Below are 107,522 nucleotides of genomic sequence, written 5' to 3' on the forward strand. Positions count from 1 at the left end.
CCCCGCAGCAGCTACTCCCCCTCTGCAGCTAACCCAGCCCGGGGGAAACCCCCCTGTGACAGCTAACCCCACCTGGGGAGACTCCCCCCTCACTTCCTGCAGAAGCTAACCCCGCCCGGGGAGCAGCTAACCCCGCCTAGAGAGACCCCCCCGTGGCAGCTAACCTCATCTGGGGAGCCCACCCCAGCTCACCTCGGCTCCATCTCCTCCACTGAGTACACTGGCGTCACTCTAATTCTTCTCCCCACCCAGACTTGCAGTGCCGATTGGAGGAGACTTAGAGCAGGGGCTGTGTGCTCAGTGCGGGAGGCAGAGTGGAGGTGATCTGGGGCAGGGAGCGGTTCCCCTGTGCACCCTCCTTCCGTTACTGCGTGCAGCCCTCCTCGCGCGCCCCGCCACCCAGCTCACCTCCACTCCACCTCCTCGCCTGAGTGGGCTTTTAGGCACCCTCAACCACTAGGTGCCCTAGGCGGCTGCCTAGTTTCCCTAAGTGGTTGCACCGGCCCTGCATCTAGTCCAACCCCCTACTCAAAGCAGGACCAATCCCCCGACAGATTTTTGCCCCAGATCCCTAAATGGCCCTCTCAAAGATTGAACTCACAACCCTGCTCAAACCACTGAGCTATCCCTGTAGTCCCTTTTTCCCTAAGCCATGCCTTTTTGCTTCCTATTTTAAAACCCTTTATGGTCCCTCTCCTGTTCTCATTTCCCTGCTCTCTAGAAGACGGAGCACATTTTTCAAAAGTGCCTGAGTGACTTAGACACCTGAGTCCCATTTTCAAAAGTGATGGAGGCATTTAAATCTTATTGGAACTCGGGCTCCTAAATGCCTACGTCACTTTTGAAAATGGGACGCAGGTTTCTAAGTCACTGAGGCACTTTTGAAAAATTTGCGCTCGGTGTTGTTTGGAGGGTGAAGGGGATGACCCTGGATGGCTCCATCGTACCGGCCTGAATGTGTTCTCGTGCTCTAGCTGACTGCTCCAGGAGCAGAGAGGAGGGGGCAAAAACTAAAGCAAGTGGGTTACTGCCTGAATCTTTGGGTCTGGATCCAGAAGCTGCCCACAACCTATTGCATTATGGGCACCCTCTCTGTACACAGAAGCGTCACTGAAGTCAGTGGTAGTTTTGTATCAGATGTGTTGCAGGACTGGACCCAAAGAAAGAGAAAATCATAGGGATGAGGCCATATGGTGAGCAGAGCTGTGAGCGGCTTAGGCTTGTCTACACAGGAAAGTTTTGTACCAGTTATAGCAGTATAGTTATACTCATATAACCTCCTTGTGGACACTCTTATTCCTGTATGAAAGGCTTTTTTTTGGTTTAGCTTAAACCCCTTCCCAGGCAACATAACTAAACTAAAGATGCTATGTCTCCAACGAAGTGGGTATTCACCCATGAAAGCTCAGGCTCCAAAATGTCTGTTAGTCTATAAGGTGCCACAGGATTCTTTGCTGCCTAAATTAAAGAAAGCCTCTCTTATACCAGAATAAGAGTGTCCACACAGCAGGAAGAGAGGTGATAATGGTGGTATAACTCTATCAATTTAAATTCATACCTTAGCTTATTCCAGTAGAACTTTTCCGTGTCGATACACTCAGAGCAGTTGTGCAAGGGTTCATTCATCTCTGCTCCAGAGCAGAGTTTTGATTTTCTGCTAGGGAATGTAGCTTTTCACTTAAAACCCAGTGACGGTTCACAGCCCCATGGGAGACAAGTCTCCTGGATTTGCCCCATGTGTGAAATTTCATTCCACCCCATCCCATTTTGAGATGCAAAGGGCAATTTTTATGCTGCTTTTCATAAAAACTAGTAAAAAAACCCAAAAGGGCATTTCTTGCCCTGGAAGACACAGCTCTGCCATGGAAGGCAGCTCTAAAATAGCCCTCAGCCCAACAAACCCCATTGGTGAAGAATAGTCACCAGTAGAGCTGGTCTGCAATTTTTTTCTGTAGCAGAACTCTTTGACAAAAATGAAAAAAACAAAACAAAATCTTTAATTTTCCAGGTAAAATTTTGAATTTTTGTTAATCTCAAAGCCAAAGGATGTGTGCTGAAATGGGAGTCCTGGTACCTCATGCGAGTTGTAGTTTGCTCCTTGAGTTCCCATTTTTCCTTCCGGGGCTAGGATCTCCAGCTAGACTACATCTCCCATAAGGCATCACAGTCTTCCTGTTTGATGAGGGGAAGCTGTGCAAGACAGAGTCCCTGTATGCGGTGCAGCCCATCCATGGTGGAAATTCCAGCCTACTGGCTAGACTAGTAGCTGCTGCCTCTGCATGGGAATCTCAGGTAATGACCAATCCTGGATCCAGAGCTCCCTTCTGCAATGGGCCCACCATGTGAGACTATTTGGAGCCAGTGCAGAGCCCTACTTCTAGAGTATGAAATGGGTACTGTTCAGCAAAACCAACAGCAGCTCAAGCGTCCCTATTCTGATTTTTTAGAGTTCACCCCTAAACTGCAGTGTATGAGAGGGTATCTCAGAGTGCATGCCCATTCCTTTCTCCACCTTTCTCTGAGGCTACCAATAAGTTGATCAGCAGGTACCATTTGTAATAGACCAAAGTAACCATCCCAATCAGTCATACACCCAGATGATAAATGATTATTGTGACTACCAGTATGGGCTGATGTATGGCTGCAGTCTTGCACGTAATCTGCAGAATCAAGGTGTGTATGTGTGTGAATTGTTGCTCAGTTGTCCTCCCGCCTGAGGCCCATTGACTCTAGCTTTGAGCAGGGAGAAATACATTTCACCTTCCATGCACAGAGTTCAGTGGGACAGTCACATTGCTATTCATCTAGTACTGAATAGCAGATTGAGGACATGCCTATTTTCCACCACTTGATTCAAGAGATCCTTGCAAAAAACAAAAACAAAAATGTAAAGGCCTTCAGGATCTCAGCTCTTGCATCTGACAAAGTGTTTTACTAATGTCCCAATTCAATGTACACTGTAGGAGAAAGACGGGATGACATATAGCAAGTCCCACTTTGGTCAATTCTTACTCAAAGATGGGTTATTGTAATCAGAAAATGGTTGTTCTGTTTCTAATTATAAGACTTGATTCTAGAACAGGCAATCATATAAGTGAGATTGGCTCACCATCCCACTTTAACTCCACATTGTGTCACATTGGAATGGAAATGGCCTGGTAAAAGCCAGGGAGTTCAGATATGATCCTGCCAGATCATTATGAAATATTCACAAGACATTTAATTTAATGTGGTGCTAATTGAATCCTGACAGCATAAGTTACTCCTGCTTGCAGCAATAGTCTGTCACATTTGGGCAAGTGACATTCTCCCCCTTTGATGCTATAACAGAAAGTACCCTGCACATAGTAGGGGATACAATATCTCAGGGTCCAATCCTGTTGGCCCCATGTAGGAAGAACTCTCTGAAGCCAATGGGAGTACAGCTTCACAGAGTGAGGCAGGCTGGTCCCATGTTAGGGGAATAGCTGAGGAGTTGAGAGATGTAGGTTCAGTTCCCTACTCTTCACCTAAAGCAAGTCACTTAGCTTCCCTGTTCCTCAGTTCCCAGCTGTACAAGGGGGCTAATACGATGAGGGTGTTGTGAGGATTAACACATTAAAGATCAAAAGGTGCTCAGATACTAAGGGGATGGGTGCCAGATAAATAGGGATTGCAAGATTGGAGTCTATGGGGGTAAGTTTTTCGATATAACTAAGGTGTAAGTTTATACCAGTCCAGCTCTCATGATTTAACCTCCCACCCCACGTGCACACTGGCATAAGAATGCCCTTTCCCAGTTTAGTTCCTATTACTTGGGAAGAAGCCACTCATACTGCAGTAAGAGTATCTAGAGGGGGTTCTGTCTATGTAATGATATTGATACCACTGGCAAAACTTTCCCATGTAGACAAGGTCTTATTCGCTTATCCATCTGATTCTTTTCTAAACAAATGAACATAATGTTTAGTGACAGTTCTAAATTTATTGTTTTGTATGCTCAGTTTTCCCCAGGGGCATTAAACATCCCATCAGGAACTTTATTACTGTCTTAATTGTCCCTGGTTTTACTTATTTCAGAACAAAGTTTGAAACATTACTTTAGAAGCATGATGTCTGGATTCTTCAGAGGGGGCGTGTGATCTAACGAGCTTGGGCCCAGGCCTCGGAGCCAACAACTCTTGAATGCTAATCTTGGCTCTGCCATGGCCCAGCTGTGGTTTTGGATGAGTAGCTTGACTCCTCTGCCTTGGTTTCCCAGCTGCAAAATAATAATGCACACGTAGCACACAGAGGGGTGATAAGGAATAGCTACATGTTACCATTTGAGAAGTGCCATGAAGAAGTAAAGTGCTATGTGAATGCTAAATGTTATTACTGGCGTGCACACAGTGATGGCATGGATACCGAGAAGTAGGCCAACAAACGGACACACCACTTTGTATAATTATTGAAGCATCACTTCAACGTTTTCCATTTCCTAACGCATCCAGAGGGAAGTTCACAGCACCTGCGTAGAGCCAGAACAATAGTATAGTGAAGAAAACTCAGCCCTTAACCTGGGCTCAGGATACTTGTGTGGAGTTAGGGCCATTGGATGTGTGTAACTGAGGAACCAGGAGTCTCCTCCACTACCCCCAGCACTGCCTTCCACACCAGCCAGTTTAAACAAACAGAAGAGCTCACTTCTTATGCACAGGGCGTACTGAGATCCTGCTACACCGCTGCTCCGCCCTCTCCCTCCTGTGGAAGACAAATGTGGTGCACAGAGCTTCCGTGGGACCTTCTATACAGGTGTGGATTTCACCCCATGAGATGGAGACCTGTGTGTTACAAAAGTGACCCAGGACATTTTTAATCTGGAGAGCAAACTCCTAATCTGCCCTCCTCACCTATCCTTGGTAAAGAAGGGAATTAAAGGAGACTGGCTCACAACACAGGAAGGTGTTAATTAATTAAGCTGACAGTGACTTAAGTGCATTAGTTCATTGAGTAAATGGCCAGCTGTCTACAAGTTCTGACGTGAGTGCCAGCTGACTATAAAAATGTATATAGTCCTAACACCACTGGAAATTCTAGAGAGGCGAAGTCACGCCCTGGTCCTTAAGGGCTGGCCTTCACTAGAAAACACTGGCATTTTAGCACTTTACCTCACTCACACCATGTTAATTATCACCGTGTGGTCCATGTAGGCAGGGACCATCACGTCTGGCTACGTCTTCATTGCAAAGAAAGGGGCATTTTTACATCAAGAGAGATTACTTGATGTGCAACCCTAGCATAGACAAGGCACTGTTGTTTTTACCTCAGTGTAATTCACTGAAGTCAGCTCTAGTTGAGGGTTGTAGAATTGACTTTGACTGACTGCATCAATGTAAGAACTACCTGTGCCAAATGACTGGAGGATAGCTAATGTGATGCCAGTTTTTAAAAAGGGCTCCAGAGGTGAGCCCAGCAATTACAGGTCAGTAAGTCTAACTTCAGTACCAGGCAAACTGGTTGAAACTATAGTAAAGAACAAAATTGTCAGACACATAGATGAACATAATTTGTTGGGGAAGAGTCAACATGGTTTTTGTAAAGGGAAATCATGCCTCACCAATCTACTAGAATTCTCAGAGGGGGGCAACAAGCATATGGACAAAGGGGATCCAGTGGATACAGTGTACTTGGATTTTCAGAAAGCCTTTGACAAGGTCCCTCACCAAAGGCTCTTAAGCAAAGTAAGCTGTCATGGGATAAGAAGGGAGGTCCTCTCGTGAACTGGTAACTGGTTAAAAGATAGGAAACAAAGGGTAGGAATAAATGGTCAATTTTCAGAATGGAGAGAGGTAAATAGTGGTGTCCCCCAGGGTCTATACTGGGACCCTGGGGTCTATACTGGGACCCTATTCAACATATTCATAAATGATCTAGAAAAATGGGCAAATAGTGAGGTGGCAAAATTTGCAGATGATACAAAACTACTCAAGATAGTTAAGTCCCAGGCAAACTGTGAAGAACTACAAAATGATCTCTCAAACCTAGGTGACTGGGCAACAAAATGGCAGATGAAATTCAATGTTGATAAATGCATAGTTTTGCACACTGGAAAACATCATCCCAACTACACATATAAAATGATGGGGTCTGAATTAGCTGTTACCACTCAAGAAAGAGATCTTGGAGGCATTGTGGATAGTTCTCTGAAAATATCCACACAATGTTCAGCGGCAGTCAGGGCCGGCTCCAGGCCCCAGCGCACCAAGCACGTGCTTGGGGCGGCATGCTGCAGGGGGCGCTCTGCCGATTGCCGGGAGGGCAGCAGGTGGCTCTGGTGGACCTTCCACAGGCTTGCCTGCGGAGGGTCCGCTGGTCCCGCGGCTCCGATGGAGCATCTGCAGGCACGTCGGCGGGAGGTCCACCGGAGCCACGGGACCAGCGGACCCTCTGCAGGGATGCCTGTGGGAGGTCCACCAGAGCCGCGGGCCCGGCGAGTGGCAGAGCACCCCCCACGGCGTGCCGCCATGCTTGGGGCGGCAAACTGGCTAGAGTCGGCCATGGCGGCAGTCAAAAAAGCTAACAGAATGTTGGGCATCATTAAGAAAGGGATAGATAATAAGACAGAAAATATCATAATGCCTCTATATGAATCCGTGGTATGTCCACATCTTGAATACTGCGTGCAGATGTGGTCACCTCATCTCAAAAACTATGTATTGGAATTAGACAAGATTCAATAAAGGGCAACAAAAATGATGAGGGGTATGGAACGGCTTCAGTATGCGGAGAGATTAATAAGACTGGGACTATTCAGCTTGGAAAAGAGACAACTAAGGTGGGATATGATTGAGGTCTATAAAATCATGACTGGTGTGGAGAAAGTCAATAAGGAAGTGTTATTTACTACTTCTCATAAGAACTAGAGGTCACCAAATGAAATTAATAGACAGCAGGTTTAAAACAAACAAAAGGAAGTATTTATTCACACAGTCAACCTGTGGAACTCTTTGCCAGAGGATGTTGTGAAGGCCAAGACTATAACAGGATTCAAAAAAGAGCCAGATAAATTCATGGAAGATAGGTCCATCAATGGCTATTAGCCAGGATGGGCAGGGATGGTGTCCCTAGCTTCTCTTTGCCAGAAGCTGGGAATGAGTGACAGAGAAAGAATCACTTGATGATTACCTGTTCTGTTCATTTCCTCTGCGGCACCTGGCATTGGCCACTGTCAGAAGACAGGATACTGGGCTAGATGGACTTTTGGTCTGACTCAGTATGACCATTTTTATGTTCTTATGCTTTGTCTCCACTAGGATTTTGAATCAAAAGTGCTAACTCAAGTTGGCTATCTTGCTGTAAAAACACACTTTTTTTGCAGTGATCACCTACACTAGCTTTCTCCTCCACAAATTTCCCACTGTTGCTACCACTGAATGCTACTTTCCAAGTGCCACCTTAAGTGGGTTCAGATTGTGATACTGCACCCCATATTCTTTTCAGTGATTTTATTATGATATGATTATGACATAGTTATGATGTATTTTATGCAAGGTAAGTCATGTGAGATGTCATTGGAAAGGATATGATTTGCTAAATATTGTTATCCTATTGGTATGCATGTCTCATTCTTGTATACAAAGTTATGAATATTGACTATGTATCTATTTCACATGGAGCTATTCCTGGGCAATGTCCACTAGGCAAAAGGCTCTGGCTGACTGGGAAGGGCCCATTCAAGTTAATGAGCCATTAGAGAGAACAATGGGCCTTAGGAGAAGCTTATGTCTCACCTTGGGAGTCTTTCTGAGGACCCTACAGACAGCCTTGGAGTCATGGCTGCTGTGACAATATAGGGACATGTGGCCAGGTTACCTGGACTCCATCTTGGGATGTCAGTATTTTTCCACTGACTGGTGTGGGAACTAAGCTTTGAAACAAAGGGTTCCTGCCATATGCAAAAGCAATATATAAGGCAGTGGAGTGGCATCATAGTGATTCTTCACTGATTCTTCCATCCAAGATGCCTTGTGGAAACAGCTGATAAACGAAGACTGAACTGGGGGAAATGCTGGACACATGCTAAAGGGATTGGGGATTCCAAGCTGTAGGCAAGTGCAGCTTGCCCCTTAAGAATCTGAAGCCTGCTTGTATCTTCACTTAGGGTATGGCTACACTTGGAATTTCAAAGCGCTGCCGCGGCAGCGCTTTGAAGTGTGAGTGTGGTTGGAGCGGCAGCGCTGGGAGACAGCTCTCCCAGCGCTGCATGTAAACCAGATCTTTTACGGGTGTAGCGTGCAGCGCTGGGAGCCGCGCTCCCAGCGCTGCCGCCCTGATTACACTGACGCTTTACAGTGCTGTATCTTGCAGCGCTCAGGGGGGTGCTTTTTCACACCCATGAGCGCGAAAGTTGCAGCACTGTAAAGTGTGAGTGTAGCCATACCCTTAGGGTGAGAATTTGCTATTCATATCCAATCTATATAGTATATTAAGCTTAGTTTGCATTTTTTGTTTATTTGCTAGGTAATCTGCTTTGGTCTGTTTGCTATCTCTTATAATCACTTAAAATCTATCGTTTGTAGTTAATAAACTTGTTTTTGCTTTATCTAAAACCAGTGTGTGGGAGTCATAACTCAGGGCAGAAAGCTGTTGCATATTTGTCTCCACATTGAGGGAGGGGGCGAATTTCATGAGCTTACGCTGTACAGTTCCCTGTTCACTTTGGGTATACACTCCAGACGGGGTATGTGCACGAGTAGCTGGGAATTACCCTAGCTGGAGTCTTCCCATGCAGGGGCTGGTCAGACCATCTGCATATAACTGCACCTGGGTGTGTCCCTACCTGTACATATGCTGGTAAAAGGGAAGGCTTTGAGAGGGCTTGGCAGCTTGTCCCAGCAATACAGTGTAAAAGGGAGCCTAGGCTGGTGGGTCAGGAGAGCTCAGTGGTACCACAGTTCCAGGTGGCACCCCGGGGGGAACCTATCACACAAATGAATTTGCATTTTCTCCTGTCTGCATAACATAGCCTTTTGAGAAAGGGATGCATGACATGCCCCACCCTCCATGGAATCCTGCACCAACTGGCTCCCATAACTACTTCTCCTCAGAGAGAAACTAAATGATGGCCTGGAAATCATCTATCTTGATTCATTTTATTCTGGGCTAGAGCAAAGCCAATAGACAGTGGGAGGACTCCACTAATAAAATATTTTTTCCAAAGCAGAGAATACCAGAAGATAACACAACAGCAAATTACTGCATATTTTAAACCCTTGTAGCTAAACATACAGTTTTGGGGCTACGCCAGGTATCTTGTGGTGCCAGTGAAAATGGGATACAGATGTTCCCTTGTTTGGATGGAGACACTGCAATAATTCATGCCTGCTACAAATGATATGATGCCTTGTGCTCACAAAAGAACACCTCTATCTTTTCGTCAGTAATGAGAAAATATATTCTAGCTGCCTATCTTAAGGAATACAATGCCTGTGAGGATTTGCAATCTGGAAAGTTGGTTCTGTCTTTTCCATAATGCTACCTCTGCTGTAGAAAGCACTGACTTGTAAAAGTATTAGTACCTCAGTACAAAACAAAGGGTGTGTTAAAGCCATCACTCAGAAATGCAAGTCACTTAGTGGCAGGGATAGGTGTAAATCAAGTTAAAATGTATGAGTAAAAAGATATGTCATGGCTCAAACCTACAGAAGGACTGTGAGAGAATTTGCCATGAAAAAGCAATCTGCAGTGTCAGTGGGGCCACTACAGACTTCTGCTGTCTATAGCCATGCTGGTCAAGGATGTGAAGAGGTGAGATCCCTGATGGACACAGCTGTGCTAGCAAAAGCCAGGGTTGCCCAGAGGCAGGGGGGCAAGTGGGGCAATTTGTCCCAGGCCCCACAGGGGACCCCATGAGAATATAGTATTCTATAGTAGTGCAACTTTTTTTTATGGAAGGGGCCCCCGAAATTGCTTTGCCCCAGGCCCCCGGAGTCCTTTGGGCAGCCCTGGCAAAAGCTTCTGGGGTAGGTGCAGCTATACCAACAAAACCGCATTTTTTGTGCATAGCTCCTTTAGCTCAGGGGGAATGAAATAAGCTGTACTGGCAAACATGCAGTTTTGCTGGTCTAAGCTTTGTCCACACTAGGAGTGCTAGTATACCAGTATGGCTATGCTGGCAAAGTATTCCTGGAGTAGACCTGGCCTGAGACTAAGGCTCCTAAGTGCCTCAATCCTTATACCAATTTGAAATTTTTACCTCTGGTCTTGCAACCATTCCTTTTGCAAATAGCCCCGTTGGAGTCAGTGGGATTACTCAAGGCAGTAAAAGGCACAAGAATCTGCCCCATCCAACTGACGGGGAAATGTGAAACCTGCCAGGCATATGCTGAAAGAGGGTAAATTTCCAGGAGGGCTGAGGCCTGCCCTCCCTTTGCAGATGGAGAAGGCACTTGCAAAACTGTCATCTGCAAACGATATTCTGAGAGCAAGTCTGAATACTTACACCTCTGACTTGCACTTTCCATCAGATTTCTGCCAGCAGAAATGCAACTGGATTTGCATCCACAATTCAATGGCAGGTCCAAGAATGCAGGGATAAGTCCAGCAAGGGCAAATGGCATCCTTAAAAGACAAGCCACCTCTTTGGAAATCTGGCCCCATGTCACTTAGCTTTCACTCTGGCTATAATTTTTTCCTGTTTTTCTTGAAACATCTATATTTAAATAAAGAATTTTTAGCCTCTCAGACCATCATCTCCTGGTGAAACCTTCACTGGAGCCAGAGTCAGTGCTGTGTGTTATCATCAATTTCATGGGACTTTGTGTGAAATTTTGTAATGTTTGCACCATTTTGTCCCCACCCTTTAAATTTGACCTTTATTTGCAATTTTGAGAACATGGCTTTGGACTTCTGAGACTAGGGCAACTTGTAATGTATCAACATCAAAACTGTTACACTATGGCAAATCTCTAATTTACCTCAGTAATCAGTAGGATAAGTCACACTAATAGTCTCCATCATGCACCAGTGCATCACATCTACACTAGTGCAAAAACAGAGACAGAGCCTATTTTTGTTCTGCAAGAATTCTCAGAACATGAATTTCCATGTGTTTCCAATGTGGAAAGTAGAGTTACTTTAATGTGCAAATGAGACTGTACATGCTTAAAAAATTGCCAATTTCCAATAAAAATAGTGCCCATTTTTTGCTCTGAAAATATAGACCCTTTTGAAAATTTTCCCATCAGATTTGGAATAGGATGGAGGTGTGGGGGCGGCGGGGGAGGGTTGCCATGAATTTCAATTCATTTTTCATTTCTCTAGGAGTATGTCACACACCTTTAGTCACAATGCTGCATTTTGTATTGTCACATTAATTTTCACAGCAACAGACTGATATAAACACTGTGACTGCAGTGCAGAATCAAGCAAGATAAACTGGATTGATTTGGAGGCATAAATATCTTCAGTGATACTGAGGGGAATACAGAAAACAACCAGCCAAGAAATTGCTTTTTGTATAAATGTTATCTTTTTACAAGTGTGCTCCAGTGTGAACGTCCAGGGAAACCAGTGACCTTTTAATCCATTTATCAAGCTGATTGTTGCTTCTGTTCCAGTGAGGCAATACCACAATGAATACAGGAGGAAGAAATTCAGTCTGCATTCAGAAAGTTTTATGAAATACAGGGGCCCAATCATGCACGATCTGCACAAAGGGAACGCCTACGGATTTCAGTGCGAGTTCTGTGCATGTAAGAATTACAATACCAGGCTCAAAAAAATGATGTATTTATGACAAAAGAACAGCATGCACCCATTGAACCAGATCCTCCAGTGCTACAAAGCCACATGAAGATTCCTTTCGTGAAGGGGAATCCTTCAGTGGCATAGAGCCAACAGAATAGCTCCTGCACCTGTTCCCTTCCAGTTCCGGTGCAGTGAGCTTGTCCTGGAAAAAAGTAGATACGCTCAGGCATCCCTGTATCCTAGAGATCCTTAGTGGGTCATCCATGCTTTTGTCACCTCCAGATTGGATTATTATAGTGTGTTGCTACATGGCTGCCATAACTCAAGACCATCTGGAACCTTCAGCTAGTGCAGAATGAGGAGACTCTCTTGCGAAGCAACGCGTTTCTCAGTCTCCCTACTAGCAGCGTTTCCTGCAGGGAGCGCATTACACCGGAGCTCTATGTCTGCACTGTCAACCCAATGATATCTGAATAAAATTTAAACTGTTATCTTTATCTCATAAAACATTATATGATTAAGGCCCCACCTGTTTCAGTGACCACCTCTCCACTTGGCTCAGGAACTGAATTCCTTCTTTGGCCCACCAGAGCCCAGGTTTCTAGATTTTTCAATGCATGCTGCAAAGCTCATCTCTGCTACCATTTGTTTTCAGAGGAAGGACTGAGAGTGGCACCGGTTCATGGAAATGATGTTTTGTAATACGTTTGGTGAGAGATAGTTAAAATGCATAAATAATGGAAGTCGGAAATGTTCCATGACCAAAGTGCTGGGTAATAACATGAGAGGACACCCTGTTTCTAAAACTAAACTGGCTATTAATAGAACTGTTTACAGAGCTGTTGCAATTGCCGCTAGCACTTCAGCCATGTGCAAAGCAACTGACTTCCTGGTGCCTCCTCCAAACTCTTCCCTCCTGCAACCTGTGCTTCTCCCAACAAGTTCCATGCGGATTGCTCCATGAGGGAATATCACATCATCTGAACAGATTTTGCTAATAAAGGTGAGTTGTATATCCATATGTATGCTACATTTCTCACATTTTCCCCACTCATTGCTGGAACTGCGTAGTGTTTTGTAAAACTTGTTCTTCTGAGGCTGAGCCTGCAGTTCCCAGTTGATAAGGCCAAGCTTCTGACAACAAATGCCCTGAGTGGAAAATCACTTGTACGAATTTATTTATACTATATGAATGGCTTGCAGTAGCCAGAGCTTTTAAAACAAGAACAGATAATGGCATCTTCATAATGGTGTGTACATTGCCTGACACTGGACTGGACTGGATATGAAAAATCACTCATAACCAGACCTGCAAACACAAATCCACAATTTTTGAAGAGTAGGATTCAACTGAAGTTCTTAAACTCTTTTTTATTGTATAAAGATCCACTAAAATTTTCAGTTTGAGCACATTATTTTTTTAACAAAAGAGCACGATACAGCCCAATAGATCAGTCTGAAGCAAAGTGATTTGTGTCATGAATACTAATATGCATTTGACGGCATCCCATAAATTCAACACATTTTGAGGAACATTAGCAAGAGTTGTAGCTACTGTACTTAAGAAATTTTTTTTCAGTTACAGAGAAAAGGAATCTAGCAAAAGTCTATAATTGTATTCTAAACAAATATGGTAATGGTAAAGCTTATGTGTGCCATGCTACACCTGTGACTAGTGCACATCATTGATTTTGTCTACATTAATCACCCTAAAGCTATAGGAAACACAAGCTGACACTATGTAGATCTGATTTTCACATTAATTTGTTGTTCATTAGAAAGATTTTCTCTTTCTTATTTGCTGCACCCCTGCTGCTGCACGTTCATTAGGGGAATGGAATGTATTCCAAATATTTCCTAGCACGGGCAGGGCAGATGACTAAAAGTAATGCTGCAAATTCCTTTGGAAAAGAAAATAAAACAAAACACTAAAACCAGAAACATCAGTTCTCCTAATGCTGATGTGTTTCACATTTTTATGTCCCTCTGGATGTAAGACATTTTATGTTAGGGTTATGTGAAGGGCTGTATATTGATGGGTGTGTATTACATTTAGGGTGACCATATAAGACTAAGCCCCAAATATCAGGCTATAAAATCAAGACATCTGGTCACCCTAATTACATTACAAATGTGATGCTTGTGTGGCTACTCCCCCCCTCCCCCCCAAACACTGGGTTAGAGCGTCAGGTGAAGTTATGCACCAGCCAGAGTCATCCCCAGGTTGAATTCTGTCTGTCTCAGTTGGAAATTCTCCGGGGAGCAACCAGCCTACCTGCTGCACTACCATAAAAGAGACATTAGGTGGTGGGGAATGCAGGAGCCATGGCCCCAAATCGTTTCAGGCACCAAATGCCCCCTAGGGTCCTGGGTGGTAGCAGAGACTTTGTTTCCCATTGGTGTTCTAGCCAGCTTTACACAGAGCAAGAGAGGGAGTACAAGTTCCTTATGTCCTCCTCCCCCACTGCGTAGGTACTGGCCCCACGGAAGAAGAGGTACCCTGCACAGGTTTAAATGTTCAGATAATGGCAGAGTAAGTAGCCATGAGCGCGTTTCCTTCTTGACTCCTCTGTAGAATCAAGAAAGTGAAATGGAATGGAAAATTCAGCTCTTAGATCCCCTTGAAAGATCTCAGCATTGACTCTCTGCTCTCTCTTCATGCTCACTTCTCCTGTTGTCACGCAGATGGGAGAGCAGAATACCAGAGTCAAGATCTATCAGGCAGATCTGCAAGTCCTAAATGTGGGTAGCAAAACAAAACAAGTTTCAGAGGGGGACTTCTCATTGTTTTTGTTAATACAGACTAACACGGCTACCCCTCTGATGTCACTACAAAAAATAATTTCCCCTCTGTTGATATTCACTCCTTCTTGTCAGCTGTTGGAAATGGGCCACATCCACCCTAACTGAATTAGCCTCGTTAGCACTGACCCCCACTCGATAAAGCAACTCCCATCTTTTCATGTGCTGTGTATTTATACCTGCCTACTGTATTTTCCACTCACTGCATCTGATGAAGTGAGTTATAGCCCATGAAAGCTTAAGGCCAAATAAATCTGTTAGTCTCTAAGGTGCTACAAGGACTCCTTGTTGTCTTCCCAAAGGCAAACACTGCTCATGCTTGGAATGGTCTCTATTTTCCCACAAGCCCCTTGACCTTCAGGTCTTTCCTCAAACCAACACTCTTGCAATGAAGCCTTGTAAAAAGGACCCACTGCTGGATTCTTATATGTCTTCTGCTCACACTAGCACAACATGTCAGACACAAACAGTCTGAACTGAGTGTCTGCGTCTGTACTCTAAGCTCCTTCGCAGCCACTGTGGCTTCGTATTTGTTTTCAAAATGCTTAAGCACAGCAGTGACAATGAGTCATAAATAAAAAAGAGAGTAGGGTTGCCAACCCTCTAGGATTGTCCTGGAGTCTCTGGGAATTAGAGATCAATCTTTAATTACAAATTATGTCATGTGATGAAGCCTCCAGGAATACGTCCAACCACAACTGGCAAACCTAAAAGAGAGAGGGGCTCAGATAGAACCCTAGATCTGAACTGAGAAAAGTTCCTCCTTGGCATCTCTTAGCCACTGCTGAAAACAATTCTCTCATGGGTGTGGACAGGGTCAGTCAAGATCAACAAGTACTGCAGCACAACCTGGCAGAAGACAGAAATGTGTTTGACCCCATCTACACCAGTGCGTCACCCAGTTCCAGCACACAGGGAAGGGCTTGGAAAAAGCTGTTTTTGACACCTGTTGCAAAACCCAGGAGGATTTCTAGTGCAGACGCACCCTTGGGGTTTAATTTTCAAAAGGGATGAAGCCCAGCTTTTCTTTCTGCAGGCATAGTTTGCAGTGTTCAAATATGTGAGTGCAAACTGTGGAACTTGTGCCTCTAGCTATACACAATCAAGTGTTAGAACCCAACTTTGATCCAGCAATTCAATGGTGGGCTCAAATTTTGTAGGCACAAATTGCTCCTCAATTCAGAAAAACATTTAAGCATGTACTCAGCTTTAAGTCCCTGCTTAAGTCTCATTGACTTAATTTCATGGGGCCTAATCTTTCTTTATATTGTCTTCAATTTTTTGTAAAGTAATATGTATGTTGCCTTCAGCATGACTTAAGTCCATGCTAAAATGCTTTGATGAATTGGGGGCCCCAAAGAGGACGTGAATCCTTTGAAAATTTGACCCTCACTATCCACTGTTAGGTTACTTAATGGACCAAAGCATGAGATCAACCTTGTAATAGATTAGTACTTATGTGGGACCATCGTGTTCCTCATTGGAGAGCTGACTTTCGCTGTTCTATGGCTGAGAATAGCTAACACTAATCCTTGTTAATACCCCCTAGAACTGTCTAGCAAATAGTGTTTCAGCTGAGGTTTAGAACCCTGTCTAAGCCATACACAGACATATAGTTTTCAGTGCCCAGTTTTAAACTACTTACCATCAGCTGGCCAAGAGTCTTCAGAGATGAACAGTGGGGATAATTCCATTATCAAGATTTCTTTTTAATTTGTTTTTACTGAAATGCTGAAAATGTATTTTATTCACAATTATAATGGGTTGGAATGAAGTTTACCCAGGGTAATTTACAGCACAGCCTACATATGTATAAAATATTATCACAGTCGTATTTTAATTAAAATCTGTTAAGATGATACCCCTCCAAAAAAAAACCTGAACCAAGATTAAGTTTCTAATTGTTTTAACAGTGAGATTCAGTTCAGTGAACACAGGGCATATTAGTTTCCTTGGAAACACTAGCAATGTATTAGCTGTATAAAATCTACAATAAAAGATTTGCAAAAGTAAAGCCTCTAGGCCTTAACTGATATTATAACTCTTTTCATTTTAAAAACCAGACTGATGTGTGGCCCCTGGGAAGGAGTCATTTTGGTGTGTTCTGTTAAGCCTTAAAATTAATCAGTTGACAAATGACCAAAATCATTAAGAAAAGAATCTAAAATGGAAAACAAAAGCCCTCTGCCAACCCAATATTCCTGATTCATAAGGTTTATTTCACTGGTGCAAGCACGGCAGAGCTCAGGGAAAACTCCCAATGACTCCAGCAAGAGCTATAGAAATCTGGCTCTTTGTGTTTTAACATATATTTTATTATTATTATTTATTATTTAACACACATGGTACTATATGCCAGAACCTCAGCTGGTATAACTTGGTGTCACTTCATTTACACCAGCTGATGACATGGCTCCATAAATTGGTCGTAGGCATATAACACCATATGTTTTCATACATAAGTTTTGGGAGATGTAGTCCAGTCACAGAATGTGGCCCAATAAGGAGAATAGTGGCATGAACTACAACTCCCATGAGGCAATGTGGCAGCTCAAATGGACACACATCACCATCAACATGAACCAAAATGCAATATTTTGTTTCAATTCTAGTGACTGAAAATCAGAACATTTCCAGAAAACCAAAATTTTCTGTGGGAAAAGTTCTATTTTATGGAAACAGTCTTTTCTATCGAAAAAACATTTTGACAGAATTCCTGATCAGCACAGCATACCACCACTTATGCTGAAACAATCTACAATATTTTAATATGTGTGATTCACTCTGAGCAGAAAATGTGAGGCTATATAGTAACTAAGGACCAAAATACTGCAGAATCATGTTTTTAAATTAAGCAAAAAAGACTGTAGATAAATGACCAAATGTATGATTTTAAATATCAGAACACAGAGTAGATGGCTGAGTTTTAACATGTAAGACTAATACCTCAGTTAAAATAATTTTAGCAGCTGCTGAGTAAATACATTTACAGAGAACATCTATATGGATGAGTTTGTATTTTGGGATTCCCACTCCCAATTCCCCTCTCCCTTTTTTCCCTTTCTCTTTGTGTTGAAGCTGCCAAGTTAACAGGTTTATTAGGTAATGATGATGATGTCAAATGTGCAGCTATGCAATCAACAAAGCCTCTAGACTGTAATATATACATATAAATTGAGCAAATTGAGTGCAAGTTCAGCTCATCCGCAAACAATAGGCCTTTCTAAAGCAATAGGTCTATTCAACTATGTGCTTGGCTGATTGCCACCAAAAGCTGTGACCAGTCATGCACAGTCCAGGAGTCTGAAACACCCACAGACACACACAATCCCCAAGAAGACTTTTCTTTTCCTTGTGCTCTTTAGTGATTTCTATCTGCTGCAACCAGATCACTTCCATTGCACTTTTCCCTAGTGAGCAATAACCAGACCAGATTTTCTATAGAACGAGATTCCTAATGCATGCAGTTAAAAGCGTCAGGAAGGTGGAATTGAGGAGGGTATGAAATAATAGGAGACTAAAGAAAAACAAGGTTCAAGGTATAATCTTGTGCCAATTGAAGCCTTTAAGGCAGTGGTTATCAAACATTTGTACTGGTGACCCCTTTCACATAGCTAGCCTCCGAGTGTGACCCCCTTTATAAATTAAAAACACTTTTAAAATATATTTAACACCATTATAAATGGTGGATGCAAAGCTGGGGTTGAGGTGGAGGATGACAGCTTGCAACCCCTCATGTAATAACTTTGTGACCCCCTGAGAGGTCCCGACTCCCAGTTTGAGAACCCCTGCTCTAAGGAGCCTTGCCATTGACTTTTTGGGAGCAGAATCAGGCCCTGCGTGACAAATGTGAAAAGGGATCTTTTGAATTTATTGGAGGGGTTAGTACACATCTTCTGCACCCAGTTATACAGAGGTGCCAAGAGTGAGTTGTGTTTAAACTAGTGGCATACACAAGGATCTGTTACCAAAAGCTTTTCCCGTTTAATAAGATGGTAAATAACAATTCAGTGGTCACTAAGAGCTGCTGTTATTTGGTAATCTCTGTAAAGTGCTATGTATGTGTGAAGTGTCAATAATCAGTGCTGAGGATGTCTGAGACTTCTGTTTTTTTTAAAATAAGGGCCATATCCTCTGCAGGTGTAAATCAGTTCAGCACCCCTGAAGACAATAGATTTGCCAATTTGCCCATGTGAGGAGACTTCACATATAAACAGTGCTGTATTTAAGGTTTTGTGTTTTATGACCCACAACAAAGGCCCTTATCTTTCAAAATGAGCATAGTTACAACTAGAAATAAGCACTGCCCTTGATAGGAAGCATTTGCAAGATTGGGTCTCTGGTGGCATAGCAAAATATAAGCCTGGATGTGCTTCTGTATCAGGCTGTTTGCTTGTGTGTAGATTTCTTGGGGAAGCTGATGTGTGTGCACACAGAGATGTATGAGTAACTTGACACAGGTGAATAGTGCTATTAAACCAGCTCTATTCACATCTGTAAAGTTACTCCCTGGCATAAGTCTTGCAGGATCAGGGCCTATATGGTGACATACTTGTGGTATTATGTCCTATTATTATTTATTGATAATATTAAAATGATACCATATAATTAAACGTTATAGGCTTTGTTCTAGCAGGTTCTGATCGCTCTTGACTCAGGATCAGACCCTAGTAGAATCACACACAGAAATCCAACATATTACAAACCCTTTGTCTAGGCTTTAACTGTGATGAATTTATCTGGAAAATAGCATTTTTCCTTTTTGTGAGTACAGCATGTTTACTTCTTCCTTCCCTATGGGAACATGGATATGTGTATTTTAAATATTCTGAAGCTACCAAATAACAGGAAGAATTAATTTCTTAAAAAAAAAAACCCCCTAAAAAGACTGAACTGTCTAAATTGAACTTCATCAGTGGCAAGAAGCAATGATGGCTTTTAGGAACGTGTTTCCATTGCTTCATAGACAGAGACATTGGTACAGCGTTTGAAGGGAGGCAGAATAGGAGGGGGGACTGTCTCTTTAATGCGTCTAGCTCAGGAAGAAGAAGCTGTTTATTCCTTTGTGATAGCAGTAGGTCAAACTGAGGTTAGCAGCCCCTTTTTACAACACCCTCTGATTGCAAAGGTAATGAATTGTGTCTGTGTGCGCAGACACCTCCTCCCGCTTCCTTCCAACACGTGGATTTAAAACCCCACATAGACAGATAGGTCCTTCCTTCTCTTTGCTGATTAGCTCCCTTGCAACCAGTGGAAACTTCCACTTGTAGGAACTCAACTTTTGATTGGCTGAGTGGTGGTTTTATTTACATGTGGAGACAGAGAAACTTCTGTCTGTGAGTGACATCAAACCAAGTCTGAAACCCACCTCTTGGGGGTCTGGAGAGATTTAAAGCGGCAGAGCGCTTTGATCAGAGCTTCTCCTCTAAGCTGCAGTAGATAGTTATGACTGTACAAGGTTATATTTTTAAATATTTTGTATATTTCCATAAATAGATAGAGAAAAACTGCATATTCCTGGCCACAAGTTCAAGCTCTTTTTTCAAGGATACAGTGACAAGATTATGTATATTGAAATAGATGGAGAACACACAATACATATTTAAAACCATCAAATCTCACTGTTATTTCCAATGGTAGCATTAACTCCCTTTGGAGAGACATTTTTGAAGAGTCTTGAAATATTTGATTATCCTCTAGCAACTGAAATACAAATAAACTGCATTTGCTCTAATTTATTTATTTTTTACCTGTGGGTGCAAAGCAAGGACTCGTCATTTAAAAGAGAGGGCAAGCGTCAAACTTGGGTCTGGGCTCTACACAAAACTTGTACCCCGTAATTCTCCTTATTTGAGAGAAGGGATGCACGCACATACCTATCTGTCTCCCTGCAAACCACAGAGCATTTGTGAGTGGCAGTAACAGAGGTAGCTAAAACAGTGTTTGCCCCCCTAGGGTATGTCTTCACTGCAGTTAACTCATGTGATCCACAACCAGGTCTGAGCATACCATGTAGCTTGTCCACAGGTGTGAGCAGCCACCTCAATTACTGTGTCCTCGGTGGTGTGGCTCCCTTGTGTGTGTCACTAGGATTTCTGGGGGCATATCCTATGGTTCTTTGTGCCGTAGTAAGCTCTATGAGTCTTTCACAGTGAATTGTAGAAGTTGTCTGTCCTCCTGGGCACACAGGGGGAATTGTGGGAAGGTACTCCAGAACTGTCAGCCCTGGATGATTTATCTTTTATCCTCCCTGCAAAAATGTGTGCCTTATCAGCCCAGTGAAAGAGGCACCTGGGCTCCAACCCAGGGGTGGGCAAACTTTTTGGCCTGAGGGCTGCATCGGATTTCCAAAATTGTATGGAGGGAGGGCTGGTTAGTGGAGGCTGTGCCTCCCCAAACAGCCAGGTGTGGCCCGGCCCTGGGCCGTATCCGACCCCTCCTGTTCTTGCCCCCTGACAGCCCCCTGGGGACCCCTGCCCCCATCCAACCCCCCTGTTCCTGTCCACCACCCCAAACTCCCCTGCCCTCTATCCAACCCACCCTGCTCCCTGCCCCCTTAGCGTGCTGCCTGGAGCACCGGCGGCTGGTGGCACTACAGGCACGCCGCCCAGAGCACCAGGAGAGGCTGCTGCGATGCCACCACACAGCACAGAGCACCGGGTCAGGACTGCGCTCTGCAGCCCCGCCACCCAGAGCATTGTGCCAGCAGCACAGTGATCTGAGGCTGCAGGGGAGGGGCCCGGGGCTAGCCTCCCAGGGCAGGAAGGTCCTGCAGGCCAGATGTGGTTTGCCCACCTCTGCTCTAACCCATACCCCCAGCTACCTCAGGTTGAAACCACAACTGAATTTGGGTCAGAGGGTTTTTTGTATGGACAGGACGATGGTTCGGGACAACAGCTGGATTAGAGCCTGGCTAACTCTGCAGTGAAGATCTACCCCCAGAGTAGAGGTGTTGCAGCAGTGGAGATTTGGACTGACTCCATGCAACTTACCCTAATATAGAAGCCCTTTCTTAACGTTTGGATTGGGGTTTCCTTTGAGATCAAAGAAAGAATAAGTTCTCCCTGAGAGAGACAAGAGTGTGCCTTTCATTTTGTAAGAGCCTCCACTTAAAATCCACTCATAGCCTTGTCCCTCACCAGGCAGACAGCTATAGACTTCTTGAGACAAATCCTCAGCGGGTGAAAATTGTCTGAGCTCCAAAATGGATTTCTGTAGAGGACTGATAACTCACCCCAGTGGAGAATCTGCTCTTTTACATCTAAAAGTGCAGAACAGAGGCAACAGAAGGAGATTTACCTGCACCCCAATAAGGTAGTTCTACTACACAAAAATATACTTCTGAACATGTCTAGTCAGCAAGAAGAACAGCACAATCTGGATTTCTGAGCTTGCTTTTCTACAAGCATCAAGGGGTCACGTGACATGGAGAGATATCCATTGTAGTCCACGTAGATATAGATATATAAATGCATCATTCTGTTCTGGCTAGGTTTTGACTATAAGATATTTTATATAAATACTATCAGATCATATATATATAGACACACACACACACATATATATATAAAATTTGGACAACTTAACAAGACTGCGCCACAAAAAAGTGCCCTCAAAGCAAACCCAGTCTGAAAGCTGTACACAAAGTTCTGCTTTCAGAATGTCGGAACTGCTTCACCAGAAGAGCTAGAAGACTTGACCTAACTTTGATATGCTGGCTGCAATTTCAGAATTTCAAAATGTCACCTTTGTTTGCCTTCCAAAGTACCATTTCTCTGCCCAAAGAGATTGTCTTTCCACCAAGAAAAATCAGCCGGAGTTTATGCTTCTGTAATTTAAAGCACTTTCGCTAGTGCTGTTTTATTTTACATACTGTCATTGCTATTCTTGCTTTTCAGAGCAAGAAAGTAAAATGTTTTCAACTTGGAAATCATGAATGCTAAGGAGGTTTATTTTTTGTTAGTGATATGCCACATTTCTTACCGGTGCTTCCAAGGAAATATAAGTTAAGTTGGAGTCTTTCCATTGATTTCAGTGGAAGTTGTATTGGGACCAAAATCAGATGGAACAGACTGAAGTAACATTCTAAGGGGGTTTCAGTACAATTTGTCATTACAAACAAAGACAAGTGGACTTTCTAGCCCTCCTGGTTGTGAAGAAAACTTCCCATATGTGACCCAGGCAAATACTGTAAGTTTGCAGAGACAGAGAATAAAGCATTAGCTACAAGGTAGCCGTGAACTGTCTTCTTTCATCTAAATTGAGGGTTTACACTGGACCCTAATGATGACTATTTTCCAACTGATTTTTCTTTTTTTTCTTTAAATTCCACCATACACAGGGTTGGAATTAAGTCACTAGGAATGATGGAACATGAACAACCAGGTGAGAGATGGAGCAGTAGCCACCAGGACCGGGAGGGAAGGGGGACCATGGCTGAGGGGGAGTCACCCAATAAAGGGAAAGAAATAGAGGTGCCTCCACCCAAAGGAGAGGAAAGGAGGATGATTCAACAGCCACCAGGGATGAGTTATGCTGATGAGTACAGTATAAATGCCGGGGTGGGTGGACATGTAGATTAGGCAGAGAACCACTGGAAGAGTTGAGTGGGACATGAAGATTGTTCCCCTACTCTCCTCATAGAAATGTGGTGTAGGGTGAATAACTCTTGTCAGCTATTCTGAGATTCTCAGAAGAAAGGTGCTTTACAAGTGCAAAACTCAGTTGAAACTGACATGCACCTGTGTCTCTGCTCAGCACTGTTCTGCTTTACCATGCCATGGAACTTGCTATAACTGGCATGGAGCAGATTGGAATCCCTAGCACCAAACAGTTTCACAACAAAAAGGAAAGAGAAGAAATGTAGATTAAGAGGTTAGTCACCATAAAGTGAAAACCATGTCTGGAATTGTTAGAAATAAGGCTTGCTTGAAAATAAATATAGAATTATTCACCATGGTAACTATTGCCCTATTGCGTTAGTGAATATCGATTTAACATTTATCCTGAGACTAATGCTGTGAAATATTTGGTCTCTTTAATGGACATCTATTTAGTTAACAAATCTTTGGGGAGCTGTTGGGGTTTTGTGTTTTTTCTTTTCTTTCTTTTTTTTTTTTTTCCAAACTGCCTTGACCTATTTTCTGAAGAAAATGAATTGACTCCTAGGTTTAATTATTTCTATTATGGGTCGTTTTTTCATGGTATTTTATATGAACTTATACTCAGTATAATAATTACATGGGGTAGCTCAAATGCTTAACAAAATCTGAAGTGTTTGTAGTAAGGCCTAAAAGCAAAGATTTAAACATGTAACTGTATACGTGCTGACGGCAGATACGGAACTTCTGTTTTTTAAATGGAGTAAAATTATCTTATAATCAAAACATAGCCAGAACAGAAGATAAATTTATGCAGCTTGGTTCATCCAAGGGTCTCAAAACACTGTGAACACTCATGAAACTTCACAAAACCCTGGGAGGTAAAATTAACCCCATTTCATAGACGGAAAAACCTAGGCCCAGAGAGGTTAAGTGACAAGCTTAGGTTCACACTAGGTTTGTGGTAGAACCAGGAGGACCTAGAGTTCCTGACTGCAAGACTATGATCTAACCACCACATTACTGGGGGTTTAGTAAAATTAGTACAAAGTTCGGAATAAATCAGTAAAGGTCATCTAATGTTCTTTAATTTTTACAAAGCCCATCTAGAATTACTTTAATTATTCATTCTTACATCACGCTGGAAAAATGTTGGTTGTTCCTAAGGCCACACATAGCTCTTCCGATTAAATTTGGTAGTAAATGTTGCATTTTTAAACCAGCATCAACTTGCAAACAGTGATGTATCTATTTATTTAATTATTTATCTTGGATGAAAGGTTAAGAAAATGTGTGAACTTGCAGAAGCCTACATCTGAAACTTGAGCTTATATCTGCCAAAGCTGTACAAAACTTGTAAAATCTTCCCTTAAAAGAAGAAAGATGATTCACAGGAACTCTTGCCCCCACCTTTTCCCAGCCACAAAGAAAGATGTCCTTTCATCTCCTGTGCCTGCTCTTTCTTACTCACCTACCGCCTGCTCCTGCTTCCAGTTAAGTCAGTTACAAAACTCTCATTTAGCTAAGTCTGGGCCTGATCCTGCTTACCCTAAACTCCACTGACTCCACTTGATAACTACCTAATCCTAGCCTCAAGAGGAATTTTGGCTGTGCAAAGAGTGCAGAGGCCTAAATGAGGAAGTCTATATCCTGAAATGCAGTAATTATTTATCAAACATGATGCAGAATGTCACTTATTCTTGTACAGGAACATGGACGCATATTAGAAGACAGAACACAGAAGGTTGAATTGCAAGATTAGTCTGAGAACGTCTTGCAAGACTAATTGCAAGATTAGTCTGAGAACGTCAGTGGTTTCCCATGAAATGTGAGTAAGGTTGTATTGTTAACATTGACTTATTTATGACTATGCTACACACTGTAAGTGTGAAGGTATATGTTAGCTGCAAGTACAGTAGTATGATCTAGGGTTAGCTCACATAATTACAGAGCTTTTTGGGCAAGCAAGCAAGGTCCATTGAAATAGGGTCTTTGCTATTCAGTTTGCATCAAAAGCTTTTTTGGAAGAAAAGATCCAGTTATCCAAGCCCCAATGAAATATGTCAAGTCATTTAAGGCAGCAAAGGCAAAATAGAGCATTCCTCTTTAATGTTTCAATTCAGCAAAGCATTTAAGCATGTGCTTAACTTTAAGCACATGCTTACTAGTTTGCTGAATAGGCTTCGACTGCTGAATCGAGGCCCTAGTTAGTTTAGTTGAGCTTCAAGTTAAACTGGCTTTTCTTAGATATGAAAACCAACATTTAAATTCTCTATTTGCATTTCCATGTCAGTAACAAAACCAATTTTTTTGTGTTTTCATAGTGCTTAACAAAGGGGATCTTGACACACTGCAGCCATTAATGAATTGAACCATAAGGGAGATAAGGATTACAGACAGGGAAACTGAGGCACGCCTTAACGAGTTGGAAGAAGACATGGGTTTGGCTAAAGCACAGAATTGGGAACCAGAGGATTACTGTTTTTTTTCCAGTGCTATCACAGACTTCTTATGTAACCCTGAGCAAGTGATTTAGGCTAAAACTTTCGAATTGGGGTACTCACATTTAAACACTTCAATCCATGTTTAGACACCTAAAAATTGTTGTGATTTTCAGAGTTGCTGAACTCTCCCAGCTCCCATTGACATTGGGGTGCTCAATGCCTCTGAAAAAGCAGATCACAATTTTAGGTACCTACAAACATGCCTAATTCAGGGAGCCACCCGGGTTGAAAAGCATAGCCTGACTACAGGAAATTTGCTCCACAACCAAAAAAATAACTCTGACTTACTGACTCTCAGTTCTGTGCCTTAACCACAGACACTACCTCCTCCTAATTCCTGAACTCAAAGCTGTATTCCGTGCACTCAAATATGCCTTTTACTATGGAAAGAAAAGTCTGTTGAATTGGCAGCTCTACAAAAATTCGTATCCTTTTAGCACTACACTTTTAGGAACCAAAATCTAGCTTCTTAAGGCTCATTTTCTATCTGTGATGCAAGACTTCTTCCCCCTGTTCATACTGGACTAGTTATTGTTGGAGATACCTACTGTCAGATGGCACAGTGTTAAGCCTAATCAATCTTTCAATAACATGTCTCTTTCCATCAGGCATTTTCCTGAGGGGTAGATGGAATGACAGCCATCTCCAAGGAGTATAAAGGATAATTTGAAATCACATTGTAAATAATCATGTGAAAAAAAATCCTATTTTCGGTGGGTGAAAATAAAAGTTCAAACTTGCCAATAAGTAAATCATGCCTGACTCCAAGACCATCTCCCTTCATCCTCCATGATTTCTATGGCTTTGAAAGAGATTTTGGTTTTTAATTTGGTATTCACAATTTGTATTCTTTTTATTTAGCACAATATTCATGATAGTATCTTTAGGGAGCATAGGCCCAAGTGAAGGCCCTTTAACTACTTCCAAGTACTAAATCATAGCTATCAAGAATTATGGGAAAATATGCCTTCTTGGAAGATAATTGAAGCTGACGTTATCTCTCAGTAACAGGATTTACCAAGTATTATGGGACCTTATTCGCACCACTGTAGTAAAGTGTGTATCAGCATTTTCATTATAAATCCCAATTTTCACAGGTCTATTTCTCAACTGAAAAAAATCACTCCTGATTAAAACTTGGCACAAAACACTCATTGTGGGGATGATTCCTCCTCTCCCCCCTTATATCTGTCTAAAAATTAAATTGGGCTGACATTTTTAAAGTAAATGACAATGGAACTGTATCTCTTTGGACTATTTGTTGAGGTTTGCGCCTATAAGGCAAATGCTGGTTCAGCTGACGAGTGATCAAACCATACAATATCTAATTGCTTTTGGTGCCTTTACAAAAATAAAAAATAAAATAGTGACATGGAATTTCTGAAGTCATTGAAACTCCTGTTCATAAGAATTACCAGTGGCACCATCATGCCTTGGCAAGCCCCAAAGTGACCTTACATTAAGCCCAATCTTGTAACTACTCCACATACACACAAAGTTTGCACTGAAATTTTCCTGCAGAAAGACCACAGGTTCAAGATTTATAACTTCAGAGCCTGAATCAATGGCAAAACTCCCACTGACTTCAATGACAGCAGAATCTGGTATTCTGTGTTTTCCTCAAAGCTTTTATCTTTCACACCTCCACATTCCCTTCCCTGGAAAACTCCCCCAACTTTTCACTTAGGATCTGTCTATACAACCAAATCTGCAAAGCCACAGGGATGTTGCTATACTATAATGCCCTATTTCGGGGTCCCCAGTGCAGTGCCTGCGGGCACCATGGCACCCGCGGGGGCATCTTAATGCGCCCGTGTCCTGGCTCCCGGGACAGCACCCGCCAAAATGCTGCAGCGGCATTTTGGTGGGGATGCCTCTCGATGACGATGCTTGTTGCTGACAAATGATGTCATCGAGAGGCATCGCCCCCGAATTTCGGAGGGGATGCCTCTCGCTGATGCCGCTTGCTGTCAACAAGTGACGTCACTGAAAGGCATTGCTCCCGAATTTCGGCGGGGACGCCTCTCGATGACGCCCTTGCCATTGACGGTAAGTGACATCATCGAGAGCCATCGCCGCCGAAATTTGGCGGCATTTCGGCGGGTGCCCCACTGCCACAGTGGTCCTTCAGCTGGCGCTCGCCAGCCAAAAAGGTTGCGGACCACTGCCCTATTTTGTTTCTGTCTCTGCTGAAGGGACTTAGCCATATTACACAACCGTGACAAAGCCCTGTATAGTCCAAGGCCAAAATTTTCAAAAGAGGGCACTGATTTTGTACGCTTCAAGTGGTTAGAAATTATTCAGGACAGTGGTTCTCAACCAGGGGTCTGGGGTCCGCTGGGAGGCCACAAGCAGGGCCAGTGTTAGACTTGCTGGAGCCCAGGGTAGAAAGCCAAAGCCCCACTGTATGGGGCTGAAGCCCAGGGCCCTGAGTCCCACCCCCTGGGGCTGACGGAGAAGCCTGAGCAATTGAATGTTGCGGGACCCCTGTGACATGCAGCTCCACAGTTGCCCTGCTTGCTACCCCCAATGCCAGACCTGGCTTTTATATGCAGAAAACTAGTTGTTGTGGCACAGGTGGGCCATGGAGTTTCTATAGCATGTTGTGGGGGCCTCAGAAAGAAAAAAGTTCAGAACCCCTGATTCAGGGAAGGTTAAAAATCAGAGTTACCTTAAGGGTGTTCTCTGGAATGTGCATTTTAATGTACATTATAGATTTCCTAAACACATCTGTACATAACAGTGGGTCACAACACCATTAACCAAGAATACAGTATTTCTGGGGCCTCATTTGCAGAAGTGCTGAGAAGTGTAACTTCTGCTAAAGTCAAGGGGAGCTGTGGTGCTCTGAAAAGCAGGCCACTGACTTGCGCAGCAAACCTGTACCATGCAGACGTCCTTACAAAGGAAGGAAAACCTTCTAGTAACAGGTTGAAGTGCAACGTTCCTGCACTTGGTCATTAAATTTATGTAAATGATTAATAAGAATTAATAAAAATTTAATTAATTTACTATTTTTATTGTTAAAACATATGCAGTGGGAACTGTTTTAGTGATTTTTTTTTTTCAGAATAGTTTCACAGTCATCAGAGGAGATGTATAGTAATTGGGAAGTACATTTGGCACACTGCGGTGCTTTGCAACAGCCTGATTCTTATAACCCCCTTCATTATAAACTGTGCTGCCCTCTACCCTAGTATAAGGAGAGTAAGGATGATCTCCTAGGAATCTAGGGAACTGACCTGGTGCTGGGAGCAGGCACACCTAATTTCCATGATTACACCGCTGTGGAGCTGGAGTAGCCACCGTGGAGTTACTCTGGATTTACACTAGCATCCTTTAGGTCTGAATTTGGCCCCAGGGTTCGGTTCCTCACCGTCACCGACTGGCTGCGTGAGTTCGGGGCTGCAGTCTCCCTTTTTTTGGTTGGGGGGGGGGAGGGTAACCTGCGCTAGACCCCAGAGGAAGGGGGAAAAGAGGGGGGGCGATGTGTCACCACTTCTCGCTGGCCTGCAGCCCCAGGCCTGGCAGGAGTTGCCTCCTCGGGGGTCTGGTGTGGGTATCTCCGTGTGTAGGTGGCGAGCTCCCCCCCTTCAAGTCGGGTGCACGGGACAGCAAGGTGCTCAACGGCGCTCCCCAGGGACGGGTCGTTATTACCCACGTCACCGGGAACGACTTGCACCGCCACTGCTCAGGGCTGCCGCCGCCAGCCACTGGAGAACCCGCTGCCCGCCGGGGCTCGCTCCTAAGCCCGCCGGGGCCAGCGGGACCCTTGGAGCTTTGACTCGGCCCCGCTCAGCGTCCCCGGCCGGACACGGCACAGCAGCGCCCCACTAGGGAACAACGCGACTCCCCGGCGAGCTGCGAACCACACGCGCAGCCCGACCGAGCTCGCCGCGAATTCTCCGCACACTGCGCGCCCGGGTCAGGGGCAGCTGCGCTTGGCTGGGCTCGGGCGCTCCGCCTCCCGCGAAGCGGCGGAGCTGGGATTGGCCAGCAGAGCCGTCACTCACCCGCTCCCTTCTCTCCCCCCCCTCCGCTAGCGTCTATTTCCTCCCCCTCCCCGCCTGGCGGGGCGAGGAAAAGGGCAGTCCCAGTCTAGCGCTGACGTCATCCTGTCTGTCTGCCTCAGACGCCCCTTTCCATAGGAAACTGAATCTCCTTGGACTTGAATGAGGAGGAGCGAAGGGGGCGGGGAGGGGGGAGCCGCTAGGAGCCTGCCTGGGCAGAGCGAGAGAGAAACAAAGTAGCAAGTCTGTTTCACCCAGCCCTGAGCAAACTTCCCGGGCTGGCGGGGGGAGGGGAGGGAAGCCCGCAGAGCCCGGCTCGGGTCTCCTTCTCTGTCCGTCGGGGGGCTGCCTTAGGAGTGGTTCGCAGTTCCCTCTCCCCCCCAGGAGGAGCCCGGCTTGATGCGGTGCTGCCCGGAGAGCTCGGCTGACTTTCCGTTCTTCGCTCTCCCCCTTTTTTAAATGTATCACTTGATGGGTGTGAACAGCACAGACGCAGCCACACAGCCCAATGTCTCCTGCACATGCAACTGCAAAAGGTCTTTGTTCCAGACTATGGAGATCAGTAAGTACTTGCTCCTTCCCTCGCCGCTACCGCACTGCTCCCCGCGCGGACATCTAGTTTCCTAGATGTAGCTGTGGTTTTTGGTCCGTCCCCCTGCCCCGGGGGGATCGCTTTTGGGGGTTAGAAATACAAAATGTCCAGAATCTTTGCTGCTCCCCGGTCCTGCTGGCAGGCTCTCAACTCTGGGGTCCAGTTGTCTTTCCCCGGCTGCCTCCCGGAGAAGAGAAAGTTGGTTTTTAATTTCTTGTTAAAAACAAATATTGTTTAATTCCCCCTCCCCCGTACACCTTTTCTCGTAACGCACCGCAAAGGAGCGAGTCGCGGTGATGACCTCTTTCTGTGTGTGTGTGTCACTTGTGTGTGTTTTAATCCGATTTCAGCCCTCTCCTGCCTCCCTCCCCCCAATTCTCTTACTTCCTTCTCCTCCACCCTCGAAAGTTGCTGCTGTATAGGTGGGAATCAATGTATGTGGTTACATTTTTGAAAGATCTCAATGTATGTAAGGAACGAACTCTCCCCTCTCCTCAGGGCACTTTGCGGGGGACTTTCAGTTGTAGGTGGAATCGTGTATTAAGTACAGATAGGAGATCGGACAGACTTCTGTGCATTCTGCTGTGTAGTCATACAGGTTGCGTTGCAGGGAGGGTTTGCTGCCAGGTTAGTGTTCCTAGGATGGCAGGGGGAGAGGGAAGTCTGTGTCTGGGGAAGGGTGAGTTCTAGTTAGTTTCAGCTGGCTGCTTCCCTTAGCTTTGTCTCTGCCTGCGCCCCCAAGGCAGACGGGGAAACAGACTGCGAGGGCTATTTAAAGCATATGCAGAGTCCCAGCGTTAGGCTGGCGGATCCAGCAGCTCCAGGCGTCCTTTCCTCCCCCAGACACACACCATCCCTCTTGTTTTATTACAACGCTTCTCACCCGTAATTGCCCTGAACCTAACATCCCAGGTATCCCTCACTGTGATTCCCTCTGTTCCTCTGCTTCCCCCGAACCCATTAAGCTATTATATTCTCCTCCCCCACCCTCATTTAGATTTTGCAAAGAGCAGGATTTTGGGGAGTGCATTAGCTCCATTCTTGGTTATTCCGTTGCCTGTTCCTAAAGGGTGCACTTCAGATGATGTGGCTATGATAGGGAGATTATGCGGGTCCCACTAACCTTCTGTACTCATTCCAGCTTTGAAGTGTACAGTCAGCTGTTATTTTATATCTTGATTTTAGGACGATGAATCAGTGAAGTTGCAGAAAGACGTCTGTATTTTTCTCCTTTCTTTTCTCTCCCCTCACCCAAGACGATAACAATGGTATAGTAGTAGCATTAAGCGGTCTCATCAACTTGACTGTGGTGTGTGTGTGCGCGCGTTTGGGGGGGGGGGATACACATGTACGTCCAGCGATCTAGAATTTGTGACTATAAATAGTAATCGCTAGGTCTGAGAAGTAGATTAAGACCATGTCTAGCCTGCAGAGTGGTTAAATAAGTCCAAGTTTTCCTGCCTGTCTGAAGGGGAAGAGGGCCTGGCTAATAAGCTGTGAAACCAAATACAGAAAAGCTTGGGTCTGTTCACAAAGGTCTGTGAATACCTAAGGGGTAACTGCAGGGGCTAAACAACTTGTAGAGATATTCCTAAGGGTCAGAGTGAAGTAAAAAAACCATCAGGCAATAGAATTCAGTCCTTTTCTTAGTCTTTCTGCTCTAGTGTCTTTTGGTCTGCAAACATTTCCAAATATGTGTCACATCCTAAACTATTTAACATGAATGCATTGATGTGTAGACACCCATGTATGATCCTGATCACACTTGATTCATTAGCCAGTTTAACATATGCTGATGCCACACATTGGGCTGAGTGTTTTCTCCAGGAAGACTCTGCCTGGTATTTAAACATCACAAGGATTATACAAAAGGTAAAAATAACAAAAGACCATGTCTTTTCCATTCTGGGCGCTGTCAGGCAGTCTTGGTGTCTTGACTTTGGTGAGCAGAATACAAACCTCCTAGACACAGAACTTCCCCCCAAATGATATAAAGTTTTTGCTGGGAGAGCAGTGTCCGGTTCTGCCTATCAAAAACCTCTCTTAATTAAAGATAAGGAAGTCCATTGAAAAGATAGAATAGCTCCTTAATTTAAAAAGAATTGTTGCTATTTTTAATGGCTTGTCCATGCTAGCCCTGATCTCTGATCTGTTGCTGTTTAGGATTTAGAATATTTATGTCACAGCATCCTCACATTAATAAAACCTAGCCATATTAATGTGGTTTTGTTATAAAGCTGTGCGAGGAATTTGCTTGATTAGGACAAAACTGCATTTAATGCTACCTCCATATATAATGTTGAGTAGTTTGTACAATGGACAATTATTATCCATCCATCTTCCCTCACTCAGCATAGCTATATGTGTGTGTGTATGTATGTATGTGTGTGTGTATATATGTATATATGTGTGTGTGTGTGAAATCCTTTTCAAATACATCATTTTTCATTTAGGTCCTTCCCCCAGCTAATAATACAAACATAAACATAATGATATTTGGGCTGACACTGAGGCAGTTTGGTTAATTTAGTTGTCTGCTCTTCTAAATAGGCAACATTTCTCTCCCTTCTGATGAAGTGATGCTCAGGAGATTTTGACCCATAAGGTTAATGTTTTCAACACTTTAACAGATAAATATTGCTTTTAGATATCTTAATTAACCATTACATTTAAATTAGATGTATGTGTGTAGTTATTTGGGGGTTAGAGGGCTACAGACAGAATATTTGGAAAATTAGTTTTTTGTTTTTAAATCCATAAAAATGGAGTAGCAGTGAGTACGTTGTCGGGCTAAATATCTCCAGTTTTGTGTTTGCCATTCTGCCTTTTGAAAATGGACTGTATGGAGCTGAGCTAGAAAGTGAGCTTTGGTTTGGTGTGAGGGGTTTTAGTTTCGGGGATAGGGGTGTTTTTGTAGTTTTTTGTTATTGTTGTTTGAGAAGTTGATTGGCTTTTCTAGCTATTACTTTTAAATTTATTGTCTGGAAACTCAGTCTTGTCAAAGTGTTTCAGCCTGTGTGGTTTTTCTACATCTAGAAGGCCAGATTCTGATCTGATTTACACCCTGTGCAACGCTATTGAAGTCAGAGCAGAATCTGAACCTGGGTGTGTTGGTGCATTGAGTGAAAAATGGAAATTTGGGGCACATACCTGCCCTCACTTACACTCAGGCAACCCTATTGGGCCAAATTAGTTCCTGGTGTAAGTAGGTGAAAGTAAATTGAGCTGTGCCCATTGATGCCAGCAGAGAATTTTGCCCATTGTGCAGAAAGGGTTCAGGACAGCATTGGGCCCTTAGGATTTTGGATGGTCAGATTCCTACGTTTCCCTGCTGATCCTGGGCTGACTCAGGTTGTTTGGATTTTGAAAAATCTGTTGGCATTGACACAGTGGGCTCTAAAACGAGTTCATCTTGAATTTTAAAATAAACTATGCCCTTTGTGCAGAATGCACCTTTACTCTTGATTTAATCTCATTCGTGTTCAGACAAAACTAAACTGGATTTGCCTGATTTTATTAACACTGCCAATACTGAATAGACCATTATTCTTTTTTGACTATAACAGACCATGTTAGGTATTCATACCAATGGTACTATATAAATACATAATAAAGATATGGCTGTCTTTTATGCCAACCAGTGAATGAATGTAAATTATTTCTGTGTCCCACAGCATAATGAATCTGAGGAACTTTTTATTTTTTTTAAAACTAGGTCAGATCAAGGCCGTGATGATGTAAAAAGTAGCATTATTACAAGAAATAGCATCTGCACGGTCTGTCTTTTGAAGAAAAAGTCTCTCCTACAGTCTGACTCATGGCATGAGTTTCTTTTTGGGACTGTTTGGGGCTATTTTTGAATCTTATTCCTTTATATATATAATCAATCTTTTTTTACAGGTACTGTCCATTTTCAGATTTTTCTCCAGTTTCTGAAAGACTCCACAGCAGACAGATGCCAATCACTGATGTTGCTACTGCCTATGTGCAACGCCAGGAAGAATTAAGGAAAAATAACAGTTTGTTGTACAATCTCTTTCATTAAGATGGAACCTGTTTTGCTAGAAGCTTGTATGTCAGACTGTTACACTGCTTAGCAACTCTACCAAACAGTGTCTTTCTGATACTGCACCCTTTCCCTATGCTGTCAGTCAATCAGCACTGTGATCCTGATCCAAAACCCACTGAAGTGGATGGAAGCCTTTTCAATGACTTCATTGGGCTTTGGATCAGGCCCATAACATTAATTCTTCTAACTTCAGTTTATTTTGCAGTAGGTTACTTTAAATTGGTGGCAAATAGCTAATTTCTGTGAGGCCAGAGTTGTTACCTTTCCATGCAAAACGGGACTAGCTACGCGAAGGTTGCTCCTCGTCTGGATTTAATAAAAAAGTCAGAGTTGTGCCTCCACAGGACTGATTATTAACAGAGTTTTTCACTGTCTATTTTATCTTTTTAAAATAACTATTTTAACTGGCCCTAAAAGCGGTCAATTTTGTAGCTGTAAATATAGTGTAGGAATGCAGCAGGAAAGTAGCATAACTGCAAACTCTTTTTAATTTAACCCTCTCTATATAAGTAGGTAAGCTGTGAAATTGACTCAACAATATTTCGGTGTAGTCTTTAGTCCATATGACAAGCATGAGTATTTAGACAGATTAAAGCAGGTGGCATCTGTTGGTGGCACTCTGGGATTAGAATTGTAAAGGGATGCTTTGGTTTTCTTTTGCATTTTTTTTTTTTTAACTCCAGGTTCAAAGTCTTGACTACTGTAGTGACTAAAGCGAGTCTTCTGAGTGTATGTCTATACTACCCAATTACAGCGTGGCTGCGGCAGCACTGTGACATGGGCAGTGTAGACATGCTTTATCACCAGGGGAAAGCTCTCCTGACGATTTAAAAACCCAACCCATCCCGAATGAGCAGTGGTAGTTTTATCAGCGATAAAGTGCTGTCTATACTGGTGCTTTTCAGCACTAAAACTTTTGTTGCTCAGGGTGGTGTTTTTTCACTCCTCTGAACGACAAAAGTTTTAGCCCTGAAAGTGGCAGTGTAGACAGCCTGAGTTGCCTTAGTGCCAGTACTCTGCACCACCTTAAACCGGACAGACCTCTTCTCTAAAGCCCTAATCAGCTGGCTGGGTGAAGGAGGTCAGGGGTGATTTTAGTGTTGGCTGAGTCTGTAAATAACTAATTATTCAGCTGAATAAACAAATCAGTGCTGCACCCTTCATTCAATAGCTTGCTTTCCTGCTTGCTAAAAACAGCAAAACTGTTTTTATTCTGTTCCATGTTCTCCATGGGCAAGTCTTGTGACTGCCCAGTTTGTCACTAGCACTGGTAATGGGTTCCTTGTGAATGCCAAGCAGGATTATTTTAGGCCATAAAGGATTTTTCTGAGGAAGTTAGGCTGCCATAGGTAGGGCTGGACACCCAAGACCAGAGAATGCTTCTGCGCTTTCTTAGAACTTCAACATGCTAGCGTGGTGCAGGTGCAAAACACTAATGACTTCAGTGGGAATGCTTAAGGGGTAAGGTGCTATTATTCACAATGAGTAAGGTGCCGGTCCGTTTTCTTTTACTGATGTTAACCAAAATATTCTGCAGATTTATTATTATTATTAAAGTAGTTAAAATATTCTTTAACTAAGGAAATGAGAACATTCTCCTTACATGCTTACAGCTGGAAAGCAGATGCTATACACAAATTTAAAAGTGGCTTCGATTGCTGGTTTAAAACCATTCTGAGTTGACCATCTGAGTGGATTTCTTTCTGAAGGTAGAACTTTTAAATCTTTGCATTCTTGAGTTTAATAACTAAATACAGATGGCTCGTCCTAGTATCATGTCTCCTTTCCACCTCCAAACTATTTCTTTTCAAATATGTGTCATCATTGACATCCTGTGTCAATGGCAGCACTTGACCTGTTGGCCTCTGTTGACTGAAAGAATCTGAGTTACTATAACATTGACTTTTCTGTCACACAATATAGTTTTTGACTAAAGTTTTCATAAACAAGACCAGTACATGTCAGAGAATGGCCCATAAACAGCACAGGTCTGCTACCAGCTTTTAAAAAAGCTGCTGTCTCTTTACTTTGTTGCTGAAATCTCAATTTGATATATACAAACCACAGTCAGGAGAGTTCTGCCTCTCTTTGGTCCTGTCTTTATTGGGGAGAGGATGTGTGTTTTTACAAAGATAGCCATCTCCTCTAAAATCCAAGAGCAGACAAGGAACAGGTTGTAGCTTCTGTAAGGAAAGCACTACCAATGCTTTGTCTCCACTGGGATTTTACATAGGTATCTTGAGCTAGCTATCTCTATCTCTTTTAAAAACATACTTTTTTTTTTTCCAGAGAAGACACAGATATAACTTACCTTCTCTCCTTACTGTGCCTACATATCACAGGAGTCTTAAAATGATGATTTATTATGTGCCCCAGGACAATGACTTCAATCTTTGTGCTTTATTCCCTTCATTCAGTGTTGATTATAAAAGAGATGGAGGAAGAACCAGTATCAAGTACATTTAAAAGAAAGTCAGAGTTTTTTCTTCTTCTTCTGTGCTGTACTCCATGTCCTGATACCACAAGGTGGGTCAAAGTCAGGTGGCATGCATTGGAAGGGGAGCACCTGAAATTGTGTATAATGCAAAGCACTGACATGATACAGCTAACTCTTCTTTTCGGTCGGTATTGTGGTAGATTTAGGAGAATATTTGAGATAATAAGTTTTGTTACTCTGTATCATGGAGGTGTGTGTTACCCACTGAATAAGTCTTCTTTTAATTATTTTTAGGTACACTGAAATTATATCAGGTTCTTGAATACTAATGATCGGGGTGCCTCATGGATGTTGTAGAAATGCATTTGATAAATAGCTACATTAAGTAGGGACTGAGGTTTTCTCTGCATTTTTCAATATTTAAAAAGAATAATTTAGCTTGGCTTTCCTGATTTCTTTGAAAATGTAAGGAGTAGGTGCCCAAAAGAAGTAAGTTCTTCTTTTAAATTATTATTGTTTTTCTTTTGCTGTTGCTCTGCGAACACACTAAAATCTCTTGGTCAGAGAGCTGGCAGGCTCAATGGAATCCCCAAATGAATTTGAAAACCTACATTATTAATGGATAGGAATAAGAAGGCCTTTCCAAGGGAACCACATAAATATATAGTGACTCTCACGGACAGTAACTGTGGTGATCTAGATTTTGCCCATGCGGTAAATAGTTGTACAGTCACAGGTGCTGGTCTTGTTTCAGTTTAATATTACCAGTTATAATTTCGTAACTCTGATCAGCTAAAGGGCTATTTACCTGTAATGGTCTTCAAATAAAAACCATTTTTCAATTCAGAACATTTGCTTTGTATAAAGCAATGGCATGTGTGACACACTTTCTAATCCAGTACTTTTAAATTCTTTGGTTCAGATGGTTACAATATATCTGTTATCAGCAGTATTTATTTTGCCTTGTTATTGGCAACTCTTAGCATGGAAGGCAGACAAGTAGAGATGTATAAGGGGCCCTCTGCTGCATTATGTATATTCTCTGTTCACATGGGTATACTCCTTAAACAAACATGCAGCAAAGGGGCCATTAATATTAATAGGAGTTGTATGCAAGCACTAAGACCAAGATCCAGAGAGAGAATGTGCCAGTTTGTTCATTAGAGTCAGGGGCTACCGGGAATGGCTCTGTGACCAAATTGCTGGGTGATCTTGGTCAAGTCGTTTGGGGCAGATCCTCATCTGGTGTAAATGATGATAGCTCCACTGAGATGAATGATCATTTACACCAGCTGAAGATCTGTTCCTTGGAATCAAATCCCTGTCGCACTGATATCAATGAAAAGTGAAATCCTGGCCCAACTGAAGTCAATGGGAGTTTTTTCACTGATTTGAGTGGAGCCGAGATTTCATCCCAAGACTCCATTGAACTTCAGTGAGACCCGGATTTGACCCTTCATCTCATGGTGCCTACATTTCCATCTGTAGCTTCTTCCCTACTTCATGCTGCAACAGTTAATGGTCTTTGATTGAATTCCTTGAAGAGTGGTGAAAGTACAAGTGCAGAATATTACATTGTCCAAACACACATACTGTACAAATAGTGTTAGTATTTGAAAGGCTAGCATAGTCATTTACAGAGTGCAGGGGTGGCTCCAGGCACCAGCATGCCAAGCGTGTGCTTGGGGCGGCAAGACGCGGGGGGCGCTCTGCCGGTTGCCGCGAGGGCGGCAGACAGGTTGCCTTTGGTGTCATGCCTGTGAAGAGTCCACTGGTTCCGCGGCTTTGGCAGACCTCCCGCAGGCTGCTGCCAAATTTGCAGGACCGGGGACCTCCCGCAGGCAAGCTGCCAAAGGCAGCCTGCCTGCCGCGCTTGGGGCGGCAAAATGCCTAGAGTCACCCTTGACAGAGTGGGATAGATATAATTTGTGTACCTGTTGATTCTGAAGTGTTTTCAACAATTCCAAAGGACTACAGGTTGGTTTTATTTTTACTTCTTTGGTTAAAGGTAATTTGCTTAACACTGCCAAAAATGACTTAAAATAAACTCGATGGACTTTCTGAAGGCTATTGGATAATTTGAGGAGGCAGTATCTCTTTTCAGATAAATTTCAGCTGTATCAGTTACCCAAATCCTCTGAATAAGGATGACAAACTATTCCAGGTAAAAGGGGCTTTGATGGTTTGCCAAGGAATATAGCATAGAAGGCAGCACTTTGATCTGCATTTTAAATGTTTCTTTGTAATGAAAATTTTTCATAATTTTCTTTCGAAGTCTGTAATGCAAAGGTTTGTTTTTTATTAAAAAGAATAGCAAAAACATATTACCAGACATTTATTAGTTCCTCATCTGTAAAATACAGGATTTCAAGATCTCCTGATGAAAAATGTCATAGAAGTGCTAGGAATTATTATTTATTTTCTACCTTGGAGCCAGCTAAAATTTCTAGCTCATCACATGCAATGGTATACCTGCTAATGGCATGATTATGCCAAACAGGAAATTAGTAATGATGTGAATATATTATCAAAGCTTTGAGTTTCTTTTGAATACACTAACTTTCTCCAATGAGAAACCTAAACTGGCACTAGCTTTTTCAACACCGTATATTATATAGGACTTACCCTGACTGTCTCCCTTCTACCTAATGCTGAGGGTCTCTGATTTAGATTTTTCTCCCTAAATAAGATACTTTTTTATTTTTTAGCAAATAAATCTGCTTAGTCTTGTATCTCACATATTAGAAGATAATGACTTAAATGAACATTTCAGATACTTTGTACAAATAATTTGCTTGGTTTTCTCTAGCTGTTCAGAATCTTTTCTATAACCTCCACCTCACCTTCCTGACCAAATTAACAATTGGTCCCCAGAAGAAGTCTAGGGTGCTTGTTATCTGCATAATCTCTCACACATGCAAAATGATGGCTGTTGTGTTTGATGGATGTAACGTGGATCCAGGTTTATCTTGAACAGGGATCGGCAACCTTTTGCAGGTGGCCCGGTTTGTTACTTGCTGTATCCACAAATTCGGCTGATTGTGGCTCCCGCTTGCTGCGGTTCACTGCTCCAGGCCAATGGGGGCGGTGAGAAGTGGAGGCCAGCACATCCCTCAGCCCCTGTCGCTTCCCGCCACCCCCATTGGCCTGGAGTGGCGAACCGCAGCCAGTGGGAGCCGTGATGAGCTGAACCTGCAGACGCGGCAGGTAAACAAACCAACCTGGCGCCCTGGTGGGCCATATGCCAAAGGTTGCCAATCCCTGATCTAGAAGAAAGATGGATAGAAACACAGAAGACATTTAAAAAAGGTTTAATTTAATTTACTTCTTGAACATAATCCTTCTTTCTTGAAGCTGATCTGTGCAAGATTTATTTTTTGGTTGGGAAGCTGATGTCCTGAAGACCTAGAAAGCAGGCTTTTGCAAATAGCTTCAGCAGTGCCTTCTAGTACTGACTTGCTGCTTTTCTTTTGCTCCAGTCACAGGACTTTCTAGGGCAGAAATGTCGAACTGCCCCAGAGTGGTAGCTTTCTGCTTGTGGGCATTGGTCAACTGGTGTTCGGATGAGACCAGCTCCATTCCATTTGTAATCTAAACTATCATGTGAACCCAGGTCTCCAGATCCATGTAATACTTAGTCCCATATGAATGCCCTAGGGGAAACAATGTCTTGTGTATATTTAACCTGTATCTTTCTGCACCCTTCTCTAGAACTAAAATGTCTTCCTTCGGTTTCTTTATTGTACTGTGCACGTCCTTGAGATTGGATGCTGACATTGGGCTTATGGGTGTTCCTGGCCATGTATCTTATAAAACCTGCAAGCATGGTAGCTGAATTTACAAGTGATGCGTGATCACATGCCTGATATTAGCACTGGGTCCTCATAAACCTTATTTCTGTTTTATGACCTAATAGTAATTTTGCAGTATGTGTAGTAAAAATTTTGAGACTCATATATAATTTATACAGTAGAACAGTACCCTTGAACTTTAGAATTTGTATTTGATAAGGTGCATTTATGCTGTATTTAGAAGAGTTTTCTTTTTTGAGATGCATTTTAATGTCAGTTGGACTATAGATTTTCATGCTCAGATTAGCACAGAATTTTTAACTTCTCAAGATGCTTGTTGAAGTTATTCTGTGTGTATTGGTGTATTTCTGTAATGCCTTCAAATTGTGTGTGCGCACAGGCATGCACAATATACGTACAATGCTACACAAATCACTTAACAAAATTGTCCATGATTCTCAATTATATATGGCTAATTTAGCACTTAAAATACATGCACAAAAGCATTTACATGGGCAAACATATTTGCGGATGCCAGGCTATTAGTGCTGTTTGTGTGCATCTGCAGCTTGAATATTTGGGCATGTAATATGGAATTGCCCTTCAGCAGGTGCAACTTAATTGCCCACATTTGCAAACTCAACTCGTGCAAGCCAACAAGTAGAATTTAGCTTGATAATTAAATACGCACATGCAAGCTGTTTAGTAACAGTTTTAAAGTTACTAAAAGTGAAAATATTTAATTACAAAAATCTATATACATTTGCAAGGATATATGCAGGAATTGTTTTGTTTTTTGGGGTTTCTTTGGTCTTGTATCACTTCTTCACATGCTGTCCAAAATGTCAAGTAGACACTTTGTTACTGTAAGCTCCTGCAAACATTGTCAGTAATAATTCTATAAAACTATTAATCAACTTTGCATGACACTGTGCAAACAGACTGAGTAATTTCTTTGTTCTTGTCATTTTACTTTGTAATTGGTGTCTGTAAAAGCCCAAAGGTTTGGTCTTGTGGAAAGCATGATTCATTTATTGGTGTCTGTGTCGACCAGTTATCTTTCAGTAATTCCAGAATAGTGCTACAAGCCAAGAGTGATTCATACATGGCAAAGTGCACAAACAAATGGGGTCATGGCCATCTGCAGAAACTTTTCTAATCTATTTATGGCATCAGAGAAAGAAGTGGGTGTATTAAGGATGATGGAATAGGTGTCAATTACACTGGTGAATGTAACCAGTTAGACAACACTAACCATTACTTAAAAACCACTTTCTGCTTGTTGCTAAGGCTCATTACAATAGATTACATTTAAATACTGTCATTTCCACTTAGTGACCCAAGTGTACTGAGATAGTGATTTTTTTTTTTAAACAACATAACTACAGTGGTAGTTCCCTTCAACCAACCTCAAAATCTAGAGGCTGACATTAATTGTCTTTGTAGATATTGGCTTAATCCTTGCTCTCTGTTATCCAGGGTTGCACTGATATATGCCATTATTCCATTGCACTCAGAATTTGGCCCAACACTTGCATGTTCATGAGCAGAGATAGCATTCCATTTTTACATATCCCAGCAAAACTTCCATGGAACAGCTTAGAAAAGTAAACACAGTGGGCAAGTGGGTTGATTCTCCTCTCAGATGCAGCTCCATTGGCTTCATCCTGTCTGACTGGAGAGCTGGTTCTAGTCAGGACATCTATTCTGGAGTGACTTTTTCTCCTTTGCATTTGACTAGTGGTGAGAATTAATTTCACTCTGCGCTCAAGTGAATGAATGCACCAGTACTAAGTGCACCAAATAGTCAAACTCTGCTCTGCTCAGATAGAAACTCCTGTGGTCTGTCTTCTGTTTGGGGGATTCAGAGTTGCCTCAGCATTGCTTAGCCTGTAGTAAAGCCGAACACAGGCACCGCCGTGGCACTTGTTGTCTGTGCTGCCGAAAGCAAGAAGGGGGTTTGCGGCGGGTGGGAGAGAAGGGAAAGTCCTAACGAATGTCGAGGGACAGCTGTTGTAGTGATAATAATTCCTAGCTCTTATAGTGCTTCTCCTCTATGGATCTCAAAGTGCTTTTCACACTCTTAAATGTATTTATCCTCACAAGAGCCCTGTGAGGTCCTAGCGTCATTACCGCTTTTACTGGCTGGGAAACTGAGGCACGGAGAGGCTAAGGGACTTGCCCGAGGTCACACATGGTGGAGCAGGAAATTGAGCCCTAAATTCTAAACTAGTGCCCTAACCACTGGACCATCCGTCCTCTTGCTGTCTGTCAGCTACAACCAGTTTACCAATGTGGGAAGGACTAAGAGGTGCATTTTGGGCCACAGAATCACCTTTAATCTTCATGCACCCATGAAGCCAATGAGTTCTGCTGCAGGTGTAGGGTCGTATGTAGCCCTTTTGTCTAAAACTGAAATGCTTCACCCGTGAAATAAATGTGGTGTTATACAAGACTTAACACTTGCAGTGTACAGATCTCAAAGTGCTTTATAAATACCTCTCACGGGGATGCGGGTAAGCATTATACTGGAGATGGGTGTGAGTGGCAACATTAAATGTAGTTCATGAAATTTGCAACACGCCCAAGTTCAAGGGTACCCCTTTCCAGGAGGGGTTGAGTTGGTCACATCTGTGGTGCACTTAGCTTACAGAAGAGTAAATTGAAGCCCAGAGGTCAGTGGCTTGATTACTCAGTAAGCTGAACATGTGCACTAGGGCTGGCTGAGAAATGGGAATAATTTGGCACAAACTTCATCAGTTTTAAACACTTTGACTAGCTAGATATAAGAACGATCTTACTGAGTCAGACCAATGGTCCATCTAGCCCAGTAGCCTGTTTTTCAGCAGTGGCCATTGCCAGATGCTTCAGAGGGAATGAACAGAACAGGCCAATTATTGAGTGATCCATCCCCTGTCAACCGGTCCCAGCTTCTGGCAGTCAGAGGTTTAGGGCCACGCACAGCATAGGATTGTGTCCCTGACCATCATGGCTCTTTTGTAGACTTGCTGTGTGTGCACCCACCATGTCCCAAACAGGAAATAGACTCCAGGAGGAGAACTGATGTGGACTTTTGCTCAAACACTGATGAATCTCTTCTGATGTCTGAATTGTATTCCTCTTCCACTCTCACTTTATTTAAACTAACAGACTGGATAATCACGTGCTAGACTTACCTGCAGGGTGTGGGAAGGGAGCCAGGCCTTTTAGATCAAGTCTCATGAGACTTCTAGCTATTGAACATTGGGGCCAAAATTTTTCAAACCTGAGTACCTAAATTAATTCTTCTAAATCCATAATTAGGATCCTAAGTAAGTGTAGCCCGATTCTTGGATGTGCTGGACACCTGTGGCTTCTACTGACTTGAATGGGAGCTGCAGGTTCTTGCAACCTCTGAAAATGCTTGACTGTTCTCAATCCCAAGGGCTGGGATTGTACTCTTACAGTGAGATTTTTTTTCTAAGTGCTCAGAATTGACCTAACTCTGTGTTGAAAGAGTTTGAAAATCCAACTTTTCATATGTTGGGTTGGGCTTTTTTTATTTTATTTTATTTTTTAAAAAACCTTCAAATGGAAAACATAGTGAAGTCCTATCCCAAACCTCTCCTGCTCTCCACACACCTCACCTGTTCTGCATTCCACATGCTGCTGTTGCTGATCCTAGACACACACTAATGTCTAGTGGAATTAATCACACAGACTTGGCTAATCTGAACATTCCTTTGGTGTGTGTGGCCAAGGGTGGGGTCCCTTGGATGGAGTTAGTGGTTTAAAATACAAAGGCCCGTGCTGCCATCACGTGTGCAGGAATACCCACAATACAGTAGCTGTGCTCTCGTTAATCATGTGCACAAAGAGGGTGGCTGAGTGGGAAGAGGTTTGATCTAGGGCCTTGTGGAGCTGAGATGAATTCATAGAGGTCTTGGCTGTCCAGTTTGCACGTTGTGTGGGGAAGGATTTCTGAGCAGGAGAACGGTCTCTGGTTCTCAGTAAAGCATTTGAGGTGAAATCCTGGCCCTCTAAGCAACGGGGAGTTTTGTCATTGGCTTCAGTGGGGCCAAGTTTTCTGGTGTCTCTGTGCTTGCTCTGTCCTGTTGGTGCATGGTAGGCTTGATGCCACATTACACCTGCTAGTGCTTTAAGAAGGCAGTGATGTGAAACATGCACATTATAGGCCCAATTATCAGAGGTACCAACGACCTCAAACTCCAGGGAAGTCAATGGAAGCTGCAGGGGCTTAGCTCCTCTGAAAACCAAGTCCTAAACCTTTTGTACAGGTGTAGGAAATACTGCGTTTCCCCTCTCCTCCTTCCCATGTCTGAGAGAGAGCAAACAACCTCCCCTCCGCCTCTAGTCAGGGTTTCAATTGGCCTGTGTGCTTCGCTGGCTCCAGTAACCTCTCCTCCCCCACTTCCCCCCAGCATATACAGCATCGGTCCCTTCAAAACTGAGCTCAGCACTGAGGGAACATTGGCCAGTAAACTTCCCCCTTTATAATACTTAACCATATGTCACATTGTTCTGTTTTACTCATTCCAGAGTGAAAATTAGTTTAGGTTTTAATTGTTCCCAGTTTAGGATATGGTATCTCCTTTGTACTTGTCTTAGACTTGTAGTGGAGACTTTTAAGGAAAGGTACTTTTCCTATGTGGTACTATATACCTTGTTGGTATATAGTAACTTCAAGGACTAAAATATTCTTGTTTTGTCTCTCTCTCTCATGCTCCAAGTTTAGTGTAATATTTTTAATGATTTTAGCTGGTTGCATATGAAGCGATGAAGCCTCATTCTCCAACCCTGGAATGACTGACGCTTTGCAGTGTATATGAATTGCTCTTGCTGCAGCTTTTGCCATCATATCTTGCCAAGAACTTTAATCATGCAGAATTCTAGGCCTGTGTCACTGAAAATAGTGTTCTCATTGGACATATGTAGGTCATTGCCACAGGACTGCGTTGTGAGGAAAAATAAACATAATGGTCAAACTGAATTGGATAAATTCACTATGTCCTTTTATTAGTTGTTGGGTGTTTTTTAAAAGAAGCTGCATTCATTGATATTTAAGTTTTGAAGGAAGGTATTTCAAATTTGAAGGAAACCTGCATGAATGGGTCTAATTTAGTTAGTCAGTTATGGAGCCAGAGAGGAATGAGCCTTTAAGTAGGAATAATGAGTAAAGAACAAGCTGTTCTTGAATAAGAGTAGCAGTTGTACCCGAACATTAAGGAACTTCTTTATTCACTTGACCATCAAGCTCTGTTGTACTCCAAATGACAAGTGTGCTTCAGTCTCAAAGAGCCTATGGCTTTGAAGAAATCTTGCATCATCCTATATTCTTTTTTATTCACTTGGCATAGGTAGGATCAGAACGTGCTCTGTGTGTGTGTGTGCGCGCGTCTTCCCTGACTACGTCTAGGAATTTTTTTACTGCAGCCTTATATTAGTTTTGCATTAGACCAAGCCACAGTCTCTTCCCAAAAAAAGATCTGAGGTGTAAGGCACAGGTCCACTTAAATAAAGAGGAAAAAAAAAACCCCAAAAAACCCCCAAAAACAAAACAACATCATCAAATTAAGCAAAATTTGAAATTAGCTGTTACAAAAATAGGTACAGTACGTCTGTTGCACAATGGTTTTTATGGCTTCTAATGTTAACATCATAATAAAATCCTGTATCCAGATCACTCTGATTGAACTGAAAATATGAGGGATATCATAAGGAAAACAAAGCAAAACCCCCCCAAACCTAAGGTAATAGGAATAAAGTTATAGGGAAAAAAATTCTTGTTTGCCAAACTAAACACATCTGTAATATTTTGTTTTGCTTTTTGTTTTTTAAGAAGGCTGGGAGATGACATTACTCTTCATTGTATTTGCAAGCCAAACGATATCTGTAATGTTCATTCTCTCAGTATTTGGTGGTGGGCGGAGTGTAAAGACTTTTTTTGTTAATTGTTGTTACTGGAAGGTGAAAAATGCAAACTCTCTTGCAGCTGTAGTCTCTAATTGTACTGATGCCAAGAGCTGCAGCTCAGTTTTCTAGCTTGATCAATGCTGTTAGTTTAAGTAGTTGGATAATTTGGTAGCTCTAGGCACTTTTGTCTGACTAGTGTGAGCCTGGATTGCTTTGTTTGCCCCTCTTGGGAAGGAGAGAAGGGAACTTCCGTTTGAATACAAGATTTCCCCTGCCTCAAACAACTGTCAGCTGACAGTTTCTGTGGCCGATACCCAACCCGTTTGGAACTGAGGGACAAAGGAAACCGTGGATATGATGCTTTGACTTTGCAGCCTCACATTAACCTAGATCAGGGGTCAGAAACCTTTCAGAAGTGCTGTGCTGAGGCTTCATTTATTCACTCTGATTTAAGGTTTTGCGTGCCAGTAATACATTTTAATGTTTTTAGAAGGTCTCTTTCTAGAAGTCTATAATATATAACTAAACTACTGTTGTATGTAAAGTTAATAAGGTTTCAAAATGTTTAAGAAACTTCATTTAAAATTGAATTAAAATGCAGAGCGCTCTGGACCGGTAGCCAGCATCCGGGCAGTGTGAGTGCCACTGAAAATCAGCTCGCGTGCCGCCTTCGGCACCTGTGCCATAGGTTGCCTATCCCTGAGCTAGATACTCTTTCCTGTTGCCACATAAAGCCTTTCACTCCCCTTTCTGGAGGGGCATAACATTCGCCCTTCATCCAAAGCATCTTCTTTTCTTTTTTTCCTTTTTTTAAAATTGGACTTGCTTATCGGATATTGCCCATGAAAGTAGGTACTAGGTATTCAGGGCAAAGCTTCCATTCATACATCTGTTAAATAGTGGGATGAGCACTCTTTCCCTTTATTCAACCAGTTGTTTAACAATTTTTCTCTGTCCTGGGAGTTTGTTTGGCCTGTCTTCAACTTTGGCTAAAGAGTAGCTAGGTGGGACTATGACAGATCATCTTCCTAGGATGTACAGGCCTCTGAAGGGGGGAAACCATGTTTCTTTTCTGAGCAGCATTTTAACCAATCGAAGAAATGCAGCAATAGTGTCTTCTAGGAAGGGGGAAAAAAAGAAGTTGAGATGTAAGGGGAGACTTGATCACTATTCTGCACCTGTCCATTTAATCTCTCAAACAGGGTTCTCCCATTCCCAACAGGAGAGGAATATATATACATACAGTATATATTTTTCAATCACTTTTCCTTTCTTATGAAGAAAGGATATGATTATTTAGGAGAGGAAGGATGGATTCCTCATATTGCTGGAGAAAACCCTCTACCTAGCATTCAGTTGCTTCAGTGGAATATGCTGCAAAAGGTATTGCTGACATTGCTTTAGTCCATGAAGATTCATTTAAAAATAAATTAAAAGTTCCAGCTGTAAATGAATGAGCACGCTTGGGGTATTGGTTTGTGCAATTTAAAAGCTGTCCTTGCATTTCCAATGGTATTATAAGTCATTTGCTGACCCAGCCTCTGTTGGCTATCACGGGGAGTACAGCAAGGCAGGGAATCGACTGCAGTAGATCAGTGCATATTGGCTTTGCTTATCAAAGGCCATGCTGGTTACAAACATTGATGAAAGCTGAAGACTGATGCTCATATGAGCAATCTTTAGAGAGCATAGTCTCCCCCCAACCTTGTCACTGAAATCTCTGGATTTTGGCTATTTCTGAAAAGTGCTCTTCTTGAAACGTAATACACCTTTTAGGATGGCCATCCGCCTTGAAGACAGCATGAAGCCCTGGTTCCCAACTTGGCCGTGGACCTGTTGTGTGACTATTGACAATTCTTTTCTCTTCTAATCATTATCCATCTTAGGGCATGTCTACACGTGGAGTTATTCTGGAATAGCTATCCTGCAGTAAATTCACACTCTACCTTATGAGAAAGAGAGAGATTTCTGGAAGGCTCTTAATCTTGAGATCTGAGAATACTCATTGTTAAACCAACGGGCTTCTCTGTAAGGAACTTCTCTACATCAGTAGGTGACTGTGCCTTTACAAAGTAGGGAAGAAGTGAGCCAGCACTCTAGAAGAAAGGAGGCTGCTACTTCCAGGGAGTAAGAACCTAGGTGGTGGTTGACCCGGAGTTCCTTGCTAACCACAGAGATATGAGATTGTGATGCCTAGAGCAGGGTTTCTCAAACAGGGGTTGCCGCTTGTGTAGGAAAGCCCCCAGCGGCCAGGCTGATGTGTTTACCTGCCCCGTCCGCAGGTCTGGCTGATAATGGTTCCCGCTGGCCGCAGATCACTGCTCCGGCCCAAATGGGAGCTGCTGGAACTGGCTTGGGCCGAGGGACTTACTGGCCATTGCTTCAGCAGCCCCCATTGTCCTGGAGCAGCAAACCGCAGCCAGTGGGAGCCGTGATCAGCCGGACCTGCGGATGGGGCAGGTAAACAAACCAGACTGGACCGCCAGGGGCTTTCCCTATGCAAGCGGCGACCCCTGTTTGAGAAACCCTGACTTATAACCTTCTGGCAGCCCTTTCAGGGAGAATGGGGAAGGGCTGTTCCAAACTAAATCTGAGTCGAGGCTTATTCACTGCATTTCCCCGCCCTCTATAACAAACTACTGGGATGCTGCTTTCAGTGGTTCCAGTTTCTGGAGCTAGGCTCCAATGTGAGAGGAGAAACCCCTCCCCACCACAGTCTCACTGCCACGGTTGTCACTTCATAGCCTTTGAATATTAAGTTGAATATTAAGGGTTTGCATGTTTTGAACTCCCCTTATTGACTAAAACAAAAGAACTTATCCGGACAGAGATTATACAGATGCATCTTGTGCCAAATGTATTTTGGACCTTGAAACATGGTTGCCCCCTACATAGACTTTTATTTTTTTTAAATGCACTTAAGCTGTGCACACTTCTGTTTGTAGGCAGTCCACTCAGTTGTACAAACAGTGTAAGATGAAACCACTTGCAGCAGCAGGTGTTGGACAAACTAATATAAATACCTGTTCTTTGTTCGTGATTGTAGATGGAGTTTGTGGGCCACCATTTTGAACAGTGGTTCTCAACCTAATTACTATTGTGGGCTGCATATGCAGCTCTCTCTCTGTTACGTGGGTTGCATCCATGCAATATACATACTACCTATACGGCCCTGAGGATGTCACATGGGCTGGGTGCTGATTGGGCCACTGGTTTAGAGAGTCATTCAGTAGTACTGCAGCCACAGAAGTGGTTGGGCACTGACCCATGGCGACAGTTCACTGAATGTTCTGCAATGCCCAGATCTCAGATCTTTCCTCTAACAATGAGGAGGAGTCTAGAAGGGATGAAAGGAGAGGAAAGAGGTGATGGCTCAAGTACTTTGCAAGAACTCACTTTGAACATTGCTCCTTGATAGCCTCATTTATAGTTAACACTATGTAAAATGGGTTATACAGATTAATGGACAAATGTGAGCATAGGATAGCCAAACGAGGCAGGGGAGAAAGGCAGGACGTAACTTCCTAAAACCCTGCATGATGACACAAACTCCAGACTAGCATCTCCCACACAACCAAGGCCAGTCCCAAAACCTCTTGGGTAAGTCATATAGGCAGATAACGTGTGTGTATACTGTGTGGCATGTGAGTGATGGCCATCCTCTTGGCTGAAACATCAGTGATTGAACCAGAGACCTCTAGAGCTAAAAACACGAGCTGCTACAGCTTGAGCTAAAGAACCAGGCTCTGTAGCTACCGACTGTAACAACTCATCCTCTGTGGATTGGCATGGGGGCGGGGAGGGGCTAGAGGACTGGTAACACACTCAGCAGTGGGCTACATATGCACCTGTAGCTGAATTTGAAGTGGTGTGGGAGGAAAGTAGCCAGTGGCTGCTTTCTTACCCCATATAACCTATTCCAAGTGTGACTGATCCTATATCTAGCTATTTTTATAAGGTTTAGAAATTGAAAGCAGTTGGGTATCTTCACTTCACCTGAAAGGCTGTGAAAGATCAAGGAGGTGGATAGAACTTGTCACCACAAGTGGGTGTTGAGCTTGGTAGATTTCTTTTCTTTTTCCCTCCATTCATGATAAATGTATGAGATGCTGCTTCCAATCAAAACTTTATTGCATGCACATGTGCTACAATTGCACAGTGCCCAGTGAATCCCATCTGCCCAAAGGAAATGGAGGGTACGGTTTACATTTTACAAGATAACTTTTCCTAATTCCTTCTGTGAACAAGGAATTGATTTGCAGTGTAGCTGAACTTGTTCCTGTAAAACAGAGTGACTTAAAAGCAATGAGTAGACTCTGAGCCTAGAAATCCCAAGTTATTTAGCTACTGCGGTAATTTACACTGACACTCTGACCCTTAATCTCTTTCTAGGGTGAAAAAGTTGCCTATCTCTGTCCTCTCAGGAGCACTGAAAGTAATTGCAAAGGTCTTTCAGGAGAAAGGCTGTGTTAACATAACCTTTTAAATTGCTTTCTAGACTGCTTTCCTACGCTTCTCACTTGCCATCTTACAATGGGAAGGCTGGGAGGAGAGAGAGGTACAATGCAGCCTTTGGCTTGCTAGTTTTGGTGTTTGATGTCTCTGGCACATGTTGCCCTCCTGTTTTATGCATCAAATTTAGACTAATACAGAAAATCTCCTATGCAAGTCTGGTAGTCTTTAGCTGTATATGCCAAATAACACTCACTGGCAGGACATTACTCCTCTTTTCTTTCCCCTCTCTGTGAATTGTGGCTACGTGAGTGAAAGAGCTCAATGTATATCACAGTGGTGTGCAAATTGTTTACCTGCACTAATAATTGGAAGCAGATGCTCAAACTGGTTATGGTACCATTAACTAGGAGTTGAGACTAAATAATATTGCATTACTCATAGACTCGTAGGTCAGAAGGGACCAATATGATCATCTAGTCTGACCTCCTGCACAAAGCAGGCCACAGAACCCTACCCATCCACTTTTATGCATTAAAATACATAAAGAAAATAAGCAATTCAGTGCCTGTTATCTATCATCTAGCACAGTGTTTCTCAAACTGCAGGCCAATGGGAGCTGCTGAAAGCGGTGGCCAGAATGTCCCTCGTCTGTACCACTTCCAGCAGCTCCCACTGGCCTGCAGTGGCGAACCGTGGCCAGTGGGAGCCGCAGTCGGCTGGACCTGCGGATAGGGCAGGTAAACAAACCGGCCTGGCCCTCCAGGGACTTTCGCTACACAAGTGGCTGCCCCAGTTTTAGAAACACTGATCTAGCAGGTTTGTATTGATCACTAATAAATACCTTTCTAGGGAAACCACCATTTGAGTCATTGGCACGTTCTATATAAAACTTTTGCTTGTATTTTTGTATTTATTGGTTTTCTAAGATTTCTTCCTGCTCGGTCTGAGATAGGGTTTAACAAAGTGCTAATTTCTAATGGAAGTCCAAGTAGTCTTCTCGGGCTGTGTTAAACACAAACTTATGAATCTACAGCATCCTATACAGGAGAACCCCACAACTCTGTCTCATGTAATATGCTACATTATATTTAAGCAGACACGACATTATATCCACGTGCTGCATCATGGCCATGATCCAAGGATGATCACCTAAATAATATACCTTACCTGAGCTCTAGATCAGGTATCTGAGACCATTTACCTGTTTAATCAATTGGTTAGCCTAGGAACTGGATATTTGTAGCATTACCTTCAGTTGAATTCATGACAGGATTGGGTGACCTGCTGAAGTTTTGGTCTTTGATCTAGTGCCTAGATTATTCTTGGCCCAGCTGAAGGTCACATGTTTTCAGTTACAGCATTCACTTATTGTTATTACAAATCATTAGTGCACATTTTTATGTTCCACTCAAAGCTAAAGTCTTCTTCAAATTGTGGTAAGTATCCACTACTACTTGAGAGTCTTAGGGGATCTCTGTCCTTTCTGAAATGCTACCTGTCTCAAAGTCTGGTATGTGAAGATTCCTGGGGTTTCTCCCAGGGTTAGAACAGGTGCAGCATAGGCCTTTGTACAGAAGACATCAGGGCCAGCTTTAGGACATGCGGGGACCAATTCGAAAGAGCTGCTGCCGAAGACAGCGGTAGCAATTGAGCTGCCGCCAAAGATAGTGGCAGCAATTCAGTGGCAGCTCAATCGGTTGCTGCTGTTTCCGGCGGCACTTTGGCAGAGAGTCCTTCCTCGGCAGCAGTTGTCTTCCAGGGCCTTACCTTGCAGGACCCCTCTTCCGGATGCCATGGGGCCTTCTTAGGCGCGGGGCCCGATTCACGTGAATCAGGGGAATTGGCCTAAAGCTGGTCCTGGAAGACATGATACTCCAAGATAGACAGACAGCCCGTGAGAGTCTCCCACCTGAGGCCACCAATATTGTATAACAAAATGTAAAAGGTAAAAGAGTGTTGCTGTTACCGGAGATGATAGGGAAGGCTCTGATAGGTTGGAGGAGAAGGAGAAGGGTGACTGTGACCTCCAAGGTGTTAGATAAGGCCTGAAAAGTTTGTATATTTTATCTAAGCCTTCCAAGGTTAAGCCATGAGTCATGACTGTTAGTGTTGGATGTAAGTGCTACTGGATAAGCAGTCGTACTGGTATAACAGTGAATTACTTCCCCTTTTAATTCACTATAACTTCAGCTAATTTGGAAAGAGGTTTTTTCAGTCCTTTTTTTTTAAACAAAAATGGTCCAAACTAATTTGTAAAAAATAAAATGAGTATCCCTGAGGATTGCGGGGGTAATGGCATTAAGGGTCAGAGATATTTCAAGTTCTCAAATGTCGTTAGGTCTTTTGAAACTCAGGCCCAAAGATGTTGTAGCAAATAACTACTTGTATAGGAGTTACAATGAATACTGATGAGGCTGCTAAGGTGGTAGGAGTACAGATGCATTATTATAAGGTGGGAGTGCAAGGGGTTGAAAGACCATACTTCTAGAGTAGCTATCAGTGGTTCACTGTCTAACTGGGAGGGCATATCTAGTGGGGTCCCACAGGGGTCAGTCCTGGGTCTGGTACTAATTAATATTTCATTAATAACCTGGATAGTGGAGTGGTGAATATTCTTGTAAAATTTGCAGATGGCATCAGTATTTTTGCAAGTGCTTTGGAGGACAAGATTAGAATTCAAAACAACCTTGACAAATTGGAGAATTGGTCTGAAGTCGGCAAAATTCAAGTGCAAAAACACAACGACAAAATGGGGAATAAATGGGCTTGGTGGTAGAACTGCTGAAAAGGATCTGGGCATTATAGTTGATCACAAATTGAATGAATCAACAGTGTGATACAGTTGCAAAAAAGAGTAATATTCTGGGTTTTATATTCCGGAGTATAATATATAAGACATAGGAAGTAATTGTCCTGCTCTACTCAGCACTGGTGTGGCCTCAGTTGGAGTATTGTGTCCAGTTCTGGGTGCAACACTTTAGGAGAGATGTGAGTCCACAGGAGAGCAACAAAAATGATATAAGGTTTAGAAAACCTGACCTTTGAGGAAATGTTAAAAAAAAGCTGGATATGTTTAATCTTGCAAGAAGATGACTGAGGCGTGCCCTGGTAACAGTCTTTAAATATGTTAACCCCTTGGGTATGCAGAGTCCACTGAAGATGGGATAAGAAGTAATGGGCTTGATCTGTAGCAAGAGAGATTTGGGTTAGATGTTAGGAAAAGCTCTCTAACTATAAGGGTTGTTAAGCGCTGAACTAGGCTTCGAAGGGAGGTTGTGGAATCTCTACCATTGGAGATGTTTAAGAACAGGCTGGAAAAAAACTTGTCAGGGATAGTCTAGGTTTATTTCGTCCTGCCTCAGTGCAGGGGGATAGACCCAGTGACTTCTCAAGGTCCATTCCAGCCCTACATTTCTGTGTTTCTTTGAGTGTTTTTTGTTTTGTTTTTCAAATGTATCCAGGCCCCAAATCCTGGTCTCACACCTTTCCAGGTAAACTGGGCAAGTTAAATATTTCAAGAGCAATGAGATCTAATTATGAAGCTTATCTGTATGTTGCTGGACTACAAACAGCTTTCATAGTTCACTCAATGGAAATAGGTTGTAAATCCCATTGTCATGCTATTAATAAAATAGTATGTTTATGACAGTAGATATTTGCCATATTGGGTATGGCAAGAGGGCTGCAATATCATGAGGAACCATCTGTACCAGCTGATCTATTTAATTCTACAAACCTGCATAGTTTGTTCTTTTTTCCCTCCCATTATTCGACAGACCTAGAAGCTGTCATGTGTAGCCTGCAACTTCCACTGTTGTCTAGTATGGAAACAGCTGTTAAAGTACTAATTTTTCTGTTCTCCTTAAAGTCGTGATCACTTTTCTGTTTGTTGCTCCTGTTCTAAACTTAGACTTTGGTTAATGAGGAAACACTTCTGTGCATTCTGTGAAGGCAGACGTATGTGCACTTCAGTGACCTGATTTTTCATAAGTGCTGGGAAGCCACAACTCCAGTTGAAGTTGGTAGGAGCTGTATGTATTTAGCACCCAGGAAAATTCGGTCCTAAGTGCCTTCTAGACCAGACTCTCTGATTCAATCTGAAGCTGCTTGCAAAATGCTCTTTGCTTTCTTAAGAATATGTTATAATTACATTTATGGGGTTCATGGACCTAAATTTGGGCACTGATTTTTACAATAATTCACTCTAAATATAAAACACCTTTTCTTCTTTGATTAAAACATAACTTGCAGAAATCAGTATATTGAAAAGGTGATCCTTTATTTTGAGGTTCCATTTATAAAGAGTTTACAGAGTGTTAGGAAATTTATTTATTAAAACATCTATTAATCAATTGGCACATCGCCTGACAAGTCAGTAGGTTGTTTATAACCTTGGCTCATAATCAGTCATCTATAACACACTCTACTCCATGTTTGTAACATGCTTTTAAACCCTATAAATCACTTGTTAGTCCTTTATAAACCATTTATAAATGGATCCTCAGTCAAAAGCTGTAACCAAAAGCTTTGTGCATGATTCTAAAAAAGTCCAGATTCTACAAGGTGCAGGGCAAAGTAATCACTTTCACCAGTGCCAAGTGGCTGTGAAAGGCCACCATTCTTAATAAGGCTTTGCACTCACTTTGCATTGGTGGAAATAATGACTCAAGGAGCAGGGCTTCAGAGAATGGAGCCCAAGGATGGGAATAGGTGGTGTATGGAGGAGTGTCAAGAACAGATGTAGCCAATGTGTCTGGTGAGGAAAAGACTTAGTAAAATCTGATAGGGATTTGTTTTGTAGGGGGGGGGAATTTTTTTTTTTTAATGCTTCAGCACCAAATACTCCCACATTTTCTGCTGTTTAGAAGCTTTCTGTAAATATGTTGGACCAGCCCAGAAAGCCCAAGTATCCAACTGGCTGCTCTGATCAGTATGGTTACGCTGGTAGGAAGCACCCACGGTTTTAATTTTGTTATACTTGCACCAGTTATCTTGCTCCTGTAGCATGTGAGCAAAGCCTTGTTCTAGTTTGGGTTGTTGTTTTTGTGTGTTTTATTTTCCTTATTGGCATCACACACACACATACACACACACTTTAAAAAAAAAAAAAAAGATTCTGCTGAGAATTTGTCTTTCTATAGTAGGGGTAGAAGAGGATTAAATGTGAGTCTTTTTAATGACAATTATTCTGTGGATTCACTACGTCTTGGCTCCTTTGCCTAACATTCACTTGATTTATCCTAAAAAGGGTTGTTTGGAATACAACATAAGGCATTCTAATAATCTTACCATGAACCTAATTTCACTCAAATTCAGACCAATGGCTGACCAGGGTTTTTGTTTGTTTTTTAAACCCCATCCAAGAACCTTCTACTTAAATGTTACGCAAAAAGGGGAGACTGCAGAACACAGAAAAAAAACAAGAGAAGACTTGTAAGGCACTTAAAAGCTGTAGTCTGCAACAGAAAACTCCCTCTGTCAGATGGTTATTCTCAGAGGCTTTGTCTGGGACCCTGACTGCAGCTACAGATTGTGCCTATATTGCAAAAACCTCCAAATCCAAAAAATGACTTATTCTGTAGCTTGCACAGAAAGTCTCCCCTGAGAATCCACACGGAGATGCCTACAAGCCTCTTTTGGCATTCTTGGGCATTTGGAGCTGCACTTTTAGGGAATGACAAGTTTTCATTTCTAAGAGAGGATGCACTAAAAACTACACTTGACTGAGCAGGGGTAAGAGGGAGAAGCATCTCTCTCTTCTATTCAAGCCTGATGTTGCACTCAAATAAAGGGGAATTTTTTTAATGGAACCTTCTTTGCATTTAATAACTTGCCCTTTAGCTGTGACAACCTGGCATGAAAACACTTGTTAGTTTGCACAACCACAATAGCGCCAGTGGCAGCATTAGCCAAGATCTGTGCTGGCTTCGCTGGATAATCCCTAACTACATCTCTCTTTGGATTTGAGATAAATCTCTTAAAACTCTTCATGCAAGGGGTCAAAACACAAGCACCAGGCAGGGAATACTATTTCAAGTAAGACTGATCTAAGAGTTTTATGGTTAACTGCTTTTTTTCCCCTTCCCACTTTTGCCTGCTGACTCCTGAATACCTAGTGCAAATTTCTAGTTTGGTTGTGGGGCTTTTTCTCAAAAATGCAGTTGATGTTTGAATCTCCGACTCTAACCTTTTAAAGGATGAGGGACAATGGATATAGCGCTAAAGAACTTCCGCTTCCAAAAGAGAACCAGGAAGCTGAATGCTAAACTGAGGCACTTGGGAATTCCTTCCATCAAAATATATGGCAACGAAAAACTAAGCAGCTCTTATTGTCCTCATGGTGGCCTCTCAAAAAACGTTTGTTGCTTTATAACATGAGAACTTGAGATGATTCCTTTCCCAATGAGCTTGTAGTCCTATTTTGAATGAAGTACAGTCAGTATGCACAATAACATGGAAGGGAAAGGAGTAGGGTGAGGGGACAAACCTTACAGTCGTAAGGTTGCTTGGTTACTCAGTTTAGGCATTTGCGTATTTCACCTGCAGTTTCCTGGTAATATTTCAAGAGTGATCTGGCTGGTATTAATGGATGTGTCAGCCGTGGGTTATGATTCTGGTGGCTCCATATGGTCTATAGAGTGGTGATTACTAGACCTAGTAAACATTACAACAAAACTACCCACCAGACGAGTATCTTAATTGGAAGCTGTGTCCAAGTGGACACTGGAATTGCATTGCTTGTTCTAATGAAGTGGTTCATTCTGCTCCACAGTCAAGTCCATATCTCATGCATCACAGGTGACCAAATTTACAGTCTTCCTCCTCCTAGCCTCTACTGTCCCTCGTAAAAGCTGGAAACCACATTGGTGTTTGCACTGTGCTAAATATATATCTAGGCAAAAATGTACTTTCCATTGACTTCTTTGGGCTTTGGATCAAAATGCTTGAAATCCCAGGACTGCCCAGAGGATTCAGGGGGCCTGGAGCAAAGCAATTTCAGGGGCCCCTTTCCAAAAAAAAAAGTTAGAATACTATATTCTTATGGGGGCCCTTGCAAGGCCCGGAGCCTGGGGCAAATTGCCCCACTTGTCCCTCTCCCCCGCCCCCTAGGCAGCCCTGTGAAATCCAAGCCTCATCTGTCACTGTTTTCAGAAGCCTGGAATTGAATCCTATAATGCCTCAGTCAGTTGGTAAATGGCCCATGTCCTTATTTCTTTATTTCACTCTGTTCTTTCAGTATTTGGTTATATTAGTCTACACTCTTCATAGCTAAACATTGTTGATGAAACCTATTGATAAAACCTTTTTGTAGGATCTATGGATTTTTCTGTGTTGAAGTACAAAAAATTTACATGCAATTACCCCAAAATTTCTTTTCTTCAGATAGTAGGGCCTATAGATAAAGGTTGACCATTTGGTAGCTAAGTGAATAACAAAGCTCTTACGCTCTGCAGTAAGCATATGCATAGTCAGTAGTTAATGATTTACTTATCAGAATATGTTTGGTTACAAGGACACAATTTCTGTTGCAACTGTGGAAGCTGTCTTATTTGTCTGGTTCTTTGTTAGTCCTGTCTCTGAGTTTAGTGACTGGGCTGCAAGTGGGCTCTGAAGACCCGTTGTAAGATCTGTGAATTTCACTGTGCTGAAAGAAAGGAAACTTCTGGATAAGTCGGTGTAAATCCTCTTCTTTCACTGCCGTTGCTCTGTAAGCGCCATGCTGACTGGCTTTCGTGATCCAGAAAATACCACTTATGTCTGGATACAGCAGTAATTCCCCAGGTGATATCACAGAAAACAGCACTTGCTCCCCATGCATAAATTGCTTTTTATTTATTTGTGGTGATTGGGAATCTTCCATCAGAATGATTTTCAGATGGAAAATGCAGTTTTCACAAAGTTGCAATTTTTCATCAGGAAAATCTAAATTAACTATTTTTATTTCATGCTGATTTGGGCTGAATCAGACTATTTAATTTTGTTGCACTGACCCAAAAAGTTTTATTGGACTGATTTGAAATGAAACATTAAACTGCATTTCCCTATGGCACATTGCCTTAGAGGAGTTGACGTTTTGGCCTTCATTCTCTCCTATGGGACGAACTTCTATAATGCAATGCAGATTTCCTTCTGAAAAAGCTCTTTGTGGTGCATCATGGAAGGCACATGACCCAAAGTATGTCATGGAGAATGTAGTCTGACCAGGGAGCCTGGCCCATAGGGGAGAATAGGAGCATCAGGCTTCCATACTACGCATCCAAGATGGAAAATGCAGTTTTAATGTTAAACTGATTTGAAACAAAACATTTCAGGTTCTTTCAAGAAACCAAAATAAAACATTTCAGTTTTGGGAATGTCAAACGTTTTGTCTTGATCAAAAATGGTGAAATGAAATGTTTTGACATATCTGAATCAAAATGTTTTGGAATTCCCATTCCATGAAAAATTTTGAAATTTCAATTTTTCGTCCCTATTCAGGTAAAAAAAAAACTGTTGAAATGTCAGAATTTCCCACAAAATGGAAATTCCAAATTTTGCTCATCTGTAATGTTTTCAAATACTTTTTAAAACTATACTAAAATACACTCCAGGTATTTGGTAACAACCCAATTTCCTTAAGGCTGGGGGAAGAACTTTTGGGGATGTTTGGTGAGTTTCTGTTTCTACTTGTACAGTACTTGTACATTTCCCATTATTGTAGTATCTGAGTGTTTCACAACACCTCTGTGAGGTAGAAAAGTACTATTATCTTTGTTTACAGATGGGGAATGGATGCACAGACTTAGGGTATGGTTACACTGGCACTTTATAGCGCTGCAACTTTCGCGCTCAGAGGTGTGAAAAAAACACCCACCTGAGCGCTGCAAGATACAGTGCTGTAAAGCCTCATTGTATCAGTGCTGCAGCGCTGGGAGCGCAGCTCTCAGCGCTGCAAGCTACACCTGTAGAGGATGTGGTTTACATGCAGCACTGGGAGAGCTCTCTCCCAGTGCTGCGCTCTGACCACACTCACACTTCAAAGCGCTGCCGCGGCAGCACTTTGAAATTTCAAGTGTAGCCATACCCTTAGTGACTTATACGCAAGGTTAGCTTGGACTTGAACACAGGTGTCCTGACTCTTAAGCCAGCATCCTAACCACAGGATCAGAAGAGACTCCCAAAAAATGTTTTATTTTAGAGTAACAGGAAGACAAAAGTAGAGACTCCATGAAAGAGAGAATGGTGTATGCTCTCTCTCCGGTAACAATCTGCGCTGAACTGAACACGAATTGGTTGCATTAGTGGAGGTGTCAGAGATCTGCAGAATACAAAGAGGCTAAGGGGAATCCAAGCCCATTTAAACTGAACATATTAAGTCAGACAAGCAAATTCCAGCTCCCAGGGGTTTGGCAGACTTGATGCCAGGATGCGACGCTGTTTGCCTAGACTCCCTAGAGTGTTGCAACACTGACCAGAGGGACCCCGTGTTGTGGAAGCCTATCCCAAAGCATCGATTGGCTAAGAAGGGACAAATGTAGTCTGGCTCTTTCACTGTGATGGGATGTAGTGCTGAGTTTTATTTACTAAATATTAGGGCTGGAACTTGCATTACTTTTGGCTTTCCCCTTCCCTTCCTGTCTAGTCTTATATGCGGCTCCTTCAATGTCTATACCAGCCTCTGTTCTCTAAGGCAAAGCCTGTATCTCCGCAATACAATACTTGCCTTCTCTCGCATTCAGACTGAAGGTCTAGACGCTTTCTCTACCTTTTGTTAGTGGGGGTCAGAGGTTAGGGAGTGTTCCCAGCCAGTCTTCTCTCAACTGATCAGGGAACGCGTCCCAGAATATGGAGCTGTGCATGGGAAAGGAAACAGGGACTCCGCCAGTGGGAGTAACCCCGCTATTTAAACATGCTCAGATTTATAATTATCAAGGCAGCTCCCAAAGAGAAATGTGCTTTTGAAATACAGTCAAGATTACTCCCACTCCAGTTCTTACATGCACAGATGCTCAGCTGACACCGTCTAAATAAAAACCTTTTAGCCTATGCCAATAAGTCTAGAGCAAACTGCCAAAAAGCATCTAGGCCCAAGATACAAGACAAAGTCAGGTCTCAGTAGAGGACTTTGTATATAAAGGAGGCAGCTGACCTGCCTCTGTCTTTTGAAGACCGCATACAAGATGGTTCAGTCTTTAGGGATTTATTGAATGTAATAGTGGAACTGCAAAGGTTTTCAGCAGATACAAAGCAAATAACCTCCCAGCAACAAAGCAGTTGATTCTTTTATGCAGATTTGTGATGAAATATTTGTTAATTTTTATTTCTTTAAATCACAGATGGTTTTGGTTGAAGGAGAATTGTTAACCTGCAATTTTAGTTTTATTCAGTGCACATCCTACCTCTCTCTCCTCTCCTGCCCCCTACCGCCCAGCTTCCCCTAAACTTCGCTCATATCTAGCTTTACCTTTCGTTGAACAGTTTGAGTTCAGTTGTGTCCCTGCTACTAAAGTCTGTGTTTGGCCCATTTGCCTGATTTCTGGAACTGTCAGATAAATAAGTTGGAAGCACGTTTATCACAGTCCCATGGAAAGAAGATAAAACATTTGGCAGGCTAGTACTTCTTTTCGTTTAATTAAAAACCATTTAATAGTAACAGTGGGGTGTCAAATCCTGAAGTGCTTATTTAGGCAAAACTCTCCATGAAGTAAAATGATTCAAGATTTGCCCTGCTTTTGTATTTATATGTGTGTGTGGATATCAGATGTGTAGAATGAACATATGTATGATAGTATATACAGGAATACTTCATCAGGATTCTGGGGACAATGAAATTATGAGCGTTTTGTGGGAGGAGGTTTGGGGTTTTTTCACTTTATTTGACATGACAAACTCCAAGAGAGGTTTTAAAAAGAATACAACCGATGGCTATTTCTCCAGATAGCTATTATCTCTGGCTTTTGCCAAAATGAGTCAAGGAAGAATTCTATATAAACTCCAGGGCTGATTAGACAGCTGCAGAATTGTGGCAGGTTTGAAGCCTGCTTGTTAAGCAGAAGTGATGTAATTTTTACAGAGCAAATCTGTCTGGTAATTTACATCTTGGGAGAGGTTGGAGTGGGAACAAAATTCAATAAACCTATTCCCCACCCCAGCCCGAAAACCCAGCTACTTTAACTAGGCTGGAAGTAGAAGCCTCGGTTCTGCAAAGCTGGCTTTGGAAGGGGAGAGCCATTTTAAAAAAAAACAGAGGGTTTTTCAATGTTGTGCCCAAGAGTGACTCTCTGAATTTCTCCATTCCAGTGTTTGGCAACTATGTGAGGCCATGTGCCACCAATTACCCACGAAGACACAAACACACATGGTCATTCAAAATGGAGCTTTTGCCAGAGCAACTCTTTTTTATGAATAGGCTAAATATCTTGAGCCATTGGTAGGATTGCCAGGCACCGGAAAGCCTGGTTGAAAAGGGACCCTGGCAGCTCTGGTCAGCACTGCTGACTGTGGCATTAAAAATCCAGTCGGCAGTGCAGCAGGGCTAAGGGAGGCTCCCTGCCTGTCCTGGCTCCGCGTGGCTCCCAGAAGTGGCTGACATGTCCCTGTGGCTCTTAGGCTCAGGGGCAATCAGGGAAGCTCCGTGCAGTGCTCCTGCCCTGAGCACCGGCTCCGCAGCTCTACAGCACGGTGCCACCTGGCTGCCCCTGTACCTAGGAATTGGACATGCCGGCCGCTGCTGGGAGCCTGCCTTAGCCTCACTGTGCTGCTGACCAGGAGCTGCCTGAGGTAAGCACCTCCCACTTGGAGCTTGCACCCTGAACCCCCTTCTGCACCTCAACCCCCAGCCCCAGGTTGGAACCCCCTCCCGCACCCTAACTGCCTCCCAGAGTCGACATCCCAATCCCCTACCTCAGCCCTGACCCCCCACCCCCCTTCTGGAGCCTGCACCCCCTCTCACATCTTAACCCCCAGCCCTGAGCCCCCTCTCACAACCAAACTCCCTCCTGGAGCCTGCATCCCCTCCTGCACCCAAACTTCCTTCCAAAGCCTGCACCCCACAGTCTGTCCTGCACCCCAACCCGCTGCCCCAGCCCAGCGCCCACTCCTGCACTCCAGACCCCTTATCTCCAGCCCAGAGCCCCCTCATGCACCCTGAACCCCTCTCTTCTGGCTCCATCTCAGAGCCCAAGCCCCCAGTTGAAGCCCTCACCCCCTCCCACACCCTCACCCCCTGCCCCAGGCCAGTGAAAGTGAGTGAGGGTCAGGGAGAGGAAGGCGGGATGGAGTGAGTGAGGAACTGGGCCTCAGACAAGGGTCAAGGCCTCAAGGAAGAGGTGGGGCCGGGCAAGGATGTTTGGGTTTTGTGCCATTAGAAAGTTAGCAACCCTTGCCAGTGATTGCAATAGGTTAATGAAGCGATTTGCATTCCTTCTCAAACTCTGTAGCCCATGCCCCAGTCTGGCTCACCTTGCACTAAAAATTAACCAATTGACTTCGGAATGCAAGCAGGATTTGGCATCTTGATACTTTCTACAGTTGCTGCTGGCTAGTACGCATGTTGTGCATACATACTCTGGGCCTAGTCACTTTAACATCAATGGAAAGAGGTAACTGAGTGTAATGTGAATCTGACTGGCCCCCTGCAAATACATATTGGCTCATCCTAAGAGCAGCACCAAAAATCTTTGTGACTTCTCACTTTAAAAGAGTAGCTCCACTCAAGATAGAGAGGTGATCTCTAAGCACCCACAACCCACCAAATTTAAAACTGCTTGTTTTAACCCTTGTAGAAATCATCTCACATTGAGTAAAATAAAGTACCCTTTTGGCCATGGGTTCAATTCCAACCAGCGAATGCTTAGCACAAATCTAGATGGATAATTTTTGAGATGCATGTTGACCAGTGCTAAAACATCCTTATAAATGGCTTCTAAGGTGCATACGCTACAATAAATGCAATACTTTTGTCTGGTGAGGATTCTGTAACACCTGACAGAATATGGCACAGGAAGCAATTAAGGGCTAATTGCATCTTTGGCCCGCAAAACCTGCAATGCATTTAACACTGCTATTCGTATAGGGAAAAATATTAAACTTTTCATAAGAGAAGAAAAGTATCCAGCTCCATTCTTTACTGCTCAGTTTAGTAATTTCTTCCAGATAACCAACACATCTGTGTCAGTGCAATTAAAACAGAAATTCTGTCTAATGAACAGTTGTAGCCCTTGGGCTATTGCAGAATAAGCTGTGAAGTTGGGAACGGTCTTATTAAAATAATAATTAAGCAATGAGTGGGGGGGGACACACGCAAATGGGGTAAAGGGAATGTTATGGTGCAATAAACAGATAATTCGATTTTGAATTTAAAAGATAACCCCCCCTCCCCAATCCCACGTTCCACTCAGCTGCCACATGACGCAGCTAGAAAAGAAACTGTGTGTGCATAACTGCCTCCTCTTCAGAACATGCTTTTGATGCCCTTTGTAATGGCTGGCCGATTTTACCCTATCTTACAATAAAATGAAATCTTTAAAAGTCATAGCCTTACACTTGGGTTTTGCTGAAATTGTTGCCCTGTAGCATTCTCTGTCAAGAACATTCACTAATCTGTACTGCATCACAGGTGTTGTAAATCTAATTCAGTTAAACCAGATCAGATATTTTGCATATTCTTTATAAATATTTTGGCTCTCAAACAGCTGATAAAACTGGGACAAGGGGTGAGATGGTTCTTGTGTTGGCTAAGCTTTTAACTTTCTGTGCTTCTCCCAGAAAATGGTCCTTTTCTTAGTAAAAATGGTTTAGACGTCCATTCGGTTTGCATTAAGTTGCCTTATGCCCCTAATAGGAGAGGATGATGTCCATTCAGGTTGCATCTCGGTGAAGGTAGACCAGTTGCTATTACATGAGGTGTAATTTATGTATTTTTAAGCCTGCAGCTTTAAGGCAACAGTCAGGTTTTCTTTTTTATTTATATATGGTGATGCATTTTGTAGTTAACCCTTTATATAGAAAGGCTTCCCATTCTAAATCACTCCTATGTTCTTGTGCATCATCTAACACTCTTGGAGCTGGGCTTTAAGTACCTAAACATCCATATTAAAGATACGCACATCTCTACTTAAAAACAAATGCCAGCCAAATTCCATTGGAAAAATCTATTGAATGGTTTTGACAGAATATAGATCAAAGAACTGTGGGTGTTTGTTTGTTTGTTTGTTTGTTTGTTTTGCTTTTTAACTGTTGGTTATGAACTCAAGTGATTCTGAACGATTTTCATTTTAATTCCATCTGATAAATGGTTTCAGATGGAGAAAGCAATACTGCATCTTTAAATGGCTACCCTCTGCGCATCTCACAGGACTTTAAATGCCCTTTGTTATCACGGTCTAGACAGGATGCAGGCAGAATATTTGATATGTTATAACTTATAAGGCAAAGATTTGACAAGGTTGAATTAATTTACCGTTTATTTAAAACTGAATTTCAAAATATTTTCCCCTGCAAACAGTCTTGTTTGTTTTCCTTTATTTTTATTTTTTTTTAGAAGTTAGTACAGTGCGTTAAACTGCTTAGACTCAGAGAGGAGACATTAGCTTACTGCAGCATGCAGTACTTTAATTGCCCTTTTTATAACTGTCTAGACATCATGCAGATGCATGTTTGTGGTGAGAAGACATTTTCCCTTCTGGTTATATGATAGTCTGAAACCTTTACGTTCACTATCTTTTTACTCCCCAATCCTGGAATGTACTGTTTTCCCCCATCCACTCCCCAGATCATTTTACTTTCTTTTTTTCTTTTTTAAGGGGCACTTCAGTCTCCTTTTTGTTTTCTGCCTTTATAATATGTTATCTTGCAAGTGCTAACATTTTTCTGGGAAAATGCAGGTAGGTAGGACGAGTATCTCTTGGAGTTGCATAGGCAGATCACATTACAAAAGCCATGATTATATTTGATATATATTATTTGTGTGCATTCACATTGCAGTAAGAAGAATACAACTCGGTAGGCCAGGTTTAAGAATGAAAATATCAGCACGGTTTGCATGGGTTTGTGGTTTTAGTTATGCAAATTAGGTGCATTAATTAACCAGTTGCTATAGCTACTACTTTATTGTTAAACAGTGGAAAAGGGGCAAGCTGTGTCCATGGATAATCCTCCCCTCTGCCCACCCCCATCAAACTCTTCACCCCCACCAGAGCCAAACTACAATGTAAACTGCTATTCCCTGCACTCCCCTGAAATTCTCAGGGTCCCTGTGTTTACCTATACTACAGGCTTGCCCAAGGTGGAAGGGGAGGGAGCAGAGCTAGCCATCCGCTGCTGCAACCAGACTTAAAAAACCATGAGAGCCAAAAGCACATCAGGATATTTAGGTCCCTACAAAGCTGGTTAGAAGCCAAGCTGAAATCACATCTAGGAAAAGTGAGGAGGGGAGCAAAGGGGAGGGAAAGGGAGGGGAGGGGAGAGAATGAAAGAGGGTCTCTTCCCCATCCCCTTGCCCTTGTGAAAACCTATTGTTGGTGTTGACCTTACTGAATAGCTATAAATTTTCCACCGCAACCCCTAGTCATCCATCTGGTTCCTACGTGCAGGGTGGGAGAGGTCTCCACTGGAAGGGGGCAGGGAGCAGATCTGTCATGGGAATTCCAAACTAGTCCCGCTTCTGCTGTAGTGACTAATGCATATACTAAACAGAGATAGATTTCTGATTTTATAAAATAATCCTTGTGGCTGGAAAAGGAACAGGGGAATGATCTTTGGATGAGTTAAAAACAGAATTCTTCTTCAAAAAAAATATGCAAACACCAATGCTTGCTCCAGAAGTTAGTTAGCCTTCGGGCTTTAGCCACAATTGTAGTGGAAATAAGTTTATTACCCTCCTCTCTGTAATTTTACCAGGCCCATGATATTCCTCCTCATCTACTCCTCCGCCTCAGGCACTCAAGCCAATTTGATACTAGAACTAAGATACTGAAATGGTGAAATGCAGATCAATTTGAGATTTTTGTGAGTGTTTTGGAATTTTTTTTTCTTCTGGTAAATTTTATGGCTACAATTGACATTTTCCTTACTTCACAGAAGCAACTGCCTTGTGATGTGTCTCTGCCATATAAACAAAAGTGACCAAACCAGGCAAGGGGCACAAAAGTAGAGGAAATATGAAAATGTAAAGGTGTTCTTTTGGTTACTGCATTGAACTAGGAGAAGATCTTGCTTCAAATCCAACCACATCCTTATGCGTGACTCTGGGCAAGTCACTTTTGTCTCTCGGTGCCTTGCTTCCCTATGTGTAAAATGGAGTAATAGCATTTCCTCTCTCCCACCCTTTGACTTGCCTACATAGTCCCCTGTCCTGCAAACATTTTGCTTCCCAAGGAGTCCCATTAGAGTCCATAGAACCCAATGAACTATTAGAGTCAGTAAGATGACCCACCTGAGTAAGGTTACACATGTGCCGAAGTGATTGCAGGACTGGGACGTTCACCTGTAATATCTTCAAGGCAGGGACTGTATTTTTGGTGTGTTCATGGTTCCTGGCACAATTTCAGTCAGGGCTTCTTGGTGCTTCTGTCATACAAATAATAATATAACCTGGGCTGTAATGGAACTGTTGTCTAAATAATGAAAGTGAGAAGGGGCTGATGATTCATATAGAGAAAGACATGATCAGCAGACTGTCACGTGAAAAACCTCTTCTTTGGTCACAGCAGATAAAATGTTGCAAAACTGGCCTTGTAGTGCATCTGGTCCCAAGTTCTGAGCTGTCAGGTGATGAAGCAAAGCACCAGTGAGAGTGAGATGTTCTCAAATATTACCTTCTCAGACTAGCAGTGTAACTGTGTATTTGTGCAGGGATTGTTATTTATTTGTATTGCAGAGCCCAGCTGAGACTAGGGTCTGATTGTGCTTGGTGCTGTACCTGCACATAGTGAGAGATCATCCCTGCCCCAAAGAGTTTATAATCTAAGGCTATGTCTACACTACAAAGATAAATCGACCAGTGTTAGGTCAACTTACAGCTGCTGCATTAAGTACTACGGTGGCTGATGTCCACATTACCCTCTTTCTGTCAGTGGTACACGTCTTCACAAGGAGTGCTTCCGCTGACTGAGGAAGGGCAGGGTGGGGGACTGAGAGCCAGGGCTTACAGCTGTACTCAGCTGGGAGCAGGGGGCAGTCGCCCGAGGCTTCTCGCCTCCATCAGGGAAATCCACGTCCAGAGTGTGGTTGGCTGCCATGCTCCCGGTGGCAGCCCGGCTTGGAGCAGAACAGGCAGCGCTGCCTGGCTCGGTAGCCAGCTTTCTTGTCAATTTCACAGCTCCAGCCAAGCCGTGAAATTGACAAGAATGACAGCCAACAACCCTGTAAGGAATGCAATGTCTACGCAGACACTGTGTTGCCCTAACTACGCTGACAGAAGCCTTACGCCTCTCGTTGAGGTGGTTTTATTATGTCGGCATATCAGGGGAGTTACATTGGCAAAGGAGCGTTTCAGTGTGTACACCTCTGCTGTTTTGTTGACAAAAGCTGACTTTTGTCGACAAAATTATGTAGTGTAGACAAGGCCTTAGACAGGTTGTGACTCTCCTATGCACATTGGTGAAGTTACTCACAAAAGTAGTCTCACTGGTGCCCCATGTACAGTAACTACTGACTAGTGCAGGTAAGGTCCTGAATAGTCCACGAATCCTAAGTAGACAAGTCAAACAAAGGGCTGGCTAGAGGGAGGGAGGGAGTGACAAAAAGAGATTAACTGATTTGTCAGCAGTCACACAGGACGCCAGGAACTGAACCCAGTTCTTCAGATGCCCAGGCCACAGCCTGACCCACAAGACACTCATTCCTTGGGGCTGGGGTGTATGTAGGTATATAGCAGTGGTCCCCAACCTTTTCATCTGACGGGTGCCAGAAGAAGGACCACTGCGGCAGTGGAGTGGCATTTCAGCAGCATTCCAGTGGCAACGCTTCTCGATGCTGCTGCTTGCCATCGACAGGCGGCGTCATTGAGAGGCATCCCCGCCAAAATTCGGGAGCGATGCCTCTCGATGACATCGCTTGTCGACTGCAAGTGGCGTCATCAAGAGGCGTCCCCTCCGAAATTTGGGGACGATGCCTCTCAATGACATCACTTGTTGGCGACAAGCGTCATCATTGAGAGACGTCCTTGCTGAAATGCCACTGAAATTCAACGGCATTTCGGCGGGTGCTCTCCCAGGGTCCAGGACGCAGGCGCATTAAGATGCCCCCGCAGGCGCCATGGTGGGGACCACTGGTATATAGAATGCACATGTAATTTTCCCTTTATTTCATTATTCCTTGTCCATATTCAAAACTGCAGAACTTACGTAACTTAACCGGCTTTGGTGTGATATTTCTGACAATGGCTCAAATATATATTCTGCAGTAGCTTTTCAATAGCAGCAGGAAGCAGAGCCAGTTACTAACCTACAGAAAACAATCTATTGTGCCTCTACCAGAGGGGATCTAGACTTTCACAACTAAATGTGGAGCTACATGCGAAAAGTCCTACGAACCCCAGCCAGCTCTCCAGTATGGTGACAAACAGAGCTTAAAAGAAGATGGGAGTGGAAACCCACTCCATCTAATTGCTGTTAGTTTTCTGGGGAGGTGGCAAAACTCTCCCTGGAAGAGGTTCACTCTCCTTAGAGAGTCCCTAGCTGACAATTTGATCAAAACAGATGTGGGCAGCAACAAACATCTATTTCTATAACTAGAAACAAATTTGGTAATTGCCTCTTTCAACAGGGCTTGCTCAAGCAGGAAATGAAATTCCTAAATGGCAGTTAGTAAAGTATTTATAGCAAGTTCTTAAATGAGACATGCTCTTTTGTCATGAGTTTCTGAGGGCTGGGGAAAAAAACCTATCCAGCAGCAAACCACATATTGATCCAGAATGTTTCCAGTGTACATGGGGCTATTCGGTCTTGTTTTAATAGAAGTTTAAAGCACTCCTGGCTAACCAAAGCATCTTTTGTCTTTCAGAGTATATATACAGGGCTTGATTCTGATATTTACACCACCGTAAAGCCATTGATTTCTGTGGAGTTGCTCCTGATTGATGCCAGTGTGATTGGAAATTGAGGTCCACAGTCTCTCTTACTTTCCCCTGTACAAGGCCTCATGCAGAACTGGAAGTCTGGGGGTTATTGTTGTGTTTTGGTCGAGGATAGAGTTGGAGTCTGACTTTTCTCTCTTTGGGCAGGAGAGGCGGGTGGTGCTGAGAGATCATGCCATAAAGTTTCAGCTGTTAATTATTGCTGTTGCTAAGGAGAATGAAAGGGGGACTTCAGAGAGTGATTCGGGGGGCTTTGTTTCTGGTATTTGAGCAGCCATCTAGCTGAGGTAGCTTTGTAGAGTTGACAAGGGATGGTGAAGTAGCTGTTTTTGCTTACTCTCTGGTCAGTGATGGCTAGAGGAGCGGTTTGAAAGTTTTTATAAAGTGTAGTCGGTCTGTAAGTATAAAATCAGATTCTGAATTTAAAAAGTAAAGTGACCATCCCTGCTCTTGGAAGTAGTTTCCAAAGTGGTACACAAACTGTGGACCGTCCCTAAACTCCAGTGGGCTTTGGAACTGTTTCTCTATGCATAAAATACATTGGTTCAAAAGACTTGGGGGGGAAACTGGGCAAAAAAGGGAGTTAATCTTTAAAGTGTCTCAGTGTCCTAAGGGATAGCCAGTGTGTTCATAAACTCTCTCCAAAATCCTATAACACTGGTTAGTCCCTTCCCTGTCCCTCATTCCTTCCTGCCACCCCCAAATGTAATGAACCTCTTCCAACACGGTGCTGGACTCACTTATTGCCAACTTTCTGTTCTGTTTTTTTTTTTTTTTTTTTAACAATTTCCTTAAAACAAAAAGGTGACCCAACTGAAAAATCTGCCGATTTTTAACATTAATGAGCGTAAAGCTTCAAGTAAGTGCTAAGGATTGTCGGATAGATCCTTCTCCTCCATTCCTGGGAATTTTGGCTTTGAACTTGACGGACTCTTATTCCTTAAGGCTATGTCTGTGCTAGCTTGGGTAAACTCCCATCCTAGCACTATAACTAGCAGAAGTGTGACATACTTGTGTTTTAGGGCAATCGTCAGAGCAGGTCTAGATGATGCTGTGGCAAAAATGTCCAAGCCTCATCTATGCTGATGCCACTGTTGCTGTCACTGGCAATCATGAAATGAGGGTGATTTTGTCCCAAAAGGTTAGGTCCTAAGAATTCATGGCCATAGTTTGTCTGTGACTCAGATAAGTGATGACACTTGCTTATCCAGCCTGATGAATGAAAAACTGAGCTGTATTAAAGTGCAGTTACGGTCTGAGAATTGACATGGAGGGTGACATCTTGGTATTTCGTCTTTCTCGAGCAACGATTTCTCTTGCAAGCTAGCTCCATTTCTGAATCACGGTGTAATTTGTTACTCCTTACCCCCAGTGCTACAGTTCTCAAGCTGGGATCAGTACGTATATCATGCGGTGGTATTTCTGCTTTGTACAACACAATTGACCATGTTGACTCAGGAAATATAATTTAGCTATTAAGAGTGCTGAGGATGCATGAAGCAGAACTGAATCAAGCTCACTCTTCCATAGTTATGTACCTAGTTCTACACTGCTGGTTATTATGGGCCTGATTTCAGGCTCATTTATGTCCAAGTTTTTCGCCAGTATAACTCTGCTGACTTTTGAGATAGTAACTCCTGCAATGTATGTGAGATCAGGATGGGGTCCTATATTCTTTTTTTTCAGTATTTTCTATCATGCATTGTTGACAGATATACTTTTCATTTTTGGTTTAAACTGAGCTGATGTTATTTGGAAAGTAAACAGACAAATATGTGCAGTAACAACCAGATGCCATGTTTGGTCCATATTTTCTCACAATGACCATCCTCCTGATGTGCAAGTGATAAACTAATGAAAAATCTACCATCTTAGTGTTTGCCTTTTCTTCTCATCTTCTCCAGCTTTGGACCTCGTATGTGTTATTTGGGATCTGGTGGGCACAGTAGCTATAAATCAGGAGCTGGATTCTGTGCTGCGCCACCTTTGGGCAGCTGCTGAGTTCTGGCTCTTGTAAGGGCTGAAACAGTTCCCAACATAAGTTAGAGCAGCTCCAAGGACAGCAGGCCTCTTACATTGGGGAGAGCACAACGCTGTTCATGTCAGCTCGATGCTGCCCCTCTGCCAGGGGAATTCTCCCCTCTCCTTGTGTTCCTATGTGGGTGGAGGAGTGGGAATTGGCCCCTACATTCTCCTTTGGATAATCAAGGCATCGCAGGTAGCCCAAAAGCAGTTCAAAGCTGTATTCAGAGCTTTGGAGCAGAGCCCAGAGCTGGAGCCCAGAGCATTAGAGCTGCAGCTTTTTGCCTGGAGCTGAAGCGGAGCCGGAGCACAGCTCCAAAGCCCTGGCTGTATTCCTAGTTCTTAATATGAGACTTTTGTAAATCTTTTTTTTAAATCACCAACAAAACTCCTAGGGAGGTGTATTCAAACTCTCTGCTCTGTCTGGAAAAACTGGGGTCTGAGGTCTGGCCATGTTGCTTAATCCATGTAACACTACAGCATTACACCAGATACTCATGTATCTGAGCCTGCAGCTCATCTCAGCTCTTCTCACTCAAGCAGATTGTCTGTTTGAATCTTGCCTTCAAAGAGGTGCTGCTTGTTCTGAAATCTTCACACAGCGCACAGTCAACTTGTGGAACTCCTTGCTTGAGGAGGTTGTGAAGGCTAGGACTATAAAAGCGTTTAAAAGAGAACTGGATAAATTCATGGAGGTTAAGTCCATTAATGGCTATTAGCCCCGATGCATAAGGAATGGTCTCCCTAGTCTCTGTTTGTCAGAGGCTGGAGATGGATGGCAGGAGAGAGATCACTTGAGCATTACCTGTTAGGGTCACTCCCTCTGAGGCACCTGGCATTGGCCACTGTCAGTAGAGAAGATACTGGGCTAGATGGACCTTTGGTCTGACCCAGCACGGCTGTTCTTATGTTCTTATGTTATCTCCCAGGAGCTCTAGCAGTTCCATGATTTAGGCACTGCCCCTCAAAAGCCAATAGAGCATTGTCTGATATTAGCGACAAGACTTTGGCCAGTGTAGACCTTACTGTTCACTCACAGCATGGGTATCTGGCTTTAGAGCATGAGGTACAGGGAGGGAATGCTTTGTTTTGTTTGGTTGGTTTTTACTGAAGTGATTAAGTCTCTATTTGGGCAGATCCTGATTTTCGGGGCTTGCCAAGTACTGGGAGGCTGTAAGCTCTTCATGGCAATAACTGTTTATCTTGGCACAACACCTAGCAAAACAGGGCTGTGGTCCAGACTGGGGCCTCTGGGCATTACTGCAGTACAAATAACAGGCATGATAGAGGAAGGAAGTTGTCTGACCGTATCTGGCCATGCTCGTCAACATCTGACAGATATGATGGGGTATCTTCTTCTCCCTCTCCCATTCTCCTTTTCAAGAACCAGCACTTGATTTTCATGGCTTCTGAGCACCCATATCTCCTGCTGACTCCCACTGGAGGTTTGGGTGCTGAGCCCTGCTGAAGATCAGGTCCATAAGGTCTGGTGAAAGGCAGTATCTCTGCCTGCCTGGCAGCAATAGATTGTGGGCCTAAGGCTGCAATGCCTAATCTTAATTGGCTTGTTCTTTGGGAAGCTGCACATGCAGCAGGTCTCCCTTCAAGTGCAGGTGATGGGTGGGGTCCTCCGGGCAGCTGGCCCAAAGGGAGGCTGCGGTACAGAAAGTTACAGTATTATTCAGGGCCACCCAAAGGATTCAGGGGGCCTAGGGCAAAGCGGGGGAGCTGTGGCACTTGTACTCACCCGGCGGCGGTTCGGGTCTTCGGCAACATTTCGGTGGCAGGACGCCCTTCAGTTGCTCCGTGTCTTCAGCAGCACAGAAGGGCCCCCCACCGCTGAAATACCACCAAAGACCTGGAGTGACTGAAGGGCGCCCTGCCGCCAAAATGCTACCAAAGACCCGGACCGCTGCCAGGCCAGGGCTCGTGGGGTATTTCGGTGGTGGGGGACCCTTCAGTCGCTCCACGTCTTTGGCAGCACTGAAGGGCCCTCTGCTGCCAAAATGCTCGCCTAAGACCCAGACCACCGCCGAGCCAGGGCTCACGGGGCCTGGGGCAAATTGCCTCACTTGCCCCTGCCTCTGGGCGGACCTGATACTATTAAAGCAATCCAAAGTCTTGAAAAGTGAAAAGAATTTTCCTACCGAAACTGGGATACACAGGGCTCCTGCTCTTCCCTCGTTTCCAAGAGCTGCTTTTCGTTTTCTCCCGCAGGTCCTGTGGGGCATCTTGTTCTGAAGTCCTGCAAGTCACCACACAGGCTTGAGTTGACTTTCCTATTATTGATGGCAGTCCAGTGTTCTGTATGTCCAGCATCCTACTGTGTCTCCCTCCCTTCCCCGATCAAGCCTGTCAAGTACAAAGTTATGGAAGCTAGAAATGGGGGAGGGGTGCATGGAGACCTGTTGGCCCAAAATCCCAAATAGGGGTGCAGAACACTATGGTGAACACCGCCTGATTTAGGCATCTTCTCTCTCTCTCTCCTTCCCGCTACTTGTCTTATATCGTTAACACTTGAACCTGTCTTAAAGTCAAAATCTTGCACTGTCTCTGTATTTTCTTTACAGCTGGTTCTACAAACTGGCACTGCCATCAGGGACTACAAGGAATCTGTTCAAGCAAAAGATGCCCAGGGTGAGAGGGGGAGCGGGGGGAACATGAAAGGATTAGAAAATCAGGATGAAAACAGAAACTAAGGTTGTGCACATAACTGTTACATTTTGCTTTGAGAGTCACATTGTTAGGGCAGCTGTTTGGCTGTTGGAGGTGTTAATAGAAAATCAGAAAACAGCACATGATCAAAAGTACTCATCATGGATTTCTGAACCTCTTTTTATTAATTCCTCCACATACTTCTGTCTTGCTTGGAAAGTGTGTGTGTGTGTGTGCCCCCTGTTCTGAGACAAAGAGAATATTTTTAAAAGACCATTTGGGATAGTGGGACCTGTAAACCCATATAAATTGATGTTTAGTTGCCAGAGATTGTAGAGGAAGTTGAAGTGTGTGGCCAAATGTATCACAATGCCACCGCTTTTAGAAAATAATGGTAGACTGCAGCGTTATTGTAGTCAGCAATTCACTTCAGATTGTATAAGCTTCAGAACACACTCCTCAACCTCATTTTGTTTCACTCAAAGCTATTTTAGATGTAGGAGAGGACAGTGTATTCTAGTTGAATTGAAAAGACATTACCCAATCAGAATGTTATTGTTTTAAGTGAATTCTCCTCCTGATATGAGATGGCATTTCACACCAACTTGTCTAAACTCTGCTAGAAGTCCTTCCCTATTCTGTCACTTCACTGGCCTGAGTCACATTCATAAAGTGAGACTTCACAAATAGCTGCAAATGCTTTATGGAGGAGTAACAAAGGACACCTAGAGTCTGTTCCCAACTCTGCTACTGTCTCCTTATGTGACCTTGGGCAACTCCCTTAACCTCTCTGTGCCTCATTTCCCAGTTCTGCAAAAAAGGGTCTACAAAGTTGGATCGGTATTTAAAGTTCAACAAGACCCTCATATGCAATGCACTATGTAAGGGCAAAACGTTCAGTGTACAGAAGTAAGACTTATCCATTCAACATTTCTGCATTATGCTTGCATCTTTGAGCAGGATTCCATTTTCTTGAGCCACTGGGTGAGATTTTAAGGGCTCCAAAGACGGCTCACCTCAATCACAAGGAGTCTTCCCAGTGTGGCTGACAGCGGTGTCTCCCATGACAGGTTACACTCTAGCTGCTAACCTAGCTTAAAGTCAGTTAAGTCTCTAAAAGATTGTTAGCTCCTCTCTCCCCTCCCACTATCAACCATGTCTGTTTCATGAATTCACATAACCCTCTTTATATCTCTTAGACCAGTGGTGGGCAACCTGCGGCTCGCGGACCGCATTAGGCCCATCAGGGTAATCCGCTGGCAGGCCAGGCCGTGAGACAGTTTGTTTACATAGACCATCCACAGGCATGGCCGCCTGCTCACGTTATCTCCAGCAGTGCTGTGGCTAAGGGAAAAGGATGCTGAAACTGACTAGAATTAAATTCTATCAACGCCTTTGAAGATGAACATCCTCAAACTACCCACTGTTAAAAGAAGCCCTCAGTCCCCTGTCTACTGAAAACTGTTCCGATACTCAGGAGGATGTTACTCAAGTTGCACTTGAGTTCATTTTCAAGAGCAAATTTTAAATCTGTTAATAGCATTTACTGAGCACTGGTAGTCAGGCAACAGGAATCTTTTTTGTACAAAAGATGCCGTGTTAAATATCCCAGGGTAGCTAGCTACACAAGTTATTTGAAATATCTTAGACAAATTCAAAATCAAAGGCAAATAAATGTTCAGTGCCGGAAATAGTTCTTTGGCCATTCTGTTAACTTCTTGGGGCCCATTTCTCTGAAAATTTTGTCACGTTTCTTGAGCTTCTTAATTAAAAAAATGATACCCTATTTACAGAGGAAACTGGCCTGTTTGAGAGGCGTTGATTTGCAAACAGCCCACGTCCAGGAACACCTACCAATTTATCCCTCCTGTAACTCTGAGTCAAGTTCCATCTCTGTACACTCTTTCTTTCCCCTTAGTAATCAACAGGACGGTCCCTTATCACTTATGCAGAACATGACCAAAGTCAAGATAAAACCAAATTTCCCCTTAAGCAGAACCAGGCTAGGTGAAAGAAAACCTACTTAGTACTTCTCCTGAGCAGTGCTGCTAATGACATTGGCAGTGCAAGAGGGTGGCTGTGCTTCTGAGAGAAACGTTGTTTCCAGTGGACTCTAAAACGTGTAATATAATAAAATCTGTGTTCCTTTCAGTCTGTTTCCTTCTTTACAGTCCCAGGAATTCTTACTCACTTCCTGTTTCTTTTTTTTCCTACTAATTTAATTAGCCTTGATATATAGAGATTAGCAGTAGATGCTACTGAATGAAAGCTGCAACTGAGTTTCCATTATAAACCCGTTTTTGGCCACCTCTCTATAACCTGGTGTTAATAACACTGGGAAATTTTCAAAACTTTCCCTGGTATAGACAGGGCTTTTCTTATTATATCTTATGCCTGTATTCGCCCGGACTTTCGACCCCCTTTGCATATTACTCAACAGCCACTTTTTATGTTGGTCACCTGGAACTGTCTGAGGGTCAGAGAGGGGCAGGAACTTGACTGAGGGGGCAGTGGAAGAAAGACGTTGAAAAGAATTGACTTTGTATAGAAACAATCAAGACTTTTTACTGGTCCAGGTTGTGCCCCCTCTCTCTGTACCTGGAGGGACTCACTGTAAGTGGATCACCCCATTTCCACCTGGACAAGGAGCTCAGTTACCTCTAGGGCTGTCTCTGTCCCCTCCCATGGAGTCAGCACTGCTTTTCCCTTTTCTGAGTTCTATGCTAGAGGAAAGTAAGGAGTGGAGAGCCTGGGGAGATTCATACTATCCTAGCCTGACAGACCTGGGGGAAATAGAATGATGCTCTTCTGCATAGCCCCCTCCTTGGGCCTCCCACAGGCCAGGAAGTTCAACATTTAGGACACCTCCACTGGAGCCATGCTACCAGGGGACCATGGAGGTGCTGCGGAAGGTGGTACAGATGCAAAGGGGCCCACCATGGATCCCTGAGGAGCGGGTTTGGGAGTAGGCTGAAACATATTTGACACTCCTTCCAAACTCTATGGAAAACCATTCCAATGGGATGATATGGGTTGAGCCTAATGGAGATTGACTTCTCCAAAGCAGCATCTTTGACCCTCCTGCAGTAAATCTGGTGCACAGGTAGGTAGAGAATGGATTACACAGGTACACACCCTGATCTTCTCTTAGTCCTGGCTCAGCACTTATCATGTGTGAACAGTGACTTGCTACAATAATTCAAAATGCCACTGCTTTGATGCTTCCTTTCACAGAGGTCTCTAGTGTCCAGCCAACTCATAGTGCATGGGCACAGAGGATGTGAGGTGTCTGCTATTATTTCGGCATTTGTTAGGGTTCACAGCAAAAGAAGTGCAGACCTGTGGAGTATGTGGGCAAATACTGCCTGAACAATTATTATAAATAGAAAACTGCCCTGTCACCCATGATCAGATTCAAGAAGAGAATTAGCCACACGGTTTTAGCAGGAAATAGGATGGAAATTTTTCTTTCTTTCAGTGACAAAACTCATCAAACTGTTACTCCCTTTTTTCTTTAATTTGTTAACACAAGGAATTAACGTCTCAGAAGAGTAATCTTATATCTATATAATCTATATAATCTTTACTGTTGCTCTAATGTGTAAAGTTTGCCTTGAAAATGACTGTGATAAGTCAGAGCAATGGACAGAAGAATCTTGGTTCTGACTCACTGCACGGTCTTGTCCAAGCCCTTTAACCTCCGCTTTCCCTGTCTGTAAAGTGAGGATAATAATACTAATCTGCCTCAGAAGGAAAATAAGGCCTATATGTTAAAGTTTTAAAGCTCCTTGCTGTCCTTGGAAGGATCTATTTGAAATGTTTATGAGGGTGAAAGTATGGCCTTATTTAAGTCAATAGCAAAACTCTCATTAACTGCAGTGAGGTCAGGATTTCACCAAGAGCTTTTGCACATATGTGAGCTTTTTGTATGTACAAAATGACACACATAGTTGTTTACATAAAAGTGTTCTTGCAAAACTGGAGGCTGACCTGAGCCTGGTTGAAAACTTGGCCCTAAGAGAAAGTACCATGCTCATAAGGGCTTGCCTGCCTCTGATGCCAGCTGCCTCATGATCTCGCTGCTCCTGGAGCAATCATAAAATATAGTTTCAGATGCTCTCTTCAGAGCATGCTTCACTAAAACCAGTGGTGATGAGTGATCCGCCACTGATTCTGATGCCAGTCTAGGTAGGTAGCATCCAAAAGTTCAGGTGCACATCCCAAACCTTCTGGGTTGAAAGTGAGCTGTGAACCTTTAAAAAGTGAGGTTTTCTTACAAGGTGCCTGGTATTTCTGGATTGGACGTGGTGCATGGACCGCCTTTCTTCTGATACTGTGATTGAGCCACCTCCAATCCTGGCAAATACTTAAGAGTGCATGAAATTTTTTGAAGAAAAGTTTACAAAATTCATCAAGAACACACGTGGGGTATGGTTCAGGATCTAGATTGTGGTCTAGATCAGTTCTCTGTATCATCTGAACTGCCCCAGAAAGCGATTTAAACAAGGAATTCAAATTACAGTATCAAGAGCATTTAGATAAAATGGTTGTCCAAAGTAAAAGAAAGCATTAGAGGAATCCATTTCACCAAGACTTCCTTTGATTCTGAATTAATATGCTTAACTTTGTCTCGCTAAAAATGTTCTTTAGTTTCAGCCTAGTTTACCATAGCATGTATGACCTGTGTATTCTTTACCAATTGGTAAACAAGAAAATGTAGTTGCATTACCATCTTCAAAATAATTTGGCCTTCCCCACCGCCACCCCTTCTCTTGCATGGTATGTAATACACGTAATGACTGAAGCCTATGGATAGTAATAGAACTGTTCTGACTTGCAGATTGTATCCAACTGAAAGCAAAGGTCTTACTGGAAAATACTCTTCTGAAAACCATCCTGTACCTTTGTACCTTACAGATTTAGAGTGGTTTTTTTTTTTTAATTAGTTCAGCAGAATATTTTCCATACATGCTTTGTTCCCCTACAGCAGTGGCGAATTGGCGTTCATAAATAAATGGTATAGCAGAAAAGAACAGTTATTGTTATGTATTCTGTATATGCGAACAATAATTGAACCCAAATCACTGTTTTCTTTTTAAACAAAATGTAAACCTTTTGTGGATGAAATGCTCAATGGACATAGTATTTGAAACGCTCCTAGTAGCTATCAGAAAGTTTGTTCCTTTCAATGTCTGGTTCAATTTGATTTTAAATTCTAAAGAACCAGGTCTTCATACAAATGAGTAGGAAATCTTGGCTCTGGTGTTCCTGGAGCCTACATAAATGGAACAGTTTGCCAGTTGAAAGTCACTCACATGGGGCTGGTCAGAATGGCAATGAGTTGTCCTCTGCCTTGTCACATAGGCAACAGTTACTAACCAGATTAGATTTTCATACATTTCAGACATTTTCAGTTCCTAATACCTTCGTGGGCAGACAGAAGTGCAGGCATGACCAAATTTGCACATGGTTGTTTTTAACCAGGAAAGGAGGAGTTGTTCTTCTTAGCTCGTAGGCAATTTCTTTACAACAGTGGCATCCACACTGTGCAAGGCTAAGGGTGCCATTTGCTCTTGTTCCCAAATTTAGACAAAAAGTCAAAATAGCTGTGTGTGATGCTATAACTCTGTGCCCTTCTGTCATCTGGGGTAAACTGAATAGGCTGTGTTTTTCGTTGTCCACAAGCTTTGGGAAGCACTTTGGGCTTCTGTGTTTGATTTAACGTAACACTATGATCCATTATGAAACTGTTATTCAAGGACAGACTAGTGATAGAAACTTGAATGCAGCACTTGATAAGTGATTTCACTTGACCCTAAATATCAATTTCCAGAAATTTGTTAATCTCTAACTATATCTATATATATATACACATAGAGAGAGAGAGAGAGAGAGAGAGATCAAGCACTGATCCCAAAACCATCAGTATCTGCCTAGACAGAAAATATAGGGAAGCAGGTTGTCACTTAAATGCGGTGTCTGAACCTGTTAGTTTGAAATGTATTCAGGAGTGAAAATTATGCTAAATTAAATTAGAGTGACCTTACTTTGTATTTGGAAGCCAAATTTGTCCATCTCATAAAGCCTGGTGCATTCATAACACCTCCCAGGGGGAAAATCACTGACAGAAATGGAATGAGGTCTCTTCTAATTGAAAAATGACGATGATTAGGAAGGCAAATACAAAAGGAGTGGGAATTTTTTCTTTTTCTTATTTTTTTTCTTAAGACACCTGCAGAATTATAATTTATATTCTTTACAGTCACCCCTCCCTCCCCCCCACACCCCATTTTATTTGCACAGTGGGTGAACTGCTTGGTTTTAATATACTTTAGGGTTTATTAATTAGTTTGACTCTAGCCATTTGGATGAAATTTTACTGTGTAGATCCAGCTTTCCAGGGAGTTTTCACTGGTTTGAAAATGAAGCACGTGAATACAAGTTAAAACAGGAGGAGGAGCTGGCATAAACTTTGATCCTTCAAGTAGATCTGGCCCTTTTGAAGCTTGAAATGAGCAAATTGTGTGGGATTATTTTTTATTTATTTATCTTTTGGGGGGAATTTTTTTTTTCAAAAGGCCAGATTTGGGGGCATGAATGTTCTTCCTATAGTGATACAGCACATCTCAAAATATCTGACTTAGCCACAGGCTCACACGCTGTGCTGCTCACTGCAGGCTAGAGTGTGGGGTCAGAATGAGACTTACAGGGCATCTCACTGATGCAATCCCCATAGGTAGCAGTTGTGGTGGGAGCAATAATGTCCAGATACTTGGAGCTGCTGGTGTCTCTATCACTCTGTCATCTAGACCTGCTCTGAAAGTTGCTGATGCATTTTGTCCGCACGAGAGGCACATTGATGGCAATACGATGGTGAGAAATCTTTATTTATAAAACTTAGCGTATCCCTCATCCCTTTGTACATCTCAGCCCTGTGCTAAATTCAGATTCTGATCTCTAGTCCAGTAAAAATCTAGAGTTCCTCTGTTAGTGATTTTTAGGTGCGTAGAAGCCATTTGCTTCCCCATGCAGATGAAGATAAATGATCAAGGACATGGGCATAGATGTAGGCGCTGACTTACTGAGTTGCTAGGGGGTTCTCGACCTCCCGCTTCACCCCAGACCCTGCCCCCACTAACCCCTTCCTCCAAGCCCCCGCCCTGCTTCATCCCGCCCTCACCCCACTTCCTTCTCCTACCTCTTCCTTCCCCTCGCCCCCCCACCCCCTGCATGCCATAGAACAGCTGATCCATAGCAGGTGGGAGGTGCTGGGGAGGAAGGGGAGGCTTAGCATGCACTGTTTTGTTTTTCCTGTGGGTGCTCCAGCCCCGGAGACCTATGGGATATGAAGAGAGAATAGCTGAAAGGAGAGGAGTGGACCTATGATATTGCAAAAAATATGCTTATAGGATGCTGAGATTAAATTTCTTAATTGGAGGGGAAATTACTTTTGTAAACTTCTGATCCTGTTTATAATGTTAATTTTCCCACGCAGCACATATTGTTAAACTAAATTATAAATTTAAACAGCCTGACTCATAATCGAAAGTAGTGAGTGCTATGTGATACACCGCAGAACCATAAATTTCATCATCTCACCTGCACTCTGCCCACCAATCTACCTCATTTGAGTATTCACTTCTAATATTCTAAACAGCTGCCTTTAAAAGAAAAGTAAAAAAAACCTTGCCAGAAAGAAATATTTCCTCTTCTCTAATAATCATATCATGTTAAAATAATAGCTTTTGGTACCTATGTTGTAATCAGCCAATCAAATTAGTGACAAAGTAGGCAATGTTTGATACTGGACCAGGGATAGAGTATCAGACTTTTAACCTATATGCCTAACCCTTACACCATCCCTCACCTTCCCCATGGGGAAAACATCCTTTGTTCAATTACAGACTCTCCAGTCATGATACTTTTGTGTATGGAAAAGCTGTTTTATGCGCCTTTTAGAGGACCATAACATTTGAGGTTGGACTCATGGTAACTAAGAGTTTTGCAGGTGGGAGGGATATGAAAAACACTCCCAGATGGCTTTAGTTTTACTTATACCAACAAAATTCCTTAAGCAGTTTAGCAAGACTTGGCTAATTGACGTGTCTCACACCCATCGTGTGAGAACTTTTTCTTTAGAACCAGCTAGTCTTGTTGTTTTTTTTAAGAGTCTTCAGAATCTTTTGGAATAGAACCATGTCCTTTTTTAGGTTTTATGAGCCATTTGGTCACCGATACCACACTTCATTTGTTTGTTTGTTTGTTTGTTTAAAGTGGCCAAAACATTTGTCACACTTTATCACCGGCAAAGTTGACTTGCCTCCTTAAAATCCAGCTTTGTGTAAATAATGCAGCAAGCAACACATTCCATCATGTGGGATGGTTGTTTATCCAGCTGATGATCTCTGTCACAAATATGTAGGAGGGAAAAGAGGGCTCATCATTATAAAGATGCAGGGCCGACTCTAGCGTTTTTCCCACTCCAAGCACCAAAAAAAAAAAAAGCCGCGATCGTGATCAGCGGCTATTCGGCGACAGGTCCTTTGCTCCAACAGAGAGTGACGGCCCCGCCACTGAACGGCCAGACGTGCCACCCCACTCTTCATTGTCCGCCCCAGGCACCTGCTTGCTAGGCTGGTGCCTGGAGCCGGCCCTGTAAAGGTGTGACGTTGTCTATGCTCTTCTGTTTTGTACAGTAGCTGGACATGGCGAGTTTCTAATTAGAACTGATGGAATATGGGAGTTTAGAAAGTTACCTGAATTTGAAAGGGATTGTTGCAATATGCTGAAATGGAGTCACTGAGTAACTTGGGCATTTTGACAAGGGCAGGGTCATTAGAAGTGGAATGTTCTTCAGCAGCGCACTGTCTGACTTTGTGCCAAGCTTAGTTACAGAAAACGCACAGGACCTTTGCTGGGATAGCTCAGAGAGAGCATAAACAGTTCAGACCGGAGTGGCAGACCAGAACTGCAGCCTGAGTAGCAGGCAGTCTTTGTATCTGCTGCAGTTTTAGTTGCTATCTGTACTTTGAAATGAGTGTCTGACAAACTCTTGTGAATCCAAGTGCATGTATAATCCCAGGTGCATTCTGAACACCATATTGCTAGAGTACCCAGTCATCTTATGTGACCTCCATTTTTCTTCTTGAATAATTAAATGGGGTTCCTCTCCAGATTTCACATGACTGAAAAAGTAGGGAGTCGTGATGAGGATATTTGCTGGAAAGTATATTGTACAGTAGCTGGACATGGCGAGTTTCTAATTAGAACTGATGGAATATGGGAGTTTAGAAAGTCACCTGAGTTTGAAAGGGGTTATTGCAATATGCTGCCAACTCTTGTAGTCTGGCCACCCCCAAAGGAAAGTGAACTGGGACTCTCCGACCCCTCCCCCAATGGCATCCATTTACAGCAGGCCTTTGGCTCTGAATAAACATCTCAAGGGAACCTTCTTTTTTTAAAGGGGGTTTGGTGTTTCCCCGTGGGCAGAGGACCATAGTAGCCCCAGTAGGAAACAGACTCACTCCTCCCAGTTAAGTCTGGCGTTCTGCAATTCTGGTACTCTCGTCTCTCTAAAGAAATGCAGACTAGCCCAAAAATGCAGGTCTTCTGCTGCCCAGAAGACGTAGATGGCAGCTGTGGGAACCCCCTCCATCCTGCAGACAGGCAGCCATAAATCTGATTAGTAAAACAAAACAAAAAAAATCCCTTGCTCCTATTTGAACCTCCTCCTTGTCATGCAAGGCTGAGGCCTGTGCAGTGCGTGATAGGACTGCCAAATGCAGTCTGCCCTAACTCCACCCTCAAGGCAGCCTGCCTGTCGGCCAAGTGCTTAGAGCTGTCTAGGAAGCAACCAAGCGTGCCCAGGGCGATAGCAGTTAACACAAGGACAAGGGGATTGTCTCCCTGTCAGGGTTCCTGTTACCTTTAACCTCTCATGGTTGGAAGGAAACAAAGGGGCTTCGGGTAATGGTTTAAAGCCTCTCATCCTTTTGGTCATGCAGGGAGACTTTCTACAAAGGGCCCTTAAATTTTAATGGCAGATATTTAAATGAGGCAGAGGGCCTGTGTGACTGTTTCCCTTCATGGCATTGTGTGGCTTTTTGACATGTATCTCATTGAGGTAGAAAGTGCAGAGCTGCCTTTTCTCTGGAGTGGATTTAAAGACTTCTGTTTATTATGGGCCCCAAAACAAGCCCCAGCGATAGGCTGCAGCTGTGAATGTGGGTGTCGGGGGACAATATGCGTCCTATATGTTACCCATTCGGTGTAGAGCATTACATCTAGAGTCATGAGACTTTGAAAGGCTCTAGAGGGGAGAGAGAACTCTTTGCTGTCACTGGGTACATTTTTCCCCCCATCTCCTTTCCAGCCCTTTTCCTCCCATTAAAAAATGGTATCCAAGAGGCTCATGCTTGGAAGCTGTAGCTTTGTAAAAGTTTGAGAAGGGAATGTTGGGGGTGGGGGGAATCTACCAATATAATACACACATTTTTCTCCAGGGAAGCCTTACCTGAAGTTTTCCCTATGCCGTTGCATTAGAAAAAGTAAGGAGATTTATAAGAGTTCTTAATAGATCCTTCCCCCACTGCCCCCACCGCGAAGTATTGGAATTAATCATGTGAGGGTTGGGCCTGGAAAAGATGATTAACTAGGGTGACCAGATGTCCCAATTTTACAGGGACAGTCCTGACACTTGGGGCTTTTTTTTTATATGCGCTCCTATTGTCCCCCACCCCCATCCCGATTTTTCACACTTGCTATCTGGTCACCCTATGATTAACTCGCGTTAAGCATCTTTCTCTCTCTAGAACCACACATCTCAATCCTAGCAGGGTCAACTAGCCCTTCATTCTCCCACAAAGCATGCTGCCTGTGGGGGTGTCAGATTAAACCTTAAAAGAGAGAGGTTCTATGTAGCTGGCATGCTGCGCCCATCACCATAACATATGGGCACCTGGTCTGCTTTACTGTTGAAGATTCCATGGCTTCCTTTTTAAGAGAGTAGGGTTTGTCCCTGGGACCTTAGCTAAAATTCCCTTCCATCACTGTTTGTGCAGGGTACTGTGAACTGATTGTTCCACTCAGTTGCTTCCTTCCACCGCAGGGGTAGCTGCACTTTCAGTGGTGCTATAGATAGGTGGGCTCCAATCCTGAAAAGACATGCTCTAATGCTTAAATTTAAGCACCCAAGTATTTCCATTCACTTGAAGACATGCCCAAGCCTTTGAAGGTTGTGGGCACAGTCAGTAGTGTTTTGGGGTTCTTTGGAATGAAAGATGCTATGGGAAATGTAATATGAAGACTGGTCTGGTGTCAGATATGGCCGCTGCTGCTGAGCAAAGTTAATTCCAAGGTAACTGGCCAGAATTGCCACTGGACTGTTTTGCTTGGCATTTTATTTGCTTATACTTCACTGCTGCCAGAAGGAAAATGCTCCATAAAAAATATCTGCCTGAGTCAGCACACCCCATCCCATCAGATACAGATGTTACTGTGAGCTGTCCGGGTCAGGCGCTCTTACATTTTAATGCAAATTACAGTATCTGTGATAGTGGAGGACACCGTTTTTGAAAAAGTGATTTCTGTGGCTTTTCTCGCAGAGGAACAAGTTATATCTAAGTTGTCAGCACTGTTGGCTTTGGTTTTCCTCCCTTCTTTCCCTTGAAATGGCCCCCGTCTTTATAAATATCACTGGGGGGGTGGCTGGAGGGGGAGGAAACTTTCCTGAGATTCCCTTTGCCAGGATAGCACAGATAGAAAAGCACCATGCCCTCGCTTCAGGCCAGAGAACAGGTGAGCATCTGTGTGTGGCAGACGGTTAGAGTAACATCTTGGCCAGCTGTCAAGGAGCTGAGTTGCTCAGGGTGGCTTCCAGGCTCTCTCTGGATGCTGAATACATCTTCTCAGAACTAGGTTTGCATGGAAATAGCACAGAACAGTCTGAGAGATATTTCCGATATCTAGTTCCAGCCAATGCATGCTACAGTCCCAAGTGAGGAACGATTTCCTTTGACGTTAGGAGCTATTCCACACCAGTTGCTGTCTAGACACACTGAAGTTAACTGGTAACCCACTGAAGCTCTTTATGCCTATTCACACCATTCAAGCCCCCACTGTCAGCTGGCTGTGCTGGGCACAGAACTGAATGTTATCTGGAGATCTGATATATAGATGTAGTGGGGAGAGGTGCAGTCAGTGTAGAGTCAAGGTTTGTCCTCTCATGAAAAGCACAGATTCTGACTCACTATGTGTTTTTTGGCAGATTAACTGAACCTAGAGAGGGAGACTTGTAGCGTGGCTGGGACTGGGAATCGATTCCTCGGTGTTGCAGGCTTGCTGTGACCCCTTGAGAATGTCTCCGTTTACAAACCGGGATAATACTACACTGCTCACACGGCTGTTAAGGCCTAATTTAATACAAGATCTTCAGCTGAATATGGCTATGTAAATGTTAAGTGTACTGCAAAACCGAACTCAGTTTTTAACGTTGTTTAATTAAGACCAGAAGTATTTGAGGCATCCCTTCATTAAATAGGATGACGGGGCATTCAGCACAAAAAATAAAACTTTGACAGACTGATTAGTGGAGGCATCTAGCAAGCATTTCTGGTAGAGATAGGCCTGAACCCTTTGGTCTCTGGACTCTAGCCTTGCAACTCAAGCCGATAAAGCCAACATCTAGGTATGATTTAGAATTTGCAGATCACATTTAAAGACAGTCCCTTGTCTATTATGGATGAGGGCTGTTATTCCTTGGTGCCGGTCATTTCCCTTTTCTATGTTGCTTGACTGGAAGCTTGCAGAGAACTTTTGTGTCTGAGAGCTTGAAACATCCATGGAAACAATTCAGCTATGAAACTCTACTAGCTGTATGGCTGAACTCAGCCTAGGATTTCTTGTGCTGTATTTCATTCTGCTTTCTAAGGTGGCTCAAAATGCATGTCTGTGTCTCTTGCAGCGGAGTTGGAGTTTGTACAGATAATCATAATCGTGGTGGTGATGATGGTGATGGTGGTCGTTATCACATGTTTGCTGAACCACTACAAACTCTCTGCACGATCCTTCATCAACCGGCACAGTCAAGGGAGAAGGAGAGATGAGAATCTATCTTCAGTAAGTTACTGCGCCATCTCTGTGTGCACATCGCTGGCCAGATGGTCAGAAGCTTGTGAAACGTTAAAGGTGGAAGGAGTCCAGTTTGATTGCATTTGCCTATCTAGTAAAGTGCACGTGCCGTTTAGAACCCTACGAACAGGCACTTTCCAAGCAGCTGAATCTTTCAAGTGTTTGGGGTCTTGCAGGATTGTGTGTAGAAACTTCAGGTTACCATCCTGTGCCTTGAGAACAAAACCACAACATGTGGGAAGTTGGGCAGTTTCATGAGGGCAAACACAACAGTCTTGTTATGCTCTGTAACCTCCAGACATGCAGCTGTGAGTGTGTACGCCAATGCCAGCTAACTGGCCTGATGTTATTCAAAGGGAGAACCACAGCATGGCATGGGGGGGGGGGGGGGCAGGTATTCTTGTATCCCCCTGAATCTGAAAACACCAGTTATAAATACCTGGATGGGATTCACATTATTGACTCTCATAATCCCAAAATACGGCTGTCCTTTGGGTGTTTCATTGGCCAGGGAGTCCTAAACTATACTGTTGTTTAGAGATGAGAGTGCAAATATCATACAGAATTTACTAGGGTGTTCTGTAATAGTGGTCCAAAAGCTGCATTATTACCACTAGAAGTGCAGTGTTATTGCGTTTTTGTTGTCCCATTATTGTAGTGTAGAACACAGAAAACATGGTCAGTCTAACAAAGTGAATTCTCCCTGAAATAATGCCTGAAAAGTTCATGGTGCAATTTAAGCTTCCTGTCTCTTTCGAACAAAGAGGAAACAAAATTCTTTTAATTGTAGTGTCGACACGAATTCAGTCAAAATCCATTCCAATATCATGACAGATGTTAGTCACGTTGCTTAATGCACAACTGGAAGATGTTCAAACACTATGGTGATGAGCACATTATAAAAACCTACATAGAAAAGAAATAGAATCTTTATTTTTCTTGGTGGCTGAGCATGTGATTTTTCCACTACTCTTTGTTTGATCTACCATTTAGTGCAGCAATAACTTGCATTCATATATTTCATTGCATCCGAAGGATCTCAAACCTCTTTAACAATAAGAACCTTTCAAACTACTACTGGGGTAGAAGGCAGTACATAGCAGCCCTCCTCAATGGTTTGGGACAGGAAGTGAGGAAGAATACTTCATCCATTTGAAACTGTTCAGGAGTTTCCACAGGCAGAAAATAAAAACGAATGTTCCAAAATACAAGTCACTTTTTCCCAATTTACATGTTTCCACTATAAATCAAAAGCACCGACAGATGTTTAGTTTGTCATGTCTGGTGCACCATACCCATGCATCTCGTGTTTCCTACAATATAGAATCAAATAATGCTATCCCTTTGAAAATAGGAAACTTGACATTCAAAAGAGTGAGTCCTAGTAAGTCCTCCCTATGGCACCTATTGAAGTGCCCAGAGCATGTAGTAACATGGCATCTGACAACACTGTCCTGTATCCGTTTAATGTCCTGACAAACGCAAACCATCCTCATCCCACAGATGCCCTCTCACTTTCACATGAAATACTCAGAGGTAGCTGAGGCCCCTTGACAAGGGCTTCTTGCCAAAGTGAGACACCCTCAACTGTGAAATCATGCAGTTCAGTCAAAGGACCCTTCGTTTAGTCTGATGTGGATGGAATGTGTCTCCAAGGAGTGAGGGAATGAACACGTTGTTGTTTAAACCAGGCAAGAGGAGTGAACTGCAAGAGGTGGTATGTGAACTCTCTTTAACTATGGTGACTTGCAGATGAGGCATTTTACAAAAGCATCTGCCCCTATTTGGAGTGAACAAGCCAGGGGATCAGAGCTGAAATTCTAACCTGAATCCAGATGCCAGTGGGTAGTGTCAAAAACCTTTGCTGCCATTCTTCCTAAATTCTCACGCATCTGGTTTCTGCCAGTAACAAAATACCAGAAGAGAGGCTGTTTTTGTAATGCTTCCAGTCCAGCCAACAGCCAACAGGAGCTGAAAGTTCAAGAGGGAATCCATTCTTGCAAGATTCCTAGCCCACAGCGAGCTACATAGGGATTTCATTACTAAATCAGACCAGCATTCCATCTAGTCTGGTATCATGGCTCTCTGACAATGGCTCATCCCAAATGCTTCAGGCATGCAAGACACCCCATCATGGACAATTGGGGAATAACCTTGGCATCTTTCTGCTCCCAGTAAGGGGTTGGTTGATGTTCACATGTCAGGAATTAAGAGAGCTATGCAAAAAAAGCTCACCTGCAATGCACTCTGTTATAAACTAGACCTCCAAAGATGTGGTGAGCCCTCAGATTCTGTCTCTGGTCTAAGGCGCCTGCTGTTGATAAACCAGGCTACATTTAGGGGCTTACATGCCGAGGTGTGCAAGGTTCTGATTCATTCTTGTGTTATGCCTAAAGCAAGCTGCTAAAACCTCCCACAGGACAGAAAGTTGGTGCAGTTTCTCTGTGGTCTTTGAGGGCTCTTTGGAAGTGGAACCTCATGGGCTTGGGGAAGGAGGGAAGCAGTGCAAAACCAAGGTAATCTCCTGGCAGGTTTACACTATGCCAGTTCAGTGCCGCTTGCATTGTGTACAATACTTGCAGAGCCTGTTTGAATTTACCACCGAAGGAATACTTTTGTAACACAAATTAGCTCCATAGATCAAAAGCTACATTATCTTTTATTTTTAATTATGAATCATGCCTTGGTTTCCTTCCTCCTCATCCCCCAGAGGAAAGCTTCACCCCTACCCCATACAGTGTAATTAACTCACAACCACACAGTACTTTAGTTACTGGCATGCTGTGAGCACTCCTTTAAGGACAGAAAAGCCCCCTAGTGTGCTAAACAGGAAGCTCATTACACAAGGATCAATCATAATAAAGATTTTAAAAGTGGCCTATTTAAGATTCAACACAGTATGATTTTTTTTTCCTGTAGAAAATGTTCCAACATCAGTTGCTGCCTGTCATCCCCGCACATTCTCTGTATTGAACTAGATAGTGGTTTGCCAATCCACAGAACACACTGAGAAGTTCTTTTTTTAAAGGCAACTTTTTCGTGCCCAGAGAAGCCCACTGGAGACATGTACTTTCCATCTACTGAAGTACTCAAGCGGCCTATTGCTTGGGTTACGTTTTTTTCTTTTATTCAAGATCTGCATTAGAGCCCACACTGTTTTGCTTCTTAACATTTGCAATTAAAGGAAGAAAGCCTTACAACTGTCCCCAAAATGTTTTTAATGTGACTACTGCTGGCACCATGTTTCTCTGTTGCCTTGTCTGCCTGTCACAGATACCTTCGTTTCTCCAGGGTCTGACTGTCCTAGGAAACACGGCAAAACCTTCCTTTCGAAACAGCCTTTTCCACCATAAGAATGATACTCCAAATACTGACACCCCCTTCTACTACTAAAGCCCTTTTGACTCTTTGGAAAAGGAAATCAAAATCAGAAACCCTTCTCCAAGCACGGTTTTTACTCCCAAAAAGCGTCACTATTGCTGTTACTATTTGATTTTACATGGAAGGTACTCATATATTACTACACCGATGGGCAGCCATGTAAATAGACGGATAGAATTCTTAAATAAATAACTTTCAGATTGTTACAGGCTCTCACAATTGTATGGAGAGTCTTGCAGTTTTGTTCTTTAAGCCCTAGATTGTGGAGTTATGTATAAACACCACAATCTCAGCTTTTTAAGAAATAAAAAGTAGGTTTCTAGGCATCATACATGCAGAGGGAGGCTTGAAAACTCATGATCCCTAAGTGCTCAAAAGTTAGAAAGCCAAATAATAACTCCCAATCTCATGGTTGGTGTGTTTTTGGTTTTGATTTTGGTGGGAGGGTGGAGGGGTGGCCTTCCTCGTGATTTTGGAATGCTTAGGGTTGGCATTATAGCACTCCTATGGCCAGGAGACTGATGTATTTTAAAAAAAAAAAAAGAAAAAGAAAATAAAATCATGATTAATATTTCAGCCTGCAAACTTTGCACACCTCTGGCTGCTGCTTTCCTGGGCTGCTTTTTATTTTCCTCTCTATATTTAGAGATGAGACGTAAGCTGCTGCTCAGGCGCCATAATGACGGGTACTGTATAAGGCCCCAGTCCTGCAACATTTTAGCACATCCTTAATTTCATTGGGGTAAGTCAGTTGTTTGCAGGATCAGGCCCTAAAAAAAGCCTAAATAGAATGAATTAGAACCAAAGTCCCAGATCAAACCACTTCAGACTTTGGATGTAGATCTGAACTTCGCAGCCTCCCACTCCTTCACTGCTTTGATTTCTGGTCATTCCATTTTAATGCTGTTCTAGTTCCTCTTGGGCACCATCCAGTTGTGATTATTTTTTGTATCTTGGTAGCACCTGGGAGCCCTGGTCATGGACCCCATTGTACAGTGACTGCTACAGAACATGGAACTAAGAGATAGTCCCTGCCCCAAAGAGCTTACTGCCTGGATACGGCAGCAGGGTGGGAGGTGAGGATTCCAGGGGGAGAGAAGCTTTGAAAGTAACTTAATTCACTTAACAATATTTCACCTCCCCTTTTGAGAGCTGCCTTACACAGTGCAAAACCCAGAACCCTATCTAGTGGCATGGCGTTATTCCCTCTGCCCTGGGGAAAGCACTGGCCTTCCTGCTGCATAGCAGCCGCCCATGTGGAAACAGGTTGACATCACTGCAGGGGAAATGGAGAAGCAGATGGGATATTGCAATGGCACTGCCCACTGCTAAGTTAAATATAAAACATCTAGCAGAAGGCAGGGAGGCACTAGCTGCTCAGGAAGTTTGCCATGAGGACATTGCAAAGTAAACACTTAAATGTTTCAAAGTGATTCCCTCTGCTGCCCTTTGGTTCAGCTTCCTTGTAATCGAGGTAACAAACAGTAACCAAAGATACCTCCAAGCCAGCAAAGTTTTAATCCATGCGTACAGCCACAGTGAATGTCTCAAAGCCATGTATTGGCTCTGTATTCACTTCTGAGTAGTATCCTCATATCGCAGTATCTCTTCTGTTGCATTTTTTGCCTAGCCATACAACATAATCTCATGCCTCTTTTAGAGAGGTCTGCATTTGGTACAAAGAGCCAGATCCTTAACTGGTGTAAATTGGCATAGCTTCTTCCATTTCAGTGGTTCCATTGATTTACACTAGATGTTTCCACTGATTCAAAAGTTCTTTGGTATTCATTATTTTGAGTCCCTTTTGCGGGGGGATAGAGGGGCTGTGTTTTTGTTTTGTCTCCAGACAAGATTTCAATCTGTGATGGGTGCAAGTGCCCTTTGTGGCTTTGGATTTTGAGGGAATTTTACCATAGAATATCCTCACAGAACATCACTTCATGTAGGCAAAGGAAGCCACATGCAATTAAATAGACTAAAACAATCAGTGCCTGTGTAGACAGTTACATATTAAAGTCTCAAAACTCCCTATGAAATATTGCATTGTTCACAACTATCAGACATTTCGGCTGCATAGATATATGGTATGAAACTAAAATTATAGATCCATTATCTTTAACTCCAAAGTATGTGGTTGTCATTATACTTAACCTCTTGCATTTCAAGGAGAGACTCCCTAAAAACCACAGAGAAGTGAAAAGAATCTGGGACATCTCTTTTCCATATAAATCCCTGTTTTTCTTCCACTGATAACAGAACTGCCTTGAGATTTGTGTGCAGAAATTGAGCTTCAGAAGCAAGTACTTGACTGGATTCTTGAAGTATCTGACATCACATGCAGTGCCACAAAATATATTTTTCTAAAATTGGGGGAAAATAGAGAGAGAGAGAGAGAGAGAAAGGTCGTGCAAGTGGATGGGAGTCCTCTAATTCAGAATGCACTGTTGGATAAGTTAATTTTCCTCCTACCTAATATTAACAGATATGTTTTCATTATTTAAAACCCCACAAAATTAGAGTCACTTTGGCACCAGAGTTCACACACGTGGATCTCAGTGTTGCCACTTGTAAGCCCGCCGGTTCGGGCCTCGTCCCCCTCAGGTGCGGCGGGGAGCCAGGGCGCCTCCTTCTAGGCAGCGGGAAGGGTTCCACGCCGGTCCTGTACTTGAGGGTCAAGCAAATAAGGTCTAGGGGCCCTGGCCCTTAGGCAGGGCGGGGCAACAAACAGTTCAGGCTCAGCTCCTGGTCACAGGGCTGAGCAGACAAAGTCTAGGGGCCCTGGCCCTTGGGCAGGGCGGGGCACCAAACAGTTCAGGCTCTGGCCCTTTGGGGCAGGGCAGAGCGGTAACAAAGTCTAGGGGCCCTGGCCCTTGGGCAGGGCGGGGCACCAAACAGTTCAGGCTCTGGCCCTTTGGGGCAGGGCAGAGCGGCAGCAAAGTCTAGAGGCCCTGGCCCTTAGGCAGGGCGGGGCACCAAACAGTTCAGGCTCTGGCCCTTTGGGGCAGGGCAGAGCGTTAACAAAGTCTAGGGGCCCCGGCCCTCAGGCAGGGCAGGGCACCAAACAGTTCAGGCTCTGGCCCTTTGGGGCAGGGCAGAGCGTTAGCAAAGTCTAGGGGCCCCGGCCCTCAGGCAGGGCAGGGCGGTAACAAAGTCTAGGGGCCCTGGCCCTCAGGCAGGGCGGGCACCAAACAGTTCAGGCTCTGGCCCTTTGGGGCAGGGCAGAGCGGTAACAAAGTCTAGGGGCCCTGGCCCTTAGGCAGGGCGGGGCACCAACCAAACTGTAGCACAGCTCAGGGGTTCTGGGTGAAGGGGAATTCTGCCACCCGCTTACGGGTGGCAGGGGGAACGCAGGCCCACCCACTCCTCTGCGTTCCAGCCCGGGGCCCTGGTAGCAGCAGTCGCCGCTAAGGCGGTCAGTGGGGATCCGGACCGAAACACACTGACAGGGTGATCAGTAGGGCTCCCGACCGAAACACACTGACAGGGTGGTCAGTGGGGATCCTGGCCGATACACACGGCCATAGGCTCGGGGCCTTCTGCGGCCTGACTGTAGTCAGCCGCCCCTGGGCTACTTCCAACTTCCCCCTCCCCTGGTACCTGTCCTCCGTCGGCGCATTCCGGTGGGTCCCAGACCATAGGTTCCTCGGAGAACTGGGGGAGAACAGGCACTGGCGCCTCCTCCGGCCAGTGGGCGCAGGGTAGTTCAGGCTGAGGGTCCTCAGGATACCCGGCACGGGGCAGGTCCGGCCAGCGCTCCTCTGGATACTTGGCCCGAGGTAGGTCCGGCCAGCGCTCCTCGGGATAGTGAGCACAGGGCAAGCTGGGCCGAGCGGGAGCTCGGGCCTCCACGTCTGTGCTCTTCGGCATCCTGGGCTCAACTGAGCTCTGGGCCCTGGCTTTTATACTTCCTGTCCCGCCCCTTGACTTCCGGGGGGCGGGAACAGGTGGTACTGGCTCCGCCCATGGAGGTACCTGCTCTGGCTCTTTCCCCTCAGGTGCGGCGGGGAGCCAGGGCCGCCTCCTTATACCACTACTGCAATTTTATCATGAGTCTTACTATATTTGGTGATTTTTTTTCTTAAGTCCTCAGATGGTGGAGTATAGTTGTTACTATATACAAATTTCCTATTAAAAGAAAAGGTACATTTCTAGCCCTTATAGTTGCAGAGAAAAGTTTGAAAATGTGAATTATAAAGGCTGTAATAGCAGAAGCAAATAAGGAACCTTTTTAAAAAATAATAATAATAATAATTTTAAGCTAATCTCGGTGGTTTTTGGGCTTGGCTCCTGATTGAGTGCCTGAGGTTGGTGATACTGAAATCTAATGGCAGGACTGGGGACAATGCTTGAACACAGGTAAGACTACTCATGCCTGAGCACCAAAAAGTGAAACTGACCTGAAAAACAAAATTAAAAAACAACTCTAATGAGAGAGAGAGTAACACTGGTGTTGTTTTCACTGTCCAATTCAAGTTGTAAGTGAGATTAAAAAAAAATAGAAAGCATAAATGATGAAAATCAGATTTTGAGAATTCTTTTGGTGTTAATAATCTAATGCTCTTAATAATGCAGGTAAGAATATTGACTGTTTTTAAGACCTGTGACTATATACTTCACTTTTATAAATTATGTGGCTCCACTGACTGGAGCTACATCGATTTACACCAGCTGATGTTCAGGCCCAGAATGTAACTTGGTAAAATTCCTTTGAAAATATTTGGCATTTTAGATTCTGGCTGGACAGGAATGATTCTCAATTCTCCTCTTATTCTTTCCAATGTAGGAAGGAAGTCTGTGGCCTTCAGAAAGCACAGTGTCAGGAAATGGAGTAACAGAGGTGAGGACAAGGCTGGTATTGCATAATAACCTCATCTGTTTACATGCAGGCTGTGATACAGGCTGAAATGTTCCCAAACTCACTCTCTCTCCCTTGTCTTCAGCAGCAAATCTACACTCCAAGACCCACAGACAGACTATCAGTTCCATCGTTTTTGCAGAGGGACCGTTTTAATAGATTCCAACCAACATACCCCTACATGCAACATGAGATTGACCTCCCACCCACCATCTCCCTATCAGATGGAGAGGAGCCGCCTCCTTACCAGGGACCCTGCACACTACAACTCCGAGATCCAGAGCAGCAAATGGAACTAAACAGAGAATCGGTCCGGGCCCCTCCCAATAGAACCATCTTCGATAGTGACTTGATAGATAACTCAGTGTTCGGAGGGCCTTGCCCACCCAGCAGTAACTCTGGCATCAGCGCAACCTGCTATGGAAGCAATGGTAGAATGGAAGGACCGCCGCCGACCTACAATGAGGTGATAGGTCACTATCCAGGATCTACATTTTTCCAGCACCAGCAGAACAACAATGGCATGTCCTCGATACTGGAGGGCAGCAGACTCCACCATTCACAAATCAATGGCCTTGAGAGCACAACTGCGTGGAACAAAGAGAAAGAGAAACAAAAAGGACACCCCTTTTAAAAACGAAAAACATCAAACACGAAAGTAAGAACACTCTGCACTTCTCATTAAAAGAAAAAAAGAGAGAGTAGGGGAAGACGAGCAAAAAATAAGAAGCCCTTTCCCACCACTCTGTGTATTATATTTACTTGTTATGTCTGGTCTGAATGCACAAGCCAAGAAAGCTTGCAAAAACTTTTCTTTATTGAGCTGCATCTAGAAGTTTAAAAAGGAGAAAAAAAAAAAAGAATCAACCATAGTCATTCATTTTTTGTTGTTGTTGTTGTTGTTTCTAGTTGAGCTGTGTGTGTGGATGCTTTTTTTTTTATTTCACTTAACTTTAAAAAAAATATTTGCACAAAAACGTTTTGTTTAAAGATCTGCAATATATATATAAATATATATTAAAAAATAAGAGAAACTGTATGTGTGAGGAGCAGAAGTATTTTTGTATTAGAAGAGGCCTAGTAAAATAAAAAAAAGTTTTTGTTGTTTTCTGAACTAGGAGGAAAAAATGGCAATTTTTTGAGTGCCAACTCAAAAAATGTGTATTACATTGTAAAAAAACAAAAACAAAAAACAAAACAGAAAAAAAACAGAAAAAATCAAAAGCAGGGGTTTAGAGTTATTTATATAAATGTTGAAATTTTGCACTATTTTTTAATATAAATATGTCAGTGCTTGTGTTGGTCAAAGCCTCTATTATGTCTACCACAAAACTGTTAAGGGATGCATTTCAAAGTGAAGAACAAACTAGCTGGAAGGGAGTGGAAAAATCCTAAAGTTTAAGTGACAACCTTGAAAGGAACATTGCAAGAGAGACTGCATCTTATGCAAATCTTTAATTTTCATGGTCACCTGAGTGTTACCCATACAATACAGTCTGCTACTGGGTAGGTTAGTGATAGTCACTGCTTTATACATTCCCTATAGAACAAGAGGACTTTGTGTGTTTGCATATATGTTGCCAGTTAGGATTATTGGAGTTAAAAAGCAAAAAGCTCTCAATACTTCTGTGAATTAAAAACAGAAGCAAACAAATTACCCTTTTTTTTTTTTTTAATTTTTTTGAGGGGTGGGGCAGGGGTGGGGGCTAAGCTTCAGTCTGAAGGAAAACAATGGGTTTTTTGTTTTTTGTTTTGCTTTTCTTTAAATATTAAACTGAAAGGCTCTGTTTTGAGAGAAAGCGGTGGTTATTGAGGTTAATGTGAGTAAACGCTAACATAACTGAAGTCTGGCTTTTTGGATAGGTTTTTAAATGGGACACCGAAACAAGCGTTACAGTCTATAGTTTGTTCACGCCATTTTCATAGATGTTAAACTGCAAAACTTTTATTTGGAATAAAACAGAGTGCAGTTGTCTTGCATAAATATCTGCAATCCTTGTACACTGCCTCTGGTTATTAATTGTTTTTCTTTTATTACTCTAGAGGCGTAAAAATCAATAGATGGAAATGAATCTGCTCCTGTGATGTATTAAATAAAGGCTAACAAAACCATGTTTAATGCTTTAGAAGCAAAACCCTTTACCTCTTCTGAATATTTCTTCATTCAAAACAATCACCATCCCTTGTTCCCCAATGTCAAGGTTCCAGCTTCTCCCTCCCCCCTTCCAAGCACCTGCTCAAAATCATTGGATGTGTTTTTAATTTATCTTTGTTTCATAAGCATTTTGTCTTACTATGCTATTGTTTACATTTTTTCTATTGTGTGGATATCTGATAGACTTTTTACCCTTGTGGTGAATTTGTATGTGACAGAGTGAAATATTAGAGAGAGAGAGAGAGAGAGAAACACATAAGGGAATAATTGTTCTTGCTACCTTGTGTGGATATTATTAGCTGAGCTACACCTCTCCATTTGCTGGGAGAGGATATCTACAAATGTGAGGAAGGGTCAGATGGGGGAACCACAAAGAGTGAAGATTTTACAAGGAGATGTAACTTCTTTTTCTGCAAGATGCTAACTAGTAGAGTAACATAAATGAAAGATATAAAGGCAATAACTATAAACTATTGTTGTTAAGCAACTTTTCCTATTACTTGAAAACAAACAAACCATGAGAACAGTTTTGAAGTTTTGACCATTTGAACAATATTTATATATATTTTAAAGGAGATAATGAATAGATGAACTTGAAGTTTGATCATTACTTTGTTTTTGCTTGTGGGTTTTTTGTTTTGTTTTGTTTTTGCCTGGTAGTAGTCCTGTACCTTCGCAGTATCACTGCCTGCTTTTCCACAGCTTCTTGAAATCGTCGTAACTTTACAAGTCATGTCACCTAAATTCTGTTGACCTTCAAAACAAGAAAACAAAAACAAAATAAAAAAAGTCATGCAAAGGAATAAATCTAGTTTGTCACAAAAGGTACAAAACTGATGAATTTATACAAGTTTTTAAAATTTATCTTTCCTTTATGTAACATGTCTATTTAGTGCCTTATTAAAGAAACAGTAACCCTCCCGTTACAGAGGGAGAAACAAATCTTTGCTAGTGTTGTGAGTTACCAGGGTCTGGTCTTCTGACCTTTAGATCCTTGCATTATATTTTCCCATTATGTATTTAAAAGGGGTACTGCTTCTTTAAATGCTCCCTTTCACCCACTAGACCCAGTTTGATGTGTCTAGCCATGTAAGGTGCTCCCTTCCTGCCATTTGTTTTCATGGACTGTTTATAAGGTAACTTGAATACATTTATGCACATCTCCTACTCCAGTGGGTAGGAAACTGTGGTGGATATTGTAAATGAGATACCAACCAAAAGACAAACTGAAATATAATATCTACTGCCCTCTTGAGCCAAAATGCGTGAATAGTATTGTTGGGTTTTCTTTTTTTGTTTGTTTGTTTGTTTTTTCTGTAGTCTAACTAGTTTGTTTGCTACAAAAATGGTTACCTCAGCAGGTTTTGGGTGGAGTGTGCATCACATCTAAAACTGTATAGTAAATATGGAAGCGTTATCCGGACTGGAGGTTGTTAAGTAACTGAACTGTCTTGTCATTGGTGGGGGTGGGGGGAATTAACATGCCCAAAAAACCTATAAAATCAATCAGAAAGATATCTGGCTCTCCTGAACACACTGTCTGATGGGGGTTGGCAAGAGAGGGTTCTGAAATGAATTGTGAAATAGAGCTGGTCAACATACAGAGAGTCTAATTTTCATCTTTTTTAAGACAGATGTCCACCTTTCCCTCCCCAACCCCAACCAGTTCCCAGGAAGAGTATTTTCATTTGTTTTTCACAGAAGATATGTCTGTATAAGTAGGAAGGCTCAAAACATGGAATTTTCATTGCAAAGGAATTCCCCTTTCAACCCATCTGTTGCACAAAGACAAAAAGGATCTATCTTTTCTTCCAGCAAGGTGTCCTTAACATCCACTAACCGGGATTTAGATATGGGCATATATGGAAAGGGAAACCATAGATTCCAACCAATCTAGACTTCCAGCAGCACTTAACCCTTTGAGGTGAAATCTGAGTTCTTCCGAAGTCAATGACAAAACTTCAGTTGACTTCACTGGAGCCAGGATTTACCTGCAGTCATCCCCCTCCCACCACCCCCCAACTCCTCTTTCTGCTTTGTGTAATCTATGTGTTTGTTACCCAAAAACTCAAGATGGGGCCCAAACCAACCCCAAGAGCCTAACAGGGTTTTAGGAATCATGGTCTAACTTTTTTTGCCTCAGGGTCCATTTCTACTGAATACTGATATCCCATATTACCACCAAGTTACTGAAGAACAGCTGTGCCGCACAACAGCTGATGTATCTTTGCCCTTGATTTCTCCCTGCCTTTCTGCAGATGAGAGAATTGTACTTGAACTTGATTGACTTCTGTAGTGTAGGACCATAATGGGAGATTTGCTGTTGATGTTAATGGGGGTGGGAAGGGAAGAGTTTGAAGCCCTTTGAGAAGGAGCACCCTTTCCGTTGTTTTTGAATTTAACAAAAGCAGAAGAAACAAGACATTGCTTATGCTTAGCAACCTCTTGTCCCAATCTGCCTGTTTGCTAGAAGTTTGACACGTTAGCTTTAAAGTCATGTTACCTTTTTTTCCTCTTATCTTCTAGTAGGGCAAACAGCATTCTTCAATAAAGTGCCACCAAAACTTAGTGAACTGCAATGTGAACAAGGATTTTTAAATACAGATGGCAAGGAAGAATGGGGTTTATTTGATTCTAACACTGGTAAAACTAAGTTCCCTTCACAACCCTTGATTTCAACAGTTGGAATATCAGCTTTACTGATCTAGTGCATTGTTTCCTTAAGTACTTTAAAATTCATTCTATCTTAAGTGGGGGAGTAAGGAGAACTGATTGCTTTCTTGGGAAATGACCCCTTTTGTATGCATATGAATCTATAAAATTGCACTAACTGCTATACTGAAAAAAATAAAAGCCCAACGTTTTTATTAAGGGTTGAAAAATGACTGAATCCAGATGTGTGGCATAAACAATGTTAGTCAAGAACAGAATGGATTTTTATTCTTTTCTGTCAGCTCAGATTTTCTATGTACAACACAAAGCTACAAAAAAAAAAAGTTTTCCAGAAACTGTGCTTCAAATTTTTGCTGTACTATAGAAGCTCATGAAGGACGACATTAAAGTCCTAATTTGCCTGCCTTATAGTCACATTTCATTGTATTGATATTTTCTTAAACTTCCAGTTGCATTGCTTTGGCTTTGAAGTTTGTTATAGGCAGTCCTATATCCTGAATTCTGTTCAAGTTTAAACATGTAAACTATTGACAGCACATGCAATGCAGTACTTATCTATATTTTGCTGTTTTAGTATGAATATGTACTTTGATGCCAATTTACAAGAATCTGTTGTAAACGCTTATTGTGTAACAGTAACCAATAGTGGCAATTATATGTCATTCTAAAAGCTGCAATACTTATACAATAAATTTTACAATACTTTGGAATGTTTGTTTTCACCTTTTGCTTTCTTAGCCAAATTCAGAGTTTGCCAACACAATGTATTTCTAAATGCAGTTCCCCAATTTTTGAAAACATTGGAAAAAAATATATCCTCAACTCTGTGTTTGTGTGTAGGGGAGTTAATCACTAACTAACATTCTTAATGGGCTAAAATGCCAAGCCAGTATATGTGTAGACGCTGTGGTTTTCAAATGAAGCTGTAGTCTGCTCCTGGTGTATTTGCATGCTAAATGTTTTTGTTTTGTGTGTTTGCGTGTGCATATGTGTGTCTGTGTGCACAACTAGGTACTGTTCTCTTTGGAATGTGCAGCTTTAATTGCAGAAGCAGCATTCCAGTTTTGCATCATGACACCAATGTATTCCACCCTTGTAATTCTGCCTTTGCAACAAGAGCATGGTTGATGGTGAGAAGTTCTTAACTTGAGTAACCATCAATCAACGGAGAACTGTCTAAGTTGACTTAAGTCTTAACACAGATAACTTTTGTGTGACTCGTTTACTTGGAGGCTGTGGTCAGCTTGCAGAGATCACAGATTAAAAACATAAGTTTGCAGGGTTTTCTTTCACTTTCCTAATGGTTCTAATAGCTGGGTTCAGCTTTGCAGGATGTGCCATAGAGTCTATTTTTTCTCTTAAAAGCATGAAGCGTCTAGTAACACTGCACTTCCATAGCACCACTCATCTGAGTGCCTCAAGTACTTTACAAATATTAATTAACCCTCCCACCAGCCCTGCTCTGTTGGTGGTGGTTTCGACATGTTCTAGATGGCTAAGCTGCACCACAGAAGGTAAGAGCAGCATTTCAAAAGTGGCCACTGGTCATAGGCACCTCAGGTTTTTGGGTGCCCAACTAGGGACAACGTGACTCTACTCTTCAGAGGTGCTGAGAACCTGCAGCTCCCATTGACTTCAACTGGAGTTCTGGTTGTTCCACACTTCAGATCAAACTGTCAAAGGTGGGCGCACAAAATCACTGACTGGTTTTGAAGACATCAGCGTGGATGGCTTGAAACAGATTAATGGCAGGACTGGGAAGAGAACCCAAGATTCCCAAATCTAACCCCCTAGACTACTTTATCATCTGCTTAAAGTGTTTTTAGCATTCAGTAGTCTTTCCTGCTGGGGAATACAAACATGGAGGGAAGCTATTATGCTAGTTAAACCTCCTTCCACTCCGCTCCTCCCAAGTATCTATCTATCTAATCATAGGATCTGGTGGATTGAGGTATTACACTGCTATCCTTCTGAGCTATTTGAATCTCATATAGACCTCCTTTCAAAATAAATTAATTCCAGATGCCATAAATTGGCCCAATTCTAGAATAAAACTACATTTCAGAAAGTGCATCCACCTCATCTCAAAGTGTCTGAAAATGTGTGTTTGAAAGTTGACACCTGACCAGTCATTTCCACCTGATGAATTCCTATTAAGTTATCAAAGACAGATCAGGTAAAGGATTCATGCTTTAGAAGAGTTAAATACCTGTGAGAGCCAAAGCTGTTGTGCAGGCAGCACTTGTAAGTACTGTCTCTGTATTAAATTGTCCTTTCAGTTTTTGGATGCACAAAACACTATCCTGAGGAGTGTGAGCTCGGAGCTGGGTGTGTATGTGCAAATGACCCAGTTGTGAAATCCTTTCTTTATTCAAACAATACTAAACTCCTGAGGATCATGGAACATTGATACACCAAACATCAAACAGTCACAAAGTCTTTTGTCTATCACATATTTAGAGCAACTGTTTGGTCAGGCACTCCTTGCAAAACTTGATTTAGCAGAATCTAATCCTTTTTTTTAAAAAATCAGGTTGGTGGCTTGTTATTGGAACAAAGTAATTACCGTCAGAAACTGGGCAGTCTTGGGTTTTTTCCCCTCTTTGCTTATGCTAAGTAGTCTGTCTAACACATTTTACTAGCAGGCAAATTGATGAAACAGGACATTTTAAGTGTATATTAGGGGATAATCTTAGGAAACAAAAGTAAAACTCCAGTGCGAGTATGTGCAGCAAAAAAGTGAGTCTGAGAGTTATGCATCTGCAAACAGGAAATGAAAACATCACCACATCACCTTCTTTGAAATTCACCAACCCCGTTTCATATCTCAGCTATTGTGCACTCCCAGACAGTTAATGTCAGCTGGATTAAACACCATGTGTTTCAGTATAAGTTAAGCCTGTGAGTAAGTCTCTGCGGGATCAAGGACCTAGTTTAAAAAAACAAAACAAAACCCAACAAGGCTGAAAAAGCACTGAATGAATTAGGTGCTCAGCTCTAATGGTGCAATAATGGAGTATGGCAGCTGTTGCACAATGCCCAAGTATTGACCATTAACTCAGGTACTAGGCAGCAAAAGCCAGAATCCAATACCATACCTAACCAGGGCTACAAATAGGGGTCACTATTCCTGAGCTGCTGCTAATGTTTACAGTGGTGTGCAGAGGGATTTCTTGTTCGTGTGTTCATACAGTACCTAGCATAATGGGGTCCTGGTCCACACACTACGATCATATAAATATATGGATATCAACTGTGCACTTACTGTAGCGTATGTCTCATGCTGCACATCCCCTTGGCAATGTTTCTTCTTAGTCACAACTGTGGAGTTGCGTATGCTTGTCCAAGAACTATTTACAAATTATTTCTCAGATCAAAAGCAGTAATTTATTTACATAGCATCCACTGCCAAGGATGCCAGGTAAAAAAACAGAGTCTGGAGGGACATGGTAAAGTACTGCCTGCCTACAGTATAAGGCAGATAACAAATGAGCATAGGCAATTTTAATATAAGCAACTGGAAAGGAAGGTGTTAGCAACCTGGTAATAGCCAGGTACTAGGCACCTTTGAGGAGGGAGTTTAACTTGGCATCTAGGATCACCTTTAACATAAATAATATTATTTTTAAAGGATGAGGGAATAAAATAGAGGTTTCAGGAGTGAATGAGTTCCACAACTAAAATGCAGTTTCCTGTTGCCTTCAGGTGTGATGGTGGGCATCCGAAATGGGGGTAGGATGTAAGACCAGATCCAAAGCCCCAGGGTTATGAGGCCAAAGCAAGGATAACGAGTTCTCTCCCAACAAAATGCCCATTGGGCATGACAGGGTAGAACATGTGCTAGGAGGTGGTGCTATTATCTGCTTCCTTACTCTGACATGTGCTCCATTGCCAGGCAGCATCTCCCCCTCCCACGTTTACATGACTGCAGTGCTTTATTGCCTTTTGGTGTGTTACTTCAAGACCACGGATTCCTGCTCCAAAGCGATTGAGATACTTGTAACTCTTGACCACCTTTTAGAAGAGCCACCCAACTTGCAAGTTAAAAAAACACACACCCTTGTCAGAGAAATGATGAACCTCTTGGCTCTTGTGAACAATTAACCTGCCCAGTTAAGTCTGAGAACTCTGTCGGACTGCGATACCCTTCAAAGAGTCTAAACCCGTGCAGCACTGCCAACAAGCCCATGCAAAATAGCTGTGGCGAAATGTGAAAACAATTGAAATGTAGCCCTTTTCAAATCACTAGCGCTACAATGAAACCAAAGGGTGGAGGGGATATTTTCATCCTGAGAGCTTCCCCTACTCCTCACCCCCACCCAGGTGGGTCACATTTTTCCTCTGTTATCCCGCCACCACCAAAAAGATCTCACAGCAGCTTTTCTGGGGTTGCCTTTTTGAGTGTTAAGTTGGTTGCTTGGGTTTAGTCAGATGGCTGAAGCCCATTTTATTTCCTAATGATCCCTGATTGGCTGAGCATAATTAACATGTTCGAGGGGATCAGCTGATGCTAATTTGACTTGTGTTTTTAGATCTGTGTGGGGAGGCATAGGCCCCTTAATTTTGCCAGAGAAGAGTGGACCTGGCCCCAAAAAGGAAGCTGGGCAGGGCTAATAGAAGACCAATCTTCCTTAACCAAGAATGAACCACCAAGTAGCTATGTCATGGGGAATATCTGGTTTGGCTCCAAACTAAAGTAGACATCTTTTTACTCTTGGTTCATTTTGTTGGAGGAGAGGTCTGTTGGGAAGAGGATGAAGGGGGTTATAAGGAATGGAGGACTGTGGACCTTGTGGGGACTCCTGTAGGATGGAATCAGCATTTAAAATTCTAGATGTTTGCCTGAACCTCTTACGGTTTCTCGGGTGCTAGTTTCATATGCATTTCTCCAATGCTGTGCCTAGCTTTCCTATACTGTTACATTAATTTTATTCTGAATGGCTGATTTATGGCATGTTTTATATGCAGTTTGGTAATGGGGTGGCTTGTTTGTTTTAGGGTCTTTGTGCTGGGGTATATTTTAGGGATATTGCCCAATTCCTATCTGCTACATACTCCTTATTTAATGTAAAAGGACATTAAAATACACTGTAGTATGGGAGCAAACTGATATTTTAACGGAGGGAAGCAAGTTCTGCAGCTGAAGTCATTGTCTTAAAGTATTTAAAGCATGTAAAGAGGAGCAACCAGCTGCTTATTAATGACAGTGCATGGAGATGGTTTCTTAAGTAGATAGTGCAGATCTGGTACATCTTTGTCTGATGCATTTGTAATGCTCTATTCACCACAGTATCAAAGTTTGTTACTCACTCACACCTTGATGCGAGGCTGGATGCAATTTTTTACTATATAAAATGGTCCAGGAACAAGGCTGATACAGCTACTGGGTAGAGCTGTTTGAGAGAGGAATTTTCCATATGTGGGAAACTGACATTTCAAAGTTGCTTTCCGTTCCCAATGAGAATGAAAAAATAAAATAACAAATTTGCGCAAAATTGAATATTCTGAAATGTTTTAAATCAGAGCTGGCAAAATGAGAAAAGTCTACATTTTCAATGGAAACTAAACAACATTGGTTTTTTTTTTGTTTTGAATCAACATCTCCCAATGACCTTTTTCATTTCAGTTCTCCCAATCAAAGATTGAAAATTTCCAACAAAATACAAAATAAAAATCCAGCCAGCTCTACTACTGGGTGTGGGGAAGAATAGTTCTGGAGTCTCCAGGAATTAAAGCTTAATCTTTAATTAAAGATTATATCATGTGATGAAACCTTCAGGAATATGTCCACCAAAATTAGCAACCCTGGTGTGTGGGGGAGAGAATTATTGTAACTAAACTACTTCTCTTCTCAGACAACAAGGGAGGCTACCGCATATTTGAGAGAGGAGAGATTATTTCTAACTTGTTTTCTCAGTGGCAGAAACAATTTTTAATTGTGACTCTTAGAAACCACAAATGGCAAGGGCCTTGGTTTTAAACTTAAAAAGACTTAAAAAAGATTGATTCAGCCTTGCCCAGCACTTCCAGCACTGAGGCTATTTTTGTTACATTTCTGCGTCTCCTCCTGGCTTTGCTTGCTGGAAGGTGTCTGTACCAACTGGAAAGCATCAGAACTTCCACTGCGTCTTTCTTTCTTTTTTTCTCCCTAATTTATTTTTTCTCCTCAACATTTTATCTTTCTCATCATAACCCAGACTTTTCTCCACTGTTGTTTGTTAGAGCTTCCAAGCTGAGATCTTCTTCCTCAGGCATTGAGTTAATCCTTGTTCCCATTGCTGCTTGACAGATGATTCACTTCTCACGTAGCGTCAGCAGTTCTAGCCATGTTGCTGCCTATGACTGCATTTAATAATTTTGTGTTCCTGGAGGCAGCTCAATTTCATGCAAAAGGGAAGTTTTCATACCCAGTTTTAGGAGCTATTCTGAGTCCTCTGGTAGCATAGCCTACGTTATAGGTTCCTGGCTACTAACATGCTAAGAGGTTGTATTTTTTATTATTATTTTGGGAAGCAGGGGAGAATGCAGAAGTTAAGCCATAGTGTGTATGAGGGTACGTCTACACTGCACGATTATTTCGAATTAGCTTAAACCGATATTACAAAACAGATCTAATAAAATCAGTTTAGCGCGTCCACAGTGGGATCACGAAATCGATTGTTTGCATCCATGGTCCAAAGCTACCATCGATTTCAGGAGCGGTGCACTGTGGGT

General features: G+C 42.9%; 1 protein-coding gene across 5 annotated transcripts; it reads left to right on the forward strand.

The window, feature by feature from the left end:
* The first annotated feature begins 29,835 nt into the window (after positions 1-29,835).
* On the forward strand, positions 29,836-101,518 carry PMEPA1 (prostate transmembrane protein, androgen induced 1). 5 transcript variants are annotated; one of them, XM_032782589.2, is made up of 4 exons: positions 29,836-30,187; positions 87,578-87,732; positions 95,909-95,962; positions 96,066-101,518. In XM_032782589.2, exons 1-4 carry the CDS (start codon positions 30,085-30,087, stop codon positions 96,612-96,614), a joined length of 861 nt encoding a protein of 286 aa, XP_032638480.1. In that variant the 5' UTR covers positions 29,836-30,084; the 3' UTR covers positions 96,615-101,518. The 5 variants fall into 5 exon arrangements, with proteins under 5 accessions (XP_032638480.1, XP_032638481.1, XP_032638484.1 ...); XM_032782590.2 differs by having other exon boundaries at positions 96,069-101,518; XM_032782593.2 differs by lacking the exon at positions 29,836-30,187 and adding an exon at positions 32,779-32,822.
* The last annotated feature ends 6,004 nt before the right edge of the window (positions 101,519-107,522 follow it).

Source organism: Chelonoidis abingdonii, chromosome 14, assembly GCF_003597395.2.
Source record: "Chelonoidis abingdonii isolate Lonesome George chromosome 14, CheloAbing_2.0, whole genome shotgun sequence".
NCBI lineage: Eukaryota > Metazoa > Chordata > Testudines > Testudinidae > Chelonoidis > Chelonoidis abingdonii.

Excerpts from the sequence above, each read along its gene's own strand:
- PMEPA1 (XM_032782589.2), top strand. The coding sequence starts at position 30,085 with ATGTATCACTTGATGGGTGTGAACAGCACAGACGCAGCCACACAGCCC. Across the intron at positions 30,188-87,577 it reads GTTCCAGACTATGGAGATCA|CGGAGTTGGAGTTTGTACAG; the intron begins GTAAGTACTTGC and ends TGTCTCTTGCAG. Across the intron at positions 87,733-95,908 it reads GAGATGAGAATCTATCTTCA|GAAGGAAGTCTGTGGCCTTC; the intron begins GTAAGTTACTGC and ends TTTCCAATGTAG.